At 42.3% G+C, this 142947-nt stretch overlaps 4 protein-coding genes and 1 non-coding gene across 8 annotated transcripts; 3 read left to right on the top strand and 2 right to left on the bottom strand.

Annotated features, from left to right (window-relative positions):
• The first annotated feature begins 37284 nt into the window (after positions 1 to 37284).
• TRNAT-UGU (transfer RNA threonine (anticodon UGU)) lies at positions 37285 to 37357 on the top strand. Its single transcript has one exon. It is a non-coding gene; the product is annotated as a tRNA-Thr (tRNA).
• A 5664-nt stretch (positions 37358 to 43021) lies between these two features.
• TAF1A (TATA-box binding protein associated factor, RNA polymerase I subunit A) lies at positions 43022 to 53908 on the bottom strand. Its single transcript, XM_021552765.3, has 10 exons — positions 53700 to 53908; positions 52065 to 52234; positions 51127 to 51240; positions 49991 to 50189; positions 49151 to 49281; positions 48152 to 48310; positions 47044 to 47110; positions 45812 to 45932; positions 44512 to 44672; positions 43022 to 43364 (listed from the first exon to the last, which is right to left on the bottom strand). The coding sequence occupies exons 1-10, from the start codon at positions 53833 to 53835 to the stop codon at positions 43222 to 43224; spliced, it is 1401 nt and encodes a 466-aa protein (XP_021408440.2). The 5' UTR covers positions 53836 to 53908; the 3' UTR covers positions 43022 to 43221.
• A 3446-nt stretch (positions 53909 to 57354) lies between these two features.
• On the top strand, positions 57355 to 84846 carry MIA3 (MIA SH3 domain ER export factor 3). Of its 3 annotated transcripts, none has more exons than XM_021552428.2 (29): positions 57355 to 57511; positions 58201 to 58334; positions 63565 to 63651; positions 65252 to 68186; positions 69074 to 69352; positions 70945 to 71006; positions 72037 to 72168; positions 73401 to 73422; positions 75386 to 75474; positions 75630 to 75707; positions 75803 to 75913; positions 76729 to 76800; positions 77006 to 77110; positions 77904 to 78026; positions 78130 to 78247; positions 78892 to 78947; positions 79028 to 79118; positions 79227 to 79365; positions 80976 to 81077; positions 81179 to 81239; positions 81360 to 81395; positions 81487 to 81554; positions 81825 to 81922; positions 82039 to 82170; positions 82376 to 82444; positions 82570 to 82646; positions 82791 to 82862; positions 83489 to 83654; positions 84011 to 84846. In XM_021552428.2, exons 1-29 carry the CDS (start codon positions 57355 to 57357, stop codon positions 84253 to 84255), a joined length of 5916 nt encoding a protein of 1971 aa, XP_021408103.2. In that variant the 3' UTR covers positions 84256 to 84846. The 3 variants fall into 3 exon arrangements, with proteins under 3 accessions (XP_021408103.2, XP_021408108.2, XP_021408117.2); XM_021552442.3 differs by lacking the exon at positions 57355 to 57511 and adding an exon at positions 57557 to 57832; XM_021552433.2 differs by lacking the exon at positions 82791 to 82862.
• Positions 84847 to 85516: 670 nt separating this feature from the next.
• Positions 85517 to 114243, bottom strand: AIDA (axin interactor, dorsalization associated). Of its 2 annotated transcripts, XM_021552473.3 has the most exons (11): positions 114023 to 114243; positions 110437 to 110506; positions 103852 to 103905; positions 101836 to 101890; positions 96349 to 96412; positions 95804 to 95910; positions 94607 to 94618; positions 91808 to 91930; positions 89527 to 89649; positions 88963 to 89080; positions 85517 to 88087 (listed from the first exon to the last, which is right to left on the bottom strand). In XM_021552473.3, exons 1-11 carry the CDS (start codon positions 114130 to 114132, stop codon positions 87991 to 87993), a joined length of 933 nt encoding a protein of 310 aa, XP_021408148.1. In that variant the 5' UTR covers positions 114133 to 114243; the 3' UTR covers positions 85517 to 87990. The 2 variants fall into 2 exon arrangements, with proteins under 2 accessions (XP_021408148.1, XP_021408157.1); XM_021552482.2 differs by lacking the exon at positions 94607 to 94618.
• Positions 114244 to 114318: 75 nt separating this feature from the next.
• On the top strand, positions 114319 to 131862 carry BROX (BRO1 domain and CAAX motif containing). The gene is made up of 13 exons (XM_021552457.2): positions 114319 to 114448; positions 116511 to 116641; positions 117283 to 117389; positions 118867 to 118963; positions 120270 to 120365; positions 121010 to 121082; positions 121409 to 121514; positions 122071 to 122160; positions 122883 to 122968; positions 124279 to 124360; positions 125350 to 125500; positions 126812 to 126971; positions 127429 to 131862. Exons 2-13 carry the CDS (start codon positions 116541 to 116543, stop codon positions 127513 to 127515), a joined length of 1236 nt encoding a protein of 411 aa, XP_021408132.1. The 5' UTR covers positions 114319 to 114448; positions 116511 to 116540; the 3' UTR covers positions 127516 to 131862.
• Positions 131863 to 142947: the final 11085 nt, after the last annotated feature.

The raw sequence follows: 142947 nt of genomic DNA, 5'->3' as shown, positions 1-142947 counted from the left end.
CAACTTACAGTGCACATTTCTAAAAATCATAGGTTTCTTTGTTTGCTTCCAGAAAAAACACTTATTTTAGATAATCTTGCCTCCACAAAGTAATTTTTCAATTTCCTAAAGGCACAGCAGTGACTGAAGAAATGTCTGATTACCCATAAAATGCCTCCTGACAGCTCAGATTAATTACTAAATTATCACATTTAAATTTTTCATGTGCACAGGGCAATTACTTTTATGAATTATTGTTAGCAATGTTTCACTAAATCTGAATGAATTTTTAAAGGATTCTAATTGCCACTTAGATGGCCCTTATAACTCTCATTTTAAAAGCTTTCATGTCTTTTGGTCATAGTTACCTGTGTTCAACACAAACATGTTCTCCCTTACATTTTAAATCATTGAAAATTATTCACATCAGAAACAGAAATATGAAGCTGGTGGTGCTACATAAGCAGATAGACTGCACAGTAAAAGTGATTCATAGCCAAAGTCTTGAGAATGAATAATTATCTGTAACCCTCACTCGGAGCTCTTGCGTCAAGTTACATTATTCATTTGGTTTTGGCAGGAGAAATTAATGAATTCCAACTTGACAGACACCTTCAAAAATTATAAATTCTTCAAGCAGTTGGGCCAAACTAAACCTTTAATATGTCCAGGGAGAGAAAAAAATAGAGGTACACAAGGAGTGTTTTTTTTCCCCCACCGGAATTTTAAAAATCACAGGTACAAATACATATTCAGAAAGGACAGGTGAGTTTTAAATTACACCACTAATACGGGCTGGAGCTCTGACTTGTGTCCCAGTGGAGTGTCATCAGGAAATTTCATTAGCACAATCTATTTTTTATGCCAAGGTTGCTAATGAAAGTGATAAACAAGATCAGAAATAAACTAATGATTGATGTACTCCCCCAACAAAATCCAGCTAGATGTTTCTCTTTCAAGTGCCACATTTTGTGTATGTTCTTCATCCAACTGCTTGCCCACTTTAGAGATTTTTCTATTTTTCTTTTCATTTTCACTGTTCACTATCAGTTTGTTGAGAGGCAGCAAATGAAATACTCCTTTGAGAACCAGATGGATTAATGCTTTTTTAATTCTTTTGTCTAGAAATCAAAGATCAAGATAACAGGAAAGAAACAGAAAAGGCTGTCTACCCTGTCTTCTTGTGCACAAGGAATGAAGTCTTCACCACTAAGGTCCAAGGGAGACATTTGAAGAAGGTCCCATCAAAACAGTGATATTGAAAAACAGCCCATAAAAATGGCTCACATTTCTTAAATTATATGTGAAGCAAACACCCCATTAAAATCTAAGACTCTGATTACCTTGCTGGTTTTCTTGCTGGCTGAATGCAGCAATGTGGGCAATCCAGTGAACTTCATCTCTGCCCCCTTTTTCAGTGGAGAGTGCAGAGTGGAAAACATGTGGCAAGCCTACTTCTGTAAAGATTTTGAAATCTTCCAATGAATGTGCTGCAAGCCATTTTTAAGCAATATTCATCTTCTGCAACAGCAAACCTATTTCACTGTGACCTTCAACAAAGGCCAAAGCCTGAGGGATGGTTGCCAGCACCAAGTTACGCTTCAATATCCAACCTTGCAGAGGATCCAAAAGGGATTTTCATCTGCATCTAAACTCTAATTAGCAGCTCTCAAAGCTGTGTTTGATATCTTTATTCCAACAGTCAATATCAGCCCTTAATACTTGCCCATATTGCTGTCCAAAATACACAGCTATGGATGAAGAATATGAATTAAATGCTTGAAAAAGTAAGTCCAGCAAAAACTGCCACCTGCAAGAAATATTCCACTGTATCACAGAGGCAAGGACAGGTCAAGCTGGGCTGAAGCTGAGCCAAGGGAGCAGTAAACTGCCAATGTTATTCCCCAATTCCCAGTGCTCCCACTGACCTAAGTGGCTTAATGAATTCTGGTTTTCTGATCAGATCCAATACAGCTGAGCTGGGCTCTTGCTTCAGCATTACTGGCATGCTTAGATACAGAGAAATGGTATTTAAGAATTGCGGAGTGATGTAAAAGAATTCCAGGTTGCTAAGAAAACTGCCTGTGTACAGGAAGAGTTGGGTTTTTCCCCCTCATACAGGGGGTACATCTTAGCATTTCTAAAGATCCTCAACATTTTGCAAATTAGAATCCTACCATAAAAACTGAAAAGGTTTGAAGAAGCTACCTCAACACATTCTCTTTCCTTCTCTTCTCCAGTTTTTCACTTCAAATTCCTGCCAGATGAGTCATACTGAATGTCTCTCCAAAAACTTTGAGGATTCTCTCCCACTTATTTTGAGAAAAGTTTTTCATTGCAAAGAACACTATTTTTACCAATTAACACCTTGTTAACAATCCTAACAAAGTTAATTGCACAGTTTTTGCTAGGTTTTCCCAATTACAATGATAGCTATTTGAAAAATGGAGGCTTTTCCCTTTGAACTATCAAGTACATCACCCAGACATTAAAATTAACTGCATGCATTTCTTAAAAAACATTACAGTGACAAGAACAAAAACAAAACCTGAATGGTGCCTGTCCTCCTCCTGTGAGGAGAGGACTTCTTCCTCACCACACATGGAGTACAGCAGACTGTCCTTGGCACAACAGTAAATAACAAGCAGTGGACAGGGGTTTATTTAAGAGCTTTTACCCAGCCTGATTATCTAACATTGTCTTCACTTGTTCTCATCCAAGCTTCATAGGTTCACCAAGACCTGACTGCCCCCTCCCCAGAGGAAGATCATTGCTAGCCTGAGCAAGGTAGGCAGAAAGTTCTTCCAGTTCTTGCAATGCAGCTGTTTGCAGCCACCAGCCTCAGGCATGACTGGCCAGTGTGTCCCTGCACATCCTCAAGCATTTGTCTCCATACAGCTCACTGATTTCCAGGATCTACACACACATCCAGGACCTGTGCTCCAGCCAGAATCTCCACCCATGTCTTTTCATGTAATCTTTTTGGGAAGCCAGCACCAAAAGCCTGTGTTCCTCCCAGTCTAAAGCAGAAGCATGACATCTGATCAGCCTCCTTGTTGCTGGTTCTTTCTCAGGGCTTATTAATTGTAGGGTTTGGGTTCTTAATTGGAGGATTTGGCATGTGCCACTATATCAGAATTTACAACTGAGTAATAGCAACTGCAGCCAGCAAGCAGCAGGCTGCTGCTTCAGAGTGCAAAAGTTCAGTTTCAGACACACAGCTATCTGCCAGCTGCACGTGCTCACAGTTCAGGCTATTCCTTCACCTGAGACACAGACAGATAGGTTATGGCCATGCTGAGGCAAAGTGGAATCTGCAGATGGTTTCCACGCAAGAGCCACCTCTCTCAGGAGACCCACATGGTAACTTGATTAGGTCATGTGTCATCCCCAGTCTCAGTTAACTCCCAACACATGCTCTGGAGTCAGTTCAAAAGAAATCAAATTGCCATCATCCAAAAGGCACTGCAGCCTGTGGATGGATTTCTCTACTGAGAACAACTGGATCAGGCCCCAGTCTGGGGCTGTCACAGTGTCTGGGTGTTTGTCAGGGCTGCTCCACATGCAGCCACAGCAAAGCACTGGCAAGGCAGCACAAAACCACAAGCCCCAATTCATTGTGATTTTTTATATCTCAGTAGGAAAGAAGCAATTAAAAGTATCATAAGAATACTCCCAAGTGGATTTTAAAAAGTTCTGAAGCTGGTTAAAGCTTTTATTCAATACTGACAATGGTTATTCTGAATAGCTCAGAGTAGGGAGATTTAAAGGCTTAAATAAGGCCAAATGACAGTCAGGAAAACCCAGAAAAGCTTTAGGCCTTCTACAGGATCTATTTTGTTCTAGCTGGATCAGTAGACATAATGAAACTTTATCTGCCTCATATCCTTAGGCTATCAAAGCTAAAAACCACTATCTTATTAACTTAGTGTTTTACCAACACTGAGAATCTGACTTCATGAACATGTTTCCTGTTAGAAAGGAGGCAAAAACCAGGTGGAACCACATGCTAGAAGACTCATCATACTATTTATACTTCAGAAAAGATACTTGCTTTCCATGGGAACTCAGAGCTATCCATTGGCTTTAAGTTTATGAGTTAAGTGCCTTTTTAGAGATTTCAAATAAGACAACATGCAATGTGTCTGGTTAAACCATTTCTCCCCCAACAAATAAATAGTCTATCTGCTGAGTTTCAGTGGCAGAAACTTCCTTTAACACCCAAATAGATGCATATTATACCTACACCAAGAGAAGAGGCCACTTTATCCTGCAGCTTCCATCTTTTGAGTTGTGCTTCCCCCACTGCAGTACCCCAGTAGCTCAGAAATCTCACAACAGAACTCCTCTCCTCAAGACTGGGGATATTCCATCATTCTTAGCTTACAAGTAAGGCATTTAGGCAGCATGACATGACTGATCAACCTAAAGACACATGAGGCCTACAAATTGCTGTGATTTTAATTTCATTCACCTGTGCCCCAAGCTGATGGTTCTCAGTTCAGAGCAGCCCCTCCCAGGGGCTGATTGTTGCCCTCCATGGTTCATTTTGGATGGCCCTGTTCCTGCACTACTGATAAAACTATTATCCATCACTTTATTAGTCCTCTGTTCACTAAGAAGTAAGGAAGGAGTGTTGAGAGCTAAAAATCCCCCAAACATGGTTCTATACATCATGGACAGTCACAACTAATAGCCTTGACATGAGGACTAGCAAGAGACAACAGTAACAACATTAGAAAAAACAATTAGACTCAGTCCAGCCATGCACTGCCACTTCCTCTTTTTTTAAGTAGCACATCCCTGCCTCTTTAATTACAGCAGGCAGGATGTGAACAGATGCTTACTGCAGCCAGCAGCCCAATGATTCAAATTTTTTGCAAATCCTTTAGGTAGCTGACTCAGGTAAATAAGATGTGCAGATTCCCCCCAACTGATTAACCACTGGACTCACACAAGCTTGGCTCATTGACCACAGATGTTGGGAATACAAATGTCCTCAGATGACAGCTCTGTCCTCAGTTTCATCATCATTTTGGGTTGAAAACAAAAATGTCCGCATTTGCTGACATCTTGTCTGGAGTTGGGACAAAATACTCCAAATCAGTAGGAGGTGAGGAATTCTTTCATGAAATGAATCACAGGTTGAAATTATTCAAATAATAAAAAAGAAAAGCAGAGCTCAAGATATAGGCAACAGGGATCACCAGCCTGCAATTCTCCAGATAAAGCCTACAGATTTATGTACTGCTTACAAATGTCTCCATTACAAGGCCTGGCTCTCCAACTACCTCCCAAGGAAACAAAATCCACACAGATCTCCAGTGATATACAAGCAGCATGTGAATTCAATTTCTTTAATAATCAAACCTAAGTCCCTAGCAGTTTCAGCTGTCATGTCCATTTCTAGCTTCTACAGACACTTTATCAGCCTTTACTTCCAGAGCTGATGTCACACAACACATCTGCTGGTTACTGCTGTGAAAACGTCCCAGTTTCACACCTTCCCAAAGGCAGATCCTTCAAAATCCTGTGCTACAATATGCAAGTGCCTCTTGACAGCTTCTCCAGCCATAAGTGGGCACAGTTCTAGAAAAACTGAATGGATCTTGCAAGCTTTCCTCTCTCATCACATCTGTGTTTTTTCCTGCCAAATATTTCACCCTGTTCTCCCTCTTCAGCCTCTCTCTTATCCATACAAACAATTCCCTCTCTGGTAAAGATGAGGCTTTCATAACCCACTTGCTGATGGAGGAAAACAGAAATAGAATTAACCACCACATGCCTTTTTCCTTGCTTACTTGAAAGACACCATAGATTTTTTTCTTCAGCTCTGACTAAATTGATTTGAACAATGAAAAGGTATATACAAGCATTTGGATGCCAACCATAACAAAACAAGCATTTATATTTAGCATGGAAATTATGGAAGAAATTAAGCCATGCTAATTGCCTAAACTCAAATTCCCTGGGATTTTACAGGTATTTTCATCACAGCACGTGTTGCAGTTGAGATAGCCACAATACGCAGAGTATCACCATACAATTTCAGAAGGTTTTGAGCACTCACCCATATAGAGTAACACCATACCTCACAAGAAGGCTTCAGGTATCTACCGATACAGAGCAACACCACTTCAGAAGGCTTCAAGGATCTATCCTCCTTGCTCTTTAGCCCAACCTTTTATACCCCTCATGTTCATACACTGCACCTGTGTGCCCTCTGATCCCATTGGTGGTTGGTCAGTGCCCCTGGACACTCCCTGTCTCGTTGCTTTCAATGCTGTCCACCTGCTTTTCACAGCTGTAGCCCATTAGGGATGAGGTTTGGCTGCAGCCCCTCTCCCAGTTACCACAAACAGTGTGCCTACATTAAGACTCATAGGCTGCAAGGTGCTGAGCATCTCTACAAACTTCATTCACCTGGGAACAGCCAGTGAAAGAGATGAGGAATGCAATTTGTGGGATTAGATTTGTGGGATTAGATTTGTGAGATTAGATTTGTGGGATTAGACCCTGAGAATGGTAGCATAATGCAGACGGCCAGACCCAAAGACTGTCCAAGGCAGTAAGTCTCCTCCTTCAGGCATAGAAAATTGGATTTAGGGAGTGGCATCAAAACATGTACTTGTCATTCAGTATTTTACATCTCATTGTTGGTGTCCAACATTTAGCTCCTGTCAAGCCAACAGACCTTAATGGCATTTGTCAGCCACTTAAATTCATGACTCCATGTAGTCCAGTTGCTTGAAAGACAAACATTTGCTGGTGTAAAGGAAGGAAAGGGAAGCAGGGGAAGTGGAAGGAAGCCCTCATTCTGGATTAGTAAAGAGTGTTAAAAGAGAAAACTGCATTGCTAGTCACTCTCTCTGGAAAAAATAAAATTATAACACACGTTCCCATCTTTCATCTGCAAATGCAGACCCTGCAGTGACTTTTCAGATTCACAGATTGTAGTATCACCCCACCCTTACCAATTAGCCTCCAAATGATTTCCCAGGTCCCAGAAATCAGAGCGGAGTTATCATTAGTGCCCAGCACTAATACAGTATTTCAGCACTCTAAACATTTAACAGGAGAAATTACCTAAATGATTATAAGAAAAACTACTGATTCTTAGCCTTGCTAAAATAAACAGTACTATTTGTTATCCTATTATAATACAAAGACTGTGTTTCCTATTTCATTCTGGTGCCATTTTCCCTTCTTCTAAATGATCATGAGACCAAGATGGAAGGAGGGAAGAGTCTTGTAAAATGCTAAATCTACAGGAACTGAGGTTGCTTAGCACTCCAGAGAATACAGACAAATGACAGTAAAACAAATAGACACAAAGGAAGAAAGTGGAGTTGTTATACAGTCCTTACCAGTCTTGCTGTTTTCTATTGGATTTTCATCACTGAAAGATTGAACAAAGGCATAAAGGATTTACTCCTGAAAGGTCACAGAATTTGCAGGCTAACAACCAAAACGATTCTCTTAACACTGCTACTTCCCAAAGTGTTTGGTCACACCCAGGCTGAGCAGAAGTGAAGTGCTCTGCTCACAAATCCTACTAATCGATAAAAGGGCAGCGTCCTGCAGAGGAATCAAACCCAAAGTGGGACACAAACTGAAGGGCTTGCAGGGGAAAATTAAAAACTCCACATAAATGAGGCTCAGCTTGATGCCTTGTATCCTTGGCAGGGTGACCAAAACTGCAGTTTAGACACAAGATGAGTGCAAAGGAAAGTCTGTGAGAACAGAAATTGCACTATTTATTAAATATGTTACTTTTTATCTACATGTGGGTATAAAATAAAAAGAGGAGGAGAGAACTATGCTATGGGACTCGCCCAGAAAGGCAGTGGCAGAAAAACCCATTCACATCATCCTGTGACTACAGCTCAACAGAAATCTGTAGAGAAGATGGAGATGTGTCCAAGAAACAGCAGTTCTGCACAATCAAAAAGGACTAACTCAGAAACAAGAAAGGTTTGAAACATTTTTCTTTCTTTTATGACTCACCCGTGCACTCCAGACCATGTATTGACACTCTGTGTAACAGTCTGGAAGTACTCTTAAAACTTACCAGCTTTGACCACAGCATCATTCCTGAGAAGAAAACCTCAGCAGACTAAAAATCTGAACCCAGTCACCTTTTCCCTGGTCACACAGCTGCCTCCACAAAGGCTGCTGAGAGTCCAGACCAGTCTCTGCACCCCAGGCTCACCCTGAACAACTCCAAAATGCCTGAGCATCCAGACACTAAGTGAAGAGAAGAAATTAAAAATTAAGTTTGAATTGATCCTATAACCAATGCAATGCTTTTAAGGGGAGTTTTTTGTTGGTCTTTGGTGTTGTTCTATTTGATCATGGTTTTATATATAGCTTCTATTAGTACACATGACTGACTGATTGCAGGGTATGCTATTGCACCCTAACAGGCTATTCCCTGCAACACAGAGATAGAAATTACCTTCTGGTGAGATTTATGAGGTTTTTCCCCACTCCTTTTGTCTTACAATAAATGAAGTTTTAAAGCCTATTAGCTCATGACACTACTAAAAACACACCTACAAAGATATTATTAAAATAACCAAGAGTTTAAGAAAGTAAAATTCAGACAGTTATGAGAAAGAGCAGCACTCAGTTATCCAAAAGGGCATATGGTAATCACCAGCTCAAGTCAACTAAGAGTTTCATCACATACATATTTTCAATATTTGGCTACACCAAGTTCTTAGAAAACTGTCCCTCCAAGGCTTTACATTCCCTTGCCTTGCACTGGACTAAGTGATAGCTATAAAGTTTTCACTCAGACATGGTCTTTGGCCACATACACTCATAACATTTTAATAGTGAAGATTAACTAAATGTTTTCATGATTTTAAACTCAGTAAGTACTAATTGCTTACTCCATTTCTTGCTCAGTATTTCTGAATTTGGAGGTTTTTACTGGGTTTGGAATCCTGAATCACTGAATGCTCCCAAACATTTCAAAGATTAAAAAACATATTAAAAGCCTACATTGCCCAGGCAAACTGCCTATGAAAAAAAAATTTCTTCTAAATGGGTAGATTGACTGCTGTCAGGGTTATATACAAGAACAAGATCAAAGTAGACAGACAGGAAGTTACTCAAAATAATTTTCTCATCTAACTACTCACCACTCAAACAGTGAATAGTAGGTTTTCTACAGATGAGTTTTTATCTTCTTATCTAATATCCTGCAGGGGAAATAAGCTTTCTACTTTCTTCAGAGTATGGCCATAGTGAAGAGACCTCAAGATATATCTCATGACAGGATTTCATGCAGGCATGAGACCCTTGAAGCTGTCTGCATTTGTGCATCAACATTGTATTTCTTCATGGCAGATGGGCTGAAAATACCTGTATGCAAGTTCAGGTGTGGATTCACTGCTTGAATTTTAGTCAGGCATAATGGTTATTATCACATGCTGAGGTTCTTTTCCTTCCTTTCCTAGGGGAAAGGACCATGCAGAGTCCTCAAAGTGTAGGAAGGAAAAAGCATTGTTTGCAAAACAGCTGATGCAGGCTAATATGCACTTATTTTGTAGCATATTTTTTAAACTAGTAACAGAATGACAAAAAAAATACAGTGGAAAACATCTTCCAAAAAATTATATAATCCATATTCTGTGCCCTGGAGGCATCAGCTGTACCTTTATTCTTTCTGACAAAGTCTAGTAGGTCTTTATTGTATTCCAATAGCCCCACTGCCTTCTCATGTAACATTTCCTTCTTCTTTTAAGAGTGTCATTATTTCCTCATTACATGGATGGCTCATACTCTCCCTTCAACAGATGTCTGGAAAGCCCAGATTCCCTCAGATTCCATTACCACCAACCAGCTTTGTGCTTCAACCAATTTTCCTCATTTTTCAAAAAGCTCCACAAATCTTCAGCTATCGCATCTTGCTTGTGTGCTAAGCTGCAGGAGATCCTCCTCACAAATTTGTCAATGTTCTTCTCCCTTTCCATACCCATGAGTCTAACTCATATTTTGGATTCCAAAGCAAGTAAACGTGTTGATAAAAGGAGAAACCCCACATCTTTATTTATATCTCATTTCTCTGAGCAAGTGATGTTCCCTTTTACCCCAGTTCACATATAGCTCTCCAAAGGGGTTTCAGATAGGCAGGTGAGTCTTGCTGTTCATCACATATCAAAATTTCCAGTTTCTTTTATTTATTCCTTCACTTTAGCATATTCTTCATCTAAGAGACCATTTGTTCCAGGCTTTATTCCTAGCATGTGTAATACTGGTAGAAATTTTCCCTTGGGATGTTCAATATTCCATCTTTTAAAGAGCTTTAATTTTATGTAACTTGGTCCAGAGAAAGAAAAAGGTTTTAAAAATCTGCCTTGTTATAACACACTCACCTCCAGTCCATCCTACATAAACAAAAAGTTATAAAAAACCTGATTTACACACAGTATTTTTGGTCTGTCTGTTCAATGTCATTACAGAGTTAACATTTATAATGCCGTTGAAAGGCAGGTGTTGCCAGCAATGGGCTAAGTGGAAACATTAATGTGACAGTTTATTAATCAATTCCATCTCACAAACACTAACGTAACAAAAAGAAGCATAAATGAATGCCTGATCTGTTAAAGTAATATATGGCCTTCACACTGAGACCCACTTTAGGGGTGGGCTCACATTAGGCCCACTCTAAATTTCTTGGCAATTTGAAGTTGAGGCTGCTAGCACTTTGGAGGATAATATACTAGTTGAAGGCATTAATGGTTTAAGGATGGTTTGTGTTTGCATTTAATTTTCAGTGAAGTTCAGTACTGTTGAAAGGTGCTGGATCAATAGTGCTAGTTTTGAGCATATTTATCTTGAATTTTTCCCTATAGTCTTATCCACATGAAATGTGATTCAGCTTAGCTAGTACATAGTTAGCCCCACTGGTTTCTCTGCTTGTGAGGACCAATCCTAATTAAAAAGCAATACAGAAGATAGTAGGAATAAGTCTGTTGACTTACAGAGAGAGCTCAAAAGTAATCCTCCAGCTTTAAGCTGGAATATTTACAGCTCTGTGCCCCCTTGACCATCCTCAGTCCCATGCTGTCCCTTCTCTTGTGCTGACAGACCCAATGTCCATGTACTGCCTAAAATCAGACAGGATGAATCCAGGTCTCCCTCATTTCCTCTCTCCTGTGCATACACAGGCTGAAAGGGAACTACACTGTTCAGCTTGGACAACATTTTTGCATGGGGTGAAAGACAACTGAGTGAGATAAAGTCTGTCACATTCCTTGTCATAATCATGCACAGATGTTCCATATTAAAAACTAATATTTACTGAAATACTTTCAAAGTTGCATCAGAGCTCCTCTGAGTGTGTTAAAAATAAGCACATGCAAAATATTACATTTAGCTGGGAGCCAGATTCCTTCACTAAAACTACAGACAACTACACAACTGTTTCTCTGCTAATACAGTGAGCCAAATCAATCCCCTTCATCTAAACACCTCTGAACTCTGGGACTGGTTTTATCTGAGCCTGTATTTGGCCAAGTAATTGTTACCCTCCAGTGAGTACATGACCACATGCAAAAAGTTCACGGCATGATCAGTTTATTACATGAAGAAATGTAATAAACTGTGATTTAAATTTAATAGCCTCAGACAAATTTGCCTGTTTGTTCAACAGAGTGAACTCTCAACCTCTGCTCATTTACAGAGACCCAAGATTCCTGCACTGCACACAGCAATCCAAATTGCCTCAGCAATTCACAGAGTTATAAAATGGTTTGGCTTGCAAGGGACCTTAAGGACTATCTAGTTACAATCCACTGCCATGGGCAGGGACATTTTCCACTAGGCCAGGTTGCTCAGAGCCCCATCCAACCCAGCCTTGAACACTTCCAGGGATGGGGCAGCCACAGCTTCTCTGGCAACCTGTTCAAGTGCCTCACCACCCCATAAGAAGTATTTGTTTCCCCTAATAATGACAAGTCACAAAAACAACAACAACAATAATACAGCACATGTGGTTCTGATAAGACTGAGCCTCAAATTCCTATTTGATTAAGAGACCATCATATGACAAATCCAGCAAAATCAAGTATCTGTCTGAAACCCAGGGAAAGTGCTTGATTTACAGCCCTAAGTGGATGTCTGCCATGATTTTCGCACACTTTGCTATCTTGGCTGACCTCTCCCAGACGTATTTTCTGCAAACCAACAGATTTCACATGTTTTTAAATATGGTGACAGCCGGGAATTCATAAATAATATATCTCCACTGGAATATAACTGCCATGTCTGAGCAGTTCCGGCTCCAGGCTGGATCTGCAGCAAAGCCAGACAGCTCAAGTTTATAGCAGCTCTCCCCATTCTGCAGCTACGCCACTAAAACAGCTCCACTTGTACTCAGCTGCCCAGACATAGACAGCTCAAGCTAATGGTACCTAAATACAAGCATGAAATATTGCTTCTTGTCAGGAAAAGTTACAGTCATGCATGACAAATTTAGGTAGGAAAAAGTGCACAAAGTACATCAGACAAAGGGGGTACATGGACACTTTCTTTGAAAAAACAAAGATGGACTTGTGGGATTTGTGTTTGTTTTGTCAATTTGTCTTCAGTGTCATTCCTGCCCATCAGATGGGAATGTCAAACAGCATTCATGGACTGGAACAACACTTTACTCCTGGAACCCAGGCCATGCCTCCTGCACCTATTACACAGTACTTTAAGAACTACTTGTTTTCTGTTTGGGAGCTAAATATAAAAGTCAAACTTGGTGGAAAGCCCTCTGTTCCTTCTTGCTTCTCAAATTGTCCAAACTGTTATCCTGGCTCAGAAATCATAGGAAAAACAAGATTTGATCCAGGCCCCAAATTTGTCATTCTAATCTTCAGCATGTAAAAGGAGAATTAAGAGATAACAAACATACAGGGGACTTTTAACAGAGGCAAGTACACATTACTAGATACTTTGGTCACCATCTCCCTAAAATATTTTAATTTTTCTCCTGAAGGTTTTTCCTGTGTTTCCTGAACATCTACACTAAAGACACTCTATGATGCTTGGTACACCTCAGACCTTCTGATCTGAAATCACCAGGCCCAGACTGACTCATGCTAAAAATCTTTTTCTGTGCACATACACACACACAACACCCTGCACTGAAAATCATCAGAATCCACCATGTTCTGTGTGGTTATAGCCATAAGGCACCATCTGAGATAGCAACTGAGACCAGACTCCCTTGTTACCCATCTCATATTCAACAGATTTGCAAATAAAAATGTTCCATCTCTCTGCCCTGTAAGATATGTCATCGTTCACACAAGAAAAACTGCTGAAAAGCCTAAATCATGCCCCAAGCAGCCATGTGAGATAAGACTTCTCAGTATGCATGGAAAATCTTATCATCTTCAGTATCTTGGGTGCTTGGAGCAACTTTTAAACTTACTTTAAATGTTCCATGTAGGCACCCACACATAGATGATTTATAACTATCCTAAAAGTTTTTTAAATACTTAGAGAAAAGTTACAGCAGCCACCAAAGTACCTTCACCACAAGCAAGGGCCTTGATTCTGTGGGTGTGAGAACCACAGTAGGCAGCCAAGACCTTTTGGCACCAAGAAAGGGAATCCTGGTACTCACTTCACTGAAATGTACAGAAATGAGAGATGGGAAAGTCCAAGACATCTCCCAGACTAACAAGAAGGATCATTTCCCTGGGCTTTTCCTCCCATCAGTTTCCAATTACTCAAGAGATGTATTCTTCTACCTCCCATCCTGGGAGAGTATCTGTTGGTGTAATGAATCTCACAGCTATGTAAATTTTCTACTTGCTCAGCCAAAATTTGTGTTTCCTAAAAGCCATTCTCAGTACATCCTTCTGCTGGAAATGATATAACTTTCCTCATTAATTTATTAATTATTTTAATTAAATCTTCTAATTAATTGCTTTAATTTATCATAATAATAACTTTAGCCAGAACATAGCAAAGCTTTTTTCACAGACTGCATGGTTAGAACAGTTTGGGAAAAGCACTGAAACTTTAAGTTTTGCTAAATCAACCTTGATATGCTTTCATGAACAAAGCCTGAGGGAGAGATGTATTGCTGAAAACTGGACACCAGGAAAGCAGAAGTTATAGACCACAAGGACATGGTGCAAAAACCAGAGGAGAAGAAGAGACCAAAGAAGACAGTTCAGCACTTGTACTAAAAACTCTATCAGGGAAAAAGATAGTAAAAAGGCTGAAAATGTGTATTAATTACAGTAAGAAGTGACAAACCAATAACCAAGAGAAGATAGAATGCTAATTAAGGGAATTATGTACTTTGTAACCAATGAATATTGATTTCTTTGTTTGCTAAAGATATACAAATAGTGAAAAAGTTTTGTAAGTGGGTGCACATCCAGGTGGAGCTATCATCATGGTGCTGTGAATGAAGTAATGCTTGCTTTCTAATGCCAAAAAATAGTGTTGGAGAGTTTGATTTATCACAGTGTTTCCAACAACATTTCTAGAAGGAGTTGTTCATTCCTCTTCTAAATGTTACGTTTGCATTTCTAATGAATCACACAGTCCTGTTCCATGATGATGTTGTACTTTGGCCATTTTGACCTTTCACTGCTGTTACCAATGATGTCATTTCCCACTCCAGCTAGGTGGAACTAGGGGGGAGAAAACTTTGTTAAAAAAAGGTAGAGAGTGTCTCCAGTTTGCTGCTGCACTGACAACATGCATTGTTCTGCCTCCTGAGAATACTGTAATGAAAGGAGAGTACATTTTTCTAAGCTCTAGAAAAATTCTGGTTACTTCTCCCTCCTGTAGTGTGTCCTTCCATCCCTATTACAGAAAGAACCACAATATAAGAGGCAGCAGTGTGTTGGTAGGGCTTGTGGTCTTGTTTGCTGCCGGGATATGGATGAGTCAAGGAAATGCGTCTTGGAGTAGAGAGCAAGCTGGTCTGTAAGAATTATGCAAAAGCTCAGGGTCATCATCAGATGGACAGTTAGGGCAGATGTGTGAAATCCAGGGCAAGGCCAGGCACAGGGAGTGAGTTACAAAACACCCACCTCCTCCAGTGAGGGCAGAACAGCTCTGGAGGCTCAGCCGTGTGCCTGGCTGAGAGCAGTTAAGTGCTTGCTCATACCCTATGCACGCGCTGGGACCTGTAATGGCTCCTGGTGAAACGTTTTCCAGACACTGCCTGGCTCTTCCACAGTCAGCAGCTCTTATTAAAATTTTAATGAATTGGGTCAATAATTGCAGCAAAAGCCCCAATGCTCTGACATAATGCTAGGCTGAAAAAGGAGAGGGAACAGCACTTGTCTGGAGCACATCTCAGTGCTACACAGGGCCACCTCTGCACTTGTAAATCCAGTCAAACTCAGTCTAAAGGTCATAGTTATGCTTCTGAGAAATCCCATTACAGGCAGAGCTGCATTCACCAGGGACAGGAATGTTTCATGGTGTGCTCCTAGCAAACAGTCAATGAGCTGCATCAGAGCAGCACAAGCAGGCAGAAATCCCGGGAACACAGCAGACACGTACAGCACATCCACACAGCTCTCAGGGAGATCCAAAAAGCAAATGTGCAGGTGGGCACACAGGTCTGAAAGGGCATGGTCCTGCTCTCCTCTCATCCACCAATGCCCTGTTCATTCCTACGCTGGGTCCCAAGCCAGAAAGACACATCCTAAATCCCATCTTCATCTTGAGACAGACCAAGCACTCAAACTTAACATGATAAACTCCTCCCAGCATTTCTACTGTAGGAAATAGACAAAATATGTATGTGTTTTGAAACAAAAAATAGTTCTTGGAAACCAAATCTTCTCTTCTCCTTTACACAGATCTTTCAAAGGAGTCCCAGCTGAGGTTGAAAGGCCAGATACTTCTACAGTACACATAATGGCACCAGAATTGGCTATGAACCTACTGGTAACTATTTGCCCTGTGCTGTGCTCCTTCAAAGAGCTGTATTTTACCTTATTGATCTGATAAATTACCATGTACAGTCTTCTCTGTTGTGCAGCTCCTTCCCTCACTGGCCCTGAAAACAGCTCCTGAGGAACAGAGAAGTTTTGAATGTCCAGCCGATATGGATGACTGTCTGCACTAGTGAGCACCTCTTCCACAGAGACACTCTTCTATGATTGAGGGTACAGTATGAGAGGAAAGCATGTCACAGAATATTTTTCTTCCTTTTTAATATAGGTAAATATTTAAATTTTTTAGCCTATTTTTCATATGCAAATCTCTGTCACTAGATTGTTTCTTCCATTTTCTTTCTTGTTTTTGAGTTCAAATCATTCTGTAAGAAAAACAACTGTTGGAGGGTTTTTTAAAACTAGAATAGTTCAATTTTATGGAAGACCATTTTAGAAGTGTACAAAGGAGGATGTGATAATTTAAAAGTGCAAAAGGCTGAGATTTAGACTTGTACCCTCAAAGTCTCCAAACAAACTATGAATCAGTTTAAACTATTGCTCAGACTGTCAAACATCTCTTCTGTGAACAGTACAGGTTGCAGAAATGGTCAGTCATCTGCTGTAGATTTGCAAAATTTCCACTGTAATCTCATTATAAAAGGGAGCAGAGTTCAAACTCTTTGAAGCAGCAACTAAAGAACCTCACAAAGAACATCTCTCTGACCAAAAGTGTTGCTTTTCTAAGTGTAGTTTCTCTGCAGTGCAAAATACTTCAGAAAGAGTAGCAGAAATTGTGGCATCTAAAAAGGTAATGCTTCCTGTCAGGTAAACAGTTTTTTTAAAAATTCATGCTGTCCAACAAATTCATGCTGTCCAACATGTTGAGTTGGGTTTTTGGCTTTGTTTTTGGTGGTTTCTTTGACAGAGGAAAATGTCTTTGCTTTAAAGCATCTGATGATGTCTGCTCTCTTTTGTTCTGTGACATCCGCTCTGACATTTCTGTACTTTGGCAATTGTGTGACAAAATTCATTTCTGACAAAAGCAAAGTCATCCTTTAAGGAAATTCACTCCTTCCATCAAGAATAAAACCAAGCCTCTACAGCTGCAGCTATAGTGAACTTTCACCATCACAGACTAATAAAAGTGCCCCCAACTGAAATTCTGATTTGGAGGTTTAAAAACAATCTTGTATCTGCAACAAAAAATGGACATGCACAAATACATAAAATTTATAGAATACATGTATAGCAATGCTTTTTGTTTTACTTTCACATAAGCTTCTTATTATCACAGGAAACAGGAAACATAAGTTGAAGCCCCCTGAAAATATCAGTGACAAGGATAAACAACAACTCAGTTGCTGGTGATGAAAAAGACATGCAAAAAATGAGAAAGAACAAAACCAAATGTTTTCATTGGAGCAATGTAATAATTTTTTTTGACATCTTATCAGAAATTAGTCCAAATAGCAACTCAAATTGTGCTTTTATATGAGTTCTTTTTAATAATAAGTAGTAAATGGTAAAAAAAAAAGTAATGTAAAAGACGTTCCTATTCATTCATGTTGGATCACAGCCAAACTCAGCTGCAAATTTGGACTCCAAATATGCCAAAGTTTAGACATAGAAAAAACAACATTATTCATTCTAATTTTAATAAAATTATTTCTAATTCACTTTTCTCACTTCTGCTGGGAACTGAACGAAGAAATCCCAAAGTAGACATCGGCTGTACCATCTATTTATACACTTGCACAGGAAAGGAAAATACTGAACTTTGCAATGTGCAACAGGACTGTAAGTCAGAACTGCAACTGGAATCCCAATTCCATGACCTTTAGCTATTTTAAATATGCAGTCTTTACACTAAGCTGGCACGAGATTTTGCATTTGTACTTAAACATAACAATACTTTCAGGAGCTGGGAAAGGAAGCAAAAGCTCTTCTGGAGCCTTGCTACTATTGCTTGCCTGTATTTCTATTTTGTTGTGGGTAGCTGAGGAAGTGATGTCTGGCCTTGTACATCCCAGCCTTGTGCTGCTCCTCCCCTGCCTCTGCTGCTCCCTGGCACTGCTCATGGGCTCCCAGGGCTTTCCACCTGAGCTCTGATCCCAGCCCATCCCACAGAGCATGCAGGGCCTAACAGGGTCTTGCCATAACAGCAAAGTGACTCAGGAGTCTCTTTCCATCCATTACTATTTTCCCAGGGATTTGCTTTCTCTCCATATAATGAGGAAGCAGGAAGAATGCAGCTGTTGAAAACAAAGCTGTCAAATCCTGTAGTCATTTAAATGACCACAGCACTGAGCTCTAGGACTGAAAGCCCTTCCACTGCTGCCCAGAACACAACATCTTAGATCTTAGCATCTCCTTTTCTGCTGTTGCTTAACAGCTTCCATGAAAGATTAAGTACCTCAGAGAACAAACCAACTGCAGCAAGGATGATGGAAACACATCCAGCAAGAACATTTCATACCACTTCCCTCTCCCTCTTGGCATTGAGGCAACCTTATGCTCTGCGTTTTAAGAGGAAAAACATCAAACCCAAATCAAAACCCCAAGCACATTATTTTTATGTCTCATTTGCATAACAGATGAATAGTTTCTAAACCAAATCTCATCAGTAAACCCTTTACCATCCACAGTACGACATTGGGAGGACTCTGCAACATAAAAGAGGAAAAACTCTTGCTTCTCAAAGATATGTCCCTCCCTTGACCTTTCCTAGACTAGAGTAAGGGTTAAAGGGGCCTGAACAGTGAGTTGGGAGGCCAAAGCAACTACACATCTCATGGCATGGAGCAGACACCCATCTCTGTTCATTGAGATCCTTTATATCCACCAGAATGGTGTCTAGCTGACAAGGACTGTCTAGAGGCAGGAAAGATGTGACAACTAGAATTGGTGCAGAACACAGGACTTCATAGCCAGCGCCTGCCTTCTGAGATACCTGGTGGATACTAAAACATGATGTGTTTGTAAGGAGCTGGCACTGCTTATGGTGTTGCATAAGCTTCAGGAGGATATAAACTGATACAAGTCAGCATAAAAGCTCTGCTGATTTATACTGCCTGAAAACTGGCCCCAAAGATTTTGTTACCTAGACAACCAGAAGAAAACTAATTCTTGCGGTACCACAGGAATTGGCAAGATCGAGCTGTTTACAAAGCCTGCACTTGAACAACATTTTCCTTTTTTCTTGTTGTTTATAAATTATTTGGGCCCTTCCATAGTAAGCTGATTTATATCTGTCATGGCTAGCAGAGATATAATTCATTTCATTAAGGAGGGGTACAAACTTATTTTCTGATGAATTCTCCAGGCTTGCTAGGCAAAATAAGTCATTTGGTGTTCAAAGCAAACCATGAGGTTGTTACAAACAACCCCATGGTTAAAGCACTATTAGCATTGGTCTGTATCTGATTCCTCAGTCTTTTTTCAGACAGACAGAGCTCAGAAGGTGCCTGTTCAAACCCACTGTGCATCTGGAACATGGAGAGATGGGGCCCTAGAGCTCTGAAGTGCTGTGACATCATGGTCACAATCCAGGCTGCCCCCCAGGACAGGGGTTTCTGCCTGTTGCTTCTGCTGCAAGAAAGAGAGAGATGGTTTCCTCTAACTGGCTTTATTTACATTATTTATTTATTTTATTCATTTTGGCTTTCTAGAGGACACCATGATATTCCTGAAGTGCACAGCACACCTTGTCCTGAAAGGCTTGATCACGGATTCTTCCACAAAGTAAATAATGTGACTGACTTCAGTTGTGCTTCAGGAACTGGAATGGCCTTCCCTGAAGTGCCCTGAGTTCACAGAGAACTCACATCTGCAGAAATGAAAGGAAACACTGTGCTGGTTCACCCCTCATCACTGCCTGACCTCACCTTGTGCCCTTGTATCACCACTGGCTTCAACAGGGCCTGAACTGCAAAGAATTCAGCAGCTGCTCCAAAACTCACAGCAGCCTTTGGATGGGCAGAGGCCAGCTTAGAGTCCTGTGGGATCTCAGTGAGAGTTTTGGAAGGAAATTCCTCATTTCAGCTACAAGGGACATAGTCCTGCTAACTCAGGGGCAAAAGATGGGGAAAAATATTTCTTAAATGAGTTCCTTCTTTGTCCCTTGCATGCTCATTTCTGGGGGAGAAAACAATTAGATCCTTGATATTTAGATCAGTAATCCATTTTCTCTCTCTTTCAGTTGAGAAAATGCATTATAAATATTTTTTAAAACCTCCTCATGAGGTTAAGGAAAAACTAGAAAATTCAATATGCAGGGAAAAAAAATAGAATAATACAAGAAATAAGTTTGTTTGTGGGTCTAAGTAGAAAATGAGAAGTTTTCAGCCTTATAGTCCAGCAATAGATCTATCTGCTTTCTGTATTTATACAACAAAATTATTAAAAAATAAATTTAAATGGAGAGGCAATCAGAGTAGCTCAGTCCCTGCTGGAAAAACTGTTTCAAGCAGCACACAGCCTTTGCTAGAGTGATTACACCTTGGAAAAGCAGCTTCACTGTGGAGAAGGAACACCAAAGACTTCTGTAGCACCAAAGCTCATAGATTCCAACCTTTGCAACACCCTAAAGAAATAATATAAAGGCCTCAGAGAACAGAGACACATTTTGGCCTTAAGACACTGTTCCTGCAATACAGCAGTTGCTATGGAACATCACAAAGCCTGTATTTGTACAGTGCCACCATCTCTGTCCTTGGCACAGGGGCAAAGTCAGGGATAGGGGTGTGACTGAGGCATTCTGTGCTCCAGAAACAGGAGCAGCTGGCCACAGCATCTGCAGGAGCACCCACGGGGGCTGCTCTAATTGAAACTGGCCCCTGAGCAGCTCAGAAGCAAAGGAACAGAAGCAGAGATGCCTCAAGCCACTGATGTACTCTCTTCCTGAAGCTGCACCATTGGAAGCATGGCAGAAAATAACAGCAGATTGTAAGAGAGCCAGGAATAAAGCTGGGCAGAGCAGTCTCCTCACCCAAAAGAGTCTTTTATCCAGACACCAACAATCCTAAAATTGCATCCTGCTGCAGGTCAGCATTGCTTGCTGTGTCACCTAAAAGTAAGAGGGAAATAGCTTCTGTTCATGTTTATCCCAGCTCTACTACTGACTCATTTCACTTCCACAGCATTGCTTTGGAATTACCCTCTGGAAACCAGGAGCAATCAGCCACTCTTAGCACACAGAACTGATCAAATTTTGATCTTGGGATCATTCCCAGATGGAGCAATCAGGCTTGAGGCTTTTCCTAATCAGAAGAAGAGGGTTAAACAGGTAACAAGCAAAGAACTCTGCTATGTCATATAAATAATGAATCTTACTCAAGAACAGTGCTCTGATAGCAGACTATATCTGATGGATTACATTGGCTGTCAAAGAAACTGCTCTTCCCTAATAATACATGCTCTTAGTGGGGAGAGCCAGGAATGGGGGAAGAAAGACACAGAGGGGAGCAAAAGGGAATTTAAAAAGCAATTCAGCATTATCCTACTGCATGGTGAACACACAGAAGCTGAAGCAGGAAGCTGGGAAGTCTCTCATGATCCACAAAAGCTATAAGACAATCTCCTGGATGTTCAGCCCTGCAGGTGAAAGATTTTGGCAAACCCAGAGAATAGAAAAGCATTCTTATCTGCTGCTGCTGACTGCTTGTATCTGATGGCAGGGCACGAGTTCTAACCAAGCAGACTTAATTTCTCATCTGGACTCACTCACTTCATATATGGATCTGGAAGGAATGGGATGGCCTCCAGATATGTCTCCAGATACAGCTCAGGTTCAAGTCCATGGAATGTTCAGGATTTTATTTCAAACCAAATCAGCTTCTCCTGTAAATTCAAAAGTGATTCTCTGGAGGTACAGGTTTGCAGAGCCTTCTGTGATCCATAGCATTTCTGGGAAATATGATGTATTCTTGGGCCTAATTACTGACAGATTAAAGCACACAAATAGATCCCTGGTCTTCAAATAATTTTAAACAGAAAATCTTTGTTTATTGGCCAAAATTATCTCAAAAACTGAGTCTGCAGTGGCTACAGCACCCATATGAAAGCATTTCTCTAACCATCTCTTCTCTTGCCCTTCAGTAGTGGCCATCCTGTCTCTCCAGGAGCTTTCCTGAGCCCACCACATATTATCTCTGTACACTTGGCCTGGGACACCCATCTCAGGAATCTCTTAGCAAGTTATCTACAGGGTTTTCTCTGCCTCAGGGAAAGAGTGAGCACAGAGGAGCTAACAGGTGTGAAATCAGCACTAAGGGGTTTTTCATGCAAATGGTGTAGTCCTCAGTGAAAAGCAGCTTCTCCTACATGACCATATTTCTGTGGGTCCTCCCATTCTGCTGTGAGGGCAGCCACACACCCTGCCTCATGTGGATGCTACAAGTGCATCAAAGTCTTCTAAGTGCTGTGTAATCAGATAAACCAGTAAAATACAACAAGAGTTTGTTTTGAAAGTGGGCTCATTTGTGTATTTATAACAACAAATGAAAAGAAACTAAAATCATGCCAATTTTTATGGTTTGGGTTGGAGGGTAACTAGTAATTTTGCAAAGACAAGAAGGGCAAGAAAGCTGTATTTTAGCCTAATTAATCAGAACTAATGAACCCCTAAAACCTTGTTTTTCTCAATCAGCACACTCTCAGCAGTGACACTACAGTAGCCTGTTCTCCATCAAAGAGCAGCCCAGGGGCCATCTAATGACACTCCAATGTGAGTGACTCCGAGTTTTCCATGAAGTATAGCTTGCCTAAATTTGCAGACCAGATGGTGGAACTGTGAGACAAACTGTCGGATGGCTCTGAAGTGTTTAATACAATTAAGGATATGCAATCTGGAAATGCCCTAGGCTCAGACAATTTGTCCACAGACTTCTGTAACGCTTTCAGAAACAAATCCATGCAGTCTCCTGATTTTTTAGCCAACAGCAAGGGAATCAGGGATCACAGGAAGCAAACAGAACCTCTTGCTGATGCCTTCTCACCCCCGTAATGGGCAGGGCAGCAAAGGAGCAGAACATCTCAGGAAGAGTTTTATTGAAAGAGTTTTTAAGCATTTGAATGCATTGCCCAGGGTGGTGATGGAGTTTCCATCCCTGGAGGTGTTCAAGAAACAGCTGGATGTGGCACTTTGTGCTGTGATCTAATTGACAAGGTGGTGATTGGTTGATGATCTTTAGAGGCCTTTTCCAACCGAAATTATTCTGTGATCAACATCTGACAAACATCATGAAATAGAATCAGTTTCTCAATAGCAAATATTTTGTGCTCATAGTTTTGTCAAAGCAAAGGAAGCATTAATTCTCTCTATGCTCCTCAAAGACTTGAAATTACACCACTTGGACAGACAGGGAAACTGAGGCACAGCACAGCTCATCTCCATCCAGCAGACCAGTGGGAGAGCAGCATTTACTGGGCCTACCTTCTCTTTACTCATCCTGTCCTCCCTTTCTTTGCTTTCCATCTGCACCAGCATCAGCCTAAGGAAGCAGCTCCCAAACCCTTAACATTTCCACAAGCTCAGAAAGACAGCTTGCCTTTGACACCAAGCAAGACAGAGGGAACCTACAGAATGGGAAAAGCCCACACCTCCCACTTCAGAGCAGCAGAGCTGGGTGGAGAGTGACTGTGAACAGAATCACACAAATGCATGGCCCCAGCCACCCTCTGTCAATTGTTTCACCAACACACAGATCCCACCACCAGGAACAGGAGCACCCAGTAGCAAACATCCCACATGTGACATTTCTCACTGAAACATTTTGTCTACCCTAGGAGTAAAGGGAGAGAGCTACTGCCTAAAACACACACTCACAGGTGGAGGAAGAAAGGAAAAGGTTAGAGGAGAGGCTGAGCTGCTGTAGCACAAAAAGCAAAAAATTAATGCCCATAGCATAGTTCAAAATCTGCCACTTCCATGTGTGCTTTGTGATCTGTTAAAGGGCAACAGGAAGATGATCACAACACCATAGCTGGTGATGTAAATCACAGAACTGTTAGTGTTGGAAGACCTCTGGAGATCACCCAGTCCAACCCCCCTGCAAAAGCAGGGTTACCTCAGGTCAAATCCACTCTAGGCAGGAATTTGTCCTCTTTACTCTCCAAACAAAAATACACAAAGGGCTTGAGAGAGCTTGAGAGAGCTTTAAATAACTTGAGGTACACTTTACATAAGGCATATTACCTGTGTTTCCAAAACAAGCAGAGAAAACCCAAGATATTCAGTTTAAAGAAAATTGTGCTAGATCTGGAAAAAAAAATACCTACATATAATTGCATGGCTAGAACTAAAACCTGTGAGTGCCCAGAGCCATGAGCTCTTGTTCCATGACTACTTTAAGCTAAAATAACCACCAGCTGCTGCCAAAAAACAACTTTCCCACTTCACACTCCTATTGCTTCTTCCCATTCACACCAGCAACTGGGATCTGCATCAAGCTGTATTGGTTTATGAATGCCAGCAAGACTGAAGAAGCAGAGGTGGGAGTAAAACTCTGGAATTTAAAAAAACCTCTGTAATTGTGGCATTGTCATCCCAAATTAAATTCATCTGCCTTTAAAAGATACATGTGACCTCTTCTTCTACCCCCTCACACTAAACTTTTAGCCCATGTCTGACTTTTCCTACCAAAATGGTGTGTGCCCGATCTCTGGGCTGAGCTTCACAGCCCATAACATTCCCTTTGGACCCTGCAGCTCATGGAAGAGGTGCTGTGCAGCCACACAAGCCCCATATTTCCTACTGCTCAACAGCCAGATGGGAAAACATGTCACTGCACAGCTGAGAATTGCACTGAGAACTCTGTTGTACATGCTCAGATGAGCAAATAAAGGCTTTACAGGCAATCTTCAGCTCCTGCTCCACCAACTCCTGGGTGTTTGTTTTCACACATCCCTTTTCTGGTTCAGGTATTTGATTGTGATATATTTATTGCTACATGGAACATCCTTTTCCACTGTGCAAGATTCCTTATGTAGCTATTCCTGGTTAAATGGCCACACACTACACTTGACAGCACACCTAAAACAGCCAGTGTAAACCTGCCGCTGCATATTTGAGTACGTATAATAAATAGAAATTGTGTCTGCAAAAGCAGAGCAGGAAATCTGATGCTAGAGTACAACCAAAGAGCAAACAGGATGCAAAAAGGTATTTCAGGCTGGAAGACCCCATCTATGTAACATGCCAGAAGATGAGAACTCAGACAGTAAGTGTCTCTTTAATAAAAGGAGGAACAAACCCAAAGCCTGCAAATGCTAGTCAGAGGCACCTTACAATCTTTAAAACCAAGTGGTTGTGGCATACCAAAACTAAAAAGATCACATGCATTCCTGCCTTAAATATCTTCATTTATATCTCTCTCAGAAAGCTGGGAGGGTAACAACACAATTCTGAGTTTTTGGGATGTTAGGCTTGCTACTGGGTGCAAGACAAGTGCATAGAGATGTAACAGGAGCAATTAATTACCCTCCCTGCTGCACATGAGCCCAATCAATCAGGAACTAGTTGGGAACCCCTTCTGCTCAAAACAAGTTACAAGCTGTCTCATCCAAAGAGTGGGGAGAGCATGAGCTCCTATGGCAAGCACATTTCTCTCTCTCTTAGGATTTTCACAGAGGTGTACAGAGAGAAATGAAAGAGAAAACCATTTCTATTTCTGCTCCTTGTTTTTCCTATGTGGAATGTGTTTAGAGAATTGTTTACCTGGAGTGAGTGCTTGACTGGATTCCGGTGAGGATTGTTTGAGCCTGATGGCCAATCCAATCCACCTGCAGCTGGACTCTCAAGAGAGGGTTATGAGTTGTGTTAGAGTCAGAGAAAGTAGTATGTAGTTTTAGTAGCCTCCTTTTATGTAGTATATTAATATATTTTAGCATAGTTATAATAAAGAAATAATTCAGCCTTCTGAATTGAGTCAGACATTGTCATTTCTTCCCATTAAATTTGCCTACATTTACAATAAGCTCCCTGCCATTCCTACAGCTCAGATTCACCACATCACTTGAGCTGGCAGATGCAGCACCAGACACAAGAACTGCAGGAGCCATACCAATTCGAAGCATTGCTGTTCCCAGAAGACTTTTCCATGCTTCTCCTTGCATCATTGATGCACTCAGCTGGTAGGCTTAAGGGGCTGAGAAGTGACCTGCTATGACCTTACACATGAGCATGTGATTCCACTTCTTAGAGCTGTCATGCATTGTAAACTCTCAGCTTTCATGCAGGTTGGTTGCAAATGAGTTCAATAGATAGATGCTGGAGCTTTCTTTAGTGTTACACAGGCAGTTGCAAAAAGCTTGTCAGTGCTTGAGACACATTCTCTAATTTCTCTAATATATATTTTTCATCTTCTCATGTGACCTGTCTCACACATTGTTCATGAGCTCCCTGTGCTCCACCTGTCAATATTTCACACTGTATGTGATGTCTGTCAAAAAACCCTCTGCAGAGCTCCAGGCTCACTCTCAACCTGATGTACTTCCTCTCTCTCCAAGCTCATGAAAAACACCTTCCCCAGGCAGTTTCTTCAAAGAAATTCTTGTCTACAGATGCTTTGATAGACAGCCTGTATTACCAGAAGGATGTTATCTGTTAGGTAGTGTAACTGGTAATTCTGAGATCAAGTCTTCTGGTTTTCCTACTGCTATTATCCAGCAGAACTACTGATGAAAGTAAAATAACAAAGATAAATAGTAAAAGGCAAATAAAGTCTCCATGCATTGTGCCACATTCTTTCTTCCAGAGACAGATGGCAGCCTGCATGATGTTGGGCTTCAATCTCTATGTGACCCAGAGGTCAGTGATGCTGTACATCATCAGCTGCCTGGCCCTGGCACAGAAAGGCAGGTGGGATTGCACACAGGAAAGACTGACTTGGCCTCTGGATGGATGGGGTAGTGTGGGGCTTGGCAAAACCACTTCATCCTGCTCTAAATCTGCAAGGTGGGACATTCTGGCTGACAAAGACATCTCCCTTTGTTTGTTTTTGAACCAATTATCAAATGTGCAGTTTTATATATGCCAAATATGACAGTTTCAGATGATGACCTTTTCCTGCACGAGGATAATTTCAACCTCAGTGTGTAATTTAAATCTCATCATTTCATTGGGCAATTGCAGATTAGAGATCTAAAAACGTCTCACTTTCTTCTCTCTGCTTGTGAGGTGCAAATGAAAACCAGAGGGGAACACTTGATGAAGATTTTGTTGATAGGATCACCTACAGCTTTCTTTATTGGCACTTATCACAGCATATAAATTCAGACATAAAGAATTATTTTCATTAAATAGTGTCCCACAAACCAAATTATTTTTCCATCCAGCAGCAGCTATGACAGACAAAAAGGATGTTAAGCAAAAGCAGTTTGAAAATCTAAGCACCTCAAAAGAATGTCCAGTTCTGAATTACACTGCTCAAATTGTCATTTAAAAATAATTGGTTTAGATTGTTATAAGCTCAGGCTGTCATCTAGCAGAGATCAGCATGGTGTAAGGCAGGATCTGGGCTTTACAGCATGTACCATGGGTACACAGCTTGCTCCTAGAAGTAAGAAACTCCTTGTCCTTCACTTCTCCTCTGATCTGCTATGCAACTCAGGCAACAAAGTACATCAGGTGGATGTCCCACAGCTCTGTCTCCAACCACAGGAACCAGCTCGACTCACAATCAGCCAGAAGAGCTTTGTGAAGTGCCAAGAGGACAAAGTACCTTCACCTGTGCCTGTCATGGGCACCTAGAATGTAGGGTACACCCACAGGGACCTGCAAGGCAGCCATTGTCACACCAAGTGATCATCCAAAGTCTGACAGCTACATCCAAGCATAAAGAGCATTTAAGGAAGAAGCTTCCTGAAGGACAATGTGTTTCTGCTGGTGAGGAGTGATACCAGACACCCAGGAGTCCTTGCACCTGGCAGTGCCCATCAGCAAAATAAAACTGAAGAGGTGGATGTGGAACATACAGTCCTGAAAACACTGCTCCCACCTATGAGGCTGTATTTGGGTACCATGCACCAGAAACAACATCTACACATCATTCCAGCCTAGCTGGGCCACAACACACTGATCCTCAGGATGAGTCTTGATCTCACTTCTGCTCCTTTAGCAACCAACACTTCAAGAGAAGACAGGCTTTGAGCTTCCTTCAGTTGCATCACTAGAGGCATGCTAAAATGGCAACTGGGAAAATGAGCTTGGAGAAGGCATTTAAAGGAATAACCCTAGGTCAGAAGTATGAGACAAAGGTTTCCAGGCTCTGCCAATTCAGCAAAACAATGCTGTGGTCAGGACCCAAGGGCTTTGACATTTTCATCTACATATTCTTCAATTTTATTAGGCTTTCAGTTGTTTTTGTCTCTTGGCAAAGGTGTGTTTGTAAAAGAAACAGCATTACAACCAAGCTGGAAAAAGCAGTCTCTCCCTGTTTCACCCAAACAGGCACGAAGGACATTAAACACACACGGCAGCAGCAAATAGCTGCTGGTGTTATCAATATTTTCTAATCTACCTCCCAGCAGGTCAGAGGGAAAGAAGGAGTCTCTCTGGGGTTTCTTCAGCTGAAGTTTGATTGATCAGCTCTAGCTGAACCAAACTGTTCCTGTAAGTGCTTCTGTAAATAAACTAATTACAATCCCCTATTTGACTGTATTTAGTTTATGGATTTAGCAATGACATCTGCACTAGCTAAATCAGGTTGGAACAAGCAAACCTACCTCTGACGCAGCATCTAGTGGAGAAAGCATATTAGCCTTCTTATTGTTCACAGATTTTTCTCTCTTCTCCCCAGCCCAGTGACCCTTTGTGACAAAGATTTATAGAACTAGCAGTCTAAAGGGTTTCATTGTAGGGCAGGCAAGCATAAAATGAAAATGGAAGAGGCAACTGGAGATTAGCTTAAAGTGAGATTCATGCTGTACAATTATCACAGTAAATTCAGGAGTTCAGAGGAGAGAGCACTGTGCTTTACTTTTCACTATGCTTGTCAGAGTGATTTAGAAGTGACCATTTGTCCTGCTACAAACAACAACTTAGTCTTGAAAGTGCCCTGACTTGCTGCTTGCTGCCTTAAACATGAGCTGCAGTGATGCACCTTCCACTCTGCACCTCCCAGTTCTCATGAGGAAACACAGCAGGGTCTGACTATTTCAGCAAGATATTTGTAAAAACATCCCTTTGCTGGGACTGCTGAGGAACATTCACTGGGGAAAGAAAAAGGGGAAGTGAACACCAAAGAACAGAAAGTCTCTTTGCATTGATTTATCCTCCAGTTCACATTCTTAGACACTGAATTATCCATCTTCCACATAAAATGATGTATTTATTACTATCTATTTTCCAGACATCCCACAATATACACCAAGAATTGTTTTTTACAGAGAACTCTCAGCCCAAGGTTATGTCTAAGGGGCTGGGTACAAGAAAACCTACATTTCTTTGCCTTTCCTTCTCAACTTTGAGCATTAAATGTTATGTGGGTCTCTCAATTCTTGTTTCATAGACATGTCCAAGGACTCCAAATGTTAAACGTGTATGTGTGCCATAAGAATGGTTTAAGACGGACCACATACACTCCACACTAGTGCAGAAGTAGTGGGTGGACTGGACATTAAACCAGTGCTTCTGCATCACTGCTGTTTCTTTTTCTATTCTCCTGAGGACTCTAAAAGTGTGTGTATTTATTCTGAGAAGAATACAAATAAGTTTCATTCACTTGTTCTATAAAACTACAATAGCTGAGTCAGTCTTCAAAGCATGTCTTTTTTTAGTGTTTATCCTTCATATGTACTTAATCATTTACCATAAATAGGAATGGATCACTTTTTGTTTACTTGAAGATATGAACATTTCTATTTTCCAGAACTGTCTGAAAGAGAAATTTCTCAGGCCTAATCTCCTGGAGCATATTAATGGGCACTAGTGGCTTCAACCTTGAAGCAACTCTGCTTTAACTGTAAAACTAAATGCAAAATTAATTAGTTGGGTTTTGGGTTGGTTTGTTTTTTGGTTTTGGTTGTTTTTTTTTTTTTTTTTTTTTTTTTACAGAAAAGCAGCAATCCACCACTGGCCTGATTTATCCTACTGCTGGAATTGTTTCCACCAAAAGAAAAGCCACAATAAAGCAAAAGGTAAGTGCAGTATTCAGTAAGTCTTTGCTTAGGGTTGCACCAGTAAAAGGTCACCAGAGCTGGGTCCTCTGTATCTAGGACAATCATCTAATGGCAGAGTAGATCAGGACAAGCCTAACTCTAGGAGCATTAACAGACCAGTTGCCTAAGTGAATTAAGATGTTTAGTTCCCTGCTTTACCTTATGGCAGGTTGAGGCATCCTGCAATTAAAGTTTAGCTAGAAGAAGGATTATTAGGCATGTATAAGCTTTGAAACAGACCTGTCATGTATGAAGAGCAGCTGCTGATATTGATGCCCTACGGAGAGGCTCCCTTGGAGTTTGATTACAGCAGTCCACCATTCCAGTTTATGAATTACACTCAAGAACAGTTTATCCCCCACTTGCAGATGTGATCTAATCACATCAGTCCCCTCTAAAATTCCCAGTGGTGCTTTTAATGTTTTGGACACATTAGACCATGGAGTCGGCTTGACAATTCTGCTTGAGGGGATTTGTCAAAGCCATTAGAGTGCAGAATGGATTCCTGCACTGAAGGATGTGGGATCACCTGCCTGAGCCTGCCCTGGACTAGCTGGGACCTCAGTGATAGGGAAAGTGCCCTACTATATAGTGAGTTAATTTAGCACAGACAAACCTCAAACCAACTGCTTTACACAAAGCTTAATCCAAATCCTCAAGATTCAAAACTTTTTTTTTCATTTCCTTCTCATTCATTTTCACCACTGCATCCTGTGTTAAATCTGGGAAAGCCAAAGAAAACAGACACTGCCTTCAGGAAGGCTGTACCCTCAGGATTTCCAAACCCATCAAAACCAGGGAAAATGGCAAAAGAGACACAAACCCAATCACAAAGCTGAACTGTGGGTCCAAGGTTACTCAGAAGAAAGGATGTTAAAGGGTCTGCAGGTAATTTGGTCCTTCAGAAGCAAAGAAGGGACTTGGAAACACTCCACTACCACTTTGAGAACCTGATAATACTTTGTCAGTCAAAGCATACTTTGAAACAGTAATACTGCCTAAAACTCAAGGAGGTGAGATTTTCCATGCTCAGTGGGAGGCTACTCAAAATAGTATCAAAGAGGAGCTGATGACTCAAAAACTGGCCTCCACAACTTTTCTAAACTGTGCTCAGAAATGCTTCACAACAACAACCTTGGAAGGAGAGGCTTCTACCAATTACTAGAATAAGGCTGGGAGCAGAATCACATTTTTCTATTCAGTTTGTTCTGTGGCACATGTTGGTCCAGCTCAGTGAGCAGGATAATGAATGTGTTCTCCTGGGAGAGAAGAGCAGATCTGCTGGGCAACAAATCTCGTGCACAGACCCTCTGACAGGCCTGTATGGAGACAGGGCCTGCAAGTCCATCCAGCTTAACCCTAAAAACAGAGAAGGGAAGCTATAAATTAACATTCCCATTTGGTGTCCAACCCTACCAGGGGGATTAAACAGCTGGTCTCCAGTCATTTCTCCAGCTGCCCATCACAAGGTGGTGAGGGCAGCTCGCTGAATGCCTGGAGCTCAGGGCATGGCTCTTCCCAGGCACTTGGAAATGGGGCAGGATATTCTGAACTAACTGCACAGGAGAATAACACACAGACACTTGTGTGACTCTAACCCACAAACTGCTGTCTGTAGCAGCAAATATATGGCAAAACTGGGAACAAAGCTCTGAACAAAACCACATTTTCAGCTCATTTGCTTTTTCCAGGAGTCACAAATCACCCAGCTCCAGTTATCATGTCCAGCACTTAAGCAACAGTTGGCTTTTCACAATTTATGTAATATTTATTATACAAGCATATTTCCTCCATCTACCTTGAGAGAGCTTCAGAAAAAAAAAACAATTTCTTCCTTGATTAGCATAGGGACGGTCTGCCTTTGGGACTCAGATGTTTCACAGGAAAGGGAATGTGAGCACTTGAGGAAGGTGCCTAATAGTTGTGACAGGTCTTTTCTTTTGCCTTTCCCAGTACTTGAAGCCCAGAGCATACCCTCACATTTGTGTCTTGCCTGGGTGGCTGCATCCTCAGTGGAGTCAAATATCCAAACCCTTGCAAACAAGCCATGGCTGAGACAACAGCTTCCCATCCACAGCAGTGCTGGGACACATTCCCAGCTCCCCACCGCCCACTGAGCTGCAAAAGGAACTCAGTACCTATAGCTTTACAGCTCCTTGGGAGAAACCCTCCCAAAAAGTTTTATTTTGAGACATCCTGTTGCTACATTTTTATTCCATTACAGCCCACTTGAAATGTCCCAAGTCTGTTTTTACACTGATGATAATAAGACTCTGCATTTGTGCTACCAACAAACATCCTACCATCCCTTTGGGACGCTGTGAGGGAGGGCACAGATTTAAGTAGCAGAATCCATACTGAAGTAAGGATGGGGTTGCTGGTTCTCCTGGTTCCTCTGCCTCACACATTACTGAATCATCTGTTTTCAAAAAAAAAAAAAAAAAAAAAAAAAAATCTTCCTTGGGAAATGTGATCAGTACATTTTTAACCTGGTTTTCTCTGGAAAGGGGGTTCATGTAACCACCCTGGTTGCCACCCTCTCTCCCAAGTAACCTTCAAATCTGCCAGGTGACTTTAGACAAATCTGAGAGGATTTACAGCCTCAGGGATGGTCCTTACATTCCTGCATTTTTGAAAACCAACAACTGAGCAGAGACCTTCATGCTATGATCTCCAGAGAGAGAGAACACTGTTTACATTCTGTCTAACAGCACAAACATGTTTACATGTGTATATACATGTAATATTTGGGTATAAACACATGTATAGTGATAGACTGACCAGCACATCACGGCTCTGGGTCAGCTATTTCCTGCTTTTTTTCTTCCCCTTTAAATCTAAAAACTATGCATCTTTCTTTTTCAAATACAAGAATTTTCTTTTCTAAAACTAGAATAAAATGTACTTTACTCTTTCACTACTTTGCTGAGTTATTTATATTTTTATTTTATCTTATTTTATGAAAAGCTGCTTCCTATCAAACTTTCCAGACCCTTTTGCCTGTAATAGATGGCTTTGTCACCTCCACCACTGGGTGCAATGTGGCATCTAAGTGCTATTGGATATGGTGTGTGAAGTTGTTATAATACATAGCTTCAAATCTGGTCTGGATCAGAGAAATAACCCTGAAGCAAAGAAAATTCAATTACTCCTTTCTAGTTTCAGGAAGATTAAATCATAAAGCATTTGAAGACAACATCTCTTCTGCTTGGATCCCTTGCATTAAGAAAAAACACAACTGGAGAGGACAATGAGGCATAGACAGAACAGTTGCCCTGGAATAAGACTTGGGAACAATTATGCTTCTCCACAGAAAAGTGCTGATACTCAAATACAAGCAATGGACACCACAACATGAACCCCATGAACAGACACCCATTACATGAACAGAGATACCAGCAAATACAGATGAGGGGATTCTGATTGTCTTTACATTTCCATTGTGTGTTCTCTCACCTTTTTGAGGAACAAAGCAAACTGAATTTCCACAGAAACACCAATCACTTTCTCTCTTTAAAGCCACACAAAAATGCTGTTAAAAAGGCAAGATTTTTTTTTTTTTGCATGTGATAATGGATGTTTGTCCAAAGCAAGAGTATTGAGCCTGCCAAACTACTTTTGAAACTACACTGTATCTGTTGCATGTTTGAATTTCTTTTCCATGGACAGCAGAGTTTCAGGGAAGAAGAAGGATGCACACCAGGATCTCTCATGATACTTTGGAGCAGGGGTGGAAGCAATCCACAATCTAAAACCTGGAAAGAGCCTTCACAGCAACTTGCCCAGCCTCTGTTATACATGGTAATTAGTTAGTGGAAATACCACAGCAATTATTTCTTCTGATTTTTTTATCTCATTCTAACTCATGTTTTGTATCCAATGTTTCAAACACAAGTGGATCATTCCTGTATAATGTGAGAAACAATGATTTTTCTAAGGCTTGATTGGATCAAAACTGCAAAACCACATGACATTTCCTGAGGCACATCTCAGTCAAACAGGACTTGAAAAGGTTCACATTCAGAAAACAAGGCAGGCTTCAACCAAGTGTTGAGATCACTACATGTCTAAAATACCCCATGGACTGCCTCCAAAAGCCACCCAAAATCAGCAGGAAGTGTTTCCCTGATTTTTTGTGCTCTGAAAATATTTTACTCAAAAAAAACCCTTGTATTTGCAGAAGACAAAGTAATCCACCAGCACTTGCCAACTAAAATGAATTGCATTAAACTCAGGCACATTTAGGTTACTATAGTTTCTTTAAGAAAGAAAACCAACAATGCTGAACCTGACAAACAATTAAAACCCACAGAATGTCCCATTTTAAAGACTGAAGCTGTGTTGCAAATCCTTTCTCCCAGAGGTTAACAAGGAAAGTCAAGTGTGCCAGTTTTGTTGATCTGTACCTCTGCTGAGATAATCCCAGGTGCACCAACCTTCCCTCAGGACACAGGGTCAGATGTGTGGAGGACAAAGGTAGGCAAGCCTGACAACCTGTTAGGAGACACACCAGGTCTGCAGAGGAAATGTTGGCTATTTATTTCATCCTACTGCATCCCAAAGCTGCTTTGTGCAACAGAGAATCAAACTCTGTGAAACACCAGTGAAACTGAACCCAGCAGAGAACTGGGTGGCAATCTAGGCAAAGGAGTTTGGAAAAGGGAATACAGTAGTGTAAGAGAATTTTCAGGGATTTCCATGAATTTTCTTGGACCAGCAGTCTGAAGAGACATTCCTTTAGTTTTCCCTGAATGAAAGATATGGCAGTAAAATCATGGAATGTGCTTGGGATTAGCTCACTGTGCTTAACAAAATGGGCAAAACGTCACAGCAGCACAGGTGACATCTGTGGGCTGGCACCAGTTTTACACAGGGTTAAACACTAACTTCTCCAGTGGGGCTGTGAGGGACAGTCAGGGAGCTAATCAGGAATAAATAAACCAGTTTTTAATAACAGCCTTAGTCCAGACTGAGCAAGACCACACCTATTCTTACACTAACCACCCTATTTTCTAGCTTGGTGCTTGGTCTGGGCCTAGAGAAGACATGTAGAGAGTATTTATAAATGTGCATCTTTAGATGTCTGGCACACCTTTAAAGGTCAGTCATCCTACAGATCTTCCTTAAAAACCTGTGCAGTAAAAATTCACTCTTTTCAGCATTTGAAGTCTGTTAAAATTATTTTCCTAATCTTTTGATGCAGTCCTTAGGTTCCACCTAGTGGCTTTCTACAGTCATGAACAGCAAACTAGACAGGCATTTTATTGCCTAAATTCTTAATTCTCACGTGTGTGGGTCTAGCTGCAGAAAGAATCATAGATTCTTCTTTAGATGTAATTCTGCAATTTTGACCCAATCAATCCTTAGAAAAATAATTGTTCTTCATATTCCACAGGAATGATCCACTTTGAAACATTGGATACAAAACATGAGCTAGAACAAGATTTTTAAAAATGTAAGAAATAACCAGTTGTGGTATTGCCACTAAATTACCATTTATAACAGAGGCTGGGGAAGTTCCTGTGAAGGCTGCATCGACTCCCTTCACAGCTAGCTGAGGAACAGGCACCTCTAGACCAGGACTCGGATGACTTTTTGCACAGGTTTGCCTTCAGGTGAGATGAATTACATCTCAGAAGTGTCTCATTTCCTCATTTTCATTACAAAGAGAAGCCAAGGGGCTTACTGATAGCCTAGTACCAGCACCACACCTCCTGAATCCCACCCAGGCTGTCTGACTAAGAAACACTCTCTGACACAGCCCTTGAAGTGCAGCCCACCTTGCAGGGAGCTCTCAGCAGGCAGCAAAAGGCATCTGGAAGCAGGGCAATCACAACAGTTACAGATTTGCACCTAAGTTTAAAAGCCCAATAGTGGCAGGTAGCCATGTTATCACAGAAAACTTATTTCAACACTGTTCTGCTCTCAGAATACAACTTACCCTGCTGCTCAGCTGTGTTAGGCTGATGAAGGTAGGCTTGTCTTATAGCATGAAAAGTGTAAGACAGTTCTGCTCCTGCCTACTTGAAGGTTATAAAATAATCTATGCTTATACTTCAGTTCCCTGAGGCATTAGCAGAACACTCACTACAGACATTTTAGCCCTCTTTGGAAAAGCTGTAGTCTCTCTAAAGAGTCACTATCTTCAAAGGAAAGGGGGGAAAAAAACATCCAAAGAAACGTGAAACTTCATGAATTTATCAGCTGCCACATTAGAGGTCAAAAGCAGATATTTCAAAGTAATTTTAGTGCCTTACATAAACAACAAGACAGAGTTCACCAGAACTGATCTAGTTTGTCCACAGAGATCATATCCATTTAAAGAGAAGGTGAAATAAGACTCAAGAAAAAAAAAAAAAAAAAAAAAAAAAAAAAATAGAGGAAATTGACCTAGTTCATGATTTGTGGAGTGTGGGATGGATGAAAGTTCTTTAGCTCCTTAATGCAGCTTTTTCTGTCTACTCTCATTTCAAGGAGCTTTACTTTTGGTCACACGCAGCTTGAGGTTTGCACCCAGCAAATCATGTGTGCTTTTCTAGAACGTGACGGGTGTACAGCAGAGCTGCTGGGATTTATAACTCCACTGCGGTGTCTCTCTGCTTCCTCTGCACAGCTCACCTTCTCACCTTCACCTAAGCTTTCAGGGAGCGTGTGACACGCTGGTCCTTTTATACAAAGAGAAGGAGAAAATCCTCAAATGCCTTCAACATTCCACAGTAAAAATAAAAAAAAAAAAAAAAAGAAGGCTCCACACTTCCTGTCTTGCTGTCGGGTTCATACCCCAGTCAAAGGAGACGTGTGGTTTATCTGCGAGAGTTAAACCAGCTTTTGTGTAACAGCGATTTCACAAAAGCTGAGGAGAATTATAACGCTGAGTCGTCACCTGCTTGAAGTGATGTCTCCGCACAAAACCAGGCGCCGTGCAGCATCACCCCCCAGCCCTGACTCGGGCAGCGGCTGCTCCCTCGCTCCCAGCCTGGGATGCCCGGCAGAAGCGGGGTCGCTCCTGGGAGCAATCCCCGCTGTGCCGCCCAAACTCCGCTCTCCGAGGCTCTCACCCTGCCCCGCCACCCTCGGAGCGGGATTCCCGGAGGACGCAGGGGCCCGGCGCAGCCCGGCCGCCCACAGACGCGCCGGGGCCGCGCCGGGCCCAGCCCGGGCCGAGGGCCGCGAGCCCGCGGCACCGCCCGCACAGGCACAGCAGCCGGCGGCAGGGCTGGAACTGATAGGTGGCTCCATAGCTCAGTGGTTAGAGCACTGGTCTTGTAAACCAGGGGTCGCGAGTTCGATCCTCGCTGGGGCCTCCTGAGCTTTTCCTCGTTTTTTGTTGTTATCCTTGTTTCTCCCCGACCGAGCTGGGGCGTGCCGCGAAGAGCGGGCGGCGGGGGTCGCTGCCTTTTGCATCCCGGCACGGCGCCTGCAGAGGGCGGCGGTGGGAGACGGGCGAAGCGTCGGAGCTGCAAAACTGAGGCCGTGGGCTCGGCAAGGACGGCCCCGGCTCCGCTTCCCAAATCCAGCACTTCCCTGCATCTGAACATCGCTACGGGCGCCGCTTCCACCGCGCGGGATCCGGAGCCGCGGGATGCTTCCAGCCCACAGGATGGCTCGGCTCTAACGCCGGGTTTTGGGGGGGTTGCTTGGATTCTGGTGCTTTGATTGTGTTGGTGTTTCAGAACATTTCCAGCCCTTTCTGGAGCCTAGGAAAGCTGGAGGTGATCCGTACCTTGAAAAAAATATTCATAGAATAACATGGGCTGGAAGGGACCTTAGAGATCATCACATTCCAAGCCCGTGCCATCGGCAGGGACACCTTCCACTGGAGCAGATTGCTCTGAGCCCCATCCAACCTGGCATTGAACACTTCCAAGGATGGTACATCCACAACCTCTCTGAGCAGCCTTTGCCAACGCCTCACTGCCCTCACAGTGAAGAATTTCTTCCTAATATTTAATCAAAACCTCCCCTCTGTCAGTTTGAAGCCATTCCCCCTTGTCCTGTTACTACCTGCCCTTGTAAAAAGTCCTTCTCCAGCTTTCTTGTGGGCCTCCTTCAGGGAACAGAAGGCTGCTATAAGATTTCCCTGGAGCTTTCTCTTTTCCAGGCTGAACAACCCCAGTTCTCCCATAGGAGACATGCTTCAGCCCTCTGAGCATCTTAGTGGTCCTCCTTCAAAAAATAAAATCTAATTTCATTGTCTGAAAGACAACTACTCTTGACACACTTTTCCCTGAATTTCAAGGAAAAAAAAAAAAAAAGTTGAGGTAATTGACATGTCAATTCCATATTCTTCAAAAGAAGATTAAAGCCCTGAAGTTTAGAGTCATTTGCATTTATTAGACAGTCATACACAGCCAAATCTTACCAGAGAATGTCCATCATAGGCTCTCATAACCAGTTATGTCAAAAAAGGACATCACAGCAGGATTTGGAAGATGGTGCTGTTAAAGTTTAATATGTTTAATAGAACATATACAGAGATTGCTAACACTGCCATTAATAGGGGCACACCTGAGAGCACTTGATAACAAGTCAGCCAAAATCTCTTTTATTTGGTTGCTATTCAACACTTTTGTTTCATCATTTCATAGGCTTGCTTTTTCTGAGACATCACTGAACTTCAAAAGCTCTTCCTCCTCTTCTCCACTTTTCCCTTAGCTAGAGCTGCTTTCTTTGGAAGAACCTCTTGTTCTGGCTAGGTGGGATCTCTTATTTTTTGGCAAAGGTGGTGCTGGTGCAGTTCTGGAGTTGTGTCCACTCTTCTTTCCTTTGTGAGGTTTAGCCTCAGCTTTGACTCTCTTTCTCTCTTTACCAGATGGATCTGTTTTTACTGTTGATGATTTTATTTTGGTGGATGGGGTCTTTTTTGCTTTCTCAGAAGAAACTTTTGGGGTGGCTTCAGTGAGGTAGAAGATTTTTTTTGAGGTGTGGTTGTTGAAGGTTTGTTTAGCAGCTCAAGGATAGTCACTGAGGAAAGTAATTAACATGGTTCAGCATTCCTGCTTTGAGGAAAAAGGCTAATTCAGAGATATGACTGATAAAAACACTTATTAGAGCTACAGCCAAGAAAAACAGCTGAAATTATGAAAGAAGAAATGCACACTATAAACCTTTCTTCCATTAAAAGACCCTTGTTTTTCTTGGAAATAAAATTATTTATTTTAGAAATTATGGATGTGTCTTTAAGAAAAATTACTTCCAGACAGAATGTAATGAAACCTTGCACACTTCTCTAGCAGACTTAACAATATGAATTGTTCATAATACACTAATATCTGGAAATCCCAGACAAGATAATATCAACTTGCTAAACACTGGTTTCTACTCAAGATGTTAACTCCTACCCCAGCTGCATGGGACTTTTAGACAGAACACAGCTTAGAAAAATGAAGATTGAAAACTTAGGAAAAAAAAATCAGGGACTGGGACTAAGCAAAGGCACAGCATCAAGTAGACAGCAGAAGCTGTGTTTGATATCATGCTAAATGTGATAATCAAACTTCAGGATTGCTCCTGCTCAGTGTTGTTAAGATTCCTGAAGTTTTCAATCACATGCCTGTAAGTTTATGTATATGTTTTGCTTCTCATTAAAATCAAAGCCTGACAACTTTCTTGCATGTGGAAGAAATGGTATCCACTTGCTCTTTGTTTTCACTGGAACAGGCTTGTATTTACACTTCCCTCGTGGAGCTCTCCTTGGAAAACAGAAAGGCAGATGCAGGCATCTGAGAGATTGTTAGGGAAGTTTATTTATTCCATAGGCACACACCAATTCCCTGTTCTCATTTGCCTCTGGTGGAAGAGGCATGAAAGCATTTTAGGCACCTGGAGTGCAGCACAGGTAGAATTCAAGAGGCTGACACAGGGCTGGCAAGCCATAAAATCCCTGTCCCAACAGCAGCTGGTGAATGTGACCCTCATTGGGATTTTCTTTGGATACAACAGTGCTGCAGCAAGAGGGGTGAGAAAGGAGAGGAACAGGCACAGAGGGAGGGAAATGTGTCTGTGCTCCTCTCGTCAGTCTCCTGACAACTTCCCACAGTACAAAAGCACCAAAACAAAAACCAACCGAACACATTTTCCCTGAGGTAAAGATGTTGCACGTTAAGTGACAGGAAGAGAGGTACAAAGAACCACAACACACCTGTGTTCTCTGTTAGCCACCAAGGGAACTGCTGTAGGACAAATAAGAGCAGGTTCTTCCAATTTGGCGTGCTCGACAGCACCAAGCAAAGCAAAGTATGACCTAAGGCATCATATTTTCTTGTGATTACCATTCTCCTTCAGACAGTGGCAAGAGCGCTTCCTCTACACCATTTCAGTTTTTTGAAAAGGTTACTAAAGCAGGGTTGCAGGCATTGATTGTGGGGATTTCTGGTGGGTTGTAAGGGTTTTGTTTTTTTTTCCCCTTCATCTCTCTCCTCTCTGATTTTAACATTACATTCTAACTCATTTCCTCTCTGCTCAGGACAGAAGGAATTTGGTGCCACCCCGCTGTCTCAAAGAGTACTGCTGCAGAGGCAAGCCGAAGTGGAGACAAACAGCACTGCTGCCATCAGCTTTCCTGGCAGGTTCCTCGGGAAGTCGGAGTTGCCATCAGGCACATGACAGTGGCCCTGGCAATGTTTTGGAAGCAGCAGTTTGTGTGGCTTGCTGTCCGTGCCAGCACACTTCCTGCCATGCGGGTAGGAGGCAGGGAATGCTGGATTCACCGTGCTCAGCAGAGAAGCCAGCTAGCCCCAGGAAAAATCCTATAAACAGCAGTAAAAGCAAAAGAGATTTTACTGCTCATGAGGAGACCACAGTGACTCCAGGAGCTGGAGCTGTCAGGATGGTGCTCAGTCTCCGAGGAGCTCTGCACAGCCTGGGCACACCTGCCAAGTGCAAACAGACCAGGCAGAGTTGACACAGCCCCATCTGGACTAAAGCAAACAAGGGGTGCCAGAAAATGAAGGAAAACATTCCTAAGAGCCAAGGGAGTAAGTGCCTGGTCCTGCTCTAGAAGTGATGGACACAAAGCTTCAGAAGCACAGGGTCTTATGGCACATTAAGGATATTCTGTGGTAATCCAGTACTTAAGACAATTGATTTTTGTGTTTTTGGGTTTGATCCCACTTGACATTAAACTGATTTAAAATGCATGAAACCTTTGCACAGTTTCTCCTCTGGTGAATAATGGTTGAGCAAGCCCTTCCCATCAGCTAGGGATGCAGGTTTTTGTACACATTGTCCTCAGCCTGTGTTGGAGGATGACACTTACCTAAATTTGCTCTTCCATAAACAGGACAAGATAACTTTGATCACAGCCACATTGAAAGGGACATACTTCTTTCATGCATGATAAAAAAAAAAAGCCTCAGAGAAGCTTTGCCCACAGGATGGGGAGGAAAATTGATAGGAAAACCAAATCAAAGCCAAAGACAACCATTCCAATCCACTAAGAGTTATCCCATTCAAAATACAACACACAGGTTTGAAAACACAGCACACACAGAGATTTCACTCCGAATTTGTGATCTGCTGGTTTGTCTCAGGTGCAAGTACTGTGGTGTCAGGAAACAGCAAGTTTCTTGCAAGACATGGAAGAGCAATGCTTGGCACAGTTACACAAAAGCTGTGACTGTACTCTTGTACTTGCTGACTGCAGCATTATGGTTCTAGCACCTGGAGAGGGCATCATCCCCCACAGCAATCCTGCCTCCAGAGGTCACAGGAGAAAGCTGGGAGTACCACAACAGATCAGCAGATTTTTCAGACATCAAGCTCTTTATCCTCTCACTCTCCTTATCTCCACCCCAACCTCTGATGCTTTGTTTCACATTTCTTCCTCGGTAGAGTCTCAGCTGCTGCAAGGCACATACATCTCCCACAGGAAGGTCAGGGGACAAAAGGAAATTACATGGGAGCTCCCATCAAGCACCAGGGCTTCCAGCATTCAGCTTTTATGCTGCTTGTGTTGGGTTAATGCTAAAATCTCCTATGCATACCTACAAAGGAACACAGACAGATAATGGAAGGGGGAAGCCCAAGCAACACCCTGCTGGGATGCTCTCAGGGATATCACAGGAGAGTCACCAGCTCATCAAAGTCCATCTTGGCAAGTCTGGGGGAGCAGAGGGGCACAAGAGCGAGCAGGAAGCCAAATTAAAGACTCTAGGGAAGGGACACCATGTCTCTGGAAGGGAAGGGACACCTGGTTGCCTGCCAGAGCTGTCCCAGGACAGCTTTAGGCCCACGTTCAGGCATGAGCCCCACTGAGATGGACACTGGGAGCAAGTCTGGATCACCTCTCGCCTAAGGAGGGGTTGCTTTGCAGGGCTGGGGGACACCTTATGGGATGCTGGGGAAGAACATTTTGAAACTTCACAATCTAAACTAAAATAGTCCAAACCCAGTTGAAGATCTCCAACACAACTCTCTGGCTCTTACACAGTGAGGCAGCAGCAATCTTAGGAAGTCAGAAGTGAACGAGCACTAGAGTTGGGAATGACAAGTAATTGCCTTTAACAAAACATAGGTACAGCAAGTATTTCACTTAATGTTTAAGACAAATTGTCATTAAGGCACTTCTCACAAGACCCAGAACAAAATCCCAGATAAACACTGAGTTTTTAAAATCACAGCTGTATTTATCCTGCTGCTAAAGACATCTGTATTTCAATCCCAGAAGGACACTCAAGCACTTCACCCTCCAGAATTCTGCAGATCTGGCATTAAAACAGAAGTAGTATTTGGAAACCATTTTGTTGTTGTTTTCAAGCAAACTGGATTTCTGGTTTGTGATAACACATCAACGATTGCTTTCTGAACACAGCAACACCGCATATTTCAACTCATGGGCATGACTGCAAAAAAAAGTCTTCCAGCAGGTAGAGAATTTCTCAGAATTTCTGTGCCTCTGCTCTTTCAAGATATATTTGAAATCAATACTGTTTGCATTTCACACAAATATGAGAACAACGTTACAGAAATTCTTTGACATTAACAGTTGATTTATATTCATTTTATTATAAAATAAATACAAACCAAAGCGTTTTTACATAAATATATTTTTTTAAAAAGCCTAGTAATGAGTCTATAGGGTCTGCCTGGAGGTTCTGGAGTAACACCAACACAAAGGTCAGCTTTACAGAGAGGAAAAAGTACCAAGAACCTTAGGGACACCTTCTCATCAAGGCGGAAGAGAAGAAACTGGAGGACCAGATATTCTCAAGTAGACAGCATTGTGCCTGGTCACAAACTTCTTCAGCATCCGAAACCTTTTCAGCTGAGCTTTGCTGCCTTGGTGTGATACATATTTAAAATATTTGCAATCTAAGGAAAGAAAAATAAACACTAAGTTACACCATCATACAAGCAAACACAAAATGCTTTTGTTGTTTAAATAATATGCAAACAGCTATGAAACTTTGCGGTAATTAAAGGTATTAAAATCTAAGACATGCTCATTAGAGACGTAACTGCAGCATTAAATAATCTATCCTTACTTAGCCCAGCAAACTTTTGACATGTATCTAAATGCCTGTTATCTTGCAAACTATGTTTTTCTCTTTAATTTTTGCTCTGCAAATTAGATCAGAAAGTAAAATTTCAAGTGTAAAGCAGCATTGATATCATACATTGATTTATTATGATGGAAAGGAAAAAAGAGGCTTACATTGACACCAGTAAGTACTGAAACTTCATTCAAGAAAATTCAAGGAATGCTTTTATTTGCCATGTGGAAATAAAAGAGAAATATCTGATACTACTGAAAGCACAACAAAAAACATCCAAAGAGCTTCCAACATAAGAAATTGTTCTACAAAGTGCAGATGAAAAACTTATAGAAAAGCTGACAATGAACCTGTTGCCCATCAACCAGAAGTCCAAACCAGTGTACAAGCCATTGTCTCCACACCATATTCAAATTAGCAGCTGATTCTTGGCCTGATCCTCCCTTGGTTTTGGCAGCATTTCAAATAAATCCTACTAAAGAGATAATGATCTTCACCTTCTTACCAAACTGATCATGTTTTTCATTCAGAGCCTCCCTCCTCTGTCTGCATTACAACATCCCCACGGTCCTTAATGACCAGCTGACACCCACTATTGCTGAGACACTGCCTAGGCTGGCATCCAGCAAGCAAACTCCTCACAATATTCCCTCAGGAGAGGGGTGTCATGCATTTTTGGAGTTATAGTTTGAAGGTCAAACAAGACAAATAGTATTGTGGCTGCTCAATGAGGCCAGTTAAAACTGAATTCTAAACCACAATAAGACCAGTTGTCTCACTGGTACACATCAAACCAATTTAAATACTTTTCGTGTTCAGCTCCAAAGACAATCTTTTTTAGAAGAAAGAAACTGCATTTCTTCCAGGCAGCAGATCAGCTGCATCCCATGTCATTAGGACTAGAACTAGTCATTATTTCTGTTCTATGTAGTGAAAAAAAAACAAAAAAAATTATATATATATACCCCTTCCCAGCAGGATTCCAGCCACCAGAGCTTTTTCATATGAAAGGTTTTTATTTTCCTGCCAATTCCTTTTTGCCAGGTAACGGCTAAAATGGAAGGCTGGCCACCAGTCCTTCCTGGAGTTCCACTCCTGCTTGATCCAGTCAAGATGCTTCTCAGAGCTGGAAAAAGGTTAAACAAGTTACAGGAGAGGCTAAAATATAATGCAAAGATTATTAGGAGATAGCAAATATTATAGTCATCTTGCTACAAATCTCCTAAACTGCCAACATAGACACACTGACTTTATACCAAAACACTAATACAAGCATTTTTGTATAAAACTACTGATTTTTTTAATCCCTGGAAACACTTGTGAGGCTGGAAGTGAACTCGAGCAGTCTTACTAAGCCTTGGAAATAGCACAGATTATGGTGTGAAATGAAGCAAGCCTTTCACTCATGTGCCAGTTTGTCAATAGTAATATGGAAGTTTCTCCAGGTTTGTCAATAAATATCTAGTATGAAGGGGTTGCTTTGTCCTTAGGAAAGGTTTGTGTTACTCCAGGCATACTCAAAGACTAACTCATCCCAAACAGTTACTACTGTTAGGCAGTAAGGCCCTTAAACCAAGAATTTCAGCAACACAAACTTCTTCCAGCCCCTCAATGGAGCCTGCAAGAACATGAAGAGGGAATTTTTGAAAGGGCAGGGAGAAACAGAACAAGGAGGTTTAGATAATATATTAGGAAGAAATTCTTCACTCTGATGGTAAGGCCCTGGGTCAGGAACAGTTTTAAGCTGACAAACAACAGGTTTACATTAGATATTAGGAAGAAATTTTTCACTCTGATGGTGAGGCCCTGGGCCTGTTTTGCCCAATCTAGTATTTGTATTTGGTGAGTGGTCTCTCCCTGTCCTTTTCCCAACCCATGAACACTCTGTTGTATTTTCTCTCCCCATCCAGTTGCAGAGGGGATGGATAGAGCAGCTTTGGTGGATGCCTGGCATCTAGCCTTGGGCAGCTCACTACACTGCTCTAGTGGGAGGTGGCCCTGCCCATGGCAGGGGGGCTGGAACAAGGTGATCTTTAAGGTCCCTTCCTACCCAAACTGTTTTAGCATTCTATAAAACTATCTGCAACAGGGAAGTGACATTCCCATACAATGACCAAAATGCCCAGTATATTTCAAGATACTCAGAAGTCCTGTTTGAAAGGCAAAACTGAAGGCAAAGTTAGAGCACAGAGGATCACCATGTGGACTACCCAAAGGTGGAGACTTGACACATTTATTTCAACACCTTGCATCACAGCTACTTACATTACAATTTGTTTCACCTGTCTTGCCAAACAGCTCCATGCTTTTTCATTTTCTTTCCAGCCAGCATAATCCAAGCCTGCAAAAATAACTTCTAGGCCCAGTCGACGTTTTCTTCTTTTCTCTGGAAAAAGATGAGGCTGATTAATGAATTACACAGATCAGGATGAACTCATTAGTAAGGCACAAGTGAAATACAGTTCTCCACTCTGACCCTGCAAATGCTGCTACTTTAAACATAAGTTATGTTTATTGGCATAAATGTCTTTTAAAATTCCAACTTTAAAAAGGTTGTTCTCAACAGTTATGAAAAGTTGGCAAATGTGTCACATATGAACTGAAAAAGGGAGGTTTCAGACAAAAGTTCTCTTTTTTTCCCCCTCCCAAAGAAGAATCACAGAATGGTTTGGGTTGGAGAAGACCTTAAAAATCATCAAGTTCCAACCACCTGCATGGGCAGGGACACCTTCCACTAGAGCAGGTTGCTCAGAGCCCCATCCATCCTGGCCTTGAACACTTCCAGGGATGGGGCATCCACAGCTTCTCGGGACAACCTCTGCTAGTGCCTCACCACCCTGACAATCAAGAATTTCCTCCCAAAATCTATTCTAAATCTTCCCTTGTCAATTTGAAGCCATTAAGCCATATCATATCAGAAGAGAGAACAATCTTATTAATGTACAGTTCACCAATCTGTTGACCTGCAGGGACACACCAAGCCACAAGAAGACAGAGAGCTTGGAATACAATTGATCAGCATGGAAAAAAATAGTCTTCAGACTGGAAGACTTTTCTACCATCTTGAAGATAATGCTTCCTTAAAGAGAAGGAAAATTTTGTTGTTTGATTATTAACAATAAACTAAGGAATAGATATATTCAAAGAAAAAAAAAGAATAAATAAAACAGAGATACCAAAAATGGAATGAAAACCTTGGAATTAGAAGTAGGGTGTCTAAAAAAATTGGTTTTGAGATCCTGCCTGTGTTTTACAACAATTTGCTTTGTTCAGCCTTTAAAATAAAAAAAGGCATTTGTTTACACAAGTTTGTAAATGATTGCTCATACATCCAACTAAGAGATTATGGTAATTGGGAAGTTGGGATTTGATGTATTTTTTTAGGATTATTTCTTAAGAAACAAAACTACTTTAAAAAGCAAAGAGAAGTCTGTAGGATAATTCAGAATAGTTTTTTGAAATTAGCATAAATGAAATGAAGAAAAGTAAAGACTTACTTGATTTTTGAAGCATGGTATTAAAATTTATCATTAGCTCATGAGAAGGAACAATATCATGCAAGATCTGAAAAATAAAAGACAAAACCCAGATAGCTTATTTTAATGTGAAAACTTTTGAAGACTTCTGACCAAGAAAAGAACAGGCTTCAGTGGTTTGGATGCTTTTAGCTCAGAAAATTAAGCAATCTGGTACTTTGGTGCCTTGATATAAAGAATGCATCTCTAGGTCCACTCTGCACATCTGTGACACTATAGATGAAATACCTTGATGGCTGTTGACAAACACTGCATGTGGCAAATACAAAATTATGAAGGAGAAACCCAAATTCATATCCAGTGTTCCCTTTTTTGAAGGTAATGTAATTTTCTCCCTAGGACAGTTCTCTGCTGCATTGGGTCAGTTTCTGGAATTACCAAACTATTTCTATGATTTATCTCTGTCTTCTGAGAGACTCATGTCAAAACCACTGTTAAAATGCAGAGGAGAATTTCAAACAAACCTGCTACAGTTTCAAAGTCTAAATGAAACAAAACAGCCTTACAAACCAGTTTTTAAACAACACTTGAACTAACAAAGCACATTAGTGCCACCAAGTGGCAAAACATGGTTTGCAAGGCGTACCAAGGACAAGGAAAGCAGGAATTTAAAAGCTTAACCCTACAAGGTCTTGTCTGCCAGCAACCAGCAGACATTAACTTTTAGCTTTAATGCACAGCTCGCTGAAAACAAGCCAAGAAACTAATTGCTAGACAGGATCAATATGTGAAAGAGAGGCATTTAATGATTTGTACAATACTGTAAAGATCAAACTGTAAGAGAAATCAATGCATGCTATACACAAGCTGCTGATACAGACTTCTGGAACCATGTGAACATGTTCTCTGAACTTGCTTACTGCCATTAAGTGAAAAGATGTACCAGTTAAAGGCAAAACAAGAAGTGGAATTCAAAGACAGTAAAGGATTCTGCTCCCTCTCACTAACTTCCCTCTAACTCTCTACTTCCCACAAAGAATACAATAGGATAAATAATGTTAGAGAGCTCAAGCAAGCTGTCAGACCACTTAATGACTGACACAGACTGTGTCTCCTAAGGGATACCTACCTTCAGTGCAGATATGAGGGATTTCTTTGATTCACCCTGTCTCTTGAGGAACTGGTAGAGGTAGACATGAGCATTGGGGTTAGCAGGGAACTTGGAGTTGTAGGCATATTCATTTAACACTTGACGAGCCTCGTTGTGATCTCCATAGAACTCCAGCAGCTGGAAGTGAAGTCTGTCATTAGTTTTGTCAGATACAGGTAACCAAACTCTTAGAACTAATTTTGGACTGCCACAGAGACATCCAGTAGCACAGCCTGTACCTGAGAGTGCAGTGTATTAGATAATTAAATACCTGCCTGTCTTAATTCAACGGGCTACTCTCAGCACAGAGAGACAAGAATTCACAAACAGAAGCTACTCTGAGAGAAAATGCCTTAACACCTACTTAATTGTCAAAAGATTATCATCCCTTGCTTACTGGAAAGAGATGCTGAAGGCACCTGCCATATCTCCAGAGACAGAACTTGGCAGATGCTAGCACCAAGAAAAATTCTTAAGATGTGCTTAGAGAAGTCAGATCTTATCAGTGTTCACAAAAAGTAAAAGATCTCTTTAAAATTACTAATTCTTAATTACAAATCCTAAGCAGGTATTTAGAAAACCCAAACCAAAACACAGAGGGGCTGCATATTTGACATCTCTAACATTTTGTGTATCCAGAGAAAACACTGCCCTTACAAAAATCAAAGTGTTTTCAGGAACTTAAACTAAATCAGCTATGCTCCAATTTCTGCAGCACCACAAAAACAAAACATGTAAGCTATTTGTCTATTTATTTTTCTTGACAATGCACAGATTTTGTATTGTGCTCAGGCTCTGCAGCTCTACCAGGAGTACACTGTGCCCTATATCAAAAGCCAGTGACATGCACATACAAATGTGTTGCTTTTGAAATACTTGGTTTTCACTCATACACAGAAAATAATCTACACATGGGCATCTTAATGAAAATTAGACAGGGAAATAAAAAAAGAAGCCATCTGTAAAACATGCCCTTACATCCACATAACATTTCACAAAGACATCCCAGACTCCAGGTATTTTAATAATCTCCTTCAAGTTCACTGCTGCCTTCCGGAAGTAACTGTGCATTTCCTGCTCAACAGCCAAGTCTGAAAATTCATCCTCACCTACCAAAACACAAAGGAAGGTCACAAAGTTATTAACTCCACCAAGCACAGGGATCTTGAAGTGCTGCACCTAAGGGATGATTACATTTTGCTAAGCAAGGACCCTAGTCAGAGAGTTTTTAAGAGAAGACTCCACAGTACTAAAACAAGAAGTTTTCACTGTTCCTCATTCAAATTTATAATTAATTTCAATTCATGGAGCACAATGAGTAGGACTCCAAGAGAAGATGCTACCAGCACAAGGCCCATTATACAAATTCAACCAACCTCTGGTTTTCAGAGAAAGAGATCTAGTGCAAGTGATAAAACACTGCCAGCAGGTATATATAGAACCATACGTGACACATGTAGCAACTTCCACTTCTTTAAGGAAACTGAAATTCAAACACAAATGTTGAGGGCTTTGCTATCACTCAACATTCTAGCAGCAATCAAGCACTTGCACACCTATTAAACCACTGCTTTAAGGGAATAAATTCCTTTGATCATTATTTTAGGTGATGCTGACTGGACATGGGGAGAAGTTTCAGAACAGCATTTCAGGGCACTTCAGAAAGTGCTATCTTGGCACCACCATCACTGGTGATACAGAATTCTGTACCAGCCACACCATCACACACTGAAGTCTAGTAAAGGAAAAGGTGTCATTGCAAAGCATGTCATCTGCATGAGCAAGCTGAAGCTACAGCTCAATCCAAAAAACACTTACCATGCTCTAACAGGATGCTCTTCTGCTTAGACCAGCTACAGTAGTCCAAGAGTCCCCTGTAAGCCTGAATCAGCTTCATTTCCTTATCCTGGATGGCTGTTTGCTCTCCAAACCTCCAGCTTTCTGCCAAGGACAGGTTCTGGTAGGCTTCATCTATTTGCCCATTACAGAGGAGATGAAAGACATGCTCCAAGCAAACCTGCAACCCAAACAGTCCAAACCACAGCGTTCTACACTCAAATGCAGAGATTCTCAGGAATACGAAGTTCTATACACATGTGCAGACAAAGAGGAGACTCATTGACATACAAAAAAAATATTTCCAACACAGGTAATTAAGAAATTAAATTATTTGTATTGTTTCAAAAGCCTCTCGTTCTTTAAAAGTTCTGTACCTATTTCAGAAGATCTAAAAAATGACCTGAGGAAACACAGCTGTGCTGCATTTGCTGATTTTTCAGAGCACCTGAAAGAGGGATGTCCTTCCATCCTACCATGTTGATTTGGCATCATAAGATAAAAACCTACACCTTCAGTTAGCTCCAGAAAACCCTTGTATGGGACTTTTTTTGAAGACCTTTAAGAACAGGATAAAAGACAGAGAAGCACCATCCCAAGTGTGAAACAACCAAGGAAACCAAAACAACATAGGTTTGAATGAGCCACCACAGGGAAAAAACCCATTTAAAAAACCCCACAGCTGTGTGACACAGGTGTGTACAACATACAGTTTTATAATCAGATTAGCTACTCAAAAAGTGAGAGGGTAATGAGGCAAAATTTAAGAACAAATGTTTAATCACCAGCAAAGCTGTCAAATTATAGACTGGAAACAAAACCTGGCAGATAATTTTCATGCATGAAAATGAATTTGACTGGTTCAAATTCAAATATGAAAGTGTTTTTAAGCACTTCTAAGGACTGAGAACATACATCTGTGATCAAACATACAGACAAATGAGATAAGGTTAGGTATAAAATGACCTTTGAATATCATGGAATTGGTAATTCAAATGTTGGGTTTGAGTTTTTTTGACACTGATGTCAGTAGTACATTTCAAAAGAGATTTGGAAATTAATATTCAAGTGTTCAAGTAAAAGTGAAAAATCATCAGGGCTGCTTTAAGTACACTCACCTTCAAGTACCTTTTTACTCCTAAAGTTTTCATCTGTTCCATGAAACAGCTGAACTCTTTCACACTGCTCTGGGAATGATGCCACAAAATTTCAGTTCCTATTCTCCAAATCATCTATTAATGGGGAGAAAGAATATCAAAACCAGCCTTAGTACAAAAATGGCAACAGATATCACATATACAGTCTTACTAAACTTACAGTTACTGTAGGACATGCAAAATGTACATTTGAACTGCAAATAAAATATACTACAAAGCATTATCTACTGCTGTAGTAACCTACCTACTCATCCAGTAGGACTTTTAGAGTCATTCAGTGGGTGGTTCAGAATTGCTCATTCTAAATGCAGCACTGTAGGAGAGCTTAAGAAAACTGCATGCCTGAGGGTTCCTCCTTCCCTCACTGAAAAATTATGTTCTTCTGTGATATGACCCCACTAAAACACCAAGTATACACAACTCTTTGAACTTAAGAGCAAAGATTATTTCCAGTGTAGCTCCCCAATTACACGCTTTTGTTTCCAAGGTCTGCAAGCTAGCCATACTCAAGTATTCCATTTATTTAAAAGCTCTGATGCTTTTCCTTCCACCTGATTCTATCTCAACACCTGCAAGGAGTTTTGCAGCTACTGGAAGAGCTGGTAACAACCTAAATAAGCCACCAACTTGCAAACAGATTCCGACTGATGACATGCCAGAACCAAACACATTTACTGCTTTCCTATTTTAGAGAGCTACTTTGACTTTTCATAGCCACACTGCTGATGGAGTGAACTTATAACAAGCCAAATCTTTTTCTGTTGTGTCAAGGATCTATAAAAAAAAAACAAGCCTATGATTAGCTAATTAAGACAGCTGTTGGTCCTGAAGTATATGGATGCTGCTTTGCAAGTATTTTTTCAACTGCAAAAGAACTCAGATCAGGAACATGGGCTCACCTCTGATGCACCAATGCGCTCTCTGGAATAGTCCTTCTCTAGTGACTCAACATAGCAGGTCAGAAACTCTGCAGCCCTCTTCCACTGTTTTTGGAGCAAGGCATCCTGAATGTAACTTAAACACGCTTCCTTGCTCTTCTTGAAGTTCAACTTGTGTTCATTGGAAGACACTAAATAAACAAGAAAAAAAAAAAACCAACCAAAAAAAAAAAAAAATCAACAGAGCCCACAGCAATCACAGCCCTTATTCAGACAGCCACATGCTCTCCATTTCAGCATCTTTCTTGCATGGATACTACATAGAGAGTCATCTTAAGTTATACTGTTTTGAAGATAAACACATCTGTTAATCCACAGGGGAGCAGGACTATGGGACAAGCTGGAAACATGATATGGAATGGCATTTTCCATAAGCAGTACATAGCTGTGCTTGAAATTCCCATTCATTTGAAACAGTGAATAGCCACTTATGTCACACTACTGCCCTACCAGAATCAGGGAGCCATGGTGCTTTGGTAACTTCACAGTACATTTTGTCATATTTTGGGGACTACTTTCTTCACTTATTAATCACCACCTAAATTGGTGATGCCATGGTGCTGCAGATTTGCATGCACACAAACAAACAGACCATTCCAGTACCAAAGGCTAAACATTTCCCACAAAGTTATATGCAGAGAATTATTCTCATTTTAGTACAAGGCTGCAAAGAGGCCCCTTGGCCTTTTTACATCACTAGTAGTCCAATTTATACTGAAACCAGCATGAAACTGAAACTTCATTCCCATGAAGTGTGTTTAAAGCTCACGGCTGTATGACCCTACAACAATGCTCATCCTCATCCATGAAAAGCCACCTGCAAGGCACATGGAGAGCTCATAAAGACACTCCTACCAGGATGCTGTAGGCAGGTGAATAACTCAAACAATGGCTAAGTCAGGTAATCACAGAACCATCAGGGTTAGAAGGGATTTCTGGAGATTATCCAGTCTAACCACCTGCCAAGGCAGAGTCATCTGGAGCAGGTGACACAGGAAGGTGTCCAGGTGTGATCTGAAAAAGTCTCCAGAGAAGGAGACTCCACAAACTCCCTGGGCAGTTATTACAGTGCTCTGCCACCATCAATGTAAAGATCTCCCTTATGATGAGGTGAAAATTCTTGTGCTTTAGTTTATGGCCACAGCACCGTGTCCTGCTGCTGGGCACCACTGAAAAGTGTGGCATTATCCCCTTAGCACCTGCCTTTAAGATATTTATATGCACTAATGAATTCCCCTCTCAGTCTTCTCCAGACTAAAGAGGCCCAGCTCCCTCAGTCTCTCCTCATAAGAGATGCTCCAGACCCCAAATCATCCTTGGTGTCCTCCAATGGACTCTGTCGAGGAGCTCCACGTTTCTCCTGCACTGAGGAGCGGGCACAGCACTCCAGATGTGCCTCAGCGGGGCTGAGCAGAGGGGCAGGATCCCCTCCCTCCACCATGGGCCCTCCTGCCCTCACAAAATAACCACTGCGAAGAGGTTATTTCGAACCTCCTTCCCGGCCCTAGCAGACGACTTGGCGGAGAGAAGCTAAAACCACTCCCAGGGCGGCAGGAAGGCGCTCACGAAGGGAACGCACAAACGCTCCGCCCTTACCCGGCGGTGGCGGCAGGAAGGGCAGGTGCAGGGACGCGTGCAGGGCCGCCTGAGCGGCGGGAGTCCTCCTCCTCTTCCTCCTTCTCTTCCCGTCCACCACCACCGCCTCCGCATCCTCCTCCAGGAAGCTGTCCATGGCGGCGCGGGCAGCCGGGCTCGCACCGCCCCGTGCGGGGCTCGGCCGGGGCCGGGAGATCGCGCCCGGCAGCGCGGCGCGGGAGCGGCCCCTGCGCATGCGCCAGCCCGTGAGGGGCGGGACGGGCGGCGCATGCGCGGCGTTTCCCGCTTCCCCCGGCCCGTGGCGCCGTGAGGGCTGCGGGACCGGGGTGGAGCGCGGGGTGGCAGAGGGGTGTTTATTTCTATATCTGCCGCAATCAGCGTGAAAAGCCGTGGCTAATGCGCTGGTTGCTCCAAAAATTAAATTAGCGAGCTCCTCCTGTTACTCTTTCCTACTTTCCCGTTCCTTTGTAAGTCATAACGTTCTACGGAAGGAAAATATTCCGAATCAATATCCTGTGCACTGTAAAGCAATGATACTGCCTGTGCTCCTGCTGGATTTTGGGAGTCCGGCTGCCTTAGCCGCAGCATCTGGTTTATACAAATCTGTGCTGGAACTTGTTTCTTTTAGCCACTTTGGAACTGAGTTTGCCTTGGACTGTTTTGATGTGTATAAAGTCCAGTTTACTGCATAAGAGTACTCACAGAGTTGTTGTTTTTTTTTTTGTTTTTCTTTTTCCTAAACTGCCCTGGCATGGGAGAGTGAGTAAATAATAAACTGGCTCAGATTAAAGGTTCATGTGATGCAGTGTTTTGGTTCAGCTGTGATCAATAACCAGTGTTGGGAACAGCGCAAGGCAGAACAGTTGTGTTGTGTGCAGCATTTAAACACTTAAACCTCAATATCATACCTTAATATGGTATTTAATAAATAAACTTTGGGAAAACAGAAATTTCTCTTTGCTTTTTCTTTATTTTTAATCCTGTGTTCTTCCAATAAAGGCCAGCATTTCAGTTCATAAGTATTGTTAATGGATAATTAACTTACCTGATTGACAATAATAAAATGTTACTTAACACCACATGTTTATCAGTGCCATTTTTTTTTTTACTGTTCTTTATAATTTGTACCTTGTGTCAGTGCCTCACTGATCACTGGTGTTGCCCAAGTTTGATGCCATTTCCTACAACACCCCTGATCTTCTGTTAGCTCAGTATTCTAATTTCAGAATCCAACTTATCCCCATTTTTTGGTAAAAGTTCTCATGTTTGCATGCAAGAACATTTACTTTTGGCTTGTTATTTTTATTTGCCTGTGTTATACATATGTGTTTCCTGATCCTTAGGTAAACTTAGCCAACTGATCTTGTTAATGGGTATCAGCTACTTTAGTAGATATTTTAGTGCAGAAGAGGTAGGAGAACTGCTTTTTAAGAGTAGGTGAATGTTAGATACCTCATGTACAGTGGCGGAATACATGTTTCCAAGATTGGTCCAAGGATCCTAGATCCAAGATTGATGTTGAAGACTGGAAGGAAATTTTGCTTGAAATATCTTAATTGAACTAAGTGAAATATTTTTCTTTTCTTTCACACATTGAGGAAAGCTACGTATGTTAATAAGTGGTTACCTTATTACCCTGAAATACTTGATATTGTAGGAAATACTTGACAGTTGCAATGGTAAACTTGTATATATGTATCAACTGCAAGCTGCTCATTATTGTATAATAAAGGCAGTGACTTATACAAGAAGTATGTGATTTTGTTTTTCTTCACATCTCCCTCTTGCCCTTGTCTTTGCAACCACAGACACAATTACCTTTTTTTATCTTTAATAAAGATAAGTTTGATAAATTGTATTGATGGGAAATAACAGCTCTTTCTTCACAAGAAATTGGACCTAATACTCTGGGCATTATACAACATGAAATATTAATGTTGAGGAAAGAATGCTTATCTTTCACTCATACAATTATCGTATAATGTGACTTGAATGAATTTACTTCCATATTGTAAATTGTGACAAACGTCTAGATTTTCTAAGTTAGGCTTTCTTAGAGCTTTTAATCAGCCAATATCAGTGATGTCAAATAGGGATCACCTCATTTTTTAAGATGTGAAGCACAGAAACGTCAACAAAATTGCAGGAGAGCTATAACCACTATACTGCACTAGGCCTGGAGAGCAGACATGAGCACTGGGTGAATGAACCATTGCATTTGTGTAGCCTGTGGGTCCTGGGGATACACAGGACTGTAAGAAATGCCAGGGTGTCCATGGGATGCTGGGCAAAGAGGTATCAACACTTGACACTTTTTCGTTTTGTGATTAAAATATTAAGCTATTCTAGATGGGGACTGAAAATGAAACACATATTTTTCAGAGATTACACAGTAGTAACTAAACTTGGATCTAAGGCCTTGTACAATGAGACTGTGGAAATGAGAGTCTGGAGTGAAAATCAATAGGCATGAGGATGCAAGAGGAGCACATGCAATCAGCAACCGCGATTGCTAAGTCTTTAGATGTAGCATTTAAAAGAGCTCCTAAAAAGCTCTTGGAAAAAACCCTCAGCTGTTCTGAAAATCACAAAAAAAACAAAAAAAAAACCAAACAAAAAAAACCAAACAAACAAAAAACAAAACAAAACAAAACAAAACAAAACAAAACAAAAAAAAAAAAAAAAAAAAAAACCACAAAAAAATAACACTAAACTTTGACTATCAGTTCTGATTACCAATTCATTCATTTTGGGAGCAGCTTCAGAATTTGCTCTGGAAAGTAGAAAAAAATAGAAAAAATGTGGTCATTTGATTGACCAGCAAGAGTATTCTCTTATGTCACCTGTTCTTTCTTACCTGCATCTTTTTTTCTCTTTGTCTACTCAGGCTCTTGTGCTGAACAAATAACACAGGTGTTGAAAAGAGAAGTTTGGTTCATCTGCATTGTGACTTCTGCTGTCATTTTGCCATTTTAGATCTCTAAGGCAATATTAAGGTGCTGGATGTGAAGAAAAGGCGACGGTAAGTAGTGTGAGTAGCACATCTTTCGGCTTGCAAACACTCAACACTTAAAATGTACCAGCAAGTGGAAGCTGCAGCTACAGAAGGGCAAGGATAGGAATGCTGCGCTTTCGGCTGCCCGCTGTGAAACCCGGCACTTTCCCCAGTGGGATCGCGGCTGAATGAACTCCTCCGCCCGCTGCACCGCAGGTGTAACCTCAAACTCTCGGAGGTCACCGGCAAAGTGGCGGCTGCTCCTCTCCAGCAGAGATAAGAACTGCTCGGCGGGGCAGGAGGGAGAGCAGCCAAGTGCTTGCTCGGATCTGTCGCGTCCTTACAGGGCGGCAGCTACACCCTTTCTGTTCTTGTTACTCCAGCGATCCTCAGTTGGAGAAACCCGCACAAATAAGGGGCGGGACCTTCCTTCTTTTCTGGCCTGCGAGGAGGGAAAAGTGGCCGGAGTTAGGGGTCCTGCCTCCTCAGGACCGGGATGGGGATCAGGGAGGGAGGGTCCGTGCGCTGCCCTCCTCCCGCGGCAGCGGCGGCGGGGCCGGGCTGGTCCCTCCCCCGCCACATCGCCCTCCCGCCGGCGCTGCTGACGTGTCTGCTCCCTCCTTCCCGGCCCGGCTCCCTCCCTCCGCGGCGCTCGCCGCCATGGCCGCAGCCGCGCCGCCGGAGCCCCGGCTGCTGCTCGCCCTGCCGCTGCTGCTGCTGCTGCTGCCGCCGCCGGGCCCGCGCTGCGCCGCCGCCGCGCCCGACCTGGGCCGCCGCTTCGCCGAGCGCAAGCGCTGCGCCGACCTCGAGTGCAGCAGTGAGTGGGGGCGGCGGGCGCGGCCCCGGCGAGGGAGCTGTGCGCGAAGATGCCTCCCGGAGGCTCTTCCCTGAGCCCCCTCCTTGCGCCGGCTCTGTCGCGGAAATTGGGGACAATCGAGGAAACGGGAACGCGACGCCCACGCGCGCCGTCCCTCTCTGCTCGGCCAAGTTTTCAGATCCCCGCGGCTCCGTGTTTGGTTTCCCCCACCCCCCTCCACGCAGAGCTCTCCGTTGATAAAACCGCTCTCTGGGTGTTCTCTGGGATAATTTCAGGACCAGTTCGCTGGGACACAGATGTCACCTTTCTGATTTAACATTAGTAATTAGCTTCATAGCTCACCCCTGAAGTGTAGCTCTCCAGTGCTTTGTCAAACCCTTGTCTTGCCTAGAATGCTTGCTTTACTTTTTCTGCTAAAACTTGCCTTTTTTTTTAGCTATAACTTGGCTTGTTTGTTTTTGTTAATTATAGCTAAAAAATTATTAGTTATACTTCCAATTTATCTATATTTTTATTAATTTATTAATTTCTTAGTTATACTTTCAATTTACTTTGTTATCTCTTGACCCAATCTGGAAAATAGCAAAACGATGCATGCGAGGAGGTCTTGTTTACTGCCAGTTAGCAAAGACACTTTTCATGTAAATTATTTTTAAAGTCATACTCTTCTCCGTGTTTTCTTTGGACAGTGTTAATGTGCCGAGGGAAGGCCATGCGGGATTTTAAAGGTCCGGATTGTCGCTTTGTAAATTTTAAGAAGGGAGAAGCGGTGTATGTATATTATAAACTAATAGGAGAATCCACTGAGCTTTGGGCTGGAAGTGTAAGTACTGTAAAGCATTTCTTCTGTTTGCTTTTCTTGGTAATGTGTTTTCATTCCTTTTGCCTTGTAAGAGAATGCTTGGAGTTTTGAACATGGGTAAATAACACAGTGAATGCTGCTTTGTCATGAGGCTGCTGGGAAGTGGGATGAGGTTTGATCAAACCTTAGTGCTGTGAAAAGTGGGCAACACTAACATGTCTAAAAACTGCTAGAAGACTGCATTTGTCTTAAAAACCTTTTACTGCAGCACTGTCAGTGATGGTGGCCACAGGACCACCTGGAAGCTAAGCTTCCCTTCCCATTTAGAGAGGCTTTAAGCCTGTGCTTGTGTTTTCCCATGACGTGGTCTCATCCTGCACTCTGTAATCCTGCTAAAGATCACTGCATGTGCATGTTTTAATTGTGCTTTTCATCCTAATATTAATCTGCCTTATTCCCCTTTTTATCTAAATTGCATGCAGAGTTGGAGGAAAAATAAGCAATAAAACTAGAAAGGAGTAAGGTAAATTTGATTTCTAAAAGGTCTGTCTCTCTCAGCTGTGCTGTACCAGCTTGCAGAGTAGTGGCCTTGTCTGAGTCAGCGTCCTTGAACAATCTGAGAGGCTTCTGCTAATGGGGAATAAACATCCCCATACTTGCAATTACTTTGTAGAAAGCTCCTCTGGACTTTCCTAAGCACCTTATTTGCCTGACAGAGGCAGAACTGAGATACCAGGGAGGAAGAGAAGTTTTTGTGGGCTTCCCTTGAAAATGTTGGCAATCCAAAGGTTGCTTAGACCTAGTCCCTGTTGCTTCCTCCTCATGTTTCCCCTACATCCTTTTTAGTGTCCAAATTGTTTACTTCAGTCTCCTTTCTTACTCTGGTTTTCTACAAAGGATAAACAGTGTTGACAGTGGTCTAGGGTGCTTGAAATCGCACCTGGGTGTCGACTGTGGGACCAGTGGTTTAGTGAAAATCAGGATGTATCACTTTCTGTAACCACTTCAGGCTGGGCGTGGACAGACAAGCTCTCAGTGGGAGCTGAATCCAATTAGAACGATACAGAAGTGAATAGAAAAACTGCAGCACGTGGTTAAAGAAGAGTTAATAATTCTATCATGCTGGTAATTCCCTTCTGACATGTACTGTACCATAAATAATCTGGGTAATTAGTTGGTACAGGTTTCCAGGGCTGCCAGTTCTCGAGATGCAGAGTAGCAGCGTGGGGCCAATTTTACATCTTCTAACAAGGTATAATGTAGGCTGCAAGATCAGACAGCAGGTTAAGGTAATTGCTGAGTTAATATTCAGTTTAATTATTCACTGATAGGCGGCTCATGCAACAGTTAGGTGTGTCTCCAAGTTTAAAGGATGTTTGCTTTGAGTTTAAAGTAAAAGCTGCAGTTGGCAGGTTGGAAAGAATTGCCAAGCTCCATTTTATTTGTTTTCATTTTTCAACTGTGTTTCAACGATTTTCAGTGCTCCTTTTAGGGCAGTGCTGCTTGACTGATTCCTCTTGATTGGTGGCTATAACCTTTATTTCTTCTATCCCTCTTGGATTGACTGCTGCTGCATTAATCATAACATTGCAAGAACCAGCATGGAAGCACTGCAGTGGGGTCAGAGTTGCCTGCCTTTGCATTTTGAGTAGGGTACAGGCACGGCTGCCCCTGGCCCTGACTCACAGGTAGCACTGGGGTCTCTCCTGTTTAGTGACTTCCTGTGTCAGGTTTGGCTGGGCAGCCTGATTTCCCATGCCAGGTTTGGCTGGGCAGCTTGATTTATGCAGGCCAGTCGTGCCTGCTGTGTGAAGTCTTGAGCCAGGGGAAAGCTGCTGCTTGCTAATTAAAACCAGGCTACCCAGTGAGGTCTGCCATCAAAAGAATTCCAATGGAAGGCATGCTACCTTCTGCCATGGCCCTTTTGGAATCTTATTGCGTGACTTTATGTGGGCTTTGTGTGCATTATTTGATCTCATCCATGTACCCTACTATCTCTTTCCATTCCCCAAAGTTTTTTTTGGGAGAGGATTTATTAGGGCAGAATAGAAGCTATGAAAGGGCTAACTGGAGTTCTGATTATCAGGTGTGAGCAGAGGTCAGGGGAATGTGTGTATGAGAAGCTTCAATGAATGCAACCTGGGGCTTATTTCAAACAAGTTATAAATACAGATTCTAATTCCAAAATCAATTTGAAGGAGCCATGAGAAACACAATAGTATTTCTGACCTGAAGGAAGATGATCTGATAAGAAAAGGAGCTTTTCACCAAGGCTGAAAAATCTATAGCAGTTGAGACTAGGCTTTATTTGCCTTTGCTTTTCTATTTCGCTCCACCCTTTTCAAGCCATTGTTGATTTTTTTTCCCTGTGCCAGCACACGTTGTATTTTGACAAAATAACTCCTTTATTTTGTGATGCCAGTCTTGAATACGAAATTGCTTACAGAGCACACACTATGTTCACTAGCTATTTTGCATGTGAAAAAATTCTGGAAGCCAGCTGTAATATATATTCTGTACATTATATGGCCTGTAGTTTTTAGGCAGAGCTCTCTAAACCTCAGTAGTAAAGCAAAGCCAAATGCTTGGAAAATACTCTATGACCCTTATTTAATAGTCATTTTATGTTATGAATTTCATTAATACATCAGTTGAAGGAAAATGCTTGATTTTTTTCCCCCAAAGCCAAAAGGTAGAGCATATCAGGTGCTCTCGTTGTCCTCTGCACAGTGTCCTGCTGTAAATCAGTCTCCTCTTCAGCATCAATCTTGTTTTGCTTACACCATCAAGTCATTGTATAGACTCCTGTGCATTTTTTCTGCACTCTGCCCTCATTTTAGCAGGGTCCAAAACTCCAGAAGTACTTCAGATCATTCCAAGTAAAACCTGCCGCTTTTTCACAAAACATTTTGTGAAAGACACTTTTAAGATTGTTATTTTATCTTATGGCAAAGGGATGAACTTAATACCTTTAATTCGAGGTTTAGAAAACCATTTCTGGCCTCATATTACAAGAAATACACTTGACTGAAGATTGTGGCTTCTTCGTGTTGGTTTTGGTTTTTTTTTTTCATTTTTTGTTTGTTTGTTTTCAAACCTTGTACATAGGTTAGTAGAGTGGATAAAATTAAGTAAAACAAGAAGACAGTATTTCTGGAGGACCTAGAGGGTCAGGGCAATATTATCTTTTCTTAACACTGCCAATGCTCAGGAAGTGCAAACCAGCTCTTCTTTGCCCTGTGTTCTGAAGTTTTAGTTACCTGTGATGCCTGTGCTTTAAGGAGTGGGCTTTAAGATGAAAAAGATTTGAACATTATCCCCAGCTGTCTGTTTTCTGATAGATGATGTGAAGGTGTGGTTTCTTGGTCAATGAATCTGCAGTACCTGCCTGTGATACGTGGGCACCAGGGGGGCCAGATGCTGTACTCACAGCCATGTGTTTTGTCCATGCACAACTTTTTTAGCTGGGAAGATAGTGGATATTTCTCCATTATACACTTGGCATTGATAGTGTCTTTCCTCTGTAATGTCTGTAGAGAATGAATGTTTCCTTTATTTGCACAATGAGGCATTTTTTTCCCCTTACAAGAGAGGACTTGTAAGGAGAGAAGCAGATGAAATTTTGGGCAGGCAGATCCCATATGGCTTATAAACCACAGAAGTGGCAAACGGGGTCACTGCAGAGGACTTGTATGGTCAGCAGCTTGCATTGCAATAAAGGAGTGATGCCTGATTATAGTGACTGTCACAGAGATTAGTCTGTAAGGAGGCTTTGAAGCTCTAACTTTTGTTTTCAGAAAGATCATTAAAAACTGGAGTTGAAGTTTAGAGAGAGAAATAAGCCAATTTACAATTAAACTCTATGCAAAGACAAGCTTTTGATATGACTTGTCTAAATGAATTTCCCATTCCTGTTGGTAGTTCCCAATAATAAACATGCATACATGATCTGTTTTCAGTATGAGAGCAATATGTGTTTACAAAAGGTGGGGAGGGAACAGTTTGGGGTTTCTTAATACATGTGTAACTAACTTCAGAGGTATCAACTATGGAAGGTAAGATCTGAATGAGAAATAGTTTAAAAAGAAGTCCTGTAATGTATCAGTGCTTACTTTGCTTGCATATCAAAAAAACACCTCCAAAAATTATTAGTACATATTATTTACTAGATGGTAATTTATTCTTTGTTTTTTTTTAATACTAAAAACTTCAAGCAAAATTCACCTGTTTCAGTGCTATCAGTGTAACAATATATCTGTGTATAACTAATATCCCATACCTAGTTTCTTTTTTAGTTTGAACTTTAGCTGAGTGTTCTCCCCACACAAACTCTTCATGAAAATTGGCAATTGTCATCTTTCTCCTGCAACAACTGATTGAGGAAATTGCCAACTTTATTTTTTTCCCCAGATATTTTTTTTGTCTAGGAACTTTGTACCTTTCTAGGTGTTTCCACCAGACTCTTAATTACCTCAATTATCTAATCAGTGTAGTGACTGCATGCTACTAATATTGGCTTCTTGACAGCTGTTGTCAGAACTCTCAAGTGTGAGCATTACTCTGTATAGATCATATCTGGTGAGTGATAAGAGAGATTCTTGTCTTCCACTGTTTGTCTTGCCTTAGAACATTGAAAATCACCATTCTGTGATTGATTTTTGCTTGTGTCAGGCACTGAAGAGAAGCCATGCATTCACAGAGGAAGGGGGGTATATTTTCCACACAGGTTTTTTAATTATTCTTTCTCCATTTTAAAATGATGCAATTTTGCTTTTTTCTACAATCTGCTTTAAATATTTTTTCCATACGTTACAAGGTGAGCATATTTTGGGCTATAATACTGTGTGTGGATGTAAATCCTATTAGTCAAGGATCCTCTTTTGCTTGCTGCTTGGGAAAATCCTGGAGGTGTGTGTGGTGCCTCTGGTGCCTTCACAATAGCAGTTAAAGCAATTGAGCCAGAAGGCCTGGGCTTTATTCCCAACTCTCCTAATAATTTGTTACAAGTCAGGCATTAAAACGTGAACAGTAAAACTTAAACCAGCTTCACAAGGCTGTTGTGAAACGTAAAACCTCAGTGAAAACTCTGGTGTAAACAAATCATCATTGGTCTTCTTTTATTCACTATGTTAAACTTCATTTAGAATACTTGAGAGTCAGTTCAACATATTTGCTACTGGTGTCTGCAATTTTTGACATGGTCATGTCATTTCTAAACCTTCTTTACTGTTTTTTGTTTGTGTTTTCGCAGGTTGGAAGTGATTTTGGATATTTTCCAAAGGATTTACTTGAAATAAATCATAACTATTCCAATGAGGAGCTAGAATTACCAACAGATGTAAGTCTTGCTTGTTCTGTTTTTTCTTCAGTTGGGGTTTTACTATTTCTTACCTCGGCATTTAGTAAAATTCCCAAGGAAGAAACTGGGAATACTAGTGATTTTTAATAACTTTTTGTTAATATGCAGCTACAGTATACTTGCAGAGGTGCACATGTATGTACAGGGGTGGAATGTTTGTGCAGCTCTGTATGTGGATGGGCATGAAAGCATCAGCCCAAAATGTGGGCATTGACCTTCCTTTTCTCAAATGATATGGTTTTCTTCTAAAGAAATCTGTTTGGATTGAACTCTATATATCCTGCTAGCTGGCTTGTGCATAGGCCTTCTGGTATGTAATCAAAATGGCTTCTTTTCCCAAACTTTCCGAGTTTAAGGTACTGTCAGAAACAAACAAAACTGGGTACACTGAGCCCTTTGATTCTAGAATTGGTCCTGCAGCCCTTTCACACATGGCTGGCCTTCATGCACTAATAGCAGCAACTCCAGAGTTGTGTCAGTAAAGCCTTTTTGAGGCTGTAGCTTTAGGCATGCTTGCAGCACAGAAAGCCGAGTGAATCCTGGGCTGCATCCAAGGCACCGTTGCCAGCAGGGCAAGGGAGGGGATTCTGTCCCTCTGCTCTGCCCTGGTGAGACCCCACCTGCACTGCTGCATCCAGCTCTGGGGGCTCAGCACAGGAAGGACATGGACCTGTTGGAATGAGTCCAGAGGAGGACTCCAAGGTGATTCAAAGGATGGAGCACCTTTCCTACGAGGAAAGGCTGAGAGATGCGGGATTGTTTAGTCTGGAAAACTGAAGGCTCCAGAGAGACCTAATTGCAGCCTTCCAGTACCTGAAGGGAGCTTACAAGAAAGATGGAGAGGGACTCTATGTATGAGCATGTAGTGACAGGACAAGGGGGAATGTCTTCAAACTGAAAAAGAGCATGCTTAGATTAGATATCAGGAAGAAATTCTTTGGAAGTACTGAAATAAGTTGTCCAGAGAAGCTGTGGATGCCCCATCCCTGGAAGTGTTCAAGGGCAGGATAGATGGAGCTCTGAGCAGCCTGGTCTAGTGGAAGGTGTCCCTGCCCATGGCAGGGGGTTGGACCTTGATGACCTTTAAACCCCTTTCAACCCAAGGCCATTCTGTGGTTCTATGAAATTGTGTCTTGCACTGCTTCTATTTATTTTTCAGAAACTGCGTGACAGGGGGCTCCTGCTTGGAGGACTTGGTCCTTTAAGGGGACACCAGTTAACAGAGGTTGTGACACACAAGCTCAGCAACATTTGTTTTCTTTTCTTCACTGGCATTCGGCAATCGACTTGTTCTTCATTCAGTACATATGGTGATGAGTGCAGTGTAATACTGTCAACTCCATTGCTGTCTTACACTTTGTTCCTGCAAAGCCTCTTTATTTAGGTTTTTTATGAGTCCTTGAGAAAAACCTCCACTGATTTCAAAGAGAGTTTTGGTTAAGGACTCAGAGGTTAATTCTATGTGATTAATATAATTTACTTTGCTGCTGCATCTCTCTTTAAATAGGCAAATGTTTTTTGTTTCATCACTGCTATAAAGAAAATAATATTTTTGACTGCATGTTGTTTTTCATTTCAGGAAACAGACTTTGTTTGCTTTGATGGAGGAAAGGATGACTTTGATAACTATAATGTGGATGAACTTCTGAAGTCGTTGCAAGAGACAATAGCAAATGAAGGGGAAACTGTATCGAGTGTTCCAGGGACAAAACCAGCTGAAGGAATTGAGAAGGACAACAGGCAGATAGAGGAACAGACTGATAGAGGAAAGTCCCTTGGTGCTTTGGAGACAGACAATCTTGAGCAAAGCGCTGAAAAAGAAAAGGAAAACCTTGTCTTGACAGTCAAAGTTGACAATTCTCTTACAGAAGGAACTGAAAATACTGGGGGAGACTCCAGTGTCAATAGTCACAAAGAAAACTCTCAGGGAGATCAAATTGCACATGAGCACTTGAAAGGAATGCTACATGGAAAATTAAAAGGGCTAGAAAGTGAAAATACCAAAAACACTAGTATTCCTCAGGGCGAATCCAGCCAACTTGACCAAGAGAATGAAGTCAATGCCTATACACTTTTAAACAGAGAGCTCTCTGTGAACTTAAAAACAAAATTTGGCTCAACTGCCGATGCTGTTGTATCAGATGATGAAGTGACTCGCCTTGTTACGTCACTGGAAGATGATTTAAATGAAGATTTGAGCATTAATCCTCACAATGAGGAGGAGGAGACAGAGTTTCCAGATCAGTCTGCAGAAATCCCTTTGCTGTCTTTTACGGCAGAGGATGAAATTGCATCCCCTCTGGATTTAGAAGATGATGGAAACTATGACGTGGAGCCACAAAATCAGGAACCTGATGAAGACGCAAAAGGTGCTACAAAGCTAAATAACCAAAGAGACAATGGGGAAGAACACGATTCAGATGCATTAATTCTTAAGGATGCCTTCAGTAAGAGCAGGAAGTTGGGTGACAGTGTAGGTGCAGACAGGTCTGAATCTAAACAAACAGAGGAGAAACAGGAGGAGGTGGTGCTAATTAGTAAAAGAGAAGCACCAGCAACAGCTCAGCCTGAGGATCTCTCCAAAGAACCCCTTGGAAAGGAACCTGTGGGTACAGATGATCTGGGTTCAAAAGAAAAAGCCAACAAATCTGAACAGCTGGAAGAGCAGCTCCCTGATGGAACAGAGTTGCATTCTGCAGCACTGAAAGGTACAGCTGTGCCTGATCCTCATGCTTTGCCTAGTCTAGACAGTGCTCTGGAGTCCAAATCATTTATTAAAAACAAGGAAGATGCTTCAGAACCATCTGATGATGATATCAACAAAAGTCCTGAAAGAGTTCCACTTGCTCCAACAGAGAAAAGTGAGAAACAGTTTGAGGATGATACCTTGGAGGAGTCCTTGGAAAGTGATTTAAAGCACAAAAGACCATGGGAAAAAACAATGGAGAAGAGAGAAGCTGAGAACAAGCCTCCAGCTGATGATCCAGCTAAAGCAGTAGAAAAAGTAAAAAATGCATCTCAAGATGACCTAGGAGATCTTGACCTCTTGAGACAGAAAATGGAGCATGGAATGCCTGCTGTGGAGAAAGACCTTCTCAAACATGGAGAAGATTTAAAACAAGCAGGGAAAATTGATCACGAAACTAAAAATCCTGCCTCTTCTAACGAAGAACTGGAAATAAAAAAGAGAAACCTGGAAGAAACTCCTCCAGGGGAAGGAGACCCAAGCTATAGTGGAGCTGTTGAGCAACCTAGGCCATGGGAAAATGAGACTGAGTATTCAGAGGCAGATGTGAATGAAAAACTTTCAAGAAATCCTGGCAAGATGCCAGTGTTTAAAGAAAGCACTAAGAAAAGTTCCCCTGAAGAAAAATCAAAAAGCACCATGCAGAACACTAATACAGATAATCTTACTTGGCAAGGAACTGCTCATTCTGAGGATGCAGGATCAGATGGAAATCTTGGCAAAGATTTGGCTGAAGAAACAACACAAAGAGCAGAATTGCAATCTGAAGAGCCAGATGCTGAAGATGACCCTGACCTCAAACAAGCCGATGATGAGCTACTGGAAGATGAGAATGCAGCAAGTGCAAAACTGTCACAAGCAAGGGCTGCAAATGCCCAGGGTGATACACTAGGTGAAAATACAAATCCTGAATTAGATGGACTAAGTGAAGCTGTTTCAGAAACCCCAAATCCTACTTACAAAGCAGGAGAGGATACAAACTTATTCTCTAAGGAGGATAAAACAATCAGCACGCAAAATGCAAGCGAGAACAAAGAAGTTGACATATCATTGAGAAAAGATGCTAAATTGGATGAGATGCAGCATATCACGGTAGCTGATGAGGAGTCTTCTGAACCTGAAGACCCATCAGCTGTGGAAGAACATAATTTCCTTCCTCACACTGAAGACAGCAATGACTTTGACCAAAGGAAAGATCATCTCCCAGAGGGCATTTCACAGGAAGACTCAAAAGAGGTGCAAAATTTAGAGCAAACAAAAAATGACCACCAGCAATCTGCACATGTCCCCAGCCCTGCAGACAGCTCAGAAGCCACCAGTGACATGGTAACAGACTTCAGTGAGTCTGTGAAGCGTCTCTCAATAATGAGAGAGTTCCTGGATGAAAAGCGCGTGGCGCGCCTACAGAAGTACCTTGGGCTCCAACATGTGGTTAGGGTTGAAGCCATGTTCTACGACATGAAGGTGGAGATGGAGCTTGCTCAGAAGGCGAGCCAAAATAATGAAGATATGGAGAAAGCTCTGGATGAGATACTGGAGTTTTCAGAATCGAGCATTATGGATGTTGTAGGAAAAGTTCTGGATTCCAGGGTGGCAGAAAATAAGGAGGAGGTGGTGAAGGAGATGGATTTGTATGATGAGGAGAGTGCACTGATGGATGATATTCAAGAGTTAATATATTCATTAAGAAGTAAATATTCATCTGTTGGGGAGACTGTCCCACTTGCTTCTCCTTCAGAACAGGAAGATGACCAGCTGCACATTCAAGGTAGGATGTTAAACCAGTTAATAAATAGATGAATTGGATGTAAAACCCTGTCCCAAGCAACACTTAACACCGAGACGCTTTAAGAAGAGGGTGAGTGAGTAGCATTTAAAGAAGTTTTTAAGGATTTTCCTTATTTTTAATGCATGTTTTTAGCATTGTGATGAGAATGGCTCAGGGACAAATCCTAAGGGAAGATACTGAATTCAGCACAGCTGTTGTTATGGAGCAAATTCTGTGTAAGATAAGTGAGATCTATGCATGGATATGGTCGTAAGGACCCACTCAGGACAAGTCTGTACCTCCTTAAGAAACAGGGATTCACATATGCTAATCTGCAGAATTTTGTGGAGGGTTTTTTTTTTTTCCCCTGAACTAATTATCACCTGATTGTGATAGATCTGGTGATTAATACAAAGTTCAGGTACTAAATCCAGGCATCTAAAGTTTCAGATGTCCTTATAATCATACTTTTGCCCACATTCATAAAAGAGTGTGTAAGTAGCTATACTGAACAAACACATCTTTTGATTGGGCGAGAGCCAGAGGTAGAGTCTTTTGCAAACTTGCTAGGTTTTCTATTAGTGTGCAAGTGGTTAAGATACACTTTTAGCCAAGCTCCTCTTACAGTAGTACATGTTAAGTATGTGATTTCTGATAAGGTCACAAACGATGTAGTGTTTCACTGCAAGGTCAGGGGTTGATATCTTGCATGAATTTCATACAGACATTTAATTAGATGTTACTGAAAGTTGATTGAGAATATACCGGAAGCAATACGCAAGCTGAAGTATTTAAAAAGTGTCAAGAAAGCTTGGTTACATGCAGCATTTCACTGAAGAAATACCCATTAGTTCAGTGCTTAATTCATATCTCCTTGTCTGTCACAGATGGTGCAAAAGAGGTTGAATATGACAGTGTTTCCACCAGAAACATGAACACCATTGACAAGGGCAATCAGGAATTTCAGCAGCTCATTGAAGATAAGAGGCCAGAGCAGCCTATGGAAGAGGAGGACGAGAGGGCTGTCAGTGTTCCACCTGAGGCCAGCTTCTCAGATAATGGAGAAGCTGAAGAAGGGTATGATAGTGAAAGAGGATCACTCCTGGAAGATACTTCCTTTGGGTCAGTTGATTCAGGAGAGAGCACAAGCGAACACATTGCTGAAGGTAACCATTTGGAATTGACTTATTTTGTTCTTTTGCTCTTGAAGACGTGCATGGTTTAATGTATTTTTAGGCAAATAGCAGGAGTTTTCACTGATACTTTCATTTTATGTTGCTGTAATCCTCAAGGCTTCCCCTGATTGGTGACAATCCCTCTAGTGGCAGTACTGAATTGCTAATTTAGCACAGCAGTTTTTCTACTATGGTTTTGCAATGTGGGAAAAAGGAAAGTGCTTGTGAGTGTCAGAGCTCTGTGGACTGTGTCTCAGGATGACTGGCTTGTGGATCGTGTCTGAGGATGGTAGTGGAGAAAGAGCAGAAATCCCTGGAAGCACACCATCAGCTGAGGTTTCTGCCTCTTTGCAGGGATTAACAGCGTAAAGGTCACTTTCTATAGACAGGACTGCGCATAGAATCGTGTGCCCTCTCTTCTTGCTCTTTTTTAGCCCATGTCTCTGGGCCATATTACTTTCCAGGAAAGGTGGTGTGTAGCTTCACCCTCAGGCAGCTCAGTTATTTCTCTCTGTGTTGGAGTAGGAGAAATGTTTGGCTCCCTCTGGCTGAGGCCTTATCCCCCTGGAGCTAGTAGTGCTGTCTCATCATTATGCCAAGGAGGGATCCTGTTACTGTTATCTTTCCTGGCTCTGTTTTGGCATGAAACAATATTTGACTGTGTTCTCAGTGTTACTCTCAGCTTTGCTGTTCTGCCTTCACTTCTGATTATGCTTAATGATTCTCTCTCCACTGAGCATTTAGGAAAAATCCAGGCACATCTTCGTTGGCTTTTGTACATTGCTGAGATGCTGTGCCATCTCCAAGGCCAACTGCTTTTGAGCAGGTTCTAAGGTCTGAAAGAAACTCTAGGTTGAATGCCAAGAAAACGAAGGAATTTTAAATGGCTAGTGCGTAACTTGCTGGTTAAACAGTCAGATATTCAGCTGTATTTTAGACCATCTTCCATTTTTTCCTTAAATGTGGTTAAATGATGCTTGGCAGGAATTCTTAGGAGGGCTGGTAGAAGTGTTGGGCAGTAACAAGGTGGATGATGGTAGAACAGCTGCTGTTCTAAGGGTGACTACAGGCTGGGCTGTGGAATCTGCTGGCCTGGACGTGTAGCAGCAGCAGGAGAAAGAGGAGAGGGGCAGTGTTGAGGCCAGGGCCGAGCTGGAGATGATTTAAAGCTTTTGCTGTACTTGCGGAGTGCTGACAGAGTTCAGGAGTGTTTGACATGCTGTCATTCTTGGGGGCGTCCTGTGCAGGGCCAGGAGTTTGACCTGGCTTAGAACATTCTGTGGTTCTGTGCTCGCTGCTGGCAGCTGATCGGAAGGATTCGCGGTCAGGAACTGAGGAGTGTGTGCCGCCCTGCTTCACGGCTGGAGGAGCTGGGTGCGCTGTGTGCGAGGCAGGCTCGGCACCGCTCCTAACGCCGCCTGCGGGGTATCGGCGCCCTTCCGAGGCTTCGCTGCCCTGCTGCCGGTTTCCCCGGCGCAGCGGGGCCGTCCTGCGGCTCCGGGGCGCGGCCTGAGGCGGCGCCGCGAGGGTGACGCCGCGAGGGTGACGCCGCGAGGGTGACGCCGCTCCGTCTCGCCCCGCAGGTGCCGGCGCTGGCGCCGCCTGGCGGGGGGCCCTGGGCGCGGCGCGGGAGCTGCTGCGGCGGGTGAGTGGCGGCGTGACGCGCGGGGGGCGGGCCCCGAGGGAGGCGGGCCGGGAGGAGGGAGCGGGGCTGACGTGTGCCTGTCGCTGCCGGGCCGCCATGGATCCCGCGGGCGGCAGCGGGTGGCCGGTGGAGGAGCCCCCGGGGCGGCGGAGGCTGCTGCAGGTGAGGGCAGGCAAGCAGCGGCGGGGGGGTTTTCCGGCGGTGACACGCCTCCCCCGAGCGGGGCTGCCCCCTGAGGGGCTCACCCCGCCGTGAGGGCGGCCGGCGTTCCGCTCGCCCGGCCCGGAGCGATCCCGCAGGAGCGGAGGCGGCCGCTGGCGTCAGGAATCGCTGCCGGCCTCCCCGGATGGCGGGGAGATATCGCCCCCCGGCCGGGCCCGGCAGGGACAGGGTGCCTTCCTCTCTGGCCCCCCGGCTGCCGCCCGTGGAGAAGGTAGGGAGAGAGAGAAAGCAGGAGGAAATGAAGGGGGAAGGCAGCCGCTCCCGTGTGGGCTCGCACAGTTTGCTCCCTGAGCAATGCCATGTCACTGTCAGCCCCTTAACCCGTACCAAGGATTCGCACCTTTCCCAGGTGCTCTCTGACCTCCAGGTAGAGGAGGAGACTCATGGCATGTGACCCTCTGACAGCAGGGAGAAGATCTGTGCTACTTGCACTGGATTGGTACAGACATCCAGATGTAAAACTGTTTTGTTTTGTTTTGTTTTTTCCTATAGTTTTCCATCCTTATAGGTCAAATAACTACCAGTGCAATGTAATGCAAATTGTGCACATCAGTGTGTACTCATTTTGGTAGCAGACTGCCACTGTCGGGTGTCCTCCTGGCACTCCGGGGTTTTGCACTGAAATACGAGCACCAGGCTGCTCTGTGGTTTTCTTCGTTTTCGGTTTTCAGTTTGCAAAAAAATTGCGAGAAGCCTCCAGATGGTTCTGTGGTTTTATGGGGGGAATAAAGGCACCTGTCAGACTGTTTGTTTTACCCCAGTATTTAATGGACACACACTCATAGCTGTCACTGCTGTTGGTTTGCAGTTGGTCACCACGCTGCCTGAGGAAATGCGTCCTGGGCCTGATTTCCATGGACTTCCATGGGAGCCTGTTATTATAACTGCCTTAGTGGGAATTGTCACACTTGCTGTATTTTTCTGGAGAACCTGCCTTTCAGTGAGTATACTTCATGCTCGCAAGCCTGCTGATGTTTCACTTACTGAATGGTCCTTTGTATGGTTAAACTGTTTCAGCATTACTGGAGTCAAAGCAATATGTAGTCTTTTGTGTTGTTACTTTTCCTGTTTAGAGCATTAATGGGAGCTAAAGGCTGGGCTGAATAGCTAAAGTAAGTTGCAGTGCCAAGAAGCATTTTCTATAAGCTGCTAATTGAAGATTGCTTAGTAAGGGGTAATTTCAAAAGTAACATAGAGGAGCATGATGTAAATAAAGAAGGCTGAGGAAAGGGTCAGCATATCTTTGAAATGAGAAGCCTTCCATGTGCTTGAACCTGTTGCTGGCTATATCCAAAACAAACAGTTAGTCTTCCCCACTTCATGTTGTCCAGCTACTTGCAGGTACTGCATTTAGAAACCTAAAAATATTATATTAATTCTCCTTGGAAAGCCTCTTCCATTTGTCCTCATTCCTACATGAATAATTTTCTGTGCAACAAAAGGTCTAGCACCAGTTCTCAACTATAGCAGTGCTTTTCCTTGGGAACTGAGAGATGAGACTCAAATAGGCAATTTTTTTTTAGAGCTGTCCAGTTTTGTTATGAAATGCTCTAGTAGTTTGTGGAATACTTGATATTTGCCTGACAAAAGTAAACTACAGCTACATCTTTTCTGTAAGAATATTGATAGTTTTTTTTCCCTTGCTTAGTTTTGGTGTTGAGTACACTGGGTCAATTTCAATTGCAAAAAACAGAGTTAATGGAACCGCATAAAAAAGCTTCTGAAAGTGGACTTTTATGGTATTAATTTCGAAACAAGCACCTGTCACGTTAATACATTGCTTTAGAGGGCACACAACTGGGATGCAAGGGGTTGTTGTTTTTTTTGGTTTTTTTTTTGTGTTTGCAAGTTTGTAGCTGTGGTTTGATACAAAATGGCTTCATTTTCTGTGCAAATTGGCTGTGGGTAGTTACCGGTGTCCCTTTAGTGAGTGAGTAAACAGAAGTTTACTAAGGCTCTCCGGCAGGGCTTTAGCCTGGGAGCTTTTATTAGAAAACAGCTTAAGCTCATTTGTAGTGTTACTCAACACTCGTTGGCAGTGATAGATGTGTTTTCCATATGCCTCTGTAACCTGCATGGAAGTGGTCACTTTTTTCATAGGGAATGTTAAGAACGTTTTTCACTTGCCACTTTTTATGGCTAATATTTTTGTTTGTTTGTTCTCTTCTGTAGGTAAAGAGTAGAATGTATCAAGGTAAGTTTCTCTCTACTTTTTGGTGTAGTTGATGCTTAGGCATTAGTTCTGAATATTTGTACTGTTTTGAAGGACCAAGTATCCATCTTCACTCCCTTTCAAGGAGGGTGCTCAGTCCAAGGTTAACAGTGTAAGCTTGGCCAGTAGATGATACTTAGTTGAATCTGAGGGTTTAAATTTTGCGTTTGATAATGCTTTGATCAGGAGAAGCAATGCAGGTTGCACTTGTAAAATAAAAGGCAGGGAAAAGCTCCACTTTGCTTAACATAAATGTGAACCACTGGTTCATGGGGCAGAGTTTGTTTTGGTTTTCTGACCAGCAGTGGGTCTGCCTTTGCTTGCTGTTTCTCTCGGAAAGCAAGAGCTGGTTCCTTTTGTTTTTTGGATTGAGGGGAGCCTGAAACTGGCTGCTGTGCAGTTGCAGAGACACTCTTAAATGTAGATCTAAATATGCAAGCATTTTACATGAGTTTTTCTCTGGCTTCAGGTTTATAAAATTAAAGTGCACTGAATGGAAAAAAAATTCAGAGTAGGGTGATTGCTGGAATTTATAATTGAATAAAAAATGCAAATATGGCAGAATTGTCTTCATAGGAGCTTTCTTTTCCTCTCTCACATTTTACTTACCAGTCATTCATCTCTAGTTTCACTGTGGTTGTACTGCAGTTTCATTCTACACAGTTAACACAGAATGAATGAGCTGGAAAAAGCCCATGTTAGAGCTCTGAGGTGACTTCTGTAGTGCAGGAAGAGTATTGGTATTGGTGGTGCAGAAATTACTTAGCAGCCTTCCCTAAAAAATCAAGGAACGTGGATTTAATTCCACCACCCAAATACTCTTGTCTTTGATGCTGGGTAGGAACTACTGAAGATCAGAACAAATAGATATTCTTCAAGCATGATACAGGCCACATTGTTATTAAAATCTTTATCCAAAATAGAGGAATATTAATAGTGACAAAAATGCTTTAAAATATAGATTGCATTTGGAGTCCCAAGGATAAAAGTCTGTTACCCTCTCTTAATGACAGTAGTGAAATTGAGAGGCCAAGCTAATGCATGGATTACTGCTTCCCTTAAACTGCTGAGAGCTATCTTGAACCTTGGCAGCCACTTGCTGTCTCTCTTTTCCCAGAGTGGGAAAGGCCTGGAATTCACTGTCCCAGGAGCCCTCATGTGGGAGGGAAAGGAGGAGTAGCAGTTGCCATTGGACTCTGTGGGATGCAGTTGGAACAGCCAGTGCTCCTTGTGCTGCAGAGTTTGCTGTGAGGCAAATGGTGCTTGGGGCAGTCAGATCCAAACCAAGGTGGCTTAGGACTTGAGAAATAACAACAATTGGGTGGTTTTTAAATTACTTGCAATAAAATAATTGAAGTATTTTAATGATTTTCATTTAATCCTAAGGGATGGTTGGTGGCTTATTTAGAGTGAGAAGCAAATGTATGCCTGAAGGCTGCTGCTTGGTCACAGCCCTTTTGAGGTGTAAGCAGAGCAGCTTAGGTGCTGTCTTCCAGCTGAGTGTCTCTGTTCCCAGTAGATTTTTCAGAGCTTTCATCCTATTTCCTTTGCTGATGAAACATTCAGCTTGAATAGAGCAGAAAGGTGGTTGTTAGGGAAGGTGTGGCATCTCCATGAGTGTCTGAGGCTGCTCTGAGGTCCTCACTGTCAACTCTTTCTCTAACACACCTCAGGTGTGTGTAGCCAGCACTCTGCTCTGGGTTCTGGGAGCAGCTTCTGGGAAGTGAATGCAGGAGCTTTGTGTCAGATTTACTGTCTTGTTTTCAATCCTTAGCTCAGGTGAAAGCTGGAGATGCAGAAAGGGCTGACTGCCAAGGAATTAACACTCTCCTGATTTATGCTTTAGTTATTACCTGAAAACATTCCTTGAAGTGGTAGTAATGATAGTTGATTTTTTTCTCAGTTTATGATGTACAGTTACTGTAAGTTTTCTTTTTCTTCCTAGTGACTGAAAAACAACTTGCTGAAAAGATTAAAAACCTTCTGCAAGAAAAAACAGAAATCTTAGAAAAGTTGTCAGAATATGATCAAAAGGTATTGCTCTAAATTGTCCTTTGTTTCTTAATTTTCTGTTATTGCTTTAATTACACAGTCAATGCAACATCTAATATATTTTTATTTTCTATTTGTACTGCATATTATGTTGTTATATAATTTCCTCAGTTCTGTGTGGTTGTTTCTGTGTTTAGATAAAGGAAGCAAAGGAATCTGTGAAAGTGACCCAAGAACAAAAAGACATTCTCTCAGATGAAACTGCAGGGCTTAAGGTAAAAGAAAGTTAACTGTCTCTGTACTGAAAGCAGAAATACAAATAAAAATATTTTCCTTTAGGTTGGTCTTTTACACCTTTTTTTTTTTGAAGGACACTGTCAAAGAACTGGAAGAAGCAAATCAGCAGCTAGATAATAAAGTGAAAAATCTGCACACCATGCTTGAAACAGAGAAAAAAAAGAATGAGAAGAAACAGAAAAAGGTTAGAACAATTACATTTGTGTCTTACATGGTCATTAGCTTGATATGCCTTAAAAGCTGGTCATGACCTGATGGGGTAGATAGAGGTAGAACAAACAAAGTGAGCCACCTCAAAAAGAGAGATTAAATGAAATTTTAGGTTTAGGAAATTTATCCCAAGATCAAAGGATTAGTCTGTTGATGTATTTTGTTTGTTTTTTTGGGGGGGGTTTTATAGTGTTTGGGGTATTTTTTTTAAGATCTTGATGGACCTGTGTGGTTATGTGCTTTCACACACAAAACAGCTGCATTCAAATCATGGGCCAGTCTAATAACTTCCTAGCTGGAGCCAGGAAGTTCCTTGGCAATATAAACTGAAGGCTTCAGGTTGGGAAGAGACATTTTCTTGTACTCAGAGCAGCATTTAGTTCTACAGTATGTGTGAACTGCCCCTCTTTCTTGTTGTCCAGAGATGCTTGTTTTCTCTTTCTAAAGGCTGATTTTCTATCAACAAGCTCTTCGGCCTTGTTTTGGTCAAAGGTTGCTGTTAATGATAGCAGTTCCTCTCTTGTGGACTGCACAGGTGTACAGGGAACTTCCTGGCCACAGACAGGTGGAGTCAGGGGTAGAAGATTATTCAAATGTTGCTGAGTGTTTCTATTCCTTACCTTATTGATAAGGTAGTGCTGTGTTGCTGCCAGCAAATGGATGCTTGAAATGGAAGTTTGTTCGTGTTTTGACTTTGCTTTTATGCTTCCAGAGGACACAGGTTAAATAATTACTTGGGCTGAGGTTTGTGCCAGGATAACACTAAGTCACTGCTCATCTTTTTCTTAGCTGTCTGAAACCCAGAAGTCCTTGGAGAAGCTTCAGGAAACTATCACTATGCATTCTGCAGAGCTTTCAGAGGTAAAGAATTATTTGCACCCCCTCAACAGTCACAAGTTTTATACCAGAAAAATTCTTATCTATGCGATAGAAAATGCTGGCTTGGCAGGTTGCAGGTTGTTTGTGCATATGTATTTTTTAATTTTCCATTTAACCAGGTTTTTTGTAGCTGTTGCTGTACTATAGTTTGACTTTGTCTTCTTGTTCTTTTTTGTTTCCTGTGTAGGTGCAGATAGCCCTTAATGAAGCTAAACTGAGTGAAGAAAAGGTGAAATCTGAGCTTCATCATGTGCAGGAAGAGAATGCTAGACTGAAAAAGAGCAAGGAGCAGGTAAGTTATGCCCAGGCCAGGCAACCTTGTCTTTCAAACAAAATATCTGGCCTTTATTCCTAGTTGTTTTTTTTTTTAAGTGTAGCTTCAGCATGTCTCTGTTTTCTTAACGTGGCAGAATTCCACATTTTCTATTACCATGATGAAATTCAAATGCTTTGTGCCTGCTTGCACAGGCTGTTTGTGCAGCTGATACACATCTCTGGTGTAAAGGCTTTGCCTGTTCCCCTGATGCTGCTTTTGTCAGCAAAATCACAGGAAGTCTGTGCTAAGGTGGTAGTAAAGGCAGGATGGAGAGGTTGCCACTTGGGATCTGGGCTCAAGGAGGTAATGGTGAAGAATTGCCAGAAACTATTTCAGAAAGCAAAGATAATGGAGAGGAGTTTTAGCCCTGGAATGTCAGGACAGTTATTTTCCAAATAATCGTAAATATCCGTTTTATTTCTTCATATGTGAAGTATGTGACTTTTTAAGGAATGTGTTTTGAGTACTTCTGGACTACAGTTAATTTCCTCATATTTTGAGGTGTGTGAGCAGTTTGATGTTGGGATGTTAGCTGAGTAAATGTCATATTTGTAAACCACCTAATAATAAACTGCAGAAAAATTCCCAGCATCCAGTTCTGCCAGTGGAACAGCAATGGGCCTGATAAGTGAGGTTTAAAACCCATGGTTTTCAGTTATCACCAGAGTGATCAGTTATCACCAGAACTGGTGGTAAAATAGATTTTAATTACATACACCATGCACTAAAAGTACAGCAAGTAATTGTCTTGCCTTGGTGCTTCATACAGCTGCTAAAAGAAGCTGAAGGTTGGAGTGAGAGGCATTCTGAGCTCCGTGAGCAGATTCAACTGTATCAGAAATCTCAGAAGGACATAGAAGAGACACTTGCCTACAAAGAAAATGAAATTGAAGTAGGTTCTCTATAACCAGCTTGTTTTCAATATTATGCATCATAAAATACTCTGTCATACTTCACAAAATGCAGGGCAGTTGAGCCTTTTATTTCTTTACTAGGTTTTAACCAATTGCATTATGCAGCTGAAGCAGCTAGACATGGATTCAGAGGCCAAGAAGGGTGACAGAGGGCATGAGTGGAGCCCAGAAGATGATCTGGCCAATGGAGAGTTGCCAGGTATGGTTATCCCACCTGAGAGTCATGTGGTGCTGTGCTCATGGCATGTTAGAGAGGGATCAAGAGGAATCCATGCATATAGAGCTGCCAGCTTGAATCCTCAAACACAAAATATCCCTAACTGAAGGGAGGAACTGGCTACAAGGTCAATAATTGCTTTTAGATTACCTTTTAGGTAATCCATGAGTGTAGTGACACAGTTGTAAAGACTGTGTATAAAGGTTAGTAATTAAGAGCATTCCTAAAGCTGAGAGTCTTGGCTTTGTTGTTCTGGTACATATGTTTTTAATATTAATTTTAATGAGCTTTCTGCTTGCCTCTAGATAAATAACTAATTTAGGTAATCACATTTTTTAAATCTGAAAGACCAAAATAGATGTTTTCAAAGCTATTCAGGCAGTTTGTCATTTGTGATGTTGCACGTGTATTTGCTGCATCTCTGGTTTTGAAATTTTTTTTTTTTTTCATTTTTTCTACTTAAAGTATATGTGGGCTGGAAATTCCCACTTATTGATTTTTTTGGGTTTTTTTTTGACCATGTAAGGATGTAGGGATTAAAGTGTAGGGAGTGTTACTTTTAATAGTTGTCCACAACTTGTTCATGCTTAAAAAGCAGGGAAAACAAAGATATTTTCCTCTTTTAGATATTGAGAATGAGAAGATGAGGACTCAGATTAAGCAGATGATGGATGTCTCCAGGGTATGTTGCACAAGAATCTAATTAATGCAGTCACATTACTGCTGTGCTTATGATCATTAACTCTCTGCTCCTTTTTTCAGGTCAAAACTATGTTATCCATAGTTGAAGAAGACAGAAATCTTCTGCAATCCAAACTGAATGATGAAGTAACAGCAAGACATGAGCTGGAAGGTAGGTTTAGCAAAATAACTGCTTGGGTGAAGTGCTGTTGATGGCTTAAAAAGAAACAGAGCGTGTAAGTGGCCATCATGGTTCTTACTGCAACTGCTTCTCCAACAGAGAAGATAAAAGTGTTGGAACACGATTCCTCTTCGCTGCAGTCAGCCAAAACTCAACTGGAAAATGAATGCAAAACTCTTCAGCAGAAAGTGGAGATACTTGGTGAACTGTACCAGCAGAAGGAGATGGCACTCCAGAAGTAAGCCTTTCCTTACTCTGTGTCATGTATCATGGGCACTGTCCAAATGCTTTTCGCTCAGAAGGATCAAAGAACTTGGAAGTTGTGGTTGGAATGAGTGCTGGCTACTCTTTCAATACAGCTGTAGCTGGTATCCTTTCTTTACTTTTGCTACCATTCCAGAGATTCTAAAAAAGATTGTCGCTGTGCACACACCATATTGCCTTCCACTTTTGAACTTCTGGAGAGGGTGGGTGGGTGGCTTGGTCTGCAAATTCTGTGGTTGCTCTGTTACATCATCCAGGAGTGTCAAGGAGAACATAGGGGCCATTAAGATTTCATTTTGTTACTCTGACTTCTGAGTAACAAAAGTTACTCAGAAGTCAGAGTCTAATTCTCATAATGTAGAAACTTTAGTATTTCAGCCTGTGAGCTTCTTGCATTCTCAAAGGGCTAAATGAATGCTGAACTGGTGATGGCAGCTGCTAGGAATGAATTGCCAGTGGTGAGGATCTGCTCTGTATGTCTTCATTTTTCATTAATTTATTTACTTACTGAAATGTCTGTAATACCATCTCAGTTTTGTGGGGAAAATTTGAGAATAGGATTTGAGGACATTCTCAGCTAAATTCTGTAGAAAAGCTGAAATTATGATGGAGAAGCAGTTGAAATTCGTATGGTTTGTGTGTTGGCTTGGGGGAAGCACGGGGTTGGAAATGAGGCTGTAGTGAAATTGTATGACCTTGTGACTTCCGTGAATCCATGTGCAATAAACTTAGAATGGAGAGGTGGAAGATGAACCATCCTTCAGAGAAAACTTCATCTTAACCTCTGTGAAGAATTTCTCCTCCTTCCAAAACATACAGGAGATTATACTGCCTGCTCGTACTTCTTGATTAGAATGAAGAATTTAGTGCAATTTTTTTTTTCTGGAAAACTGCTTTGACTTTTAGCCAAGGAAATGGATTACGTTGAACTGGCTATTAGCAATAGTTGCTATTAGTTAAATGGTTCCAGTTTTGTGGGATAGCTCCTGTAACTTAGGAACACACTATAGGCCTCTTAAATACTTCCAGAAAAATATCAAAAATCAAAAGAAAAGTGAACCATGAGGTTATACTGTGGAAATTGTTTGTGCAGTGAATTGATATGGAGGCTACTTGGAAAAAGCTTCCCACTTGGTTAATAACTATTGAATGTGTTTGTCACCTGGGCCCTAAATTTGCCCCTTCTCACCACACATCCATTTCTTCATTTCCTGTGGTTGGTGGATTTCCTTGTTTGTACCTTTGTAAATCTGGATTGCAATCTGTGGCATTGCTAGGAAAACTACAGGATCTGAAGGGATGAACTGTCTGCAGTTGATAGATTCTGGCAGATCTTCAGAAGCTGACAAAACTTTCTAGTCAACTCTGTAATTTTAAGGTTTTATACACGAAGGTATAAAGGTCTGCTGATTTCAAGAGACAGGATTTCTGTCTCTCTAAAAAATCTCTTTTTTTTGTCTCTGTGATCCTACATATTATTGTAGATTTTGATATTGCTGTCGTTGGCAGGGGAATACCGTGATTTTGAGTTGTAATAGCTGTAGAATGCTGGACTATATGGTGCATTTTTTTTTCCCTATGCAGAAAACTAACCCAGGAGGAGTATGAGCGTCAGGAGAAGGAGCAGAAATTGTGTGCTGCAGATGAAAAAGCCGTGCTGGCCATCGAGGAAGTGAAAGTTTACAAGTAATAGGAATTTCTGAAGATTATGATTTTCCTTGTATTTCAACTACTGAGGAAGATTTATTCAAACATCTCTCCTTCCCCTCTTTTTTCCTTTTGTACAGGCAAAGGATCCAAGATATGGAAGAAGAATTACAAAAAACAGAGCGATCTTACAAAAACCAGGTAAACTTCTTGCTTGCTGCTTATTGTGTCATCTTTTTCTGCATCATTCCAGTGCTCTGTGGTGAGTTATTTGAAATACTGGTAGTTGGATAAAAACTAACTGGCTTCTTTCCTTCTCAGATTGCAGCTCATGAGAAAAAGGCACATGACAACTGGGTAAGAATGTTCATCCTTTTCTGATGCCAGCAATTTATATTTGATGTCACATTGGTGCCATTAATGCGGTTGATGAAATTTTCCCTACCAGCTCATTGCCCGCTCAGCAGAGAGAGCTCTGGCTGAAGAGAAAAGAGAAGCAGCCAACCTGAGACAGAAGTAAGTACAGAGCAGACCCTCTCTATTGCTCTTTGAACATGCTGGGGGTTGCCTGGAGGAGAAGATGCTCGGGATGTGCAGTGCATTTTTAAGTTACTAATTTTAACTACTGTTAAACTGTTTTGATGGTTAAAATAACATTTCTTAGTGAAAGCTGTAACATTTTACAATGCAGTTTGCCTTGTTACATTATAATAGATACATCTCGAATAATAAGAGATCTTTGTGTTGTTTGAATAATAATAAGAATTCTTTATTTTCCAAAATCAGATTAATAGAGGTAAACCAAAAAATCATCATGCTTCAAAGACCAGTCATTGTAAAACCAACTCCAGGCAGACCTGACCGCCAGATCCCACCACGACGAGGTAAATGCTGCTGGTTCTCCCAAAACCTTTGGTCTTGGAGTCAGTGCATCATAAAAACATAGGGCTGTGCTAAATTGTAGAAAAGTAAATTAAGTGGTTTTATTTCTTTGGCACAGGGCCCTTAAGTAGAGATGGCTCTTCGGGCCCATCACCTGTGAGTGGAGGAAATCCATCCCCCACACAGATGATTGATGTCCCTGCCCGGCCCCTCTCTGCTCCTCGAAGGGAAGGTGCGAGGGGTGACTTTGGTAAGCAGTGAAACTCCCCTTCTTTGACAACTCCCTCTTAGGCTACCAACCCAGGAATACTAAGGTCAGATATTGGTTCTGGGAATGTTGATATTGGTGCCTGCTTTATTAATACACTAATGAGTGGTTGGTAGTTGGTTTTTATTAATAGAAATAGCTCAGGTTTGTGTTATTTAGGGTCTCTGGGGTTCTTGTTTCCCTTAAGGTACAATGGTGGATGGCCCCCCTGCCCCACGAAGGCCTCCAGAGCTACCTGGAAGGATGTCAGTTCCTGGTAAGTTGTGTGGTCTCCTACCAACTACAACTTGCTTGTTACTCTTTCCCTTCAAAAAGACAATTTCAAACCCACCTTCCCTACCCTAGGCATGGTAGGACACTTATTCATGATTCTCTTTTTAGATATCGGGCCTGCTGTGGCATCCCTGATCAGCAGTGAGCCAAGAACCTCCTCCCCTTCCACAGCAATTGACGGAGTGGTGAGTTGAGAACACCCCAGCCTTCAGGAAGCCTTTTTAATACATGGTTCACTGTACTTCCTCCTGCTTCTTTAACTGTATCATGTTCTGTCTTGTCTGTATACTGTCACTATCCCTATTTGCTGTTCAAAAAAAACCCAAAAGCAACCCTCTCCCAAAGAGGCTGAAGCCCCCAGTGTAACTACAGATTCACCTTCCTCCATGGAACCAGCTGCAGTGAGTATTCCAAGGCTGGACATGGTGATGCTGCTTTGATGGAGAGGAGTAACAGGCTTGGTGTTCTGAACTGCTGAATAACAACTGCTCTGTGAAACTAACCAAGGGCTGTTCCTCTGTCTCAAAGGGCTTCTCTAATGATGAGCAGTTGCTCTCTGGTTTTTGTGGGATTGAGGCAATAAGGTGTTTCTTGTTAAGGACTGTGGGCAAACACTTTGGAGTGACTGCAACAATAATCCTAAGTAGCTGATTTACTTGTGGTGTTTAAGCATAATTCCATGTATAACTCAAAGTTCCAGGTCCTTTACCAAAGGGGTGTCCACCAAGGACACCTCAACAGGGCTTGAACTTTTTTTTACTACAGCTTCATCTAAACAAACTTGTCTCTCTAAACCACTCACTCCTGGGTAGTGCCAGCAGTGTTCTGGGAGAAGGGATGATGATGGTGCAGTAGCTGTCTCTGTTTTCTGCCTGGTTAATGTGGTTTGGAGTGTGTTGGGACAATTTTTCTTTCTTTCCCCTCCCCCTTGTACCTGTTTGCCTCTGGGTGAGCAGTTGGGTTGTTCAGCGGTGTCAGTGCTTGTCTGCTGCAGTAACTCACTGCAGTGTAACCTCATCCTGCCCAGGGTAATGCTGGTGCCAAAGGCCCCTCTCCTTTCCCTGGGACACCTCTGATGAGCTCCCCAGTGATGGGGCCTCCGCTGCCGCCACCCGTTCGCTACGGACCGCCAGGACCGCCACCTCCTCCTCTGCGGGGACACTTCGGGCCTCGGCCTCTGCCTGGGCCCCCAGGTACGGCTGCAGTGCCCTGTGCTGACACTTCACTTCCTGGAGCCTGACTGCAGGACCCAGACCTGCTTTTCCTAAGCACACGTGCTTCATGGGCTTTAGCTGGCTCAGTAAGCTTGGACTGAGGTGGGTTTTTTCAAGCCTTCTTAATATCAAGGTATTTTTCCTTATTTACTCTAAAATGGAAAGCAGCAGCCAAAAGTCCGTAGAATAATTTATGGGCTTTGAAGTCCTGCATGTGACAGTGATCCACTCCAGAGCTGCTCCAGAAAAATGACAAATTGAGGAACTAATCAGGAGCTTCTCTATTTAGGTTAAAGCAAGATTTCATTTAACTCCGTGATTTCCTTTCCTTCTAGGTTGTGGTCCTCCCTTGCCACCTCCAGCTGGAAGAGATTTCTTACCTAGTCCACGTTTGCCTCCTGGTCCACTCCCACCTCCCCCTGATCCCAGAGGCTACGCACGTGGGCATCCTCCCTTCCGCCCTCTCGGCCCTCCTGGCCCCAGGGATTATCCTCCAGGCCCTCGGCTACCCCCGCAGCCTTCCAGGGACTATGCTCCTCCTCCCAACAGAGACTTGCCTCCGCCAGCACCCAGGGACTGAGGGCAGCCGCCCCCAAGGACTACGCACATCCCCAGAGCAGGATCCGTGCCTGCAGCGCCCAGCCAGGCCCACAGACCCGGCTCCCGTGTGCACAACTCTAGGAAATGGCTCTTGGATTGAAGACATTGGTCTCATTTCAGTATATCTTGGCTTTTGCAGGATTTTTATCCAGTTGCTACAGACATCTTATGTGCATTTATGATCACAAACTCATCCATCCACTTGGGCTGCAAGAACCTTTCTGTGATGGACTTGAACCTACTCTAAAAGTGCAATAGGAAGGAAGTACCTGTGTGGAGAGTTTCAAGTCAATGTAACCTTTGTAACCAGTTGGCGAATGAACTAATTTCGTTAAAAATGTAAATCAAATCATTTCCTGTGGAAATAATTTTTAAAGTAAAATGCTATCCAACCTGCCTTCTCCATCACATCATTGAGCTGCAGTTACTGTAGGCCAGGGGTTTACATGAGGACTCTGAGGTTCTGGGGTTTTTAAAAAAAGATGTCTGGTCAGAGATCAGAAGCACAAGTGACCCTGTATTCAAAGGAAAGTTATAATAAAAAGCAAAATTCCTTTTGCTAAACCCCAAAGGCTTTGTTTCAGTGCCATGCTTTGTTCAGAAAGGATATTGGTTCAGTAATGTGACAGAGAATGCTGCAGTTCTGAGCAAGAATTGAATTAAGGCCAAATTAATGCTGCTGCAGGGTAATGACCATGTTACCCTCACGGTGATCTACTCTGACACAATATGAACTTGCTTTGTGTAATGAGGACCATGGGGGATACAGCTTCCAGAGCTGGAAACCTTGATGAGGTTTTGGAGTTGAGCTGTGTTTCCACAGTGCCTCTCCACTAGAGAAACTTAGAACTTCCATAATTGCTTTCTGCTTTCAAGAGCACCTCGCAGCATCAAGTGAAGTTTGAGAGCTGAATTTTCATCTTCCTCAGGGTTAAGAGTAATTCAACTTCTTTAAAAGGAAGGCTGGATTTGGAGAGCCTTTTTTGCTTCCATCAGAAAAGAAAGTAGCTTTCTGTAAAGCACTTTGTGGTATGTAAACCATGTAACCATCTACTGCAGCTACCACCACTGAGCAACTTTCAAAACATGCCCTACACTGGCAGTTCAAGTGTTAGTGCAAGCATTTGGAATAGCAGGCTTTTGCCTGTCTTGGTGAGTAAGATTTCTCACAAGTGCACTGTCCAAAAGGCAGCCTAAGGGAGGAAAAAAAGAAAACAATGAAGAATAATAAAAAACCCTACTGGGAGGCCATTACAGCTTTACTGCCAGAGTACAAGCAGCCATTAAAGTTGCCATCTAGGTGTTACATTCTTACAGTACAAGTGTAAAGCTTTAGATTTCAGGTGAAAGACAAGCTGGAACATCACTGAAGCATAAAACAATCCTGAAGCTTGTGGTGTGTGCAGCAGCAATCCTGACACGGAGACAGTTCATAGAAAAAAGGCAAGGGATAGAAGCAACTTCAAAAATGGTGTTTCACACTCAACAGATATTAATTCACAATCAGTTAAATACAAAGCTCTACTTGTGTATTTAACAAAAATACTTCAAAGTTGACATTTCATATAACTGGCATTAATACAGACATCTACAAGCTGGGGAAGGGTCCAGGTAAGCAGCAGAAACCATGGGTTTGTACTTCAAGGGACAGTATTTCAGTTTGCAGGGTGGCTGATGATACACATATTGATGAACATCCATGATTAAAGGTCAAGTTCTCAAAGTCCAGGATCTTTCCTTCTCCATACAAGCCTTTGTGATACTCAGTGTCTCCCCTCTTGCCCATCCCAGCTAACAAAAGTTGGATGGAATCTCTTTCTGGACGCACCAGCATTCACCTTGGACACACACTCCCAACTGCAGTGCTTACCCTGGATGGCAGAGCTGGACCAAACTCCAGAACCAGCCCTTCCACCTTTCATGGACACTCAGATCCCGCAATTCCCTGGTCAGAACAAGTCCTGAGCCAGCCAGGGACCACTGACAGGTAAATGGGCTAAGCTCAGAGAACTACTAATGCTTTGCTCCGTCCTGTTGCAGAGTTCAGAGGATGATTTGTATTTGGGTTTTAGCAGTGTGGGTATCCTCCTTCAGTCTGGTGTCCAGAATGCTGCGTTCAGAGGTGTTACCATAACTCACAGGGATATCTTGATCGTCACCCATCAGCTTTAAAACCAGTGGGATATTGCATAAGATCCATAAACAGGACAATTCAACTGCCATTTTTCCCTCTAACCAGCAGTGGAATTTGAGGAAGTGTTGCTGACTTTTGTTGTAACACCTAAATAATGTCATCCCTAGTTATACCAGAGCAAAGAAAGGCAAGAAGATTAGGACATTCAAAACCAGCTTTTTATCCTAATCAATATGGTAAAGCCAAAAATGCTGAACAGCTGAGTAGAGACAGACAAACAGCATGAGGAAAAGTAACATCCCTTCCCTTAACACATGATGTAACATCTTGGGGTGAGGTGACAGAAAAGGAATGGATGATACACCTGCATCCAGGCTGTTTAAAATAATTGACACTATTTTGGGAGCTGGGTCTTTAGTTAGCATAGCAGAGTATTCAGGCACTAGTTAGATATGCAAGAAGTTTATCAAACCATAAACTATCATATTAAATATCCACGCAAATATATGAAAGATTTGACTGGGTTCTACTTTCCCTTTCTCAGGTCAAAAGGTGAATGCAAGTGTGTCATAATAAGCCAATGTCCTGCAGCTTATTATGCACCAAATAAAAAATACAGAAAATAAATGATAATCCTATCTACTTACATAAAAAGGTAATTTTTTTGAGTAAGTTTCCAGACTTGCACAAAATATGCAGAAAACTGCATACAATCAATTTCCATAAGAACAGCAGTTTCATGTAAAAGGTGGGTCAGCCTGCAGCCAGACCTACTTTGTATAAAGCTTTGGAAAATTTACACTCCTGCTGTCACTGAAATGGCAAAACACCCACTGCCACCAGGACAAAGCCCTGGAGAAGGCCTCTTTATCCCCCACCCACCTTTGCAAACCACTCTGTGACAAGATACAGAAAAGAATAGCTCTATTAGGGAGTAACAGTGACTGAAAGGATTGTAACATGCATTCAAAACTCAGGCAAGGCTGTTCAATCATAGTTCAGTGTTCTCATCTGCAGTTCTCCTGACCTGACCACAGGGACTCGTGGCCACCCATCTGACCCGCATCCTCCACTCCCTCACTTTAAAGCACTTGCAGTAGCTCCAGCTCCTTCCCAGCCCACCTCATCTTTCTCCCAGTCTTCTGTCACCCTGACCCATCCAGAGGACTCTTGAAATGCAGATGAGAGGAACTACAATAGCACAGCAGTGTAAACAGTTAGTAGGCCTGCCACATCTTTATTGCTGCAGGTTTGACAAAGGGGCACTTTCCATCCTCAGGGAGAGCTTGAGGCAAAAAGAGAAGAACGGTTAAAGATAAAAAGTGATGAACAGCAAACTTAAGAAAAGCAGTCAGCCTATATCAGGGCTCTTGGAAAAACCTGTAGCTGGAAGTTACTGAAAAAAATCTTGCACTTGCATGGTGGGCTTGTCCCTGCCCCTGAAGTAGTGCTGTGCAGTGGGTGATGGTCTCGTGTGACCTACTGGCATGAACAGAGTCATCTTCCCGCCCCTCAGAGCCTAAGGCTACTACACAGCTACCAGGACTTGTGGTTCAGTTCACAGAGGTCTCACAACTGGGGTCATTCCTTGTGCAATGTTTGATGGAGGTGAAGGTAAAGTGGTTTCTTGGTCAACAGTTGCAATTTCTTCCTTTTAAAGTCAGTGGGTTTTTTGTACCTGTAACCACAAGAAAGTGCATTAATCCAAGTGCTAATGGCTGTGCAGGAAGATGAAAGCAAACTAGAAAGCTCATCCTGCACAGGTCTTACTACTCTCACCTTTTAAATACATCTGACAAGGCTTGCTGTAAGCAACAGTAATGAGGAGGCTTACAGGAAGAAACTATATTTTCTCTGGATGATTGTTTTTACAGAAGAAAAATTTCAGTATCTAATTGAACATAGCATTTTTGTAAGGAGATTTCCAACATAATACTCTGGATTGTAGGAGAGACCCAGTACCAGTAACTCAGTACTTCAGAAGTACTCCAGCTTGCACAGACTAAGCATTCTTCCAAGAATTGCAAGATTCACCTTCTTCTTGAATTAAAAATCCAAACCCCAATCTTCAAATCCCTTCCTCAGACCTTCAGCCACTCAGCAAGGAGAGGATGCACACCACAATCACTCAATACTGCTTTGAAATGTTCACAAAGTTAATTGCAAATTGGTATCTCATGCCTCAAATCAGATTTCCCTTTGCAGAAGTTCTGTACCAAAAGACAGTTGATTATTTTTTTAAATATAGCCAATCCGACAGTCAGGCTAAACTCCAAATTAAAATCTCCCCTACAGACTTCATTAAATTCATACAAAATTAAATTACAAACACCAGCATTTTATTTGGAAACTGCTCTAGTTTCTGAGAAGAGTCTCTAACCATCTTACTTGCTTAAAAGCATTTTATCTTGCCCTCTTTATTGAAAATAAAATACTCCTTATGGAAGTCAATCTAATGAGTACAAGAAACCTTCCGTAATACAAGCCACACATCGTAACTGAAGGCTGTTTCATTTCCTCTGTCATTGTCATCCATAATTGTGAGTCACTTACAGTTCTATTACAATTGCCCCAGGTTTAATTTCATCCATCTCCATGAAAGCAAAGCACTTGGTGCTAGTAAACTTTTTCTTAGGCTTGTAGTGTTTGAATTCAAAGAAAATAGCTGCACCTATAAGGGAAAATGAACAGAAAAGTTAGAAATTATGGCTAAGAGTTATCTGAAAACTTACCTGCCATTAAGTTGTTCCACTTAAATTGAAGGGAATTATCTCCACACTTCTATTATTTACTCAAAAGCTACACAGTGTTCTTACAATGCTCATCACACTCAACAATTCAAACTCTTCACTCCACTGCTCACACCCAGGTACCAATGACTAAGCAGTGATAAAGCAGCTCAATACCCGTGTAGCAGAGCAAACTGCTCTGTTTTTATCTCTTTTCATTTCTCCCTTGCCTGCGAGCTATCCCAATGACCAATTTGAAAGGGACAGGATGCAAAGGTCTATTTTTATCCTTGTCTGGATCTTGAGCCCTGCAGCAGCAGCTCAGGAGCAGCCCAGTGTCTGCTCCCAAAGCTCCTGGGCCCTGTTTCTGCTCCCTGGTACCACATACCTTTTGTTAGTCTTTCAATGTGTTTCTGAATCTCAATGTCCACATTAAAATGGACATATGTGTCCTCTTTCCTCAAAGCCACAGGAGTATCTTGCACAGGAGTCAGATCTATCCCATTCAAATCTGCAGGAAAGAAACAGCATGAGAATAGCAGAAGCTTCTCAGACTTCAAGGTTCAGCTTTAAGAGATTTATAAGTCTCTCCTAATCCTACCATAAAAAGTTAATCCACACCTGGATGGTTCCACAAAACTTTTAAAAAAGGGGCAATCATACCCCATTCACAAGCAGTTAATTTTCTTTTTGAGTACAACATGAAGGCAGCTAAAGTTCTAGCAATATTTCAGATAAAAAATTGGAATTATCTCTGTTTTTATTTTTAAAAATAATAATTTTATTTTCTGCTGTCAGCTAAAGATTAAATTCCCTGTGCTCACAGGACTCCAGCAGAGCTACAGCCCAAGTGGGATACACACCAAAGACTGCCCTCCACACAGGGTCTGCAGGGCACAGCTCACACATCCTGTGTGCCCTGCTTTGTCCCTAGACACAGCAAGCATTATTCCTCTTGGATTTTCCACAGCGGCATTGTAGGGCTGTGGGTTGGACTCCAGCTCTCAGCACCAGCCCCTGGTTTTGCTGCTCTGGCACAGCCAATATTGTTTCTCACTAAACCTCTGTTCTTTGCAGGGGTACATTTGTCCTCTGACTTTCATTCTCAATGCCTTTCCCTCTGGCAGAGAAAGTTCCTAAGATTACAGGTATGGAGAGCACATGTTGTGCTTGTAGCAAAGGTTGAGGCCCTGGAGTACCAGTGATTCCCATCATCCATGACATGGGTTGGGATTGCCAATACTGCATCAGGAACAAACCTCTCTCCAAACCTGCAGAAGAGCAGCTTGGTTTAAAACCAAGGAGATCAGCTACAAAGTGTCTTCAGACTCCTAAAAGTGATAAAATGAGTCCTCAGAGTTACTTTTCCTGGCCAAAAATCTTGGTAAATTAAAGTATAAAAAGACACCATCAGCCATACCCTGCCCACACACTCACTTTTTGATCCTATTTTCTACCTCATTACTTGGCAGCCAGCATTTATAGGTGAGTTTGGAAAGTAGGAGCATCATGTTGACAGAGAGTTGTTGGGAAAGCAAGCCAAGCAATACAGAGTGTCCCTGAGCTCCAGAAGGGAAATGAGAGCTACAGCAGCAGTTTTAGCAGTGAGGCAAACACTTCAGTGGCAAGGAACAGGGGATGTTTGCTTTACCAGCCCTGGTAGGTACAAAAAGGGATATTTGGTGCTATTAAACTTCCTCCTGCCAGAGGATGTCTGGTGGAAGAAGCACTGATCACACATGTTACAAGTGTTTCATCCCTACATTTAGTATCCAATAGCACATCTCAAGAGGACATATACAAGGTCATTATCACAACTGAAAATAACAAGAGGCTCAGCTACAGATTTTTACATGATAAACAACAAAAAAAAATCTGCCCACAAAGACTGTAAAGAGAAGCTGAAGTAAAGCAGAATACAAGGCAAGGGTAAGCAGCTTTGACTACAGGTCCTTCCTGCTAAGTGCAAAATGGGGGACAGAGATACTCCCATTAAAAAGCGTGTGAATATCAAAAATCTTAGCCTCAAAAGATGCCAATTATGTTACCACCTGAAACAGAGAAATCCTAATGTTGCCTATCCTGGACTGACAGATAGGTTCTTTCAGATTTATGGAGGCTTTCGGCCCACCAGGCTTTGGCTGAAGCATTTCACTAGCCAGACTAACACGTTTTTTATTTTGTTTCACTTGCAAGTTTTGTTTCCCAGCTTCATACTCATCCCTCTAAATCTCAAGCCCTGGTAAGATTATATTTGTATTATTACAAAATTAATTTAATTAGAGGGCAAGAATGGAGTCAGTGGGCTGTGGTTCTTTACCTCCAGAAAGCCCAGAGACCAGTATGTGTGGGGAGTGCACACAGTCCAAGCAGACCTGTACTTAGGAGTCAGCTGTAGAAGCTGTGATGGAGAAGTAGGGCAAAGTCACTCAGCTCTCAGCATGGACAAGACACCCCTGAGTGCACAGAGAGAAGTGTATCCTGCAGATGTTCATCTCCCAGCAGCTGTCAAATATAGAATTTTTCCACCCTTGATTAAAGCAGAAGCCCTACATCCACAATAGAAGTGCCAATGAATGTTTTTCCTGGCAGGCTGAAAAATCAATAGAGCTTTCAGAAAATGCACTCTCTCCAAAGCAGCACTGAGGAGGCAGAACAGAAATCATTACCCTTTACACTGACTGTGATGTAAGGATCAATGCACTGCCCAGCATCTTTCAGACCAATTTTCTCTATGTTGATGGTGAGTAGCGTCATCCCGGGTTCAGATGGCAATCTGGGCAATAAAGTACCTGGAAAGAGTAAAGCACATTATTAACCCTTGGTGTCATCTCACAGCAGAGATCTCGCTTGTCCCACCTTCTCTCATGGAAGATGCTGTTCTTAGGGTGCTCAAACTCCAAAGATTCCTATCCCAGTAGTTCACACCACTATGGGAATGTCTGTGCACAGACACACAACATCCTTTGACAAATTTCAAAGACCCCAGAAAAAACCCAGGACTGCCTCAAGTCAAATCAACTGACAAAAAACAAATGTTGTAAGAATAGAGAGGAACATTGTTTGAAGTGTTATTTCTTGCTTTTACTCAGAATAGCCATTCATGGAACTCACTTGATAGCATTTTTGAGGATTAAATTTGGGAGGTTGGATTCAATCTGCAGTTGCAAAAGGTTTAGACACTTGATCAGGAGTTCAACCCCACTGAACATGACTTGGCTTCATGTTGAACATTTAGACTGGGAGATTAAGGAGGAAAATGGCATCGCTGCAAATCACACAGAACATAAGGGAACCAGAAAATTGGTTCTTAACTAAGTGCTACTGGCCTCTACTTAAAGGGGCGGGGGGGGGGGGGGGGAAGTAAGTGTTTGCATCCCCCAAGTTCCCTTCTGCCTAAAGGAAGGACTCCCCAGCTCTGCATTAAGAATATTTAGCATCAAAACTTGGTAGTCATTATAAATGAATCCTCACAGTGCTGAGGAAGACAGTGCAGGTGTCCAGACTGTTCAAACTCACTAAAAGTCATGATATTCTGTCATGAAACATGGAGTAGGTTACTTCATGGTGAATGTGGCAAAAAACTAGCACACTTCAAGCCCCTCTCCCCTTCTGGATAAACAAGCACCAGGATAGAAAATACTCAGGTTCATAAGCAAGTTTGAGTTACAGTTTTGGTTTTCTAATGAAAAAAAAAAAAAAAGAAAAAGAAGTTATCCTAAGGCTTGAGATCTAAAGAATGTAATAATTTCCTTTGACAAGTCCAATACAGGTTTTTTCTTGACACAATTTTTTCTTCTCATCTGCTTGAGGAGCTGCAGAACCACAAAAATTTTGTCTTCTGAGAGACTGGCTTTGTAAGAGGGACCTTGCATTCTGCTCTAAGAACTACAGGCACAACTTCAGCAAGATTTCATGAGCATTCCTGCATCCAATCCCCCTCTCAGAATCATGTGCAAGACTTGAATTTCTGTCTCTGATGCTGTGTGTTTCTGTATTGCTTGTCCTGAGGAGACTCAGGGCCTCCAAAGCACCATGTCTGCACCTCCCAACACAGCACAGCAGAGCTCAGCCCAGTGTTCTGAGCAAAGGGACAAGCTTCTGACTGCAGTGGCAGAAATGTTAAACAGCAAACTTAGTAGAGAGCCTTCATTTCTGCAAAGCAGCTCATGCTCTAGGTAATCTTTGTTTCTTTCCTGAAGAGATGTTCAAATATAGAGTTCTTATTTTAATCTAAATGAAGGCAGAAGCAAGCCTGTCTTCTCTTTGGCACAAACCTTTGCTCCACCATATGTCAGTTGTCTCCTAAAAGCAGCATGGCCCCCAAGAGATGGGAACAACTGCAGCCTTCAGCTTTCTTATCCATCATTCCATCCACTTGACAGAAAAATCACCTGGAAGATGCCTCAGCCTGGTGTTTACTATAAAAATTCTGACTTAAGAGAAATTATTCTGTTCTTGAAGAACACTTTCCAGAATGTGTGAAATTGCAGAGTTGCAATGGACAGAAGGGTCAAACTCACTTCCAGGAGACAAGAGAACAGCAGAACAGAGAGTATCCAAGGAAGACTATTTCCTTCCTGCCCTAGCAGGAGGAGCAGCCAAGCCAGCAGTGGACTAGAGCAGCTGACTGTAACCTGTCTCACATGAGCCACAGCCCCAGGCAGGCCTGTGCTGGAGCCTCTGCAGCCAGAGTAGGTGGCAGTGCCCTCTCCACGGTACAGCTTTCCTGGGCTGGGCACCACCCCCCTGTCACCACCATGGCCTGGGCCCCTGAGCAGGCTCACACTGAGGCCTTTCAGGAGAAAAATGCAGCCATGCCAGACACAACCACAGGGAAGCTCTGCCAGAGGGCAACAGGAGCATCAGCAAATGAAGGACGTGTCGTCCTCTGAGTGGGTTTCAGGGGCAGACAGTGAGCCAGCCCAGCAGCCCACTGCCACCAAGACACAGCATTCAGGCTCTCCCCTCCCAAATCCCAGTTCAGAGAAAGGGGAAAAAAGTGCTAAGTCTTCTGCTGGGCTCACAAAGTGAAATGGCTCACAGAAGAGCACAGCACTGGAATAAAGTCATATATAACCAGGAGAAAGGCAGGAAACCTCTGCTGTTAGAGGCAGCAAGCCACTGGTCAGCTCAGCTCCACACAGCACAGAAGTCTAACTACACAAATACTCTTTGTGCAAGATTTGCCATAAAATGTGTATTCCAGTAAATAAAATCCAGCTACACCTACCCTTGGCTATGCCACAACCTCTTCATTAGTACAGCAGGACCTCCAGAGAGCTGTTTGAATCAACAAACATGACCTTCCCTTTTCTCCACTGCAGGCAAATGAAGACCAACAGATAGGTGCCCACTACTGTGACTGTTACCAAAATATGTGTTGTGAGCATTGGCACTAAGAGCTGGATGAAGAAGAGCATGAACATAAGCACAGAAATTACTGTACATACTAAAGGTTCTCATACCTTTGTTGGCTCCTGGTTAGATGAATGGGGCAATGTGATAACGATGAAGCCATGCATGGAGAAGACAAGACCATGGTCAGTTAGACAGTACAGTCACACATTATGGATTAAAGGCACATCAAAGCAAGGAGTGCAACACAACTAGTCAATGTCAGATAGGGAAAGTTCACTTTACTCATAAGGCTTACCTCAGGGCTACAAACTGCTTTTGTTTGAGACTTCCTGCTGTACTTGGGACAGACAGAAGGCATCTCAAATGGATTTATCATGGTGAATAACAAGGATTGAGACAGCAAATGTCAGCAATCAATATCACAACATATTACAGCCTTTTTGGGAGCTTGGCATGAACAGCTGTAGACTGTGCATGTCCACATCAGGTCAGCCTGCAAGGGCCATATTCAGCACTGTGCTTGGGATCACATCTGAATATCATCTGTTTTCTCCAGGCATAAGTAATGCAACACCCCAGCTCTTTTGACCATTATTGGTTTCCTTACTTGTTATCTCATTCCTGAAATACAAAGTTTGCCAGCCAGCTCTGAAACTAGAAACTTGTCTTTTCTGCAAAGAAATTACACCAGGAACCTAAATAACCTCTGTTACAACATTTAAATTGTCAAAACATGAAGCTACAGGAAGATCTTCTCTAGAATCTGTTGGTATATCCAGCTCTACAAATGCTTTCAAACGGACAAGGAGTTCAGCTATGAAAATCAAAACCCCTTCTTTCTCCTCTCACAGCCTGGCTTCACTATAAGCCAGTCTCACCAAACAATACAACACAAATATAAGCAGCAACAACTTCTCACATCTCTAGGAAGATGTGCTGCTCCTTGCAGGAGAAACATTGCCACGATTTACATTTGAACACATTTGACACATATGCTTCACATAGTTAAAGTGCACCAGGATGAAAATACTGAGCCTGAGTCAGGGTCAAAGGCTAATTATTTGAGGCAGATGGTACCAGCCTCACAGGTTCTCCATACAACTGTTTCACAGTGAGATATTGTTTGCTGGGAAAAGAAGTTCACTGGCCACTCTTGTGGTTCTCCAGTTCAACATTAGGATTTGTTTACATGAACATGTAGCTTCCCACCCAAACTTTGCAAATCACAGGTGGTAAAAGAAGCTTTGTCAAGCCAGAGCTCAGAAATGCTACAGAGGCTGGCATGGCAAGGCTAGTGCCCCTACCTGGAACTCTAGCAGGAAAAGAGTTTGGAGACCCTGCTCCAGCTCCTCCTTCCTCGTCATCCTCCTCAAACTCCAAGTGTTCCTCTTCTCCAGGTGCTAAAATCTTCCTGTAAAACAGAAGAAAGAAGAAATGAGACCAACACTTACTCATCACCTGGCTGTCAATTCACAAGCCAGCAGCTGAGCATGGACAACACTCTTTAATGTCATTTCATACTTCTTAACTTCTACCTACAAACTTTGACAGAGATTGCAGGAGCTCGGACCAATAGAAAGCACAAGCCTACAGCCAAGAGACAATACTGGAAATTTCAGAGAGATGTAGGTATGTACCAAGTACTGATTTTACCAAAAGTATGATCTTGAATTTTAGTGGTACCTAGACAAACAGAGTTCCAAAGTTCTTTTATTAACCAGTTTACACAAAGCAGTCTGGCAAGCAGATGGCTCTAGAAATGTGTTTCAGGTACACAGCAGGTCCAGGCAATACTCCCTTTCAGGTATGTATCTGTACATGAAGTGATGTGCAAGAAGTTCTCTCTTACCTGAGTGGGACAGGCTGAACATCAAAGGGGAACTCCTTATTGTAAGTGAGGATATTCTTTAAGACTGCAGAGAAGGGAAAAAATAAAAATCCATACTCATAAACCAGCATTAATTTTACTGCTTTGCACAGCTATGTCCATTCTGACAGCATCTTCACACACAAATAATAATAGTATTTTAAAAAAAATCAGATCATACAAAAAGCACCCCTCTTCTCTCAAATTTTAAGCACCATCACAGCTATGATCAAAGCTGTATCACTATAACATTCAGACAGGAGAACTGCAACTGCAGTACAAGATTACTACTACCACACACACACAGACAGAGAAGATAAATGTGGCAATAACCAAAATCTTCAAGAGAAAAAGCTACAGCCCCCAGGGTGAGGATAGCAATTTTTGGTAGTTACTGAGAGCAGGGTGGTGGTGTTACTGCCATAATCTCCAAACAGCTCCTTGTTATTGGCATCAGCTCCAAACAGATTGAGCAGACACATGTGGTGCACATTCAGGCAGCCACCATGGAACACCAAGTGTGCTGCTAGCACCAAGCTTTGGTGAGATTTTCTCTTTCTTCAGTTATGTGGTTTGGGGGTTTTGTTTGGTGGTGGTGGTGGCTTTGTTTGTTTGTGTTTTCTTTCTATCTGCCTTCATATGTCTGGGCAGATTGGTGAAATTCAGGAGAGATAAAGTACAATATCTAGGCACCAAGCCCCAGAGACATCATCTATATTTTCAATATTTCATGGAGAATGGCTTTGCCGTTTATATTGGAAATTTACTCACATTTTAGTAATCCCAACTTTAGCTGCCATGTCCAAACACAACTACCAGTGAAAGAGAAACTTCCAAAAACATGTGAAAGAAATAAGCATTTCATGATGGCTAAAGGGTCTAAAATTTTACAAGAGGACACCTGCAGGGAGAGGCACTCTTCTACCAGACAATGAATATCCCAGACTGGTAGGGGGAGCAGAAAGAAAAAACTGACTTGTTTCACAGAGCTTCACTTCACCATAAGCACTCTCAGAGCAGAGGAATTCTCCCCTTAGGACTATTGAATGAGAACAAAACTCTTTTCAAACAACGTTCAGACTGCACAAATACCAAGAGGTACTTAAATACCAGTTATGCTTAAGAAGCCATTGCCAGGCCCCTCTGAGCACACTACAACTCAGCCAGTGCAGGAGAGCTTCCCTGTCTGCCTTCACATCACCCAGCCTGGCCTCCTGCATTAGATTACCAGACACCATCTGAATGCTCTAAAAATAAATTATCCCTCTGGGAAACTATAAAGAAACCAAAAAGTCTTTCCAGTCTTTACTCATACTGATTTTTTTCTGATTTCTATGCTATGACATGAGAGGTTAATCAGTGCCTGATCCCAGCCAGTTACAATACATAAATACAGAGAAAGGTTTAAAGTGTCTTCAGTCAGAGCTTTGATGAGAGACAAAACTGATGCCACATCTCTCTCTCCAAAGACTTCTGCTCTGAGGGACCAGTTATGCAGATCTCAACATGAATCTGAAGCATCACAGCCACGTCCCACCAGAAAAGCAGCTGATCAACAGCAGTCACCCTCCAGTGCTGCTGAGGTTCAGGAAAAGAAGGGGATTTTTATTACTCTCAGAATTCCCCAGCTCTCAGAGAGATACATCACATCAGAAATAGAAAGTGAAACTACCCCAGGAGGAAAACCTCAGTTAAGGGAGATCTGTTACAAATCAAACAGAAGAGACAGGCGTCACAGTAGCTCTCCTCCCACTTTCCAAAGGTTGGTAAGTGCTAGACTCCTCTCTTCTAGTAACCAGGTCCCCTCACAAGCAAAAAAACTCTTCCTAATCCACTTCAGCCATCACTAGAGGGCCCAAAGAGCTCTACTGACATGAGCCCAGGCAAGAGGCAAACAGTTCTACAGCACCTAAAATCCTGCTGCTGCTGCTGCTGCTTGGGGCTGAGCACCCCTGTCCAGCCAGGAGCAAATGTGGTGCTGAATGTTCAGCTCAGAAGCAGAACCTCTTGCCTTTTGCTGCACAAAGATGTGGCTCAAGTTTTTAAAAAGCTTTCAATTCTTGTCTCACCACCGATGGCAGATAATTTTGCAAAGCTGTAACACAGCAGTTAAAGTGCTCCTTTAAAGATGAACAGTATAAGCAACAAGTCCACCACACTCAGCGTGGTGAAATACTTACTCAAAGCCACTGAGAAAAAGCTAAGCAATAAAACTTTGAGGAAAAGGAAAATCCTCTTTGCATCTTCCACAAATGTGAGCTTCAGTTGATTCAATAAAAATACCAGATCACAGGAAAAACAAATAGGTTAATACAAACAGAAATCTCTCTTGTAACGCTGTGTAAGACATCCAAGCCTTGAAAAGTTGGTTTGGGCTTTTTTAGATATCGGTTTCATTTTCAAAAATACAATTCACTTCTGGGAAAAAAAGCCCTTCCCCTCTGTAATATTGCTGCTTAAGAACATAATTCCCAGAAAATTCTCCACAAGTGCAACTAATGTGTAGATCCCAGCTGGCATCACAGCCTCCATCTGTGCTGCATTTCCAACAGAAATCTTTTTAAAATAGTGTTCTGCAGGCTCTTGTGCAGAACTTGCCTTTCCTTTAGTGACTTTGGACAGTGTCACTTTGACTTGCATAGCACCACAGAATCTCCTGAGTTGGAATGGACCCTCAAGGATCATCACAGTCCAGCTCCTGGCTCTGCACAGAACACCCCAAGGATCACACCATGAGCCTGAGAGCATTGTCCCAACACTTCTTAAGCTCTGTCTGGCTGGTGCTGTGACCACTTCCCTGGGGATCCTGTTCCAGTGCCCAACTTCCCTCTGGGTGTAGCACCTTTTCCTGATCTCCAACCTAAACCTCCCCTGACAGCTTCAGACCATTCCCTCAGGTCCTGTCTCTGCCATCACAGGGCAGAGCTCGGTGCCTGCCCCTCCTAGGAAGATGTAACTGCAGTTAGGTCTCCCCTTAGCCTCCTCCAGCCTGAACAGATGAAGTGACCTCAGCCACTCCTCACAAGGCTGCCCCTCGAGGCCCTTCACCATCCTCATAGTCTGATTTTATCAACAGTTGGCTCTTTCTTGAAAGATTTCAAAAGAACTTACCAACATAAGCCAGAAGATCAGTTCACATTAACTTGGTAAAGATTACTATCCATTTAGATTTTCTGTGACAGTGATTTTTTCTGACACCTATACTTTTTTTTAAAATAAACAACATAAAATAATTCAGACACCATGCTCCCCAGTACAACTCAGTATCCACTTGTCTTATAATTATCACCCAGGCACAAGGGATGGCCCCAGCCCATCCATTTGTACTGTGCATTCTAACACTGGTATAAGCTTCCACAATGAAATGGATTTGAAATCCAGTGTGTTAACAATAGCTTCACACAGCACAGCCTCAAAAGAACTATTTGTATGTATGGAACCTCCTGTAGCATTATTCCAGCACAAACTGTTCAGTGACAAATCCTATAAGCAAATAGAGGTAGCCAATTGCTTCACTTTCTAATATGCATGAAATGCAAGCTCAAGTAGGAAAAGTTAGAACTCAACAGCACAAGATTAAGAGAAAATAAAAAAGTAAATCTAAGGGCCCTGGTTGTTATAACAACACCAAAATCATTCTGACAGCTTCAGGCACAAAAGTAATTAAAACAAGCCAAATTGTGTGAATAGTTGTTTTGTATGAATAGCTGGTTTTGTTCCACCCTAATGGAATGGCTTGACCTAACAAAGGAATCACTTATTTGCATTGCCAGCCCAGATTTTTTTAGCTTTTTCTGGTGGGATGCAAAAGAAAATTGACAACATGCGAATTAAAACACTTCACAGTGCATTTTATGAAATGGCTGGTATTGGCCTGATTAAGATTTACTCTATTCAAGATACACTTAAAAACCACAAAACAAAGGCACAATTCAGAGAGAAAGAGGCCAGAACCATTCAAGTAAGACAGCACCATTAGGAACATCAGTGTTCAATTGTTATTGTAGAAGCACCCGTTCTCCTCCAAGGAAAATAACTCAGTGTATTTGAAAACTGATGGCCACACACTCTTCCTCAGTTTTAATATAGTTGCTTGTTGTATGAGGTGTGGGCTGAATATACTTCACACTCCTGAGCAGTTTTTTTGACAGCTAAAAATCAATTCTGTGATGGAGGGCAAGATAAGCACAGGACAGTTGCACCATAACTGAAATTTTGGACAAGATTCCCTTCTCTCTTCCATCATTCAGTCACTCACAGGGCACTTGCACAACAGAGTCTAAAATCCACAGTCATTCAATGATTACAACATTTTAAATACTTTTTTAAAATACTTTTTAAATAGAGAGTAGCAGAAAAATCCCAAGTCAGAGAATTCAGACGCCAGACATGCAACATGTGGAGTGAGGAAGACTGAATATTCCAACACACAGTTAAACCCTTTCCTGAGTTATGGTCTTCACACACAAGACCCAGCAGTTTTGTAACACACCTTCACTTTGCACTTTCAGGGAACAGTTTAAAACCATTTGGACTCTATGTTTTGGTAGAGATATTAGGAAGCTTAGCTCAATGCTCCACTTCTTAACAAGCTCCCCTGTTGGTCCCTGTGCAAAGAAGCTCAGCCTACCCATGAAAGGGAAACACTTGCCTACCCATCATATTTATCCCAACATGCTGCTTAATGTTACAATTGTGTCATAAGCAAAAATAAAACCAACTTCAGTCAGCATGAAAGAAGCTCTTCTACATTTCCTGTTCCCTGAGAATTGCAGAAACATGAGCATTCAGGATAATATTGCTTAGATGTGGAAGCTCTAATCATAAGGATTCTTTGAGAACAAAGCAGACAGTGTTACAGGAAGGAAAATGAAGCAGATAAATAGATACTTCCTATATGAAAAAGTTATTTCTGGATTGACATACCAAGACCTGACCCAGGATCAGTTGGGAAAAAATAACAACATCACACAAAACCCTTCAAAGACTGACTCACATCCTCACTTTGACTCTCAACTTTGCTGGTCTGGTAGCATTACAGTGGGAGGGGATAGGTGATTGGCTGCCATCAGCAGAAGTTAAATATTTTCAGAAGAAAAAATAAATGTCATGCTGCAAGTAGAAAGACCACAAAATGGTGAAATACAGTTCAAATATGAAATGTGCAGTAAATTATATCATGTACCACTGATAGCTTAAAATACTATTTTATGCAAAAATTATCAGCACCCAAATTGATTATTTGAAAATGAAGATGAACATATTATCTGAAACATTTGGGTTACTGTACTTGTAAATTACATTCCTTAATACACATTGAGTTTTGTCCGTGTGGTAAAAGACATTTGGAATAAGCATCTAAACCCAGCATCACTGCTGAACTGCAGTTTGGTTAGTCAGTATTCCTGCTGCTGCCATGTCTTCCCCTGTCATGATAAATGGCACTCAGAATATAAAGATAGCACTTACTTGGTTCCAACTTCTTCAGATCCTCAAGCTTAAACTCATCCTGTGACTGGGTGGACTAGGACAGTACAAAGAAAGAGTCAGATCTTCAGATGCACCTTCCTCATCTCAGAATAACCATGCAAGGTGCTTCCTTTGTTCAAGCACACCAAGTTACAACAAAGCTATAGCCCCCCAGAAAATCTCCCCAACAAAAGGCAGGTTCACAGGTGAGGCAGAGACTATGTTACTTTTCACTTATTAAGAACAAACTTATCCAATATTCCAAGCTCAACTGAAAGATAAATATTTTTAAATCAATTAGTTGCAAATTTTTTCTTACTGCACACAGGAACATTCACATTTCAAGATGTGTCCAACATTGTGACACTCTCAGAAATTACAGTACACAGGATGAGCTTGACAAAACTCAGCCAAGAACTCACTGAAAATAGAAGAGGAATTCCCATCTTTCTTTTCTCCAGCTGCTCTGACGATAGTTTCCTTCTCTGTCTGTGGCATACATGTACAGGTCTCTGTAAGCCTATCTGACTTACTAACTCAGCAGACAAGTTCTTAATTTTTTATTTTGAGGTAGCGCACCAACAGTTTGGTAAGGTTAGTTTATTCTGAGACAAGCGGTACAGCTGGCATAAAAAGAAGTGGAAAAAAGAGGATTGACACTGGACATTCTCTTCTGAGTGGATGGTCAGGTCTTACCTATTAGGTCATTACATCATTGGCATCCCTTTAGATTGCCCATTGTTTTCAACATTTAAGGTCCAATGAGATTTTTTCTTGATTTTGCCCAAGAGTGAATAGGGAGCTTCTCAAGACTGTGTAAGGAAACTAAAGCAGCTATACCCTTAGTGTTAGGAGAGTGGGAAAAGGTGAGCACGCTCACTAACTGCTTTAACCTCTGCTAAGAAACCATAACCTCTCCAAAGTGAAGTAGGCAAGAAGTTCTTGTACCCTCTCAAAAGGTTATAAAATCATTGACTTACTGCTGGGGAATAAACAGCAAGGAAGGCTGTTCTTGCATAACATCATCTCTCCAGTTTGACAGGTTGTGACATGGCTGCAGCTTCTGCTGCTGCTCCCAGATGTGACCTGACCCACAAAGCTGTTCCTTGGTGGAACATGCAGGCTCTCCTCAAAGTCACAGTGACTCCAAGCAAATGCAACACTCTTCAAACACCCCAGGTTAGATCAAAATAGAATGACAGGTAGAGGTAACAAAATAATTCTTTAAATTCTCCACAGCCTCGAGACTGGTCAGCCCCCAACTCATGAGTTCAGCATGCTGTATCCCAGCCTTTCAGACAATTGAAGGCAGCACTTTGTCCAGCAACATGAAGTACTTGGTAGTGCTGCTGGGAGTAACGTGATGCAAAATTTGCCTGTCATCACTCTTTCTTGGCAAAGAGGTAATCCACTAACCCAGCCTTTGATTTATCCTTCCCCATCCACAGTCTTTTGGAAATTTCTCTCACTTGCTTTTTGTTTTGGGGATAAGCATGTGCTGAGAAAAAACAATATCCACTCCCATGACATTTACTTTCAGTCCAGATAAAAAGCCCAATGAGTAGTTTACCAATTACTGTTTTCTCACATTTTCCTAGAGCACTGCCAGTTTTCATGACTGTAAAAAGTAATTTTTATTCTATACACACATTCTTCTTTGTGGTCTATTATAATTTGTGAAGCAGCTGAATAAGTCTAAGGGTCATTCTAGTGATCTTTTAAACCTTGCACACAGGTTAGGAAGAGAAACAAAACAGTTCTGAAGGATGAAAATGAGGCAAAGAACCAAAGACAAAAGGTGGAGCTGAATTCCTGAACAAGCACTAATAGATGCTCATATAAGCACTTGTGGTCTTTCTCAAGGCAGTCACCTGGGCCATAATGACAACAACCCGGAAATTCCAAGTGTTCACTCCATTTTCAGAAGTTTGGGTATTTATATTTATATTGTGGTTTTAAAAAGCTCTACAGTTACCTGCTGCTAAAATATGAAGTCAATAGGAAAAAGAGCTATACCTGTAAGGCTGCACTCCTCAGTTCCAAGCATGTTGCAATTTTAGCTATGGTTTTCTGAAAGGGAAAAATAATAATTTAGTACTGAAACGGTATTTGTCCAGATTGACACTTTTAAAGAATGTAAACACAAATAATTGCACTTTTTTTGCACAGATTTCAGGTCTATTGTTCAGTACCAGACCACTGAGCGTCAGAAGCTTTTTTTATAGACAAGCAGGATTTGCTGAAAGCACAATAGATGAAAGACATCTGCCACTTAACTCCCCTCCCACAGCCCAACAACACAGATGGGGGTCATTCACTCCACAGAGACTGTAATAATGCCTACCACATCATAAACTGTTTATAAACTCAACTGCTCTCAGGTGATAGGGGACTGAAAAAAAAAAAAAAATCCAAGGCAAGCAGTGTATTACCTCCTGAGAACCTGAGTGGTTTGTGCTGACTTGCCCTTTTAGGAGCCAGGCCAGTTCTCTACCAGGCTCCCAACTTCAGCAGACCAAATCCACCCACATCAGATATTACAGCAGCCCAGTATCTCAGCCCTAAAAAAAACACAGCCCACTCCTGTGGGTTATGGTGAGAGAGGAAGTCTAAAGGTGGAACATTTTTTCAACTCTCTAATTTTGTGATTTTTAAGAGAATTAAACTCTGAGTGAATAATGGAATATATGCCTAAATTCAAACTTGTAAGCAATCTAAAATATCTGTGAGCAGAACTGTGAAGTAATTAACCATAGAAGAGAGGGAAGGGCTTCAGAATAGCCCATTGCAAGCAGTCTTCCTTTGAAGACAATTTTAAGCTTTTATGTCCCACAAAGTAAGACACTCCAGCAAGTCACATTTGTTTCTGTTACTACCAGCTGAAAGGGGGAATTAAGACTTCCATTAGTGACATCAAGAGCACACAACTGCCCAGTGTATTTTCCTGACCATCACAAATTTGTTCATTGACTAAAACCTTTTTGTGAAGAAAAACTCAGACAATGTGCAGAAGTAAGTTCCAGATATAAACTCAAAATACTCTTTGGAACATTTATAAGGCAAGAAAACTAGCAACAATGAAGCTACAAAGAAAAGAGGTTTACTTTCAAATTTAATTTCCCCCCAGAAGGAAGAATAAAGTTGAAATACACACCTGTAACTCATTCTCTCTTTTTAAGTCCGGCAATATAAAAACAGCTTCTCCACAAGGTGGGTGCAAGGGGAGGAAAAGAATTCCAAGAGCATAACTCTAGCATCAAAGAACTTCAAGAGTATGGGCACTGGGTAAGCCATGCCATGTCAGTCAAATCCAAAAGGAGGGTTATATTTTTCGGACTCCAAATGGTTGGTAACAGTAGATAAAAACTATGTGTGCTTTCAAAGGTGCCTCCCCCATCACCTTTTCTGGATCTCCTGCAAAGTGGTGTCACAAATTCTTCTCAATCTGCTCCTAGGTCCCCAGTAATTTCAACAAATTAAGTGACTGCAGTTTCAGTTCACCTTAGGTCACACAGAAAGTTGAAAAGTTCAGGATCTGAATCATTAATAAGTCATACATCAATACTTCAAGTGTAGGCCCAACAGCTGGGTTGTGCAAAAGCCTCAGATATCTGATTTTCATCTGCCACCACAGGCTTATCAAAGTTTTTGAAGCCATTTCTCCACAGCTGGCATCTCTCCTTAAGATTGTTATAATATGGCACTAGGGTGGACTTTACATCTTTATAATTTTTACTACTGTCCACTGTATGGCAGCCTTTCAAAAACTTTAGTTCTTCTGAGCACCTTCCCAGAAAGCAGCGAGTGATGCCTATTAACACAGGACACATTGTTCAATCAACAAACTCCCTCCGCCCCAAAATAAATTCTGCTATACAACAGAGACCCACGTCTGGCTCTCCAGCACAGCTTGAAAAAACACAGGTATTTGGAAATAGAAAAGAGCACATAGAGTCCTGAATTCACTTTGAGACTTTCAGACCCACACTGCATACGTGGGTGTTGTGGATTTGTTTACAGGCTGGGTGGGAGGACACCAAGTAGTACTGCAGAAGCAGATTCTCAGTCCCTAGAATGAGAGCACACTACAGCTATCTAATCAGCTGCAGTATAACAAAAGGAGTTCCTTTTTCTATTTGTGAACATCTGGAAAAACATATTTTCAAAGGTAGATTCTGGAAGAGGAAGGTGTAAAATAATGGGTAAAAGAAAGGAGTCTGAAGGTTCCCTAGGGAAGGGAGGGGAATCTCTGAGGTTTGACTACAGCTCCAGCATTTGCAAAAGTCCAGCTGTTCCAATGGTTTGGGTGTTGACTGCTGAGCAAAGAGCACCAAAACCCCTCCACTTGCACAACAGAAAGAGGGATATGAGTTTGCAGGGTACCAGCACATAGCACACCGCCTCCATGCCCCACCACAGAACTAGAGCACGTAAACAGATTTTCACCTGGCTCTGCCCCTCCTGGTCTCTTGTTAAGCCCACACCATAAATGAGGTCTCAGAAGCACTGCTCAGCCCCTAGCTCCTTTGTCAATTCACTAGTAAATTCAACAACTCCACTATTCCCTATCCTGCAGATTCATAACTGTGTGTTCTGAAAACAGCCCGAACCAGGAACCCCCTCACAGAACAAAGAGCAATACAAATTGTGTGTCCTGGGGGCTGAAGGGCAATAATGGCTCTAGAAACAGATTAATTTAAGAGAGTTTGGGAGTCTTAAAATAGTAAAGAATAGGTTTTATATGGAATCTATTGAAATATGGCAAGCTCCCAGCAGGCATTATTCATAACTATTTTTTTAAGGGACCACACCCAACCCAAAAGTTAAAAATGCAGCTAAACACTGCTATCATTTTCAGCTGCAACTATCCCATGCAAAGGCTCCTTTTTGAAGCAGGGAAAACATTCTGCATCTCATTAGAAAGGCTGAAACTATAATTAACTTAGCTAGTTTAAAATAGTTTAGATTCAGTTTTATGTAAACTCATGATTAGAATGGGGAAAAGTCAGTTCATCTCGTAGTCAAGGTTTCTTCAGAAGAGTTGGTGAGTAATGACTGTGCTAACTGTAATGCAGGCAAAGATGTTTGCACAAACACAGAGCCAGAGCAGAGCTTGGCTTTACCCAGAGTTTAGGCTGTTAGAAGACCAGTAGTTTAAATGAATCATGCTAAGACTGTTCAACAGTGCTCGTATTTCAGCAAGTTATCATTGCTTCAAAAGCAGGATTTTCTAACGCTGACGAGAACTCAGCCTAGCACAAAAACAGTTACACAAGAAGCAACAACTGTGGTTGGAAGAGGGCTTTAAAGGTCACATTTATTGCACAGAGAATTGGGTGAGAGTAACTGTAGCTGGAGGCAAGCTGACAGACACAGCCAAACAAACCTAACTGGAACAATTCCTATCACAAAACACAGTGGCTGATCATGAATGAAGATGGGAGTTTTAGAGAATGGAAGTAAAACAATGAACAGCAGCAGTATTCAAAATGTTAAGACTGAGGTAAATTCACCAGTAGCTGTATCTCTTAGTATTCCACACATGCTGACTCCAGGTGATAAAACTGCTGCACAGCCTCTTTATAGCTGTTGAAGGGAAGACTAATCAAAATTATTTGCTGTTTACAGGATCTGCAGAGAAATTCTTCAATAAAATTCACAATCACTAATGAAGAGTCCAGCACTGTCAATTACCCAAGTCAAGACAGAGAACGAAAAATCCAGAACTATGTCCAGCAGTAGTTATAAGATGACAACCCATCACAATTTGTAAATACACGAGTGAACATAAAATCTGTAATCTGCTCTATCAAGGCAAGTAGCATACAGTGTTTCAAAACTGATTATTTAGGAGCAAAAATGGGAGATACAACTATTTAAAAGCCTGAATTCTTACCATAAACAATACATGTATTAGAAGATAAATGATAACTGCCTCACGGTATGACCAGGAAAGAAACTGGTGGTATCTGTCAAGTGTTCTTAGATTAATAGATTGTATGATACATTAACAAGTAAAACACCATCAATTTTCATGTGGCCATATCTGCACTGTAACACCACCTGTGATGCATGAAATAAACCCAAATGTGGCAAAAGTTCATACAGGCAGACAGGGATGAGGATTTGAACCTAGTCTTGTCCTTTTCCTGCAGCTGTAAAGAAAGAAGCATCTCCTTGCTACAGAGGAATCACTGCTGAAATCCACCCTCCCCACAGGGTAGGTCAAGTAAGAAACTGCAGCCTCACAACAATTCTCAGCAGTATGTATGGTCCTTTGGAAAACAGCTGACTGAAAATCTACAAAAAAACTGCAATGAGGGTAGATTAAGCAAGCAGAAGTGATAATTAGCTTCATGGCCTTTCAATCTATGAAATTCTGCACATAGCCTTGGCCAGTGACATCAGATAAGCAAACCCTGAAGGTTACAGACTCTTCCACAGTTTTGTGTTTTTTTGGTTTTTTTTTTTAAGTGACTCTTATGTAACATAGAGAGCCTCAGAAAGTCAAGACATTAGGAAAAGATTTTTGGGAAACAGGAATAAAGAGCATGCCAGTGGGTGCACTGTCAGGAGAACAGCTGAGCAAAAGTTACTGATTTGTAGCTGATTTTTAGAAGGGCAGTGGGAAAGAAGATACATTTTTATTTAATCAAACTGTTTGCAAACCCAGCATATACCAAGCCCTCCAGCCACATGCCATGTGAATGATATAGTGATGATGATAGTAATTAGTCATAATCACTAGATGATATACTGGCTGAGCTCCTGCAGAAATAGAGAAGACAAGCACAGCAAGGAGCTGTACATCAGAGATTTTGCTGTGCAGTTTTAAGTGCTTTTTTTTAAGCAACATCAAGACTCTACTCACATTTTTTTTTTTTTTTTTGTGACTAGCATTCCTCATAGTAGAGAAGATAAAGTGTTCTTTCAACAAAATGTTGGGGAAATGCTTTGTGCATGTGGTTAATGAAACAGGCACTGCAATTTGATAAACAGTCTCAAAGATTCAGTGCATCAGCCATGTAATGATCTGCAAAAACCAGCAAGTGATAAAAATGCTATTTGCTTTTATAAATTATTTCAGCTTTAGAAATGGGTATCACTGTGCTAGGATGTAAAACCACCACCCACTACTTTTTTTCTTTTGAGAAGACTGTTGCCTTAAGACATGACAGCACTTGTGCATGAAACATCTGAGGTCAGTTATCTCCACTTCCTGAGCCCCCCAGGCCTTCCCTCATGGCTGACCTCATTCACTTCCACAATCTGGTCCAAGGTCCTTTTCATAAGACTCAGGGAACATCTGGAGGCAAAGCCCTGTGTGGTTCTGGTTCCCATACTCACAGGAGATGATGTCTCCAGAAGTGAGATTAACAGCTTCGCCTTCATGAAGTAACTACATTTTCAAAAGTCTCCACAGAGGGGAAACACGCAGTAAAGATGACTCTAGCTGAGAATGATGGAGAAAGCTACCAGCAAGGGAGGGAGAGCAGAAGCATTCAAGGAATAAACAGCTGTCCAACATTAACAAGGCTCTCATGGCTTACAAAGCAGGAAAAGTGGACCAAATTATTCTCCAAAATTATGGCTCCATTTAAGGCAATCATGAGCTTTATCATCTTTGCAGAAGGTAAGCAGAACATGGAAGACCAGGTCTTTGCTTTTCATATTGGTATACATAGAGGAAACAGCTACAAACCTCTCTCAGTCTATGTAAAGGTGCATTTCTTTGAGCTTCTTTACAAACATGAAGTTCATCTTGAATCTCTGTACCCAGCACCTGTTTTCAGGACTTACATTCCCAAGCAGAGCTCCCATTGCTCCTGCATCCTATTACTATTGGTGAGACTCTGACCTAGCAAATGTCAAATTTCAGGTAACACCTTTGCTCAAACAACTGATTTTATGACATGGCAATCCAGAAATACACATCTCTAGTTTTTTATTCCTAAGAAAAACATGTCTTTATAGAGACAAGGAAATTTAGTAGGCCCTTATATCTCAAAAGGTTTTATTTTGCAGTAAATGCTTGAGTTCATGAGTCCACTTAAATCCCATCACAGAGCTGCAGTAGTACATTGCTGAGACAAGAAACAGCCTTTTCAACTGAGGGGAGAGAGAGAGAAGTAAAGCAATTTCAATATTTTGAAAGATTATAAACAAATAACATTCTAAGAGGCTGCTAGGGAACATTCTGCCAGGACCCTTCCCTGTCAGTGTTACATGTTAAGCTTTCATCCCCCTCGCACACCCTCAATGTCTGCAGTTAAGATGTTTTGTATTCAGAACTCAAGACATAAATTGTGATAATGTTGAATAAGCAAGTTATCAAACACTGCTCCAAAAAAAAAAGAAAAAAAAGAAACACCCAGGTTATGAAAGACACTGGCCAGCATGCCTGACATTCAATAGCACAGCACAGCATCCCTAACATTTAACAACAGCAACCATTTTAGCCACGCTGGGCTCTGTTGCTGTTTGTGTATATTGAGGGAGGAAAAAAGGTCTCATAAGGCTCTGGCCTGCAAGATAAAAAAACATAACGCACATCAACATCTATGAGTCAAGCTCCTTCCCTGAGCAAACAGCAGAACTCACCTTTTGATCTTCTGTGAATTCTGAGTTGTTGTGCTGAGACTGTGCCTCTTTCTGGAGGTGCCTGGCTAATCTGGATGGGGGAAAAGAAAACTGTAAAGTGGGAACACAACACAAACACACACACCTCAGCTCCAGAAAATGTCTCAGCCAAAAGTTCACAGACTGCTGCTCCAAAGACGTTTGGGTTGGTTTTGCTGTTGTGTTTTTGCTTTGTTTTTTTCTTTCAAAACAAAGTTTTCTCTAGTCATGGTAGTTCACCCTTAAGAAAAAACCCGAGAAGGTGGACAAAGTGTGCAGCTACATCAGGCAGGAAAGACAAATGCACCATGAAGGGAGAACAGGTAAGAGGGTCCTTATTGCCAACAGCCCCTTTTACAAGCACTTTCTTCCTCTCACAATCCCCTTCTTTTGTAAGAACAAAGCACAGCCCCTGTGAAGACGCTCTGTGGTGCATTTCCCAGGGAGAGGCTGGGGGGCTCGGTGGGGCACCGGAGCCATGGCACACGCTCTGGAGGACTGGAAGCCAGGCACAGGGCGGCTCGGCCCAGGCTGCCGGGGTGGATCCGCTCACATTTGTGCCTGTCAGCATCACAGGCGGAGCACAAACCCCACCCCTTGTCATCACCAAGGCAGGAGTACCAGGGGGTTTGGAAAGTAACAGTAAGCAAACAGCTCGAGAAAGCGAAAGGAAGCTGGAGGGAAGCTATGGGAAGAGTTACAGTTTCCGTCCCGGGAGGAAGGAGAACATTAAACAAGCAAAACCTCTGGGCAATTGTTGCCATTCCCTGTAAATAATTTTTTTTTTTTTTTTTTACAAGCAGAAGGAGAGGGAGGACAGGGGTTGAGGGAAACCCAGGGACATCACAATAGGCTTCCTCCTGGAACCTCACAAGTTTGCACTGTGAAAGGGACTCTGCTTCTTTCCACCACTGCTGTGGGCATTGGTCTAGCTTTAGGAGATATTTATGAAATATATACACCAAGATACATCCAGCAGAACAGATTGTTGTCAAAGCCTGTGGCAGGAACAAAAATCAGAATTCAATTTCTTTGCTTTTCCTCAAAATAAGCTCTCAAAAATGCCCATACTGATCAAGGCCTTTTAACTCTTACCAGGAAAAACACAACAGGATGAGGTAACTGCACAACTTGGTGGTATTGTCCCATTTCAAAAATGTTGAAAGATTGGGGCTGAGAAAAGACAAAAAGCGTAAATATAGTTGAACCCAAAAGTACACTACTTGCCTACTGCCCTGCCCTATGATACACAGGACACAGAGAAAGGGCATTTTAAAGTAATGATTTAAGAAAACAGATCACCATAGCAGCAATATGCCACCCACAACAGGCAGCATCACAGCATTAACATTTCTGCAAGCATCACTAACATAACCCTCTTTCAATTTGTCACTAATACAAAAAAAATCCACTCTAATCCAAATAAATGCATTGGGCATTCCCCTTGAAGCTTGTTCAAAGTCGGATGAGACCAAGTTCCACGATGGGATGGGTCATTTAACAGGGAAGCCACTGCTGACAGCTCGAAGGGTTCCTGCAAGAATAATCACCTGAATGACTGAGGGCCAGTCTTTGTACCAAGCTTCTTGTACTTCTACGGGCAGTATAAAGACCTGAGCAGATGGACACAGGAGGTACATAATTGTGCTTTACATCAGCAGCCATCAGGACTTAGATTTTTCCCAAATCCAACCTTTCTCAGCACCAGCAAGCTCAGTGTAAGCAGCTTCTCTCAGGATGCTTGTGTGGATCAGCAGACTGTGTTGGTAGTCCACAGCACCTGGATATGAGCAGCACCACACTTGTTCATCCAATCTCAGGTGGCTTTGAGAAGGCAACACCATAAACCCATCCTGCAAAGTCTCTCCACAACTACAGCTCTGTATCTTGCCCATCTATCTCACAACTACAGCTCTGTATCCTCCCCAGGAAATATCTCCCTGTAATCCCTTGATTTTCTCTCTCCTTTCTACTCACTCCTCAGACCACAGAGTTCATCTACTGACAAGTATTTAGTAGAAACTCACTCATAAGAGCAGCTTCCACCCAAGAGGAGCTTCCTTAGAAAGACACCACACTGCTCCCAGGTCAGAACAGAGCCAGGGTGTGGAGACCACCTCAGGTCTCATCCAACACAGCAACAGAGTGAGGAAGGCAACAGAAGTTGCACTTCAATTCTGAAACTGGCCTGTCTGCAAATGTTTAGTGACCTCACTTCTCAATGAAGAGAGCTCAGAAGGAGAGCCCAAAGACTTAATTCCAAAGAAACATCATTACATGAAACTCACTGCTCAGACTGCTTAAACAATTTAAAGCATTAGGATTCTACTGGACTCCTTGTAGACATCCTCATAAGGACAGTTAGTAAAAATATCTTATTTTACTTCTTGATGATTCTTTTTTTCTGCCAAGATAGAGATCTGGAAGAAAACTTCTTTTCATCTCTCTGCCAAGGTTTGTAGAGTAACAGCTTGCCCTTCTCTAAAGGCCATCAGCAAACTGCATATCACTGAACTTGCATCATCCTTCCTGGTGAGTGAATGAAATTATGAGATTACACCTTCTCCTGACCACCCAGTACATGGCCAGCAGACCAGTTACTCTGAATGACAACTGAACTGGTAATTGGTGTGGTTAGAACCCAACTGGACCAGTCCTGAACAGCTAAAAGATCCCTCACGGAGCATCTCTTCAGCTGACTTTCTCTTGGTGAACAAGTTCCAACCCTCTTATCAACTTCCAGAAAGTTCACCATGAGAAGCCTGGCCTGAAATACTCTAATCATGAAGAAATAACATCCATTGTCATGGCAAATGGCGTAGTAGGGAAGAACATCTGACTAAAGGTATCAGGTGTGTTTCCAAGGAGTCCATCAGCAGTGCCCTGTAGCCGATACTCCTCTGCTGTCAAAGGATTCAGGGATGGTGAGGTCTCACCCTGCGCCAGCAAACCTGACTGGGGCTGCCACTCTCCCACCCTGGTACCACCAGGAACACGACACACCAGCATGTGACGGACCCCTTTTCATTCTGATGGGTTGGCTGGGAGGTGTTTTGGTTAAGGCTGATATTTAGACAGCCCATTTGCCAGGTCACTCCGTTGCCACAAGCGTGGTGCCAGGGCAACAGAGTGATGGGATGGGGGCATCCCGATCCGGTGGTGCCTCGGGGGCTCCACCAACCAACCGGGAGCCCACGCTCTCAAAATCACAGCCTGGAAGAAAACTTCCAGGTTTGGGTGGAAGTAACATTAAAGATCACCTTGTTCCATCCACTGCCATGGACAGGGACACACCTTCCACCAAAGCAGCTTGCCCCGAGCTCCACGCCGGCCGCTGCTGCCCTCCCAGGCGAGCAGGAGGGCCGGCTCCCGCCTCGCCCCGCAGCCGGGCACCGCCCAGGGGACTCCCCGGCCCCCGGCCCCGCGCCCTGGGGCAGGGCCGGAGCCGCCGGCGGGGCCCAGGGGTGAGGGGGCCGCGGCCTGGGCCCGCCGGGGCCCCCCTGCCCTGCCCCGCCCCGCCCCGGCCGGGGCCGCTCCCTGCCCGGGGCCGTGCCGGGCCCGCACTCACATCTGGTACTCGTCGATCGCCTCCACCAGCTGCCCCCAGGAGTCGAAGTCGGTGCCCTTCCTGAAGCTGGCGCCCCAGCGCTGCAGGAGGCTGCGGGCCGCCTCCGACATAGCCCCAGCGCTAGGGCAGCATGCTCACCCCGCGCCGGGGCACCCTCCGCGCCGGACAGCCGCTCCCGCCGGCACCGCCCCGCCCGGCCCCGGGACACCCGAGCGCGGCGCCGCCCGCCCGCACCGCCCAGCCGGGGAGGCGGCGCCGGCCGCGCCCGCCGCGCCATCGCTACCGAGGCGAGAGCGCCCCTTCCGCCCCGGTACCCGCCATGGCGCCGGTCATGTGCGCCCGGCCGCGCCGCCCCGCTCCTCCCTCCGCCCCGCTCCGCTCCTCCCTCCGCTCCCGGCCGTGCCGCCGCCGCAGGCCGGCCCCCAGGTAAGCCCCGGCATCCCCCCCCGCAGCACCGCGGGCGGCTCTCGCCCCCCGGGAGCGCCGGTGCCGCCGCTGTTTGCCGGCGTCCCCGCTCCCGCCGGTGTCGGTGGATCCCGGGGTCCTTCCCTCGGGAGCGCCGTGGGCCCCGGTGGCGGCCGCTGTGCCGGGGGACGCCCGCCAGCCGCGGGGCTGTTGCTGGCGGCGGCCCGGGGGCTGCGGCGGGGAGCGGCGGGGTCGGTGCGATCGGCCGCGGTGGGGCGGTGCCGGCGGCCGGCGCTGCTGCGGCCGCGGGCCCGTGACGCAGCGCCGGGAGCGGCCGGGCCGGGCCGGGCCGGGCACCGCGGCCTCGGGAGCCGCTCGGGGACCGGGCCGGGCCGGGCCGGGGTCCCGCGGCCTCGGGAGCCGCTCAGGGACCGGGCCGGGCCGGGCACCGCGGCCTCGGGAGCCGCTCAGGGACCGGGCCGGGCCGGGGTCCCGCGGCCTCGGGAGCCGCTCGGGGACCGGGCCGGGCCGGGCACCGCGGCCTCGGGAGCCGCTCAGGGACCGGGCCGGGCCGGGCACCGCGGCCTCGGGAGCCGCTCGGGGACCGGGCCGGGCCGGGGTCCCGCGGCCTCGGGAGCCGCTCAGGGACCGGGCCGGGCCGGGCACGGCGCGTAGGGGGCGCGGCGCCGCAGCCGCCGGCCGGACCGGCAAGCCCGGAGGTGCCGGTAAGCACGGCGCGATAGCCGCCGGCGCGATGAACGAGCCCTCCCTGCTCGGTCAGAAGGGTCTGGGCCGTGCCGGGGAATCAGTGCTGGCTGAGCTTCCTGGGTCTGTTCTGGTTTTGTTTGTTTCAGCAAAGCTGCAGGGTGTTTGCAGGGATGAACTGAAGGGATTCCAAAAGTACCACGGGATGATGGAGGTGCTGGGGGGTCTCCGGTCCCGCGTCCTGCTCAGAGCAGGGACAGCTCCGAGGGCACTCCCAGGGCTCGGGGCTTTGTCCCCTGGGGTCGGGAAAGCCTTTGAGGATGCAGAGCACACAACTTGCTTCTCAGTTTCTCTGTCCTCATGGTGAGCTTTTATCCAGTAGGGCCCTCCCATGTTCAGGATGTGCCCATTATGTTCCATCACCCAGCACTGCTCTTGTAAAACTCACTGCAGCGTTTGTGTTATATTTGGCTGCTGAAATTGAAGCAAAAGAAAAGAGAATCGGGTTTATCTCTGCTCTCTTAACCTTCCAGGTCTTATACCTGATATGTGTGTAACTAGATCCATGTTTTCAGTCAGGGTTTGTTTATACCAAAGGCTCCCAAATACAAGCTACTCACAGATGGACCAGACACAGTATAATGATCTCAGTGAATTGAGATTTAGCCTGGAAAAGAGGAAGGAGGCTCAGGAGTGAGGTTGTGGCAAGTTGGGGATCAGCCTCTTCTTCCAGGTATCAAGTGACAGGACGAGAGGAAGTGGCCTGAGGCTGTGCCAAGGAAGGTTCAGGTTTTGCATTAGGAAGAATTTCTTCACAGAAGGGGTTGTTAAACATTGGAATGGGCTGCCCAGGGAGGTGGTGGAGTCACCCACCTCCACCCCTGGAGTTCAGGGAAAGTCTGGACACGTCACTCAGTGCCATGGTTAGTTGACATGGTAGTGTTCTCACAAAGGTTGGGCTAAGTAATCTCAAGGTCTTTTCCAACCCCATTGATTCTGTAATTCTGAGATATTTCTAATGTAATTTAGAGATATGTTCGGCCTTATGCACGAGGTAACAAATGTGGAGTTTTTTTTCCTAACAATGTGTGTGCTCACATAGAGCAAAGTAGGTGGTAGCTTTTTGCCTAACTTAAAATAGTTGCCTCAGAAAGCATTTGTATTTCAAGAGAGTGCAATTCTCACACAAAGCACATGGATGATGAGTACAAGGCATATGGAAGCTTGGCATTTCAAATGGGAAAAAAAATAATTTCAAATTAATTTCCTACTTGCTTGTTTACATTTGGAATATCTTTTTGTGAGCAGAGGAGCAGGACATGTGCAGCACCTCAGCTGTACCTGTTCCTGCAGCTGTTCTTTCCTTTCCACTCTGCAGGTTTGGCATAAACAACATTACAGGAAGAAAATGACCCACTGGTTCCATCGCAACCCTCTGAAGGCTACAGCTCCTGTTTCATTTAATTATTATGGGGTAGCCACCACTCCAGCTGCAACAAAGGTTTGCAAGTAAGTGTACTTGGGACTGGTTTCACTCTGCCTCTTACTGTTTGGGGGACATTCTTAAATGTAATGGTTGCTCTTCAATTTTTGAGCTGAAGATGACTAGAGATGTGTAGGCAGGGAGGCAGTAAGACACTGCTAGCACTGAACATTTGCTTACAGAGAATTAATTCTTCAGTTTTCTAGTCTCTGAGTGCACAGCAAGGCCAATTACAACAATGCAGAAGCAAAAGACTAAACACTTCATTGTCTTTCTGATGACTGTACATCCCTCTGCAAAAGATTGCTTAATTTCCATAAGCGTATAGGGCCTGACTGTTCTGTTGTGGATAGGAGTGTAATGAAAAGGGATCTCAGCCTATTTTGTAGATCTAGTCTTATCTCTTCATCTCATCATCCCATTCTAATGTTGAAGAATGTTCCTGATTGTTACTTCCCTTTCCTCTCTGTGCACCCTGTGTCTTGGTAGGTAAAGGCACAGTTATTTTAATTAGTGCTAGAACAATAGATTGAGTACTGTTTATCCACTGCTGTGTGTCCAGTCATATGTGTCCAGAGGAGAAAGGAAGATTTTTCTGCATTAGTACATTTTTTAAATAAGATTTCTTATGCTTTTCTTTACTTTTGTTTTTTCTCCTCTCATTTAGTGACTTGCGGTTATCCCGAACACGGCTGTTGGAGCTGTTTACAGACTCGAGTTGTAATCCAGAAATGATGAAGAATGCAGCTGACTTGTACTTCTCACTCCTGCAAGGTAGGGAGATTTATTAGCAGTAGTACATCAGGTATCAGTTAAATTTTAATGGCACTTCTCAGAATTGTTAATTGTGCTGATCTACTGTACAGAAGCTTTGCACTCCTCAGGAAGGAAAGTATCTTCATGGGTTCTGTGCTTGATACCAGTGCTAGCTGCTCACCAGGCCTCTTCTCCAAGTTTCAGTGTCCTTTGTGACCCTGCCAGTACCAAGTGCTGGCAGCCCTGCCCTCCTGCCTTTAACCTCATTCTGCTTCCTGTTGGAGGAGAAAACGTTTGTCTTTTAGGTGGTGGTGAGTTGCTCCCTAAGTACAAATTAAGTCTATTAATTAGTTGATATCGTTTTCTATTCAGTGTAAACTGCTGGTTTGTCTAATACTAGACCATAAACTTGTTGCAGATTGACCTTCTACTGCTGCTTGTCTTAGGTGTGTGTATATATGTAGGTGCTCATTAACATGGTATCTGCATTTTCAGTAGATGGTTCATCTGTGCTGACGCATTGCTTTGAAACCTTCCTTCTGCCAGTATTTGGGTGACTGTCTCTTAGCAGTCAGGTGCTCAGCCAGGTTTCTTAGGACAGAGTTTTCAGGAATCAGCTGATTCGTGGAAAGTGGGATCTTTCAGAGTGTGGGAAGTAAATGTTGGTTTAGTGAGCTCCTGGGAGAGTGTAAGCTAATGTCATATCTAAAGGTCAGATAAGAATCCCTGTTGCAACAGCCAAGATTTTGAGAGTTTCTTCAGGAAAATATCATGCTTGGGCACTAAAGTCAGTCTTCTGCATGTGAAAGGAACAAGTATTTTCTGATTTTATAAACATGTGACCCACTGACAGGTGCAGCCCCAGTAGCTGCTATGGCAAGCTCTTGACAGTCTTTAAGACCTTATCAGACCAAGGCCCTTCTTTAGCCTCCCAAAAAAATTTCTGGGCCTGCATATACTAGGATTTGAACATCCCGTAGCATGAGCTTCATCCCACTAACTGGTGTTTTCTGGGCTACTGGACATAAAGAACCAGTTTCCTATACTCCTGGAGATAGATGATGACTAGGTGAATCCCTTTTCCCTCTCCCTGTTGACCATGCAGCTTTTCCTGGAATTTCCTGGTTGCCACTGTGGTGGCAGAGACAGCCACTCCTTCACCTTGAACAACCTCAGCCATCTTGTTCCTGAGCCAGTCCCACTCCCAGCTTGTCACCATATGGGACATGCAGACATCTGCTAGATTTTCCTTGAGCAGTCAAGATTCTCAGAATTGAGTTGGTAATATGCTGGGCAAGCAGTTTCCTGCAGTAGCCAGTTGGTTTTTTCCACATTTTGTTCTCAAGATACTGACGAATAAAAACCTCAGGAGGTAACATGGGGTTTTGAGGGGTTCAGCAAGAAAGATTTCTGTATCTGTATTTATGTTGGTCCATCTCCTTCATTACTTATTTCTGTTTCCTACTTTGAGATTGCCCATTTTATTATTCCATAGGTTTTATCCTTTCACTGGATAACACTTCCCAAGAGTGCAAGTTGAGATACATTCAGAATTTCAAATGGACAGACACATTACAAGGACAAGTCCCAAGGTGCGTGTGCTTTTCTGGGTGTGGGGTATGCAGCTGCTCTCTGCTGCTCTGTACACACCTGCACCTGTGCCAGCACAGGCCTGAAGGGAAACAGAAATGCAGCAAAGTAGTTTCTAAAAAGGTGTTGCTGTGTTTTTGGTAACTGCTATACTGTTAGTTGTTCTGAAGTGTGCATGGCTTTTATGTAAAGCTGTGAGAATGCACAATAATGTTAGAAGGATCCATTGGGTCTCAGTTGATCTATAAACTAAATGAACCTGTAGTTGGCTAGAGCAGTACAAAGAAGAGCCTTGAGGGTATTAGTGAGTTGAGCATGGTAACAAAGCTCACTGCAGTTTAAAGCTTAATTTGGCACTATTGTCTGACCAGGAACTTCTGTGTGTTTGGAGGTCCCAGTGTTGCTGAAGATCTGATTTTGTTCTTGTCCTCTGAAGCTCCGAGTACATGTCCTCTAGGTTCAAACAAACAAATCTTCCGTTTCCAGGAGGAATACAGATCTGTAACCTTCTGAATTAATCACTTGTCTCTTGCTGTTGGAGGTAATTGTGTTGTATAATCATGCCTACAAATTTGTCAAGCTTTAGCTAGAAGTGCTTGACCTCCTCAAAGCTTTAATTCCCCATGGAAGAAAATCTGTTGATAAGGACTTTCTTCTAATTTTCTCACGGTCATGCACACTTGTACTTGTGCCAGCATTAGTCTTCCCACTCCCACATCTTTCTTTTTAAAAGGTTTGCTAGTTTCTAAGCTAAACTGAGCTTGTGACTACAAGTTCAGTCTTTTCAAAGACTCTGTTTTTAGCTTTTGAAATTGCCTGCTATTTGCACGTGCTGTTTGTCTGCAGTTACATAAATAATTGCAATAACATTCATTTGAGAGAGTTAAAACAGATTCTGACTTATTAATTTAGCAGTACAACTTTAAAGTGGACATTCCAGGGCAAGGCTTTCCACAAAATGTGCAATTAAAAAAAAAAAAAAAAAAGGAGATGGAAAAATGTCAGCCACACCCAAAGCTAAACAAATCTCAAGTTACAGTTTTAAAATAAAAGTTCCCAAAAGGGAAGGGTGGGCATCTGAATGGGAGATTCTGAGTTCTTAAAGGAAATAAGTAAGAAAATTGAAGTCTCTGTTCGGCAGTTCAGCAAGTAGGAGGTTCGGAAATGGAAATTGTTTTCATCTGAAATGAAAAATGCTTTATGAAGAGAAATGTTGACTTTTGCAATGTGAACGATAGGAAGAGAGAGATGTGGGAACAAAACTGAATGCATTAAATTTTTGGGGGGTTTTTGTCTGTCTTTCTTTAGTGCCCAGCAGGATGCAGTGTTTGAACTGATTTCCATGGGATTTAATGTAGCTCTATGGTACACAAAATATGCATCAAGACTCGCTGGAAAAGAAGAGTAAGTAGTTTTCTTTTCTTAACAATTCTGCTGCAGCAATATTCCACCAAAGATTTAGCAGCTTCTGGGGATTGCTTGCTACAGGAAATGTCCAGCTCAGACAGAGGAGTTCCAGGAGGGAGTTGGTCTTTACACACAAGCACTTCAGTCCCTTCTTGCCTCTGAACCGAGTGCAGTAGCACCATAGGGCTGATACAGAGAAAGTGTCAGTTGTCAATAAACCCTTCATCAGTCTCCATCTAAATATCCAGGTACAAAACTGAGTTTCTTAAAATCACAGCTCTGCTGATGTTTAGTCCTGTAGGCTTCTAAATCCTTGGCTTGTAACACTGAGGTTCCCTTTTACTTGAGACTCATCACAGGATCTTAAATTTCATTTTTTTCAAGTGAGTTCTATATGATTATTTCATTATTGGACACTGTAAGAAACTCCTTTACTCTGAGGGTTGCACATCTGTGGGACAGGTCACTTAGGGAATTAGTGGGCTCTTGATTCTTGAAGGATTTAAGATTCATCTAGACAAAGCCATAACTGACCTGATTTGCTGTTGCCAAATGTGGTGCCCAAAAGCAGGAGGTGGCACTAAATGACACTTAGAGTCCCTTTCTAACTATAATTTTACCAATTAATTCTATTTTCTCAGTATAACGGAAGATGAAGCAAAAGATGTTCACCGCAGCCTGAAGATAGCAGCTGGGATTTTTAAACACCTGAAGGTAGAAGGACTTTCTTTGCTGTCTGTTCTTCAAGGTGTCTCCAAATACTTGACTTTTTGTCTTAGAGAGGCCTTTGCTACACATACATACCTGAGAGCACCTGAATGATGCAGGAAACAGAAGGGTGTTAATATGTTGTGGTGGCACTCAATCCCTGCAACTCATTCCCAGTGGCACTGGAAGTGTGGTTTGTCTGTCTGTCCATATCATGTCTACAGTGCTGTCTTGGGACCCTCACTCAGTATGTCCCATCCATTTAGGAATGAGGCACTTGTTTTGCACTGGTATTAGGCCTACACTAACTCTGAGACTTGCTCTGTATTTAGGAAAGTCACATTCCAAAATTGATTACACCTGTGGAAAAGGGAAGAGATTTAGAAGCTCGACTCATAGACTCCTACATCATACAGTGTCAAGCTGAAGCTCAAGAAGGTATCTTCAAATAGACATTGGTTGGGTGTGGGAAATGACACCGTGGGTCACTGTTGTCTCATGAATTCTGTTTGGCAGCAAGGCCATGGGTTTTTTAATCTCCTGAAGTACTGTGACATAGTGGGACAAATTGCTTTTAAAGAAAATTACATGACAATTATAGATGGAAAATGCAAAAATCAGTCTGATATTAAAATTGTAATATGGAATATCTTTCACTTTGGAAGAACTTGTGTGTGGCATTACTCTTTTTTTCTTCCCTTTCATGCAACCGTTTAACCACCATGCTTGCCTAACAGATATTCCCAGTTCCTTTACTTTAAAATATGTGCAGCTTCCGTTTATTAGCTAATCTTAAGGCTAACGTTCCTTCAGTTTTTCCATTAAATTGGAATCATTCTATCCAAGAAACAATCTGTCTTGATTCTGCTGTTTGCTTGACTGCACATCTATTTTCTGTTCATGCAGGGGTTTTAAAACCCTAAATGCCTCTGCTGATTTGATGTGATGGGACATTTCAATTAAACTTAAACCATGGTGTGGAACTATTTTGCAGTGACAATTGCTCGGGCTATTGAGCTAAAACACAATCCAGGCCTAATAGCTGCTCTTGCTTATGAAACAGCCAACTTCTACCAAAAAGCTGGTGAGTGTCTTGTTTTGTGTCCTTAGTGACTTGGTTTATGCACTCTTGCTAAGCAGATATACTTCACCCATCCATAAATTGCAATATTAATGCTGTTGTTGGTGGATATGGAGTGTGTATTTAGCTTCTATTTAGCACATTTAAGCCTTCAGTTATCAGCATGTATTTTGATAAGGCTTTTTGGTTTTGTGGGTATCTCGTTCTGTAGCTGATGGTAGGAAATGTTAGTGAAGGAAGACAGACTAGCAGCAGACAAATTGCCTGATGTCAGTGGAGTCTGTTCCAGCTGCCTTTGGGCAGCAGATCATGATGCAGAGCATGGAGAGCAGAGTGGGTTCATTATGTCCCACCATCCAGAAGAGTAAAATGATCTCTGGGACTACTGAGGCAAGAGGGAGAAGTGCAGAAGTATGGGAGTCACTACTGGAACTTAAACTAGGAACAAGCTTTGAAATGCTGCCTAAACATACTTAAAGAAATAGCCATCCACAATTAGTGGATAGCAGTTTCAGGGATTCTAGGGACAACTGCATGATAGCTGCATATTTTGGGGGGGTTTCTCATGGTTTTTCTGTGCTTTTGCAGGAGGAATTTTTGTCCCTTGTTTCTGGATACTTTAGAGTGGGATCTATTGCTAAGTTTAACAATTCTGGTCTTGTAATGTGTTTGGGATTTTTCTTTTTGGGAATGTCTTAAGAATAACTTTACATATGTGTTTACAGATCAAACATTATCCAGTTTGGATCCAGCCTATGCAGGTAAATGGAGGAAGTACTTAAACTTGAAGAGCTGTTTCTATATGGCCTACGTAAGTACTTTGGGTGGCAGTAGTCACAGCTTCTTGTCTGTCTGCCAAGGGCTGCATAGGGAATGGGGGCTAAGTATTGCCTTGGCTTTCTTTGCATACTATGAAGAGGAACTGTGCACTGTCAGTGACATTTGAACTGCTTTTGTGGAGCCAGATGAAATTGCAGCAGTGTGGATTTGTTGTGATCACAGATCTTTAATTGAAGCCGTTCATGTTGAGCATAATGATGCTCTCTGTTACCTGCATCACAGTCTGATCTTAGGCACAGTTCAGAGCTGAGCATCTTTATGAAGGCCCTGAAAGAAACTGCATCAAGTACCAAAAGGTACTGTTCCAAGAGCTGTCCCTCTTTGCCTGATGGATCTCCTAGCAAGTACTGCAGTGCCCTTGAGATCCTCAGCTGCTAAATTTGTTGTGTCTCGTGGCCTGCCACAGCCTGTAATTTGTTGTTTTTATCCTGTACAAAAGGCCCAAGCTAAGGAGTTTACATAATTGTCTTTCTCTTAGGCTGAACCTGTAGCTAAAATCTGCTTGTCTTATGAGCAAGTTTGAGAGGTGAGGGAGGGTCAGAGTTGTGGTACTTCTCCTTTTTTTAAATTTGAGTGATCTGGGCAGTGGTAGATTTAGATAGATTTGTACTGTGAGAACAGACACTTAAGGAAGAGGGGCAGGGTGTGCATTAGTTGATGGGATTGTTCCTTCACCTGTTGTATTTACTAGTTAAACTGGTAATAGATCATAGGCAATTCAGTTCCCACTGGAATACAATACCACCTCCAAGCACAGGTGTGAAGGAATGCGACTTTTTGGGGGTGGAAAAGTTATTTGGACTATGACAAAATATCTCAGACAGCTGAACACCTCATCTCTTCCAGATTCAGTGCTGTTTGTCGCAGAGGGAGTTTTTGAGTAGTTCAGATAGTTTTAGTTTTTAGTCTTAGCTTTGTAAACTTGCCTGGGGTTCATTGTCTCTCTGTGCTGGGGGGATGATGCACACTGCTCCAGTGAGAGCTGGGCTGGCCTGTGTGCCAGTGCTTCAGGTCAAACAGCTTTGTGCAGCTCAGTTACTCTTGGCTAGAGCCGAGACAGCTCGGTTCAGACCAAGTGTTCGTGGTTCTGGTTCATGGTGTTCATGCTGAACTGCACAAATGGCTCAGTGAATGCTGCTTTGACTTGCATTCTCCAGCTGTCAACTACCTGCAGGGAATGGCAGCTTCAAAGAGCTGCAGCTGCTGTAGGGAGCAGGAGAAAGGGGATTGGTGCAGGAAGTGCCCAGTGGTGTTGGTAATGATTTTCTCCTCTCCCATCAGGCATACTGTTACCATGGCCAGACTTTGCTGGCAAGTGATAAATGTGGGGAAGCAATCAGATCTCTGCAGGAATCAGAAAAATGTAAGTGTGGTTGAGAGTGGAGTACAGGATCTGATGATGTCATGCCTGTTCTGTTTTGCTGTATTGTGTTAATTTACTTTCCCATAATCTGTCACCTGATGGAAATCCAGCACACCTTTGAAAAGAGATAGTGTATTTTTATTTTTGTCTTACCAAACACTGTCTTTCATAACATTTCTGCAGAAAATTTTCATCTTCACTTCTTAGACTGGTTTTGAGCTGCCTGCAATACACAATGTAAAAACCAATGATCTGGTCATCCTGTTTTCTGGTTTATATGTTTGAGTAGTGCAGCCATTTCTGCTTTGGAGGTTAAATTGTAAATCTAGATCATGCTTGTTTATTTTTAAACAGTTTCAGTAACTTACTTCTTTTCTATTCATTTGAAAGGTATATTCAGGCATGTTTGTAGTAGCTCAAGGTCTTCTGCCCAGTCTTCTCTCTTCAAAGCTACTTCTACCCCCGGCCTGCACTGCATAACTTTACTGATATGTATAAAAATGCTCAAAACTTCAAAGTGGAAACTTCTACATTAGTTTTAAAAATAAATAAAAAAATGTATTAAGAACAACCCAAGTTGGATTTCTTGGAGTAAAACAAATACTGCTCTGCTGTTCAGAGAACAGTGCTTCTTCTCCCACTCCATATCAGATATTGTTGTTTGGTTTGGGGCATCAGCTGTGTGTGGACACCTTCATACCCTCTGTTTTTCCCTACCATGTGGCACAGTTCTTGGGCTTATTGGTGCATTTTGCCCCACACATAAGAATGCTTTCCCACCCCAAATGCTATTTTTTTCTTTTCCTGTTCCTAGTTACTTGTTGGATGCAGTAAATCTTGGCTGTCTTTCAGCTGGTTTGGTTTTGTTTCTAAGAAGAAAGAGGCCTGACTGGATTCAGGTGTCTTCTAAGACTGAAGCATTGTAGAGCAGAACCATGATTTAAGAGGGTCATGTAAATAATTTTTGTTTTCCTTTCTTTCTTGCAAAGTTTTTGCCAAGGCTGAAGCATTGTGCAAAGAATATGGAGAAACCAAAGGGCCTGGGACTACTGCTAAACCTTCTGGACATCTTTTCTTTAGGAAATTAGGAAGTTTGATTAAGAACACCTTAGAAAAATGCCAGAGAGAGAATGGATTTATGTAAGTAATTCATAGTTGGTACAGCACTTTGCATGAAATTTGCAATTCTATAATTTTCTCTTGGCAGATTTGCAGTGGGTCTGTGCTGTCCCACTCTGTGTGTCCTGTGCCAGTTCAGCAGGGTGGGCTGGACTGACATCTAGAGAGGCTGAGTGGATTTCTTCCCTCATTCCTCAGCCACCTGGTTACTTTTTCTTCTGTACAGGACAAAATCTGCTGAAGTTGCTGTGTTGCTCTAATGCTCTCTTCCTGTCTCCTGGGATTTAGTAGGGAAAAGAGGACAGAGGGGGAAAAGGAGAAGACCAGTAGGTGATTCTGCATTGCAAGCAGGAAAGTCAAAACATGGTGCTGCCTTCAATGAAGATCATGCTTAGGGTGCTAAGAGCTTTACTAGTCCAAGTATAGTTAATATTGTGAATAGGGCTTTCTGTTCATTAATGTCCTTCCTAAAATGGTTTGGAAATACCAAGTTTTTATTTCAGTTGAAAATAATCAAGATTAGTTTGTCTTTAGAGTTGTTTTGCTCATTTATTTCTCCCCTTCCCTCCTATTACAATTTAGTGTTCCATAATAGGTTTGTTATTTCCATTTTTTATGTATAAATAGGGGAACTGACTAGATGGAAAGGATGGTCAAGTACATCAAAGTGAACTGCTTATAGGAAGAGAAATGCTCTGCTCTGATTTGATTCAAATACCCATTGTCAGAGGTTACAACAACAGCATACTGGAGTTTTCAACACATCTGTGTCCCTCTAGAACAAAACTTGGAAAGAGAGAGCAGTGGCTGTTTTGGGGGAGCTGTGTGCAGCACAGGAAGTGAGGCAGAGTGTGTCAGTGTGTGAGCTCCTGCTGGCCTGCCAAGGGCAGAGGGACACCCTGAGTCAGGCTTTGCCCTGTAGCCAGTCTTTGGGGGCTGCTGTGTTGCTGTCGTCCACTGTGGTACATTAGGACTGTTTAGGAAAAGAACTGTCCTCTTCATCTTTGGAAAGTACTTTAAATCCTCATTTATGTTTTGAAGGGTTTTTTTGGACAAAAGATGCTCTTCTCATTGAAGTACTGGAAATAATGGTTATTAAGTAGGAGAAAACCCACCACACAATTAGGGAACAAACAACACTACTGGGAAGGAGTTGCTTTTGTTCTTATGAACCTTACTGGCAGAATGCATGTTAGGCAATGCCTTAATGAAATGGAAGAGAGCAGCAGCACTTGCCCCTGTGAAAACCTAGATTGTTTTGTTTAGAATTGCAAACAAGACTTGCAGACGTGGTGCATTGTATTTTAAATACCTTTCTGTATTCTGTTCCAGCTATTTCCAGAAGGTGCCAGCAGAGGCTCCCCAGCTGGAATTGAAAGCAAACTATGGCTTAGTAGAGCCTGTTCCTTTTGAGTTTCCTGCTTTGAACGCACACTGGACTCCTGAAACAGTTGCAGCATTTGATCTCACCAAGAGGCCAAAGGAGGACACTGTAAGATAATCCCATGTGCTGTTCTTTCCCTCTGGCTTTATTCTGTGTATCATACAGAGTTAGTTTGACTCTTCCATAGCATTCCCCAGCTCAGTGTAAGAAGCAGACACAAGGCTACAACCTAAGCTCATCCTTCTATTGTGCCAGGAGCAAGTCAATTAACCTCTGCCAAACTGCCAGCATCTGGAAAATCAGCTCATTTTTTACCAAGTCCTGTAACATTACAGCATGCTAGAGAAAGATTATTTTTTAGAAAAGGATTCATTGAAAGATGCTGAAACAGTGAATAGTTGTCTTTTCCCTCTTGCCTGGGGCTTACTCAAGGTTTTCAGCCTTGAAAAGAGATGGGTCTATAAGATTATAACATGTAAAGTTAGCTGTGCATAAATACTGTGCAGACACAGTGGTTTGTACTTGTGGTATTTAGTTGGGGTTTTTTTTTCCTTCTTGTTTGCAGGCTAAACCAAAACCAGATGAAGAAGTAAAACCTCTGAAGGAACCAGATATAAAGCCTCAAAAAGACAGTGGATGCCAGATTTCTTAAATGCCATAAGTGCTTTGAATTCACTTTGAAACTGTATTCATAGGACTCTGGGGCTTTAGTTCTGATCTCCTTTTTTTGATTCTCCTCTTTTCATTTTGAAGACTAATTTAATTTACCTTTGTTAATATGTGTCTATCTTGCTTAAGAATGTGGTGGATTTCTAGGAGGTTATTTATATCTGACTTATTTTTTGTTTCAGTGGGATATCATAGAATGAGTGGGCTTACATGTTCCTATTGTGCCTCTAGGGAGTTTCTTTTTGTGGGTTTAGATTTACCCACAAATAGCAAAGGAAGTATCATGATTGTAATGCTTAAGGGTTTTTCCATTACCTTATATGCTATATCATGTCCAATTCTGCAAACAGAAGTTAGCATGAAAAGTTATATTTATTCAAGTTTTGTCATTCAGGCTTAGCACCCTGGTGTGTCTAAATTCACCTAATTGTAGTGAGGGAAGAAAATCTGGGTTAGGGTTGTAACAGTCCTATGGTATTTCACAGGACTTGCACAGAACTTGGGAAACCTCAAGTTCTGCATAACAGGAGCACAATTTATGTTGTGAAACTTAGTCTCTCTTCTTTCCTCTGTAGATTAGGGGTTTTATATCAGAATTTGTAGTAAGGTACCTTAGCTTTTTCTGTCCTTTAATCCAAGTCCTTTCATATCAAAGTGTATCTGAAAGTGATGCAGCAAGCAATATAGAAGTGCTTAAAAGCAAAGCATCCCTGTGTCATTCGTTCAGAGTTTTTGAATCTTCAAAGCTTTGTTAGATTTGAAGGCTGCAGACAGTTCTAATCTCCTGGCACTGGAATTCCTGAAGCTGTCATGCTATGGTAATGGATTTGAAAGTAAGTTGCCATGTTTCTATCTGGGTGGTACCTGTAAAGAGCTGTCAGGAGAGCAGGGAGGTAAGACAAGTTGAAGAGCTGATGGCACAGCTGGGAAGCCAAGCTCTAGGTTTCCTTTATGCCCTGTGTAAACAGTGCTGCTTCTCAGCTTTTGCAATATTGCACTGAAATCAGCTCTTTCTGAAGAAAACTTGCCAGAAGCCAAGCCCAGTCAAGGCTGAGAAAGAAAGGATTTTGTCGAACTTGCTGCTTCCATTTCTGCCTGCTGTGGAAAATGTGACAGCATTCTTTAGTGCTGAGCACTGCAAAACGCCCTTGACAACAAAAACATCTTTCTGATTTGCTGCAAATGCAAAGGCATATGATGCATGTGTTGAAGTGAGAGCCTTGCAATCCCTGGGTACCAGTTGCTGCACTTCTCTTGGCCTAAGAAAGAAACTGAGCAGCCTGACAATGTTCACCCTTCCAGCAAGCATGATGGCAAATGCATTTACTGTGATGTAAACTGTAAACACATTCCTCACTTTGTACTCTTTGTTCACCTTCCACCGTGCTGTAATTCAGTGCTTCTAAAATCCTTAACAGAGCTTGGAGTCACTGAGCTTAGAGAACAGGTGTGTAACTCCTTGAAGGCCTGTGGAACAAAAGCTGCCAAGGAGGTTAATAGGGAACTCGAGATCTTCCTGAGATACTGGACCAAATTACAAAATGTGTTGATGCAAAAGGCAAAGAGACATTTAATGCTGGCTGTTGTGGGTTGATCAAATGCAGATCTCCTTGCTTCACATGATGGATTTTTCTTTCTGTCAGTTCTGCACATAAAACTAAGTGTAAATTGAGCTGAATTTCTTTGGAAGAAGTTTATGTTCTGCAGGGGCCTAAAGGATAATGAGTATCAAGAAGAATACATGCCTGAAATGGCTCCATTTTTTCTGGTGCTGCACGGGGACCTGGAGCATGTTTCATGAAGAGTTACTCAAATCTTTTCCTAACTTGATCACCTGACTTATTAGACTTCTTGCATTGTTAAAAGACCAGCTTGGGATTTGCCAGAGTAGAGTGTGGAGTTAGTTTTCTTATATGAATTTTAATTCTAAAAATGTATTCCAGCTGTAGTCATCAACATTTGTTCAGCCTACCCCCTTTAAGGATCAAGATACAGTTAACTCAGTTTCATAATCACATTTTTTTTTAGCTACTCATTGTTTTTCAGAATTCTTTGTCAATATGTACACATCTCAACTGAATTAGTTTTCTTTCTGTGCAGACTAGATCCCGTTTTCCGTCCTCCCCTCAATTTCCCTTCCATCTGCTACAAACTGTGGCACAGACTTGCCCTCATTTGCTAATGCACATGTAGGTCCTGGGACTCATTTCCAAGGCAGCTTTTACCCATGGGTGGGATCCTGTAGAGAAATATCTTAAAATCAAATTACCAAATCATGACTAAGTCGTTCCCAAACATCTTGGTAGGAAAGATTATTTTATGGACTTGGAATTCTTTGGACGCTTTCTCAAACCAAGTGGTTTGTCTGAATCAAGTTCACTGTAAATAGTTTGGGGCATAACCAAGTGAATTGTGTCAGACGATGACATTACTTAAGCCTAGCTGTGTAACCTCTTATGCCATAGCTGTTTCAGTAAATATTATGTAGTAGTTTAAAAATAGAAGAATGGAACAAATTTATTCACTTAACATGTGTTGCTTTTCAAGACAAACTTTGTTTACTTGTAGCTGAAATCCTGTGGCAAACATTGGAGAGTTTTGCTAAAAAATAAGAAGCTGGAGACTGTTTAGTTTGCAAAGTAGAGAGAGCTGTGAGACAATGAGCAGCTTTCTCTTCTGGTTTTGTTGGGTAGGAGCAGGAATTACTGTAAATAGGATATAGATTAACTGTCCAATATGCTTAAGAATATGAGTGAATGAACTGGGAGTTTCAGTGACTCTGGAAACCCAGCAGCCATGTTTCTTCTCTTAAAGCTCCCTTTAGTAATTTTTAACAGTGAGGTATTTTGAATAGTGACTTTTTAATATTCTAATGCTGCAAGAGCCTGTTTTTGTGGCCTCTCTCTGTTTTTAGAGGCTCTCATGGCTAAGCCTGCAAATCTTGTTGGTGTAAATAGTCTAAAAATTCGTGCCCCATCTGAAGCAGGACAGAACTGCAGCTGAATAAAATACGGAGTGCTGGGCCCTCTGTTTTGTGCTTTAAGAAAAGCAGTCATTGTCTTTAATCTACTGTAAACCAAACCATTAAGCTCTTTGTAGGATTTCTATTTAAATACCTTCCTCCATGTATTTAAATACACTTTCTCCATGTATTTAAATTAACCTCCTCCATGTTTCGTGTTCCTGAGTTTTCAGTAGTTACTCTCCATCCAGCATGTGACACACCTACATCTGAGGGACCTAAACCTGCCCCCCTGGATGCAGATGTCTGCCTCCTACTGGATTTGGTAGAGGAGTTTTGCCTGTCAGCCTAGGGATGGTGTTTGGTCACTTGGATGTTCAGCATGGATCCATGGTGTGTCTGTAACAATGGTGGTCATTTGTACAAGAAGCAGGAAAATGGATCTCTGTGTCTGTGTAGAATAGAGACAACTTTGCACTTTAGAATTTTCTTGTCTTGCAAATTTGGTACAATACCATATGCTTGTAAATACTCTTTCCTGTCATTTTGTTGCACTGATTTCAGTACTGTGTTATGGATAAGGTTTTAATGGGAAACATTACTAAAATGTATTTTTAATTGTCTGTGTGTAAAACAAACTCATGAAGCATATCTCTGCCTTTAGTACTGGGGAACATGAGAGGAGGCAGTAGCTCATCTGTTTTCCATGGGAATTCCAAGAGGTGAAGACTTTCTATCTGTTGGCTGCAGGGTGAAACATTTTATCCATCCTTGTGTCTGTTATCTAAACTGAAGTTTCAGTATTAACATAAATCCTGTTCATGCCTATTAATTATCCCTAAAAAGTTTGTCTCTAAAGATCACTTTTTAATTACCATAGTAACATAAGCTGCATTTTTTTCCTTTTTCTGTGTTTTATCCCTGTCACTGGCCCAGCTGAGGGAGGAATAAAGCACAGTGAGTAAGACTGGCATGGAAAAGCCCCTGCAGTGTGTACCTGTCTCCAGGGTGTGAATGCAGTGTAAAGGCTTTTCCACAGTGACCCTTGGCTTGACTGAGACCTTTCCCTGCTGGTGATGTTCTCAAATTCAGCAAAGGTCCCATGGCAACCCAGGGGACCCTTGATTAGCTTTTTATGTAGGAACGCCTCCCTCTTTTGGTGTTGGTGCCTTCATGGATTACAAGCTTCCAGAAGCCATCTTGTACTCTGGGTAATCCCACTGCAATGGAATCAGCTCTGAGATCACTGACCGAGCAGCCTTACTTTGTGAAGACCGTCACCATGCAATCTTAAGCTTCATAGTTGAAAATTTGTATATAGCCACGAATTTCAGAATACCATTTAAAATAAACAATCTTCAAGTATAATGTGCTATTTCATTATTTACAATTTTACATACAGTAGCAAGAAAGAGACTCTGTCTTGAATGTTACTTTCTGCAATTTAATGCAACTTTATTATTATAGGGAATCCTTAATCCTTGTTTAAAGGAGGACTTAAATAACAAAGATCCATGAATTAGGTGCTTATGGAAGTAGTAGCTACAGTGAAGCATGTCAAGTCCTGGGGCACAAAGAGAGAAGATGGGCTTCCCAAATTCCTGTTTAGAAAAAAGAAAGTAATTAGGCAGAATTTTTACAGCTGTATAAAATCTCAGTACTTGCTGAGGTCTGTGACATTGTGGGATATTCTGTACATTGTGTGAAGGGGGTTATTTGGGAATAACTTCTGATATTCTGGATGATGCCTCACTAGCACAGCAGGCTCAGTCTTCCCTATCTGAACCAGACATGCATCTGCTGCTGTGTGTAGGAGTCCCATCTGTCTCTCCGAGCCATGTGGTGGTCTTTAATAATTTTGTTTCATGCCTCCAATCTTTCTGTCGGGGTTTCCCAAAAAAGGATTTGTTTGCAATGTCCATGTAGAGGGCCCTGGATATAATGCTGCCCTTGCTTTGTTGAATTGCTCTCAAATCTGAAGGTCAGGAACCTTGTCCTTGTGACACTTGGACCCTCTTGTCTGCTGGCTGTGCTTCCCCAGTTTCTGTCAGCGCAGTTTAGTCAATACCTTCTCCCCAAACATTGTCAAAAACTGCACAACAGCACCAGCAGAGCCCTCTCGAAAATTCCCACAGGACCCTGCTGGAGTGATGGCCACCAAGGGGCAGCAAAGCTCGTGTTTTCCTGCAGTTTTTCCACTCAGCTGCCCAGCACAGACAGTGCGCACCCAGGAACAGCACTGCAGCTTCAAAATGGGAAGAGGTGTCAAAAGTTACACCTTCTACATCATTTTATGTGGAACATCTCTGTAATTACTGACAGGGGCACATCCAGGAGCCTGTGCATGCTCTGTGACCAGGAAAGCAGCTATCCCTCCATCGACACTGCCAAAGCCATGGAGCAGGAGAACTGACAAACACAGACAATCTCTTGCCGTGTGTCCCAAGCAGCTGCTCTGTCCCAGGGACTGGCAGCCCCTCCAGGGCATCTGCCCTTTGGGAAGAAGATGCTGTGTACATCTCTGTGGGGTTTCTCTGGGGTTCTATGGCAAGGATTTGAATCGGGAAGGCTGCAGCTTCTGTGAGCAGCAGCTGCCGCCCTCAAGCTGGCCAGAGCCCGTTCCTGGCAGCCCCAAGACGGAGCCACTGCTGGCCAAAGCTGTGCCCATCAGCCGCCTGCTCATGGCTGTGGGGAAAAGGCTGTGAGGTGGGCAGTGAGGTCTTGGGCAGCTGGAAATGTGAACCAAGGGCTTCTCTCCTCTGCACACTGCCCTGCCTGCGTGCCTCAGTGGGCTGGGGGTGCACAGGAGGCTGTGGGGGCACTGACCCCCAGTGACCAGAGAGGTTTCCCACAGCATATGATGCCATGCTCAGCAATCAAACCACGGGGATGGAGGTTGGCAGGGGCTCCCGTGGCTCAGAAACTGGCTGGGCATCAGTTTGTTGTTTTTCTTGGGTTTGGACTTCTTTTTCTCCCTCTTCCTCGTGTTGTTTTGTTTTTTTTTATTTATTTGGTTTTGGTTTTTGTTTTGTCTTAATTTAGTTAAACTGCTTTTATCTCAACCCACCAGTGTTTTACCTTTCCAGTTCTCTCCCCCAGGGCTAGGAAGTGAGTGGCTGTGTGGTGCTGAGCTGCCAAGCAGGGATAAATCATGACAGTCCTCTGTAAACCATAACAGCAGTGCCCTGTGCACACAACATCTAAATGATGGGACACAAGCAGCATTTGCAGATCAGGACTGCAGCAGGAAACAGGAGCTTTAGCTGTGGATGTTTAGAAAAAATCACGAATATGACAAGAAATCTCCACTCAGGAAAACATCAGTATTAAAAATGGAGACGGTCACAAATACAGGAACTGTGGTATTTACAAAGCCCATCAAGTGAGTCTTCTAATAACCATATTTAATATGACACAAGTGAGGTTGATGTGAGCCTTTTGTCTGGAGAGCTCAGTCATGGAGTTGTGAATCTGTGGGATAGAACACGGAACTTTGCCATTTTTGTCTTGTTGGTTTGACAAACTGGCAAAAGGATACAGGTGATGTATCTCCAAGAGCTGGGTCTTTCCAAATTCAGATCTCTGTATGGCTGTTGCATACACTATTCTATCAAAACCTGCCACCCATGGTGGGATTAAAGAATAATATATTAGCTAAATCTGGTCAGTCTGAGATAATTAAAATAAGCTACAGGTTTTTTTCTTTGTGAAGTGGCAGATCATATTGCAAGCTGAATGGTACAGAACTGTGTTTGGTGCAACTTCACAGATTAACTCGGTTTTATGCTCAAAATTAAAGCTTTCTTCTTGTTTCCGTAGTTCATAGTTGAGTCTGTATCTCTGATTTGGGACAGCTTGAATTGCGACCACTTAATTCCTTAGGAAGTTAAAGTTATTTCTTTCCTTTTTTTTTAAATTTTAATACGATTTATTAACTTACTTTAAGGATGGATTAACTGGAATGCAATCACTACTCAAGCAACAAAGCTGGAACTTTGCTATTTTTTCTCCTTTTAATATTTAGTGGTGGTGTCTGACAGGATTATCACCAGGACTTAAAACCCTTGATGATTTGTAAAATTATCTTTTGTTCAAATGATATAAACTCTATCAATACAATTCAGACTACACTGCATAGTATCAGCCCACCAGCTTTTTCCAAAGGGTACATTTTACAATACCCACAAAGGATCTTTTGCATACCCAGATGCAGCTTTTGTGGATGAAAACAGCAGAAACCATGGCTATCACACAGGTAGACAGCAATCAGTATGTTAGGTATGGTATGAAGTTTGTGCAACCTTCACAGTTAGACGAGTGTGGCAGAAAGCACTTGCAGAAAAATCAGAACACGATGATTCTAATCAAGGGTGGACCAAGAAAGATCAAGTAATTCTTGACAGGTTTGTTAAATTAGAGCCATGTATCACTAGGTTTAGTCAGCCTGACTAAGGACTTTCTTGCTCCTGTATTTCAAACTGCAGAAACTTTTAAGTATTAATGAATTGACCAGAAAAAGAATCCACATAAAGCTTAAAATCAGATTACATGAATTCCTGTGAAAAGTACTGTAATACATGGTAGATCCTTGGGAATATAAGAGGAAATTAATGAACAGAGAAAGGGGAAAATGTTGAACTCAAAGCCACACATTAAAATTCAAACCATTTGCTTCTGGCAACACATCTTTAAAAACCTCCATGCTGTAACTATTAATGGAAAAGCCTTCCTACTGGCAAGGCAGATAAAAAATCTCCCTGCAGCTTCCACAATAGCTTCCCTCTCCTGCTGAAAGAAAAAATCTTGGTAAGAAAACACTTTCTGGAGAGAGTTTCAGGTAAATATGACAGAGCTACTGAGTGACATGTCTGAAATGAGCCACCAAGGACTGTCACTGGGTTTCACCTTTTCCCCTCCATCAGTTCAGAGAACATCCTGACCAAGTGCACATGGGCAGCACAGCCTGTGGAGGTAACCAAGGGCATCTACCCACTGCATGAATTCCGAGACAGAAATAATTGTGTGCCCCTATGCTTGTTCAGTTGTGGGGAGTTCTGATTTACAATTTATACAGACTTGGCTCTTTCTACCCAACAGATGCACTTTGCCTGTTTTTAATATCATCTGGGGATAACTACAACAGAAATAATAATTAAGTGGGTTTAGGTGCTTTAAGAAACAAATAGAAATTGCATTTGTGGCCATGGAGGTATTGATATTCCACAGCTACAGCAATAACCTTCAGACTGCTCCTCACTGCCACACAGAGTTGGGATATATGTGCAGGCATGTTTCAAGGAAAAATAGTGCATTAGATTGAAACCTGCACTAGGGCTGCAGTTTTAAATGGAGCTATAGGAGGAAACCTTCCCTAGGATTTCCTGTGTCCAGCTTTTGTTTTGGATAAGGTAAATAATGCATAGTTAGAGTGCAGGAACAACTGATTTTGCAAATTGTTAATAAATACTAATAAAATGTGATAAATTTAACAGATTCTCGAATGCCAATGAAAAGTTTTGAACCCAGTGCTGGGTATGCACTGAGAACTGCTGAGGGACCTGGCCTGAAAAAGCTCCCCCTGCATGCTGCAAAAACCAGCCTCAGACATGACTGATTTTAGTGCAAATGAGTTGGTATAAATAAAGCAGATCTTTTTCTTTTCTCTTCCCTCACAATTTTATTTTACTCATTTACAGTTATTCCAGAACTCACATCTAGAAGAGCATGAAAAATTTATCACTGAATGAAAAAAAAAAAAAAAGTTTAAATGGAACATTTGATTCTTCCTGGCCTGATTACAGGAATACAAATAAGAAATTATTCCGTGGAAATCAATGTGGCTGTAGGAAAGTAATCTCAGTATAGCCATGAAAATCTATCACCCTGTGAGATACAAGATTGCCATAAATAAATGTTTGTCTATTCCCCTCATTTCCACTTTCCTTGAACAACATTGGAATGTTAAGTTAAACTCGCTGTGTTCTAACCTTGCACTGCAAATGAGGCCTTCCTGGGGCTCCTGGACACTCTGCTGTCACTGGCACCTGTCCAAGTCAGTGTTGGGAGAGCCACAGGGTTCCCCAGCAGGATGGTGCCCAGGAAGAGGCAGGGGTGCCATTCCTCAGCAACAGCCATGACAAAAAAACTGGACATGGTGTGGGAAGAAAGCTTAAGAGGACAACCACAATGGCTGTGCAGAGAAGGGTCCTTACATACTACAGAGCCATTCTCCCCAGGTGAAAAACAATCAACCCAGCAGCTCTGATGATCTTATGTCAGGCAACCTCTTCCACATGAAATAAAAAATAGTTGAGCCTTTATGCGCATCTTTGCAATAGGCAATATCCCAAATTCAGCCTGATCCAAAAGTTAGGTGAGGGTTTTTTGATGTACAGGATTAACTTTGTCTAACCACAAAGACCCTTTTGGAATGTAGATGACACAAAACTCTTCACAAAACCTTTTTCACCTCTAAACCTTTTTCCTGTCACCAGTTCTCTGAAAGTCCCTAAAATGTGTGGTTCTGTTGCAACACTCCTGGTTCTATTAGTGGTGTTTGCTGTCGGGATAATGTAAGGCAACTCCAATTATCCTTTACTTATTCCTGCCAGTAAGAAAACAACCTGCCCTGCTTTGTTATGCTGCTAGACTGGTTACTGATGACTGCAACAATGGTGCTGTACAGGGCATTCAGCTGATCCAAGGTAAGTCCCAGGACCTCTTGAGAAAACACCTTGTGAATGATCAGCTGGGTGAAATTTTGTAACTAAGGATGCATGGAATGTGTGGCGGAGTTTTTCTAGCAATAAAATTCTACAGAAAAGATAGGATTATCTTTTTTAAAATGTGAAGGTAACAGATTACAGACTTTGTAATTTTAAATTCAGTTTTCATTTCCTATCAGTGAAGGAGTCCCAAAGTTGTTGAAACTTGAAACTGTCTGCCTCTGTATTTGAAGTTTTAGTTAGCCACTTTAACTTTAGAGAAGAATCACACATGGGCTCTTGCAATTTCAGTGCAACACAACTTCCCTGAAAGCCTGAAGTGTAAGCTTGTGCCAGTTTGTGCTTTAAAGTGAAAGTCTGCTTTGGAAAAGCAGTATCTAAAGCTGGTAGTGGAGTTTTCCAAGTTCTAGGCATGATATAGCTGAATTTTAGAACAGGACCTCAGCTCTGGGAGCATATTCTGAGATCTTTCCCTTGAGCTTGATTCTTCTCTATCGAATTCTATTCTTATTTCTCTTTATCAAGACCTAAATTTGAACCTTTGAACATAAACCTATTTAACAGCAGGCTTGCTTAGTGGAGGGAGTAACTTGAGAGGAAAAGGGTAGCACAGGAGTTGGGACTCTTGAAATATGAGCCAGAGGCGACTGCAGCTCACCCTCCCTGCTCTAATACAACTTCTTGCAGCTCTTTGCTGCTAAAGCAAAACTAGTTCGTTTCTAAAACGTAACAGCAGATTTGCTGATGGTGTTTCCACGCTGTTGCTTTTCAAGATTTATTTTAATAGTGTTTTGTGGCTTCTGATACTGCAAACGTCTTGTCACTATTCACCATGTAAGCTACAGCCATAAAACAGCCTTATGTGATAGCATCTCAGTGCAAGGTAAGTGGAAGCACCAGGACAATTATAATTTTTTAAGTGCTCCTAACAGAAGTCAACTACGTTAGTTGCCTTTTATCTAGTAAATGTTTTACTGGTTTATCTTCAGGAACATGGAGATATTGGAGAAAGCTCTGAGAAAAATGACATGGACTTTTTTGAGTGACAAAGGACATCTTGGGGTACAGTGTTGAAAATCAATAAAGAATACAATGGGTTTCTCACAATGTGCTTTTGCAAATATTAATGAAGTTTCAGAATGTGACCCAAAAAGTGTCTCAACAACTAAACACTGATTGTTGCTGTTCCAATATATCTCTGATTAAAGTAACTTTATAGGCCAGGAGTGAATTCTTACCCACTTGCAGTAGAGAAAAAAACACGGTCATGGAAGAGAAAGGGAGTTTTGTGAGGAAGAACATGACCTGGGTGATTTAAGCTAAAGGGATCACTGGAGGTCATAATCTGATTGCCATTAACTGAAGCTCTTATTTTCTGATGCATGGGTCTTGGAGCTGTCATTAGCTGATGACTCCTGAACATGGAAAACTTCTTGCTTGGGCCATTACAAAGGAATTCAATATCCTCATGTCCCTAAACCAGCCTGCAGAATCTTCTTTCATTCTGGGCAAATGCAGATTTTTTTTTATCACTCATCAAAGTAACCAAGTGGAAACAAAAAGAACTTTGGCTAACTGGAAATGTGTAAAATTTACCTATATTCAGCAAAGCAAGTAGTTGAACATTAAAAACAGTGATTTTCTTAATTCTTGCACTCCAGGTTCCACTTTTTTGTTGCAGATAACATTGTTAGTAAGTATTCATAAAGAAGGTAGGTTTTCTTTATAGATCAACTAATCTAATAAAATAACAATACTTTTATCCTAGTTAATATGCTGCTGCAGTAATCTCCTATGAGATACTTAATATTGTCCTAAACTCTTGGTTAGACATTTTTGTTTGCTGGTATGCCTGAAGAAAGGGAGGGGAACCACTGGATTGTGTAAAGTACTATGCAAGACAAGTTTTCTGGACATGTTTTGAATGGATATTTAAATTATGCTTTTGCCTGACATTTTCATGGTAGTTGAGAAAAAGCATGCCCAAAATTTGGGTTTACATGACCCTGTGTGGTTTCTGGCTAGCTAAACAGAATAAACAAAATTTTCCAGCCGCTAGGCTGTCAGTTGAAAATAAAAATCACTGTTACAGTGTTAGCACTGTTGCCTCCTTACCTTTTTCCTCTTTTTTTTTTTTTTTTTTTTTTTTTTTTTTTTTTTTATCCTTAAGTCAGTCTGACTGCAATGGTTTACAGCATGGGGATATTTAGAAGGGTAACATATCCTCCCCAAAGCTGTTTTCTCTCTCAGCTAGGGAAAACCAAGACAGAAATACAATCACTGAAAGCAGACATTTCATTCATCCACATGCAAATTGCCCCCATAAGCCATGCTTGAGTCTCACAGGAAAGATTGGAAATGACAAAACCTCCAAAGCAAAACTAGAAGCTCAGTCTTTTTCTGCATAATATGTACTGTGAGTGATTGAAAGTTGTGAATTTTTCATCTCTGTCTCTTGCCAAACAGCTGCTGAGTGTCTCATTTCCTTTGCATTCCTGCTTTTCCCTAATTTCAGAATTGGAGAGTTGAATTTGTCACTTTTCAGCTCCTGCTGTATAAACCAGTGGTCAGACTCAATAAGTGCCCCAGCTAAGATAGCACAATCCACAGGCCTGTCTGCACTGCTGGATGAAATACCAAAACTGAAATGATTTCCACACAGAGCTGTTGTTTTATTTTAATTCTGTTGCATATTAAGTCCCAGGATTTGAGAAACTTATTCTGTGGTCAAAGCAGTGTTTCCATTAGTAACTCTCTGTGTTTTCTTTGTTTTGTTTTTATTTTATTTTTTTAATTTGACTTCTCTTTAGAATCTTATACCCACTGGAGAGAGAACTTTTACAGGTATGCTGTTCCTTGTTCGTGTTCTGAATGACATCTTTCAGTGAGGGCTCTGATTTTTTTGTTTCAGCTAAGACTGCTAGCACTGTCTAGGGGAAACTACTGTTTCCCCTGACTGTACATGATAAACCTTGGGAAGGAACAGCTATTTCCCTCATTAGTTTTGATGTTTCACTGCAAGGCAGAAAATGCCCACACTGCCCCTTTGCTTGAAGAGCTGTGTTTGTCTTTCTCCTGATTTCATAAGGAAGCAAAGAATAACAGAAGAGGCCTGTGGTCAGCAATTTCTGTCTGGGTTATATTCACAGGAGGCTCCATTTCCACCCCATCCAAGCTTTTGGCAGAGTTGGGCAGTCTTCTGCAGCTTAAGGATTGACAGGTTGTCTCTGGCTACTGCTGAAAGACAGATATTTTCTAGTTGTTTACAAAAAAGAAAGAAAAAGCAAAGCTGGGTCCCAGGCTATGTCCTTGTTAACCATTTAAAATGCTTTTTCTGGAGAACACCCAGTGCTCTTTCATCAAACCTGCTACGAGAGGCTCTACTGTAGCATTCCAACAAGTCTGTACTAAATGCTTTGACAAAAAACACACACTCTCTGAAATGAAATCTTATTTACTGTGGTGTTATTAAAGTGCTAAACAAACAGACAAACTCAGAAAGGCTGCTAGGATGTGGGCGGGTGAATAAATAAGCTTTGATGCTAATGTCAGTCAATGCTAATTTCTATCCTTTGAAGAAAGTGTGATAAACACAGCTGTCAGAATTGTGATCTGAAATTGCTCTAATTAAATTAGATTTTTACTAGAATGAAAGCAGCTGAGCACCTTGTTTTGTTTCCTCTTTAGCTTGACCAATTCAGGGAACAGTGACTTTCCAGTTCTTTCATGGCTAGGTAGGAAAGGTAAGATTTGTTACATATAAACAAGGATCTGAATACACACAAGACTATTGTATAGAATTCCAAATTAATTTTCCTTTTGTTGTCTTTGCTACCCACAGTTGGCATCTTAATTTAGAATCTGAGATCTTCAAGGGGGAATTATCTGTACTGGCCATTAATGCTTTCTTTGCAGTAATAAGGGGAGGTGACATAACTCCCTCATGTGCATCCTAAGTTTATGTGTTACAGTAAAAGACAGCCAAGGGTGTTTCAAGGTTAAGAACTTTGTCACTGCTGATGAGAATAATAACTAGCCATCACTGTAAAGAAAGGTATGAAGGGATAAAGGATAACAACTTGGAGTCAGATGATCTCTGGATAACCCTTCATCTGGATAACATCTTAATCTTATCTCTTCCTCAAAAATCACCTTGCTCCTTTCTGTAGATGGATAGAAAAACCTGTTACTCCATGTTACTCCAAGCCTTGGAGATGTACTTTGTATATGAAATTGTGATTTGGCTCAGATCTGGGGGGGGGGGGGGGGGGGGGGGGCGCTACACTTTTTTAGTAGAGCTAAAAATGAAGTGAGGTGATAAATTATTTCAGTATTTTTTTTTTATGAGACCCTATTTCCAAAAGCAATCTAATTAAATACAGAGAACAGCATAGCCCAAAGTAAATAACTGATATATATACATATGTTTGATTTGTGAGTGCTATTGATTTTAATTTAATTAATGTAAAAGAGATCTGTGTCAGAATTTGGTGCCATAAAATAAAAATATGAATTTATATATTGCTAGATTTATATAGAGAAATATTGTATTAATATACCTTCTACCGGTGTCATCTATCAATTTCCAAAATGCATTAATTGTAACAAATCGATCTGATGAGGAGAAATTTGATTAATTACACCATCTCTTCCATGAATGGGCACTAGATGGCACTGAAAGATAAGAGCTGAGGTGTGGAAATTTATTGATGTTGTACTTCAGTGGAGGACCACTACATAAATGATAGCCAGTAATCTATTCTGTGGGGGAAAAAAGGAAAGAAAGAAAGAAAGAAAAGAATCCCAGGAATTACAGAAGTTTTCTTGCATGGCTCAATTGTTTCTTCAGTCTATGGAAGAAATTGGTAAAATCAGAGGCAAAGTGGCAGAACATATTTATTGAGTGACTAGGGCTGGCAGCAAAGTCCCTTTGCAGATGGGAGAGATGGAGCTTTCCCTCTCTCACTTGGTCATGTTGCTTCATAGAAAAATCTCCTCCAGAATTCATATGCTCCAGAATTCGCAGCACTCCTTGAGTGCAGTTCTAGTCCCAAAGGTGACAGTGTTAGAAACACCAACTTTCACAACATTTCACGCTCTGGCTCTGCCCCATCTGACCAAAGGCAAACCCTTGGGCTGATGGAGGAGACACCGCAATGGCGCTCAGGAGAAGGCCTGGGTCAGAACTGGAGATTGCAATGAGCTCTCAATAAAAACCACTCCAAAGGAACTCCAAAGGGAGAATTAGCAGGGAAGGAGGGGATTGGAGTCAGACTCGGGCTGCGGCTCTCAAACCATCAGCAGCCTGACCCGGGTGTTTCACATGCCTCAGAAGGGTTTTTAGAGAGCCAATTAACCTCAGGAGGAGATGAAAGTGAAGCAGCTCATCATGTGCAGGGGATCACTGCAGATTATCCCGTGTGTTACTATGGTTTTAAACATTACAAAGGCGCATTTTTATTCCAACTGCAAAAGGAAGCACTCAAAGGTTAGGAAACTCCGCATCTGTGTTTTGGCCCATTCTGTGCGTGAAGTAAGAATGGCACCTTTTGGGACAGAAAAGTATGCAACCATGTAATTAAAAACTGAAGCCTATGCACAAATTGGCTTAACTATGTCTGGAGCAAGCTTTTCCTAGGAATTCAAAAATTCAGCACCAGGTTCATCTGTATAGATCATGTTGTTTCCTCTGTGCAATTTCACGTATTGACATGTTTTTAGCGATGAA

The sequence above is a fragment of the Lonchura striata genome, chromosome 3, assembly GCF_046129695.1.
Source record: "Lonchura striata isolate bLonStr1 chromosome 3, bLonStr1.mat, whole genome shotgun sequence".
NCBI classification, from domain to species: Eukaryota; Metazoa; Chordata; class Aves; order Passeriformes; family Estrildidae; genus Lonchura; species Lonchura striata.
Note: the sequence above shows the minus strand (reverse complement) of the source record. Positions and strands in the feature narration are given on the sequence as shown.

Bases quoted from the DNA above. Each gene is read 5' to 3' on its own strand.
- BROX (XM_021552457.2), top strand. From the start codon at position 116,541: ATGACCCACTGGTTCCATCGCAACCCTCTGAAGGCTACAGCTCCTGTT. The intron at 116,642-117,282 runs GTAAGTGTACTT...CCTCTCATTTAG, and splicing joins GCTGCAACAAAGGTTTGCAA to TGACTTGCGGTTATCCCGAA. The intron at 121,083-121,408 runs GTAGAAGGACTT...CTCTGTATTTAG, and splicing joins GGATTTTTAAACACCTGAAG to GAAAGTCACATTCCAAAATT.
- AIDA (XM_021552473.3), bottom strand. From the start codon at position 114,132: ATGTCGGAGGCGGCCCGCAGCCTCCTGCAGCGCTGGGGCGCCAGCTTC. The intron at 89,650-91,807 runs GTAATGATTTCT...TCTTTCCTGCAG, and splicing joins CATCACAGTCAGTGTAAAGG to ATTTGAATGGGATAGATCTG. The intron at 88,088-88,962 runs GTAAGTGACTCA...TTGTGGTTACAG, and splicing joins GGGGCAATTGTAATAGAACT to GTACAAAAAACCCACTGACT.
- TAF1A (XM_021552765.3), bottom strand. From the start codon at position 53,835: ATGGACAGCTTCCTGGAGGAGGATGCGGAGGCGGTGGTGGTGGACGGG. The intron at 48,311-49,150 runs GTAAGGGCATGT...CTTCACTTCCAG, and splicing joins TTGTGAAATGTTATGTGGAT to CTGCTGGAGTTCTATGGAGA. The intron at 44,673-45,811 runs GTAAGTAGCTGT...ACCTTTTTCCAG, and splicing joins CAGGTGAAACAAATTGTAAT to CTCTGAGAAGCATCTTGACT.
- MIA3 (XM_021552428.2), top strand. From the start codon at position 57,355: ATGGCCGCAGCCGCGCCGCCGGAGCCCCGGCTGCTGCTCGCCCTGCCG. The intron at 71,007-72,036 runs GTGAGTGGCGGC...GTTGGTTTGCAG, and splicing joins CGCGGGAGCTGCTGCGGCGG to TTGGTCACCACGCTGCCTGA. The intron at 81,555-81,824 runs GTAAGTACAGAG...TTCCAAAATCAG, and splicing joins GCAGCCAACCTGAGACAGAA to ATTAATAGAGGTAAACCAAA.